Source organism: Gallinula chloropus (genome assembly GCF_964237585.1).
Source record: "Gallinula chloropus genome assembly, chromosome: 3".
NCBI lineage: Eukaryota > Metazoa > Chordata > Aves > Gruiformes > Rallidae > Gallinula > Gallinula chloropus.
Genome location: NC_140087.1, coordinates 26,668,473 through 26,812,651, shown reverse-complemented (window position 1 = coordinate 26,812,651; position 144,179 = coordinate 26,668,473). Strand labels below are relative to the sequence as shown.

At 39.2% G+C, this 144,179-nt stretch overlaps 1 protein-coding gene across 1 annotated transcript; it reads right to left on the bottom strand.

Annotated features, from left to right (window-relative positions):
- Positions 1-33,507: 33,507 nt before the first annotated feature.
- On the bottom strand, positions 33,508-137,759 carry ADGRG6 (adhesion G protein-coupled receptor G6; the record flags this gene model as incomplete). Its single annotated transcript, XM_084261725.1, has 24 exons — positions 33,508-33,686; positions 38,337-38,489; positions 40,795-40,896; positions 44,791-45,074; positions 46,138-46,252; positions 47,835-48,103; positions 49,664-49,791; positions 52,316-52,422; positions 54,086-54,131; positions 55,254-55,370; positions 59,029-59,169; positions 62,138-62,303; positions 62,751-62,958; positions 64,444-64,505; positions 69,818-69,932; positions 70,626-70,768; positions 79,874-79,927; positions 80,031-80,083; positions 81,425-81,510; positions 88,683-88,766; positions 91,842-91,910; positions 96,602-97,222; positions 102,333-102,674; positions 137,660-137,759. The coding sequence occupies 24 exons, from the start codon at positions 137,757-137,759 to the stop codon at positions 33,508-33,510; spliced, it is 3,744 nt and encodes a 1,247-aa protein (XP_084117851.1).
- Between the last annotated feature and the right edge of the window lie 6,420 nt (positions 137,760-144,179).

Here is a 144,179-nt window from a genome sequence, read left to right as displayed (position 1 = left end):
ATGGTACCCCTTCATGTATTACACAGAATCACAGAATCATAGGGGTTGGAAGGGACCTCGAGAGATCACCGGGTCCAACCCCCCGGCCAAAGCAGGGTCCCCAGCACATATTGCACAGATCCAGACGGGTCTTGAATATTCATGGACACAAACTCATAGCCAGGTTTGAGGACTCAGATTCTGTTTTAGTCGTACACCCATGTCACAAGGCTAGCTGAGTAACCTGTTTTGGAAATGGAGTAATCTCAAATTGAAAAAGGAGGAAAATTTGTTATAAGAGATAACATTATCCTTCCATTGACAAACCCAACACCACTCAAAACAGACCCAGAGGACATTGCAAGGAGACATCTTGTTCCTTCTTTTCACATGGTCTTGTCAAAACATAGTATAATAGAAACCAGCAGAGAAAATGTAGAACTTTAAATCTCAGCACATGCAAGCACATTCATTTTAGAGGTGGAAGGGTTCCGTAATGCCTGATTCTTCACAAACCATCCTCTGCCATGCCAAGGGGTTCAGAGGTGTTACTTCCCAAATTCCAAAATAAACTTTTCTTCACCTTGAGAGAAAAATGTGGAAATTTTTCTGAGGATGAGTTTTTTCTAAAGGGAAAGTTGTTCTGCCTTTTCCTAGACAGACCTGTGATTTAGATGACTCTCTGCAAGTGAACCTCCAGGTTAGTGTGCAGAATAAAACTGTTTTCAGGACACTGTTTCTACTTTGTGTGATTGGAGTCTGCCTGAAAGAATATGGATGGAAGAAGAAGAGGATAAAGCTGCCTTTTCATTGTACACTGAAGAAATCATGTGAAAAAATGGTTTGCTGTCATGGTTTAATTCAGCAGGCAGCTGAAACAACTGCACAACAGTTCACTCACCCTCCCCCCCGCCCCCCTCCCCCAATGGGATGGGGGGAGACAACAAAAAAAAATTAATAAATAGATAAGACTTGTGGGTTGAGATAAAGACAGTTTAACAGGACAGAAAAAGAAGACAACAGCAACAACCACCACCACAAAAACAATTAATAGTAATAGTATTTCAATGAGAAGTTGAAAAGTTCTCGACTGCTTTGCAACAACTAAGACATCAGTATGTTATCAACATTATTCTCACCCTAAATCCAAAACACAGCACTACACCAGCTTCTGGAAAGAAAATTAACTCTCTCAGCTGAAACCAGGATAGTAGTGTATTCTCTATTGCACAGAACTTCAGAAATACAAATTGTTATGGTGATCACAGTAGTAAATTGAGATGTCATATCTCCTCTACATCCACTGAATAAGCTGGTTTCTGAAGTTTTCTGGAGATATATTTTGCAAGAGTATCCTTCTTATGGGATTTTCTGTGAAAGGATAAAATCAGAACTAGAGGTGAAATGAATCATACTGAAAAAAAGTCTACAAGACCAGGTCCCCAACACTTTGTCCTCTATATCAGCTCATTAAAAGATTTGGTCCCTTCAGGTAAATTCCTATGACATACATGCCCCATTTTTTCTGCTCCCATCTTCTTCCAGAGCGAGATGGAAAAGGCATTTTGATAACTGAAATACAACAAGTTTCCATAATAGCATGAGGTTTCTGTGTGTAACTCCCTAAGTGAAGTAAAAAAACTCTTAAATTACATACCAAGAAATCAATATGATTTTTTAGTATGCTTGAAAAATCATCTTGCAAAAGGGTCTTCATTTTTCAAATTCCTTGACCACAGCTGAAACACATATACTGAAAATAAGTGCTATAAAGACATAAATCTTCATAGAAATCATAGATTCGTCATGCTATTATTGCTGCTCCTTGGCAAACCATGCATTTTCCATTCATTTAGAATTCAGTCAAGTAGGATCAATTCAAGCTTTGCTTGTCTGTATCCTGTGATGTAATGCCATCATCTAATGAAGCTGCAAAGCATAAAATCTGACTTCAGCCAGCAAGACCATTATAATGCTCTTCCTTTTGTTTTTGACCTTTAAGCAGGAGTGCGAGGCAGTGAGTGCTGCCTGTAACTAGCACTTGTGGCAACATGTTGATGACAAAAACAGATGATGGATCTGCGGCTACGAATCATCTAGATAATGTTATCTAAGCAAATAATTTATTTGAAATGAGAAAACTTCATTAAAGAAACACTATAAATGCGAAGTCAAGAATGCCAAATTTAGGAAATGGTACAACTGAGGTGGACTATTCAGCTTCAGTTCAACTCCCCTAAGATCTGCCATGTTACAGTTATGTTAGAAAGTAGTCCTGCTACGGCAAGAAGTTGCTCAAAGATGCTAGACTGCACAGTGTGGCTGAGTGTAAGCTTTATTAAAAAAGAGAAAGCATAAATAAAGCAAGAAAGCATGTTTCAAAGTGTGATAAAAGTGGCAAATGTTCCTTGTCACAACTGGGAGAATAGAATTGCTGTGAACTGTTACTTCTGCATTGCAAATGGAGGAATCAAGGCCTGGACTGAAGAAATCTGCCAAAAGCTATACAGAGACACAAGGCCAAATGGGAATTAGAAGTTTTCATCTCCTACCTCTGTGCTTATGCTTCTTAACCATTCTACTCTTCATTATCCACATATTTCATTGTATTTTTCAGCTCTGGTACTTAGCCTTGACAGAGAGCTTGAGAGAGGCACTTTGCAGTCAGCTGGAACCAGTCAGGCACACATAATTGCCTTGTGAGTGCACGGTGTTTTCTTGTCCCATTTTGTTCAGCACTGCAAATCAGAGCATGTGTGTAACATGCACAAGGGGAAAATGCCCCATTGCCATTGTTTGTTGCTGTCTGCAGCTCTGTTTACTGCTGCACTGTAACTTCATCAACTAGATATGCAAAGAAATTAAAAAATACTTCAGCAAGCAATAATGCAGGATGGACTTGCAATAAAAGTGAAAGAATTTTTTATGCAAATATTTCCCCTTGACATTCCCTGTCTCAGATCAACCTGAGAACGAAAGTTGCATCAGTAATCCAAGCAACACTTCCAGGGGAAAATCCCAATTACTTTGAAGTAAAGGCATAATTTACACTGAATTTGATAGACAGAATTCTACCACTAGCATCTACATTTATACATGGAATGTGTTGGAAAGCTGGCCAGGAGTAGGGAAAAGGGAGTGAGAACTTGTGGCAGGTGAACAACAGAAATTGCTTGAGAACAGTTTGGTTTGTTCCAACTGAAAACTCATTACTCATTGTGGTGACAGTTCAAGACCCTCTTTAACTACCCATTGCATAAATTCTGGTCATGTTGAGCTATTTGACAATCTAAGCTGCCAGTATAAGTTATTACAGATGACGCAATAGAAAATACATTTCTATTTCCCTTTCTCTGATTCAACACTGCACGTTTACATCTGCAGCAAGACTGAAGAATCACCTGTTACTTACATTTCATTTGCTTTTGACAGATGTTGTAACCCTGATGTATTTTCTAAGCATCCTTGGGTCTGCATCATGTTTTTTTCAGGACAATTTTCACTTACTTTTTTTTTTTTACAATTCTCAGTGAGAGACATCCATCAATAATCTCATGGAAATGACTCAGGAGATAGGATTGCTAAACAATTTTTCATATACATTCCCCTCCTGGAATAAATGTCTTAAAACACAAAATTATCTTTCTGAAGCACTGTGCCAGTAGACTGAGGCAGCTTCATCCTGGCATTTGCATTTTTTAGTCTGCAGAAACTCCAATGAAGTTGGAAGCCATAATTTGCAATCATTGTAGAAAGTATCAGATTCAATGAATGCAAGATTTAGACCATCATAACAATCCAACTACAAGATATAATCCCTTTTTTGTTACCTTTTATTTTTTTTAGCAAGGTCATCTGCAACTCTGCTGCTAATGAGGGGGGAGGGGTTAGATTATATACGGCTTGTTTATTGAGAAGAGCCTTTCCAGAAGCGTATGCTTTGTATCAAACAGTACGGAGTCCTCTCTGCTGTCCTTAAGAGACTCGATGTTAACAGATCTCGTCTGAAGAAAAAGCAAGCTGGCAATTTCTTAGCTGGGAAATTTCACTCTCAAGTTACACAAGGAGTTCTGGTACTCTTTGATGGAGTTCAGAGAGGTTCAGCAAGGGGAAAGCTCCCAGCAGCCAGTTTTCATTTGCAACAGCAGGCTTTTCAGGAAACCCTTGCCCCATTCTTTTACATTCTTGTCCAGCGAGGTGACTCAATCAGAAAGTTGTTTAGAGGCAATTTGTGATAGCCTTTATATGTGCCATATGACATCTGCATCTGGGTCATTTGATTCTGCTATTGCTAGCTAACCAATAATTTTGGTGTCATTCCTTACCAGCCTCTTAACTTGTGAAGAAATAGAGAGATGGGGTTTCATTATCTTGGAAGTGCTAGAATTTTCCTAGCGAAAATTTGAATCAATTCATCTAAATAGGCCTTGGTATCTTTCCAATGGCAATCACTGGGGGAAAAAAAAAAAAAAGAGAACAAAGGCAAAAATCACTGAATCATATGCCATTACATATCAAACCATTTTGTCAAACCACACATCAGAAATCATATTCCAGATTATGAGGTATCAGACCAAGTGTGTGGACAGGAGATCTATTGTCATATTTCTCTGGCTCTTTAGGCATGGTCTTTATGACTGTTTCTGCTAAAACTTCATTCTTATAGAGAGCAATTTACTCTAGAGACCTTACTTTTTCTGGCCAGCCATTACTTTAAATAGTTGGCCAAAAAGAGAGGGTAGGTTTTTATCCGAATGTTGATTTTCCAGCTATCAGGAAAATCCGTGGGTTTTCAGGTATCTGTCTCCATGGCAGAGTGCCTGGGAGGCCCTGATATTGCTGTCTGTCCTGTTGCTACAGACCCCCAAAATTCAATTTTGTTTCCCATAGGGTCTAGTTGTAGAGCACCTGCATAATAAATCTGACTTTCCTTAGTGTCTTGTTAGGAGATCTTTAAACATGAGTCCAAATAAATGTTCTATGCACAAACAATGCACAAGTGGCTTTAAGTATTGGTAAACTGATCCATGTAGTAAAGTGACTGTTAAAAGTGATAATAACAAAAATTGTTCCAAACAGATAAAAACCAATTTAACACTATGTGTGAGCTTGCCAAGCAGAAAGGATCCAAAATTTTATTACATTTGGCAAATTTTGATCCCATTTTTCAATCTATACAGCCTTTTTAGCAGAGTGTGCATTTTCCTTTTTTTTTTTTTTAACATACTTATGTAACCATAAAACCAAAACCGTTCAAAAACTGTAATGTTGACGTCCAAAATATGTTAGGCATCAGTTCAAGAACTTGGAACAAAATTAGTTGCAAATCTTTCTCCCTATTTTTGCAATCAATTTGTAAATAAGATATTTGACTCTGATTCAGACAGTGAGATTCTGTATGGTTTATTCTATTAAGTTTGATTAATGTTTATCAAGTAGGAAATTTTCAAATTAAAAGAATTATAAGAAAGCAACACAATGTGAAAGCATGATACAAAAGCAAATATGTACTAATAACATTTTCTTATTTAGGTAATTAGAAAGTCCCTGCAGAATCAAATTATTGCAGGCTTCTGATTCCTCAGCCTGTTATTTGTTGAAAAAAAATCTTAGTTTTAATGACCCCTGTGCCACTCTTGACAGCTGACCCAAACTCCTCTGCAGTCAGTAGAAATGCTCTCTCCAACTCTGGATCAATCCCTGAAAGCTTTTACTTGGTGTAATATTGAATGATAAATTCTTTCTCTTGCATCTCAGAGCTTTTTTGTCAGTAGACCATTATCAGAATAAACTTTTATTACTTTTCAACAGGGTCTGAAGTCCATCATGGCATCTACTATAAAGCAATAGCTGTGGTAGTATTGGACTAAACAGAAGTTCAAATGATTAATTAGAAAGTTTCTGTATCTTCTTTGACTTTAAAGATTAATTCAGAGCAGATTTCTGAGATTTTTGAGTCAGCCATATTCTGTGACAAACTTAATTTCTAGAAACAAAAAGCACTCATTTTTATAATACAATTAATGCTAATTAATCAGTAAACTATGAAGGATGTGGACAGTGCATACAAAACAACATTGGATGCCAGATAAAATTGCATCTATTAGTCACTGAAAGATTTTATGTACAGTGGTGGTTCATATGACCACAAATAATTTAAACAGCCAATATTCTTAAAATGGAATATTTTATTACCAAAAAGGGCATGGAATCCTATGTTTGTTGATTCTTTAGGCATTTACATTGAAGAGAAAATGTTGACATAAACCAAGCCAAATCATGATACAATATTTTATGACATTGTGACTCAGAAACTAATGTTTCCATAAAACTTGAAGTCTGATATCCAGGAATTCCAGAGTTGTGGGAAGTAATCATGCATGGAAATTTTGTAGATGAATGGAGGGACAAATTCCTTCGGTTTAGAATTTTTTTAATGCAGTGTGTAGGACTGAAGACCCCACTCTCGACCAGAGATATTTTCAACTTACATAAATTGTAGAACAGAAGTTCTAGATTTGTATATTGAACAAAAAGGTCCTATAATTTTGTAATTTAAAATACATATTGTAGTTTAAAATATGAAAACATGCCATTTTATAAAAGCATTATAAAATAAAATAAGCTTCAAGTTGCTCTTCTCGTAAATACTTCTGGTTTCCCATTATGCACTGCTTGGCATGTAACTTACTGCTCTCTAAAGAGGTCCAGGTTCTCTAGGCCTAAATAGCATCCAGATAGTTTAAACCTCCATCCCAGGGGAAATGACACAGGCAAAACCACTGTTCTTGCGGGGACTGTGACACTGCAGTCCAAGCTGGGCTTCCCCAGCTGGCTGCTGTGTGAGATGACGAAGGGGAGCAGAGGGACACTGAAGTTCCCATGTTAGACTGTCTGTAAGGACTGTGTGGACTGGTCAAAGAAAGGTGTTAAAACTGGGAATATCTCAGGTGGAGACTTTGTGCTCTCTCTCTCGGGATGTGCACCTCTTGGGTATCTCACCCAAGGAGGGGAGGAGGGGTGTGTGGTAGCCTAATGGCCCCCAGACCCCCCTTCCTGTAACAGCGGGCAGCTGCAAGGGCCAGTACATGGGTTCCCCCAGGCTGCCCTGCCAGCTGTCTGTTTGGCCTTCAGCCTCCTTGTGACATTTTTACACACATGGCTAGGGTTTTGTGCCAAGGCATGTGAGCAGGTCCCTATCATGCAGCAGGCCTTGCTCTGACACATCCTTGTTGTTCAAGTTATAGTGGGGTCTCCAAAGGCCCTGCTGAGTCTGGCACTGCAAAGGGTCTGGCACCGGGAAGACTCTTCCCCCCAAAGCACCATTGCTTGTGATGGGCAGTCTGTGGAAAGAGGGCTTACTGTCCCAGGCAGTGGCTGCATTGTACCTTGAAACAGCAGGACCAGCAGGTTGTAGACATTACCCTACCTAAGGAATTTCATGGGCTGTATGGATAAGTGTCTGCAGCTTATTGTTAGAAGCCTACTGTAAGTTTTGTTTCTGCATGCTGCAGGCTATGAGTGCTCCAGGGAAAGATATAAATGTCTTTCATTCTTCCACATTTTCTACTCCTAACAATATTTTGCAGGGCCTGCCCCATTCACATCACCTTTCATACTCTGGCAAAACAAGGACTATTTTCTCTGTAGCTAATACAATAGTAATTTCAGATTTCTTTTTTTTTTACTTTGGTTCTTGCATTCATTTCCCCCAAGAAGGGAAAAAAATTACTCTTGATTATATGTATGCTAAACCTAGCAAGAAAAATTATACACTGATATTTCTATCAAGTAGCTATCATTATAATGATTATTAGAGTTGTAGAGTGAAGCATCAGCAGCGTTAAGCATTTTTGTGGCTTTTAGGGACTTGTTCCTCATGCTCTGCAGTTTTTCACCACGTGCTAGTGCACTGTCCTTAATGGTGTCTGGACCAATAAAGAATAGTGCAGTGCAATAATGATGCTAAGTCCTCTCACAGAGAAACCTCACATTAATTTTAAAAGAAACTTCAGTCATTTAGGGACTGTGGGGTTAGGCTAACAATATTTAATTAGTTTCATTTCAAAATCTATCCCAGTAATATCATCAATTCTGGTTCACAAATGAGGATCCAAATAAATAGAAAAGAATTATTTTCCAGAGCCATTAAAAATAGCAGGCAAAGGGGAAAAAATACACTGTGGTAAAATAAGGTGATTATTTATCAAAGAATATATTTTAACAGAATTTCTCAGCTTTTAAGTTACTGCTAATAATGAACATGAAGTTGTACAAAAGACAAGTGTTTCTTTGAAAGCTGTTTCCCTTGACTTCTGTAATGCATTGCTTACTAAAGATTTTATTAATTTTAAGGTAGTATGTGGGGTTAATTCACTGCTGTTCTTTGTGATGGTGAACATCCTTACTTAATATTAAAAATATATGTAAGTAATTTGAGTTCATTGAAACACAAACATTACAGAACATGTTCTGGAATAAAGTATTTTATTAGGTGTATGAAATTATTATCCAATACCTTGGTGGACATTTTGGGGGTTGAAATGGGGAATTACATGGAATTATAGAAATACAAGCAATGTGCAAGAAATTGTCATTGTGTTCTCATAATGTGAATGACTCTGATTTTTTAGTATGGGATGCAGAAGGAATTAATCAAATTTTACAACCCAGTCAGGGTATGTGAGTGCTGGATAAATACATGCTGTGGAAGTGGTGGTATAACATCATTGCCAGTGACAGCTTGCGTCATGGAACCCAAAATCTGAATAGGAACAGCAATTTCTCTTCCTATTTTCAGATGGCATCAAAGGTCCACAGGAAATTTGTTTTCATTAATGCATTCTTCGCTGATGGCAGCAGGAAAAACAGTTTGAGCTTGGAAAAAACTAATCAACCTTTTTCTGAAGTGGTAAATATCCCTAAGTTGTTTTTTTAATTTAAAACTTCTTCAACATAAGCTTTCTATTCTGATACAGTAGGCTTCAAAATCATTACATTGGATTTTTTCATGGTTTCGTAGTTTTGTGCTGCCACACAGCCCTCCCTTCCTGTTCCTTGAGAAGCTGTTTCTGATATCTGACTGCAACTGAGGCTTCAGCACCAAACATGAGGCAAAGCCCTAACTCGGACTCTTAATGACCATCATAGTCTGTGAAAGGCTATCACAAGATTCTCTTGTGACCTGTGTGCATGAAATGGCTCATGTAAAGCAGAATCTCAGACTCCCTGAGGTGGGAAGGGACTTCTGGAGGTCATCTAGTTCACTCTTCTCTCTCAGAGCAGGGTCAGCTGGAGCAGGGGCCTCATGGCTGTGACTAGTCCTGTTTTGAATATCTGCAAGGATGGAGATGTCACAACCCACAACCTCTCTGGGCAGTATCTTTCAGTTTCTGCCAGCCACAAAGTAGAAAAAAAAGGGGGCGGAGGGGGGTCTTAAGTTTCAGTGGAATTTCCTGTATTTCAATGTGTGCCCAAAAAAGTTCATGTGATGACATCATTTGCATTTGTAAGAGGTCTTTCACATTGCCCAAGTGAACCAAACAAAGCCGCTGTGCATCCTAGGAGCTTAGAAGAGGTACTAGCTAAAGAAATGAACATACATGCCAGTATGCTCAGTGGCAAACTTCAAAATGAGGGACACGTCCAGATTGAAGAGCAAACCTGGTTTAAACCCCAGCCACTTTTCACCTCCTCCTGATCATAAAGTGGGAAATCTCAGCCCAGCTGACCCAGGCAACGTAATATGCTGCATATATAGATCAGCAAACCTTTACTCATTCAGAATTAACGATCATGACATGAAACTACATAGTGGAACAGTTATTTGAGGACTAACCTGCTCACATTTTTGCCTTGATGACTTAGCTGGCCCAAGAGCTGTCTGGATGTGTTCCATGACAGGGGTAGTGGGTTCAGCAAGTGCCCTGGGGAGACAGGCACAGAACACTCAAAATGCCAGAGCAGCTCTAAAACTCAGGCTACAGCTCAGTGCCTGCAGGTTTTCTTCAGTTATTGATGATTACTGTGTCAATCTCCTCTTGTTCAAACCACACAAGAAATGACAGTATTCCCTGTATAACCGATGCATATGGCCTTGAAAAGACAAAAATACAGATGTTTAGTTATGAGTCAGACAGCTCAGTTGTGGCTGAAACAATTTCTGTCCACTACTGTGGACTTCACTTCAGCAAGACTAATATCTTTTGGTCAGAGCAACACCATGGTGTGCATCCTCAGGTCCCAGAGCGGTGGGCGGGGCCCCTTTCTTTGATAGGAAATGAGAATGGGAACATAATGTTGTCTAAAATTTGGCCCTAGCAATGATGAGGTTTTTCTCAATGCATGCTGAAATATGGAGGGGAACTTCTCAGTAGGCTTATCAGTGGCTGGAGATCTATTTATTTTCACCCAACCCAAGAAGACCTTGAAGCATGGCCTCACATTTTGCATTGCCATATTGAGTAAAAGCCAGAGAGGACCCTCCATGTTTCCCTGCAGGCCTCGGATCCTAAGTCCCATAGCAGGATTTGGTCCTTCAAGCCAGCTAGGTGCTAGTACATGTTCTATCCTGAGTTTTCTTTTCCCTTTCCCAGTTGAGTTCACTTCTATTTTATGTGGAATGGGTAACCAGAATGAACCAAATAAGTCTCCTTCCTGTATAATTTCCTGGATGTCAGGTCCCTCAGAGTTTGAAATTTCTTTTCAGGAATAGAGTTTTTTAATGACATATATTGAATGTGCAGTAAGTATATCTATAGCTTTAGTGTGAACTGTGAAACAGTAAGGAGAAATACTTACTATGGAGAGGCATAAGGTTATAATTATTGCCATTTTGGAGAAAGAGAAGGGCTCATGCACATGTTTAGATTGATCAAGCAATTACTTGTTATGCTAAAGTGGTTTTTTATTCCTATTTACCTCTCACAAATACTTGCTGGAAATTGGTAGTTTCATTTCACTCCAATAAGCATCACATTCCTTTGGGGAAAAGGTTGGCTCTGTTTATCCAACTTTTCTTTGGAGGGAAAAGAAAAAGATGTCAACAAAAACACAAGCCTGTGATTGATGATAGGTTTTAGGGCAGAGGGGAAAATTTCCAATTTTAATTTGTTATGCCCTTAATGACAAAGGAACTAAGGGGATCTTGGAAGGTTATTTGACTGACTTATTTGCCTCCTAAAGACTAGACTTTTGCTAAGAGTGAAATAAATTTTAAAAGAATAATCTTTTTCTTGTTAAGTTAGGTTTTTTTTATCATTTTAACTCCATTTTTGAAAGGCATTATTTGCATTGGTACAGAGCTGTGCCAGCCTGGCATTATGAATATGATTACATGTGTGATAATGAGTCCTTGAATAGAGTACACTTTTATTGTTTGATCAGTCAGTCTAGCACAAAACTGACAGTTCCTGTGGGCAATGTCAGCTGTGAGACCAAGAACTCAGTGGTGTCAGTGACCAATATCTGGTCTATTTTCTTAGAAAATCGGGATTGATTTTCTAAGAATAACTGAGCACCGCAACCAACGATTATCGATTATTTCAGGGAATGGCTTGCTCTCCTGTTGGCCTTGTTTCTTTGACATTAGTAAGAAGACATTCCCTAGGAAAAGGGGTTTGAATCTTGAAGAGCTTCACAGGAAGAGATCTCTATTTGTCGCTCATGTCAGTTCAGACTTGTATAGATAATAACATTCAGACACAAACTTTCCCTTCGAACTTGAGTAAACAAGGGAAAAAGAAAGACTTTTGGGTCATCACAATATTATTCTTTCTCATCTAGACAAGCCAATGAAGTCTTTGTAGGAAGACATTCCCAGTTCTGAATAAACTGCCACCTTTTCCAAGCATTAGACTGATTTACTTGATCCTGCCTTAGGAACATATTATTTTTAGGAGTATTGCCCATTTGCTTTGCTAAACAAACACAACTGTAAAATTAATAGGTTTTGCCTGCCCTTGCATGTGTAAGACCTCATTCAAAACAAAAACTTTGGAAGGATCAAAAATATTCCTCTACTGTATTTCCTGTATTAGTTTTGATTTTCTGTAAGGTCTCTTTTTAATGTTGTAATATTTTTTACGATACAATAGCTATTTTTCATTTGAAAGAAGGAAAAATATGTCTCCTGTTCACATTTAGAAGATAGTCTTAATTTTATCTTTATCACTTTTAAATCACTTATAGATGTGTAAGGTTACTTCTGCTTCATGGCAGGAGACAGTGTTATAAGAGGGCTCACAACGGATATTGCCTTGGCTTATAGCAGTTATATGAAGAAGGAGGCTTGAGGAGGTACCAGGCAGCACGTGCAGCAGGTAAAGCCCTTAGTAGGTACTGTAGTTCTTTCAACACAGTGGCCAAGTTGTCTTTAAGCTGCTGAGCCTGTGCTCCGAACACAGCTTCTTTGCAGGCACATAAGGTTCAGTTTGAGGCCCAAGATCTTGAAGACCATGGATTGTCAGTGTGTAAGACATGATGGATCAGACTCTACTTTCAGCCAAGCTCTGGATGATTTCACTTCCAGCTTGCTCTCCAGAGTCTGCCTAACTAAAAGGAGAATAATTTCCTCATCACCACATGTGGCATTATTGGCAATTCAGTTTCCTGTTCCATCAGCATTACCTTGCAGTCCCAAATTAGAAAGGAATGTTTATATTTTACTGTCTCTCATAATACAGAGTTCCACCTTTCTTTTGCAGAGAGGTGTTCAGCAAACGTGTCAGCAAATTGCAAGATCTCTGTAGGCAGGTGTGGTTTCAGTAAGCCCCTTGTTAAATATGGAACTCTCCTTAGACACTTCTCTGCAGCCAAGGATTTAAATATTCAAATAAATATTTAATGACTCAATGGTTTTCTTCTTCACTAGTGTGAATTTTCCTTTGCAGGCCAGAGGGACCTAACAAAGAGCCAAGTGGCTTGAATCATGATAATCATGTTGCCAGTAAATGGCAAGCTCTATGTTTTGATTGGCAAAGACACTAAGGAGCATACCAGCTGTGAATTATTTCTCCCTGAGTATGGGGGTTTGAGGGACAATTAAAAATAAAGCCAGATAATCTTGGGCAGGGAATGATAAGGAAGTTGGGGAAAATGCTGAAAAGAGCTAAGTCCAGAATGAGTACCCCTATGCTGTTCAAAGCTATGCATAGTTATCATCCTCAGTCAAGTTACAAACTGGTCAACACAACTTTTGTGGAGAAGGAACAGATGAACCTGGATGAGGACAAAGACTCAGGAAAACCTGCATGTATTGTTCTGACATAGCCAATATTAGATTTGCTAAAGAAGAATGTGTATGTGGGGGAAAGCTGTGAATTGACACTCCTAGTAAACTATGGAAAATCTTATTTAAGAGATAAACATTTGAGATGGAAAGATCTTTCCAATCCAATCTAATTCAGAGTTATCACTCCAGGAGGGCTCCCTCGTGATATTTTCTAGTGACTCATCTAGCCTCACTTAAATTCATATCTATAAGGCTATTACTTTCTCTTACTTTTTAGGAGTCATGATTATGGAAAGTGGGAATCCAGACAAGTTCTAAGAAGTTAAGATTTCTTGTAGCAGAATTCATGGCATTGCTCCAGCAGAATGCTCTCATCCTTTCTCATTGAAAGTGAAGCCTTTTTTCACCTGCTCCTCAAATATCATCATTCTTGATGCCTTGTTCCCTCCAATACCTCATAGAGCATGCCTATTAGCTGTTATGGAACAGGATTGCTTCAGTATCTGATTATTGGTGGGATACCTACAAAGCAGAACCAGTTACAGATTTAGAAGGACACAGACTTTACTGAAGTTACAGTTAACTCTTGAACATGGAGAGAAGGGGGTGTGGAGGGAGTGTCCACAACTTCTCTGAGCAGCCTGTTCTAGTGCCTCACCAGCCTCACTGTAAACAATTTCTTCCCCATATCTAATCCGAATCTCTTCTCCTTCATCTTAAAGCCACCACCCCTTGTCCCATCACTACATGCCCTTGCAAACAGTCCCTCTTCAGCTTTCCTTTGTGGCACTTTTAGCATTGTCTGACTACTTTGTAGCCCCAACTAAAAACTGCTCAGATGAATAGAGAAGCCCATTAAGCTATTCCTCTCCTGATGCCATGAGGTGTTAGACACTGAGAGAAGGCTGGCCAGACACAGTGAGGGGCCCAGAGATGGACTACACCTGTGCATCACTCCTGGCCAGCTGCTGGCTGGTTGATGCCATCTGTGTATCGAGGCACAGCCTGAAGAAATGGAGGATCCCAGAAAAAAGATTCTACAGCCTTGTACATACACCACAAGAAAGAAAAAAAACCCAAATATTTTTCAGTTCAGGACACCATTAAACTAGAACAAGATTTCTTGCAGGCATTTGCATTTCAGGCTTTTGGGTGAAGTAAGGCAAACTGTACAGACTGCCAGGACTATATGATGCCAGCCACCATGCTTTCTGAAGAATCTCAAACATAGAATTACTAAGCTATTACCCATGGTAATAACACATATAACACATGGTTTAAACCTTTGGCAATACCAAAGAACTTAAAGCTGACAAAGGTAACTTCAGTCCTTGAAAGAGTGGTCTTGGAAAATCTAGATCAGTGGGTCTAATTTTTCATTTTGGGAAATCAATAAAAAAAACTAATAAAGAGTATAATAAACAGATACTGGATGATGCATTACAGGAAGGAACAGGCAATATGGATGTTATCAAAGGGAGTTATGCCTCACGGGGCTGTTATAGTCCTTTGTAAGTAATATATGTAGATCCATCAAGTATATAGGGACTTTCTACAAGCTTTCAGCAAGATCATTTCCCAGAGGTCTTAAAAAAAAGCCCTAAAACCACTTAAAGACACCACCAACTAAGCAGGAAGCCCCTTTGGGGTAAATAATTGCTAAAAGATAAAGAATAAAAACTCTAAGCAATGGAGTGAGGTTACTAATGTAGACCTATGAGAGATGCATTACTGATTACTGCAGTCTATACTGATAAATATACCTATACATGATTTGTGAGGAAAACTGATAAAGTCTGAAGGTGATTTGGGATACTTGACTGGAAAGATATCAATAAGAAGCTGGTGTGTGGTATCACAGTATTGGGCAACAGGGCAATAAAATGGTACATGAAAAGTAATGTAAATTACTGCATGGGGGAAAAAATGGCAAATCCAAAAAAAAAAAGACCAGACTCAAAATCAGCTACCAGCAATCACTTCTGACGTGGTTATTTTTGTACTTTTTTCCATACTACCTGCAGATTTCCGTACTACCTGCAGATAGACTCTATCGGCCAGATAAAATAATAAGCTGGGTGCATTTTCAGTCTGAAATCATGTGGCATATCATTGTGATTAGAAATTTTGACTGAAAAATTGGGAAGACATGCAGACTTCATGAGCCCACTGTAGATGTTTGCTGCTTTTTTGTCCTCTCTGTGATGATGAATTTTACCTTAAATTGTTTGACCCATTAGTACTGTAATCAGAAGACAGACTTATAGGGTGATACATACAAATCGTGTCATTCTCATCATGCAATTAAAAAAGAAAGGGAAACTTGGACAACATACAAAAGTGATGGGATTCAGGAATATAAGCATATGTAAATACTCATATGCTTATGTTTTAAGAAAGACATGAAATAATAATGTTTTAAATCTCAAGAGTTCATTTCTGATCGTATGAGACTCAGATAAAATACTACATTTTAGAGAAATTAATATTAATAATAGCCTAGCTAAAGCTAGCATGGATGGTTATATTCTACTGATATGAATGTCATAGACCTTTTTCCTTTGCTTTGTTTTAGGGTGTGCGTTTTTTCCCTTTCTGTACTCCCAAGTGTTACTGCACAGACATTGTATTCCAATTGCATTTGTTATATTCAAGGTTCCCTTCTGTTTCTTTTCCAGAAGGATCAAGATTCTCTGGAGGACAAAAATGAAAAGCAGGGTCATCGGTGTCTTGTTTGGGGTCTTTCAGTCCAACGTTGACAACTTGTCATACACCAAAAACTGCCTGGCAGTGGCCCTTATGCACCAGCACTGACAGTGGAAGGAGCAGGGGTGCAGGAGGGACTGGCCATTTGAGGACTGCGCCCTGACCGGGGCTGCATCTAGAAATGGACTAGCTGTTCCTACCCTTCTACTGTAGTCCATGCACAGCATAGGGTGGAAAGGTTTTATTAGGGAGAGGTGTTATCAGGTGTTGCCACCTTGAGAGACAGAGAATGTTCTCTTTTCCCTAGACTAGTCTGTATCTGAAGAGTACCTGAAAACAGATACTGTTTGCTGTGCTGTGCCCTCTTCTCCAGGCAGTGCTGTGAAGTGAGGGTCATCTTTTCTCCTGTTTCTTGCTTTTTTATTTCTCCTTGCTCTTCCCCTAGTCTCTGTCATCAGTTCTATACTGGAATGCACAGCACATGCTTGAAATGCATTATCTTGTGTAAATCATAAGCTCAAGGGTTGCAAATATTTAGCGATCCTTGTGTGGCAGAGAGTGGAACCTGGTCTATTGCTGAAACAGAACCTCTGGAAAGGGAGGAAGAATAAATCAGAAAATTGTTTCTGTCTGGCGAAGTAGAAAAAAAAATCAATGGAAAGAATTTCCCTTCATAAACTTTAGATTGCACTAGTAGTTTATTGAGCCCAGAACAAAGATTTGATATCTATTTCCTTTCTATTACAGCTCGTGAACTCACAACTGGAATTTGCTTTTTATAAAAGAATAAAAGAACAAGAAAAAAAAAAAAGGTCCAATGAGCCAGCCCATAAACCAGTATTGGACTCTTAAAAATGACATTATAATTGGAATTTTTAAAACTAGTAGAATCATTACTGTGCTGAAATCTGGAATAACATATTTTCAACATAAATGTTAAACAAAAATAAACACCAGTAATATAGGATAGTGACTACAAATTGAAGCACTCTTTTTAAAAATGCAAAATAGGCCTTTCACTCTCTGCTGCACTGCCACTTCGGCAACTGTGCAGCAAGGGACAGTTCAACAGATACATTGTTTGTAGCTGTAAAATGCTATGAGGAAATTCAAGTTACAGAATATATAAACTGAGGGAATGAACTTTATAAGGAGTCCTCTTACACCATCTAGTCTTGCTGCTGTCCCGGCAATGGCAATATAGAAAGGAAAAACAGAACAAGCTCCTTAAAAAGGGACAAAACTGAGTGCCAAGGCCACAGAAATCTGTGACTCTTGGTTTACCTTAAGTTCTTTGAGTCTGGTGTATTTGGATACCTGCAACCTCAGGACCATTTTTTTTTCTTAGAGAAGAAGATCTGGTTTCCAGTGAGAAAATAGGAATGAGACCCCACAGTGCCTACCAAGGACCCACAGGTCCATACAGATAACCACCAAAGGCTTTCCCAGGATGGTGTCCAGAAACACTGTCCCCCAACCTGCCCTCCCAAGTGACCCAGAGAAGCAAAGGAAGAAGAGGAGCAAGACAAACACCGAGGCAGGCCTAGCAGAGGGGTAGAAATGGCAATGTTTGCACTCCTATGACACCTTGTAGGTGAATATCAGGTCACTGGAGCCTGTGGGGCAAATTCTGACCTAACCTGATGTCATACAGCACTTCTGTTACTCCACAATTGGTTGTGATGTGTTGCAATAACAGAGTGAGACCTTGAGTTAACTGTTAAAACTTTGAGACAATTTACAAAAAGTACTTATGTACATTAAGACCTCTTAGTCTGCAAGAGGTCTTTCTGGCTGCATTGGTTATGGTTTAAGACAAAGGATTCAGCTTGTCATAGGGTAAACATGTTGCTTTGTAACATTTCTCCATTCTTCACAACTGATTACAAGTCTGGGAAAGAAGCAGTAGGTGAGATAAATGGAGTGACAAGAAGGTGTATGGCAAGAACCTGTGAGTATTAACTGAAATAATTCAGCACAGATCATAATTCCACCAGGGCGACTATGCTGCTTGATGCCAACCAAAGCTGGGGCTGCTTGTTCGCTTGTCTTAATGGCATTTAAAAAGTAAAGTACTCATTTCTAACCTGTATTTGCAGAGAAGTGCTTGAAAACATAAGTGCATCTAATTGTTTGAAGAAACAGTATGCAATTATAAGAGAACCTAATGGTATTATTATTTAATCTTGCGGTGTTTAAATAAAATTATTTCTATTTTTTCAGCCCATTTTCAGAATTTGATAGGAGTTGGGTATAATGGAAGTTTCCCATGTGTTTTTGTGTATCTTCCAAACAGTGCCAAAAGGCAGTAAGTGTTACTTAGGGTTAGAAAGCTTTAGCATAAAAATGAGGCAAGTTTGACGGTAGATGTAGTGAATGTAGTAACTAAATTACCTCCTGGTTTTATGAAGACTTTTATATATTTTTTTGACTGTAGAATTTGCAAATACCTTTTCTCAAAATCTCACACCAAATAGTTGAAAAATCCTTTGGCTGAATGACCAAAAAGAGAAGAGTTTAAATCTATTGAAATTAATCTCAACCTTCTTATTCTTTTCAGGAGTATTTTTTTCCAATTAATTTAACTGTGCTGATTTGGACACACTAGTGCCTGAATTGTCTGTCCACCAGCCAGATACAGAACAAGAAGCAGCACATACAATCTACCAAATGTTTTATTATTTTTATGGCCTGCCATAAGTGGTGATCTGCCAATATTTACCTAGATGGTGGATTTGCTGCTGAGTCAGCCTATAGCAAATGCCTGTTTGCTAGGGATGTTTTTCCTGGGCTCTGGACACAGAAGAGGCGATTATTTTCTCATACTTTTCAAAGACTGCAAACCTGGAAGAAGGTGAGCTCAATGGCTTGAAGGAATGAAGAGCTGAAATGGGAGGTGGGGAATGTAACAGTTTTATGCTGCACCTCTGCATGACCCTGCCATATCTTTGTGTGGTGCTCTCATGGGCAATGGCCAAGGGAGGAAAAAAGCTAAGCCCTTTCTGATACCTACATGCCTGCCTTTTTTACTGACCAGTCGACTTGGGATGCTAAAAAGCCCCAGATGCCATGTAAATGCAGAAAAGTACTCAGTGAGGTGACAAGGACTGTTGCATATGGGCAGTAAATATTACAAAGGAATCTAAATCTTCTTCTCTGCCTAATATTCTTAAATACCAAAAAGAGTCAAAACTGTCACCAAAATAACTATAGTCCCATTCTATTCTCAGCCGTGTGCCTCAGATCTGGGGGATCTTGCAGCTACAACTGATCAGGCATTTCTGCTTCAGCTTTTGATCATTCAGTCCCTTCACATGGACTTTTTTTCTTTTTTTTTTTTTTCTTCTTTTTGTCTTCTTTTTCATTGTCTTTTTCTTGAGGACATCCCAACTTTTCTGAACCCAACAGTTTTCCAGCAGCAGGTAACACCCCTACCTAGATACCAAAGAGCAGTGCCTCAAAGAATGGTCTAAGAACCAAAGGGTGTTTTGGGGTTGACAAGTTAGAGGACAAGTTGCCACTCATTCTGCCAAAGAAATCATGTGTCCCCTCACCCTAGGACCACTGCACTATGGGGAAGTTGAATGCAGGCTGAGGTTTTGCAGGCATGTTGGGAGTTAAGTTTTGCATGTACAACATGTAACAACATGTTCTGTAGATACCAGGTGAAATAAAGTTCACTTGTGCAAAGAACCCTATGAAACCCTATAAACCGGATAAGATCTTTCAGGCGGCTGCTCGAGGGGGTGGTGGAAGGTAAAGACAGCTCTTAGACTGACTACTGCAGCTTTGCTTGCCTCCTCAAAGGACAGTAAAACTATTTTTAATTCGGTTGTACACTGTAGCCTGCAATGTCCTCAGTTGATGGGCTTGTGCACTGGGTGAGTTAAAAAAAAAAATTGTACTAATGCCTTTTTTTATTAGATCCTTTGCTGGGAACTTTTGTTTCACTGGATTTTCCCTGTATTAAGCAGGGAAAAAAAAATCTTAAAAGTTCTTGCAGAATGGGAAAAATGTGTTGTCCTCAGGGCTGTTCGCAGTCAGGTAGCACTGTTCAGGCACAGAGGGGCTCCTCTGAACACACTGGAGTGCAGACTTGAAACCACTGTGGAATGAAAAGTGATTTGTGACAGAAAAACCCAAAACCCCATCATCTGGACCCCTATTTCTCATAATAGTTTTCATTTTGAAAACATAAAGAAAAGGAAAACATCTGTCAGTGTTTGCAGGTTCTTTTTACATTCAGTTTTTATTTTTAAAATGAAAAAAAATGTTGAAGAACTAAAAATATATAAATTGTAAACATATCCCAGTAAAAATATATGAAACTTTCCCAGCATTTTCTCTTACTTGTCATAAATGTTGTTGTTGTTTTATAGTTTATGCATCAGTTTATCTGTGTCCTTACCTGAATTTGAAACCAATTATGCCAGACAGAAATTTAACATTTAGCACGTGAACATAGGAACATGTTTGGTCATGAATCTGCAGCTCTGTAGTGCCACTGGTGAATCTCAGTGACGTTTGTCTTTCCCTGCTTCCCCTCTGCTACGACTTTTTGTGAACTGCTCCAGACAGAAGTTGGATTGAGTTTACTGAGCCAAGCATGAGTGGCAGCACTTTTCACAGAGAAGAAACAGCTCAAAGAGAGGTCACGGCTGTGACTACAGGAACACAGGCACAGCTGCAGACATAGGCAGCAGTGTGGCTTCTGGTGGCAAAGGTTTCCATGTGGCTAATCACAACTTGCTCCGCGGCTGCTTATCACTGATTATTCCACTGCATTTCTTGATGGGATTTTTCTGTAATTGTTCAGTACCCTGGGCCTGATTTAGCTTATTTTTAATCATCCACCCATCCCTGATGTCTCCCCACTAGCCCTGGGACTGTGTGGTGGGATGGTATCACTGTGCCCCTGCCGCCTTCCCACGGGTGGCTCTGTGCCCACAGCTGCACCTGCCACCAGGCCGCTGGCTAAGAATAGAGCCCCATTAACTGGAGTTATCTCCAAACCACCGCCGAAAAAACAGATAGCAAAAAACCTCAGCACTGACGAGGGTCACAGAGGAAGCCTGGGGCTGAGATAAAGAGCACAAAGCTCTTAGGGTGCCAGTGGGATGCTCTGCAAGCATTATCTCCTTTCTGTCCATGTGTCTACCTCCGAGCATCAGTGTGCTCCGTGTGCCATAGTGCTCACCAGGAGATCCTAAGGGAGTTTGAGGACAAGATGACAGTTGGATTAATGAAGTCACAGAAACTGAGCTTTGCCTAATGCTGCTGTCAGGAGGAAGGTCTTGTTTCAGTGGCATAGCAACTGCAAGATGAAAAGGACCAGGAATGAGAGGGAAAGGCGAGATGGTGTCTCACTCTGTAACACAGTTTCCTGGTAGGGGAAATGCCTCTCATCCTGTGGCGCTCTAGAAAGACTCCCACTGAGCAGAGAGAACTGGGCTCACAGGACTCGAGATTTATTAGTGCTCCATTGCCCTTGTAATGCTTTGATGTCTGTGTCATGTCAGGCTCCGTTTGGTCTCAGTACAGAGTGCAGGAACTCCCCCAGATGCCCAGAAAGGACGCACATGGTGTCCACATGTTGGGCTGCGGGCTGAATGCCCGACCCCTTTCTCCTCTCTCAGTTTCCAGGGAAAGAACAGTTCAGGTGGGTGCCTTGGACTGTCCCTTCCTTGGTGTCAGGCCAGGTTCCAAGCCCCTCACCGACCAGTAAGTACAAATCCTCTCAACAGGACCATGCTCCAGCCTGGACCCCTTGATGTATGCCTGGTGCTCTTCCAGCAGACCAGCCCAGAGGCCCATTTGTCTGGTGCACAGTCACAAGAGTCACCCACCACCCATCCTGGGGACAGTCTCACGTGCCAGACTCAGGATGCCTTTTACCCTAGAGCTTCATGGCTGCAGGAGACAAATGACACAATTTAAGACTGCCCTTTGCCTTGATTTTTAGCTTTGACTCATTCCTGAGTGTTAACTATAAATTTGCTTTTGGTTTAAGATATCTGACAGTCTCTTGCAATTGACAGATTTATCAGGACAAGTGGAGACAGTCAATTTACATTTTGGTAAGTGTGCCTGCAAATGTTTTTTCTGTCCTTCCAGACAGAGAAGTGCAAGACGTGCTCTTCACTCAGTCTCATGCAGTGGCTGATCAGCTGCAATTCCCTTTTTCTTACTCAGGAGTTTGAAATCTGTTTTCACCTAAAACTCTACTGCCATAAACTTATAAGCAGCATTCCTTCTACTGACAAAAGCATGGTAAATCCAGTATAATAGAGAACTTACTTTGCATTTTCCCCCCTCTTGTTGTAATGCATGCAAATAAAAAAGAACAAGTATTTTTAAAAGCTATGCATTCGTTACCCTATGCATTCATCTTGTAAGTTGATGTTCCTACCTTTCAAAAATGATAATTACAGTTACATATAGAAATCATCCTGCTATAAAGGCTACAGATAGAATTGCCTCATTTATCCACTCTGAAGCAATTCACTCTTATGACCAAAATCACTGCAAAGGCAAGCAATTGTTTATCATTTTTTATTTAGCTGGTTACACTCTGCTACATAGGCACAACAGGAAGAGATCAGTAGCACATCACACACTGTAAATCAGTGCATTTGGGTCTTGGACATGCTGTTCTATTACAGCAATTCAGTGTGCATCAGCTGAGTGAGGACTGGCAGCAGCTAGCCTGATTCTTCATTTGTGGCACGTTACAGAGAAAAAGAGGTAGATGAGGAATGTTCACCTTGGAAGTCCTAATGACTTGGGAATTTTGGGCAACATTGTAAAATGGCAATAACTTGACTGTATGCCCAAGCCCCAAGATGCATGGAAAGGGAAAGCTGAGTGCTTGAGAAAAGATGCCAAGCTTTGGGGGTGTGAGAGGCCAGCCAAGGAGATTACACACAGTAAAGCATCAGCCCCATAGATTTACGATTCTGCTATACCTCTACAGTGGAAGTATATATCACAGAACTATCTGAATTTAAAAGCTATTGTTGTGCAGCTAAATAGATCCTGATTAAATGGAAAAGGAATAACCCATAGGAGATGTTTGTGTATTTTTGTTACAACATGTTCACAAGGTCAGGAGAATCACTGCACTAATGCTCCACTGAAAAGACATCCATGCTAGAAAACCAAAAAATATATGGGGAAGCTATACACAAAAATAGGCTTAGGCTGAGGCCTCCATCTGGGTAGAGAAAGAAGGAGGGCTCAGTTTAACCTGGGGCTCCTCATCCTCCTTCAATCATATGGTTTAATAAATATACCATAGAATCATAGAATTATCTTGGTTAGCAGGGACCTTTTAGATCAGCAAGTGCAACCATCACTCTAACCTGCCAACTACCACTAAACCACATCTCTCAGCACCTTGTCTAACCCTCTTTTAAACACCTCCAGGGTTGGAGACTCCACCTCTTCCCTGGGCAGCCCATTCCAAGGCCTAACAATCCTCTCTGTGAAGATGTTTTTCCTAACATCCAATCTGAACCTCCCCTGGCATAACTTGATGCCATTTCTTCTTGCCCTATTTTATGAGTGTATGGCAAAAGAGTTAAAGAAAACTAGTCCTATTTTAGATGATATAAAGAAAACTGTTTTTTTGTGAGGTGCCTATCTTATATGTGGGGTTTGGTTCAGTGGGTCCTATCCATCCCAAACTGACAAATGAAGTTGTGCTAGACAAACAACCTCTGTTTTCTGAACTCCAGCACTTAGTCATCAGTAATTATTTAGAATGGGTAAAAGAGCCAAAACACTTCATAAAGCAATATTATTTTTTTTGTTCCTCAGCTATTGCATCTGCTGCTTTTCCACAACCACCTTAATATTAAAATGCTTCTCTTGGCATTGTGCCAGCCGTGGGAGAAGCAAGCTGGTTGAAAGTAGCCACTTGCCAATCACAATCATAGGGCTGCTCTACACACATTGAAATGTCTGGTTTATGGGAATAAGCCACCGCAGCTCCTACCATCAGGCAGCCAAAACCTTGTGATTTGTATGCGCCAAGACAATTCGAGGTTTGTGCAAATAGAAGCCCCGTTAGGCAGAGATTGAGATCTAAGGAGGAAGGACTCTCTGCCAAAGGGAGAATTTTTTTCCTGTGGTATGAAAAATAACAAAAAGTAAGCCATTTAATTAAGTGCCTAAATGTGGAACTGGGTTGATCCATTTACTTGCAAATATCCTGGAAAACTATCTGTTGGTTTCTGCATCCTGGACTCCAGGACAATTGCAGCCAGTGTTTTGCTTTCGCACTGGATTGTGTATGCGGCAGTTTAGAAAAAGAAAGAAGGAACATATGGGTTGTTTGTCAGACTGGGCTGGGATGTGTGTGTGCACATCGGAGGATACTCCTCCCTGCACATGTGGCACCAATATGCGCTGTTATTTACATCCTTCCCACCCTGCTGCCTGCTGCGTACCTGCTGAAATGGCTGCTTACACAGGGACCACCCTGCTGCCTCTGCGCCTGCGTCCCCAAGCATTTGCAAAGCTAATGCTTCCCGTCCCTGGCAAATGTCAACACTTTGAGTCAAACCTCTTCATGTTAATGTTACCCCTGAAGCTTCTTTCTCACTTTCTTCTTTCAGCCTCACCGAAAGAAAACACTGAAACAACTTTTGCAGCATCTTCAGTAATCTTCAGATTTCTTGTAACTGAGAGGTTTTCAGGGCCTAGCAGTTTTAGCTGGCAGAGTCAAAGGACGTGTGGGCCACCTTGCTCATGGTAGCAGCTCACACAGGCAACTGCATGAATTTAGCACGAAAGTTAGGGACAGAAACACCTAGAGGAAGCTCTGGCACAGATTTGACCTGGTCCATAAAAGTGCTGATCAGAAGTCCTGACATCTAGTGGAAATAATCCACACGAGCCTACTAGAGATGGCAACATTCATAGAGGAATCTTAATCTGAGTAAAATAAGGGAAATGGAACTCAGGAGGGCATCTAATTTTCCTCTCTGCTTTAAGCAAACTTACCTATATCAAAATAAACTCTGAGATACATATACTTAACCTGGAAATTTGCAACCCAAGTCTGACCAAGGCTCAGAGGTGGCGCTAACAGTGGTACCTGTGACTGCTCCTCCATGCATTGCCTGCATGCTGCAGGTTACTGCAGCGCTGTGCCAGTGCCCAGCGTGCAAGTGCTGAGAGCCATTGCTGTTGACACCATCTCTGCTTTGCATCTACAGCAGAGGGTTCTGTAAGTGAAGAGATGGGGGCTGTTGTTGCAGTAGGGGAGGAGGCTGGTATGGGGTCCTTGCTTGGGTGGGTGAAGCTGTTTTGTAGAGGAGGCAGTTGTTATGGGAAAGGGTTTTCAGCAGAGAAGTTAAGGGGGGGGAGAAGACAATAAGCTGTGGAGATAGGGTACTGATCTGAATTTATTGTGGGAGCACCTTCCTCCTCATGCAGTGTGCTGTGTTAGTAAAAATAGTTACATGAAATTAAAGAGGATCACAGGGCAGGAGGTTGTCTCTGTGTGTCAACTGATACTGCTGTCAGTGTTGATGGTGACACCCAGATGAGAGGGTTTAGGAAGCCCAGATTCAGGCTGTTCTTAGACGCCTCCAGTGTTAGAGGGTTTTCTCTGTCCTGAGGGTCTTCTGGGGCTTCGCTAGGACATATTCTTTGCCTTTGCCTTTCTCAGGAGGCAATTTCTAGATTATACTTACACCAGCCTCCAAATGTCCAGTCTGACTGCAGTGAGAATACCTCTTTGCATGTAGGGAACATCATATACAGCATCTGGTAGGATTAAATATGGTCACAGGGTTGCTTATTTGCTGAACCAGAGCATGCATCAGTTTGGGTGAAAACAATAGGCAATGTGAAAAAGACCAGTCTTTGGGATGCATTAAAAATCAATGAGAATAAAAGAGCGGGATGTGTTAAAGCTATCTGGCTGTTACCCAGCAACAGCATCTGACAGTCACTCTCAGGGACAGGCTGCTTCTGCCTATGCTCATCTTTTTTGGGTTGATCTTTTCTGCAATGAAATGTGCATGCAGCTTTTTTCTCAGTTCTGCCCAGCCACTGCAGAAGTACCAGCGCAGACTCATGTCACCGAGCCTCTTGCTGAGGCTGGTACAAAGACCTGGAGGTATGTTGTGTGAGGCTTGAACAGGCTCACTGTTCCTTTGAAAACCCTGGTGAAGCACCTCCATGGTGTAATCCTTAGAGTCATCAACTAGGAACTGTCAGGCTTGAACCTAGATTCCCTTCCATCTGATGTAGCTAAAATAAATGTCAGTTCCTCACCTCTGGCAAAGGCTGCCACCTAACCAGATCAGAGAGGTTGAGGCTGCTTTGGATAAACCATTTTAAGTCCCAGTCTTCCTAAATACATCCTGCTAATCTGCAAGAGGCATTAGCCTGACTGCTTCAAATCTTGCTCTACATTTCCCACTGTCTCTATGCTACACTGAAAAAATGACGAAGGAGCCATCCACGGGTTGAGGTGACAGACAGAACTAGAGGGAATGGTATCAAGCTGCGCCAGGGGAGATTCAGGCTGGACATTAGGAAGCACTACTTCTCTGAAAGGGTAGTCAGGCACTGGAATGCACTGCCCAGGGAGGTGGTGGAGTCACCGACCCTGGGGGTGTTCAAGGAAAGACTGGATGTTGTATTGAGTGACATGGTTTAGTGGGAGCTAGTAGTAATAGGTGAATGGTTGGACTGGATGATCTTTTAGGTCTTTTCCAACCTTGATAATTCTGTGATTCTGTGAGGTCCAGCTAGGCTGCTGGAACTGCATCCCTCTCTGAGCTGCAGAGCTCAGCTTGGAGCCATCCCACACCAAGCTCTTGCAAAACTCCTCTGAGAGCTCTTTGAGTTGCTCTCTGGGAAACCACAGCATTTCAGGCCTTCTCCTCCAGGAAAGCTTTGTTAAGTGCTGTTTTCCCATGCTCACCCTCCCCTCTTGAGCACTGTCTTAATCTGTTGATTGCAGCTCTGTGATCTGGGTAGTGCTGTCAGCACCTGCATAAGGCCCTGCTCACCCTGTACCTTGGGTAATTCTAGAAAATTACCATGTCTCATGCAATGAGACATTTGCAGCCAGATGGAGAGGCAAGCTGGCATGTCTGCCTTCCTGGGAAGTGAGCTGGTTGTAGGGAGCACAGAACACAGTGAGATTATCACTCTGGCTCCTGTCTTGTGCAGAGCCATACTCGTGTAACTTCACTGAGAGGTGATGTGCCAGTAATGCACCTGTGCCGTAATTGTGCTGAACTTGTGCAACACCAATACCACAAGCTTTTTGGAGAAGTCACTGTGTCATCACATCTGTCATACTGTGCCCATACTGTACACCAGGTCCTGACTGTTCCTCTGCCTCCCTTCCTACTGTTCTTTTTTCCCATTGCCAGGGCAGCCACACCTGTGGGCTCCCTCCAAAACACAGTAGGTGAGGCTAAAGGAAAATGGCTTTCCCTGCATTTGCCTCCCCATCTGTCCCAGACCATCCCTCACCCTTAGCTTGGTGCCAGTCTGGTGCATGTGTGGGGTGAGAGAAACATGTCAGTGAGGCTCCTGGGACAAGCACAGATCATAGGATTCAAACTGTTTCAGAATTTTCCTCCACTGAAGGTATTCCTGGGACTGCAAATGAGACCTTTTAATTTCAACTTGGTGCCATTTTCCAATGGAGCAGCTTTCTGGTCTGTCCTGCCCAGTGGCAGAGCATCCCTTGCTGCAGTGGTACAACTCAGTGTGTAGCCAAGCAGTTTTGAACCTTGCTTGAGTGGACCTGGTAATATGTGCTGTGGGGCATGTGTGTGGAGCAGAGGGTGCTGCTCTGTCCCTTCGCTGCTGAGGGAAAAAGGGGTAGGAAGGTATGGGCCCATGTGCCACTGTCAACACAGGGCTGCTGCTTTTTCTTTCCTCCCTGGGTAATTATGCATGCAGTGAATTTCTGAGTCACAGGATGGCAGCCCAGCAGATCAAATAATTTATCCAGTACTGGAATAAGCTAGTGTGCAAGACTGAAGTGGTGATCTGGTTCTGTTTGCTCAGCTGACAGCAACGTAGAGTTGTTAATTCCACTGCACCCTCCCCAGCGCCCCCCCGCAACCCCCCCCCCCCCCCCCCCCCCCGAGCAAAAAAGGAGAAAATGGAGCAACCATGGAGAGAAAACAGAGAGAGACTGTGCGGCTCTTTCCACTAAACATGCCCAAATGCAGGCAGACAGCTCTCTCCCCTCACTTTCCTGAGCACAGAGTGTTTGCTTTATCCGGTGATGTAACAGATTGCTAAATAATAGACAAACCTGATATGACCTCTCCTACTTATCTCTGTGCCGGGGCTCACACGTAGAAGAATCTTGTTACATTTTCACTCGATTTCAGCAGCTTTGCGGGGAGCGATATCCCAGTGCCCTCTGCTGGAAAAGCACAAGAAGCCTGCCGGGAAGGGAGGCCAGGGAAACCGGAGCGGAATGTCATCAGTGCCTGATGCTACTGCATGTACTGCAGCTCGAACAGGTGTGCTGTGAAGCGCAGCTCAGCCAGGACAGCGGGAGCCCCGAGCCCGCTGGGCAGGGCAGGGATGCACTTCTCTACCATGACCCTCTTCGTTTTCTTCGTGGGCTTGCAGGATGGGAAAAACCTGGCGGTGGAAGGAAACACCCAAACAGAGTTATCAGCATTTGCTCTTTCTCCTATGCTTCACATCTGGAATACAGCCGTGGTTTTTGGGAGCCTTTTTTCTGTCTCAAGCTGTGTGTTTTGAAAACTCTTACTAGAATAGTCGGGATGCAAAATCAGAGAGTCTCTGTTATCTGGTACACACTAGAGATTCAAGCAGAAAATTATTTTGTAGAGTATGTCATTCAGCACACCTTGAGACACACATGTCATTCAGACTGCTGCCTTACAATCGTGGTTATACAGTCCATATGGAAATCACCACGGTGTGCACTCCTAATTAGTACTACATGTGGGCTTAATCTAGCAGCACTGGCTTTGAGCGAACAGATGTATCGGAGAAAGGGCTATCTTTCCAGAAAAGGTTTCCATGAGATTAATTAGTTATTTCTTGTGTGCTGCTTGAACCTTATCAGACTCATTTCTCATCATGAGGAGCATTACATTCTTCCTGAACTACACAGACATTATTTCAAGGTCAGCCTCTCAGCACGGAAATAACAGAGCTGCTGCTTTGAAGAACGATGGCAGACCATCACCTTGAAGCTGGAGGATCAAAAATACTAGTTTTAATTGACAGAGGCACAAATAGCCATGGTGGTGTGTTCCACCTCCTCCACAGTCTGTCTCCATCACTGGTCAGGGTGCTCTATTTTGGGCAAGGGGCAAGAAATCACATGGAAAGTGCAAGAAGATGCAGAGGAGGCCTTGGCAATCCTTCCCTTTCCCCTTCATTCATTTTCCATTTCATTTTTCATTTCGTTTCCATTTCATTTTTCATTTCCTTTCCATTTCATTTTTCATTTCCTTTTCCCTTCCCTTTTCCCTTCCCTTTTCTCTTCCCTTTTCCCTTCCCTTCCCTTCCCTTCCCTTCCCTTCCCTTCCCTTCCCTTCCCTTCCCTTCCCTTCCCTTCCCTTCCCTTAGCAGTGGCCATGAACCAGCGGCTCCACAGACTGGTTTGCATCATTGTTTTCCCTGACATTAACTTCCAAGCCCTTTTCTTAATCTGCTGACCAATATATGGGTTTATGCCTTTATGTATAGTAAAAGCAAAACAACTTTTTATAATGGCTCTATGAATGACAGACTGCAGCCCTGTAACTTGGTAGCTGTCCTTGTGGATACATAGATGTGTCTGTTTATAGATGAGCCTTTCAAAAGTAATAAAATTAAGTGGCATTTTATGTAACTCAATGGGTTACAGTAGGAACCTGCTAACAGTAGAGGTTTAAAATAAAATTGTTCTTGATATTTAAAAAGTGATGAAGAGAGGAGAAAAATAAATCCACCCCCAAACACTGCAAATCACTCCTTACAAGTTTGGCATCTGCCAAGATCCCGACTGGAAAAAAAAGACTGGGCCCCTTCCTTCCGAGAATCTTCCCACACCGTTCAAGGCATAAAGCTTAAGGGTAGTCTTCACTGTCCCCAGACAGACGTGGACAGACCGTCTGCAGGCACACTTGGCATCCTCATTAATAAACACCACTTAACACTTTTTGATTGCTTTCTAAAAATATTACCACTGAATCTTTATGTTCTGTGCATTTTCCATGATAACCAAAATAGAGGGGAGCCGATCTGACCCATCGCAGCAGGCTTCCCAGTTCTTTACAGATCAACATTGAAAGGTAGGCCATTAGTGTGTTATATTTAATATTTATATATTAGTGTGCATTAATCAAGTGATTGGTTGACTAAAATATTTCAACCGTGATCAAAGTATGGTTATAAGTTAAATCAAGTTATTGATAAAGGGGGACTACATTCAGCTGGAAAAAAAAATTGGAATAGAAATAACTCCTGAGTTTTAGATTATTCATTTGTATAACTTCTAAAAGATCATCCCAGCATATTTTCTATTGCCTTGATTTTCCTTTCATTTCTACGGCATGATTGCTACCATAAATAAATGAACTTGCATAACTTTCAGATGATTCACTGGATGTGGCATTGAGTAAATCGCAAAAAGGAAAAGCATATTCTGCAAAATTCATTCCTCTGATGAGATGGAGTCAGTCTTGCACATTTATTTCCAACATTTTGGTGAGGCATGTACCTGTCTCACAAAATTAAATAACACAAGATTATTTTCCAGAATTCCACCGACTAATTTTTGCCATTAAAAACTAAAAAAGAAGAAGAAAAAAAGCAACCATTCACTATTAAAAGACTTTAATTAAACAAAACAGCAACATTGAGAATGTTTATTTGAAAATGTTTCTTTCCACTTTAGTCCATCTTCAAACCTCTTACACTGTATTCCACTGACTAGTGTTAACAAATTACACTGACATGTTTCCTCGTACTTGTAAAAGATAGAACTACAGCAAATTATTTCACAAGCCATTTGGAAAAAACATATACGAAATTATTCTTTCCCTCCTCTTCTATGATGAGGCAGAAGCTTAGTTTTAAACTAACAAGAACAGTCATTATAGAGCTAAATATATTTGACATATTTAACCTCACAAATAAATAAATATATACAAGGGAGGTTACAGCATGTCAACTACAAAGTCAAAGCTTTACACTGTAGAATTGAGAGCATTCAAGAGCATCTAACTGATACACAGTTTAAGATTACTACATGGTAGTAAAAAAGAGAAAAAAATCTTAAATCAGCAAAAATATAGGTAGCTGTACATTAAATTGATAGGTTACAGCTGAGCTTCAGTCAGGATACTGTGTTTGCTTTTTATTTATATTTTACTATCTATTACATTTTACTGATTCCTCATTTTTCCAGGAACGCTTGGTTTTCCTTCTCTTCACTTCTGAACACCTTTATCAGGTAGAACTCTCACAGTAAGCTGCTACGTGAACACTATTATCTACAGTAGTTAAGCAAGTGGGATGATAAAATATAAGTTCAGTAAATGCTTGTACATAATCTCTCCCTAAATTATTTCCCTTATTAAAGATACCTGACAACACTCATCCCTGGTAATAATTACATTTTAAGTGACTTGGGTTGACTTTCATTCATACCACCACATTACGTGTTTGCAGTTACGAGACTGAGGTTTCGTTAAGGTCCGTGTAGGGACAGCAGTGTTTCTGGACGGAATTCCGCCAGGACATCCTCCTCCTGCCAGGTGTCTGCAGCCAGGGAAAACACACCATTTGTGCAGTCACAGCATTAAGTGATCTCAGCACGCAAAAGCGCGTGCAAAGAGCAGAGAAAGGCACAAATCCACATCCCTAATCACTGAACATCCACCTGCTTGGCAACTGAAAAATCTCACAGCACAACACTCTGGTCACCTTCTGAGTATCAGTAATTAAATATTTGGCTAAAACCCTATCTGTAAAAAGAAAGCCTTTTTAAAAATGAAAACTCCTATTAGGAGACGTTCTCCTCCAAAAACCTTATCTGAAAATACCTGTGATGTTTTGGCTCACGCTTTCAGCGACACGTGCCGTGGCAATTTTCACAAAACCCATCATGGGGCGAGACGGGCTTCACGAGGAGAGGCGCACTTCTGGCGGTCACGGCTGTGAGCGAATGCGTCACACGACTCGAGAGGTCAAAACAAGTAAGCAGTTTATGCTCGTGCCTCTTCTCTGCGCGCACACACACAGCTTGGTGTCGCTACGCAGACAGAACAGCAGTGCCAAACTCCCTAACGCTGCCTGAGCACTGTTTCAAGTCTGTGTCTCCAACATCCTCAAACAAGTCAACCAACAGAGGTGTGTGGGGGGAGGTGGGATGCTGGCACTTATAACATTACATGCCAGGAAATTTATTTATTACTTGTAGATGTATTCCAGGTTATTCTAATGCTGCAATGCCATCTGATGGAGGTATCTATACATACAGTATGCCAGAAGCACAGAGACTAACAAATGAACCCACGGGCTTACAAAGTATTCATCTTGAGTTTAAATACTTAAACTGAAGTTTTAGCACCGTTCATTGTTCTTAGATTGTCTGTGGTACACACTGTAGTTTCCTCTGTCATATTTACTGTGTGCACTGTTATAAAAATATGCGTGGAGAGAGATCGAGGTGTATATTTATATACCTATACGTAGTTCAATGTCTTCTATTTTGTTTACTGGAAAAGAACATTAAATATAGAACTGCGACGGGAGATGACGCATTTCACACACACAAATCAATGACTGCTGAAACATGACTTAGTGTAAACTTTGGATTTACCTGTGTGCTTGTTCTGCACTGATGCAAATGATATGCACAGCTGTCTGTTTCCATACATATCAGCAGGCTTAAAATCTGCAAGAGTTACTAGCAACCTGCATGCCCTTCTCAGCCAGCACATCTATGTAATGTATGTGTTCCTATGTACATGGAGACAAAACACCCTGAATTTACAGCACGTACTGTTTTGGTAAGCAAGATTTGCATCATTAGGTCTATCTGGTGTAAAATGGTTTAAAATAACCCTGTAACACTGATGTTAGTGTGTTAGACACTTAGGAATAAAGAACAGACAGCACTAGACAGTCAAGGATCAACAATCTAACAAGTGTTGTAGGGGAAATCCATATTCTTCAAAACAAAAAGACCATCAGTAAACTGTTCAACAAGAGCTTGTCTGTACTACATGACATGTCTGACATTTTCTCCAGGAGTCAAGGTTTGCTTCTGTTTGGACTACATAATTTAGAATTAAGCTTGTGGCTCTTCAGTCTTAAAAAATATTTACACAGGATTACAATTAGCTGTCCAGGCATCAGGTTGGCTGGAGCACATTTTAAAACAGCCCAATGCCATGGTGAAAAATTGTCTTTTTACACAACAGTAAAAAGGTCCTTGAGTGGAAGCTGTTAGGTGGAGAACATTATAAACTGGGGAAAAAAAAACTTAAACAGGTCACGTTCTATGACGTGTATTTTCAATTCCAGGCAGACTGTTGTCTTTCTTTGGTTCAGAAAATTCAGAAGCCTGGTTAGAACTTTGTGCTGTGACTAAATGTGTCGGACATGATGATATTCTTATAGAAGTTGTCGGAGCGAGGATTGCAGTATCCCTTGACCTTGTCAATAACTTGGTGGACAGGAATGATTGATGTCTGTTCTCCATCCTCTTGGGCAAATTTTGAAGATGGCTTGCCAAGAAAAACATTTTCTGTGAAGAGGACAAAGCAACAAGAAGTTAGAGTTTCTTAAACAAGCTCATAGTTCAAGGGGTATATTACTCCCATGTAGATATGCTTTCAATTGCCACTACTACTGAATAACATCACTGCCCTAAAAGTCCGCAAACAAATTTTTGGCTTGGCATCACTTCTTCTAAATTCTTTTCAGATGCCTGGCTTTGGGAGCAGACCTCTTGGGTCTCTCTTGAAATTATCCCCCTATTGTTTTACCTAAAGCATAACTAACTTCTACGACCCAATATTATATTAATTTAGTGTTGAGTCTTCAAATCTTAGAAACTAAAAGCATTTCAATAGCTCTGGAAAAGGGGTGACCTCCATCACATCTGGTAAATAATATCTTCATATAACAAAGCAGTGGCAAATGACAGTGAAAGGATTTAATTATTTCAACAGTGGAGGTTTTAAGCTATGCACAGAAATCCTGTATTCTGGCAGAACGTACCATGAGCAGCCTTGCATCTTAAATCAGATAACCAGAACCAAGATTGCCCTAAACTTTATGCTTGCCTGCCATCTCTTTGTCATTTCTGTAATGGGGAGGGTACCGACTGCACAGCTGTGGGGAGGAAAAGATGTAGAAAACTGGCATTCCTTTCCGAGCTCATGTGCCATAAGCCGAGGGTGGGGCTGAAGACAGAAAGGAGCAAGGGCAATTCCCAGCCGGGCTGGGAAAGCCGCTTCAGCAGCCAGCCGAGCTGCTGTTCGCAGAACGGTCAGTAGGTAGAGCTCAAGTAGTGAGCAATGAGACGGAGAGAGCCTGCGTCTGGCTTCCTCCAGTACATGGCCCTAACGAGCTTTCTTATCTCTTCCACCGTAGTGCACAAAGCTGGCATTAGTCCTCTTAAGCCAGGCGAGGTATGGACAAGCTCAAGCCGTCAATGAGATGGAACATCCCGTGAAGCAATGTTTTCTACAAGTGACATTTCTGATGGCTGTTTAGAAGACCTTCATGAAATCAGTTCACAAAATTCTTTGGTACAGCATCATTTAATATTTTTTCATATTATTAAAGCTATGATTTCAAAAAAAGTAATTTTTATAGAAATAAATCATTAATTAAAAATAAACAGAAAAGTAACCCACCCCTGCAGAAATTATGATAACAAGCCACAGAAGAATATAAAGTGTTGCATGAAGGAGAAATGGATTGCAGTGAGAAATCAAAATAGTTGTGCCCATGAAAAAAAAAACCCAAAGAAACAGGCATATTCAGGCATATCAGAATGAATTTTTCAAAGCACGCAAGAATGTCCATGAATCGCAGCAAACAACCCCATGTCCAATAGCAAACCGCTGGGTACCGTGTGCCTTTCAGATGTGTGCACTGGCCAATGGTACTACACTTTGGATGTTTCTCTATATGTTCAATATCTCATTAAAAAGACGAAAAGTTAATTTGTTGTCTTTAGGGATGTTTTTTGAAATTCCTTGCAAATATGTATACTTTTTTTCACAAGGCATCATTACACTGCTGAATACCAGCCAGTTCCTCACGAAATTTGCATGCAAAGGAATTCTGTAAGTCCTTTAAAACCAGTGGGGCCCTCATTTTTTTAATTTTTTTTTTTATCTCAGCAGGCTTCACTGGGTTAAAATCCTGTATCACTGCAACAAAAGGGAGTTGTACCACCAAATTCACTGCAGAAATAATCTTAACTTCTAACTCATAGAAGTGTTATATATGGTATTTAAGTACTATATACAAGAAATCTGTGCCAGACTCATAGACAGTGGGGCCACAAGATGTCAAAGTGATTTCTTTCGTCCAGCCAGTATTTGCGCCTCAGTTGGTTCATTCTGCATTCAACCAGCAGTTCACAGCACAGCTTTTGGCCATGTATAGCCTGTCATTCAGACTTACTTTGGGTGTGACTGGATACAAAATAACAATGGCTAGAACTTAAATTTCATAATGGACACAGACCAAATAGAAACACAGTATGTTGAAATTCCCATAGTAGCTTTCAAAAATACTTTAAAATTTACTAGGATTAGGTTGGTTTTGTTTTTAAATGTGTTATTTGTGTATGGGTGTTCCAGCTTTATCTCTTTTCCTGCACTACTGCACATAGGACATCAATGTCAGGACATGGTCTGTTTCCTATAATCGTATCTTCCAAATGCTTCGCGCCCCATGCAGAATGCAGACACCCAGGCTTAGAAGCACCCTTATCCTTTGGCTCAGCATCAATGGCGCAAGATGTAACAGTGAGAAACAAGCAGCGTTTCTGATTAGCAAAGTTCTTCATGTCAATGAGGACATCATGCAAGAGGCATCCCTCCACCCTGTTCAAACCATGCATTCAACAAAAGCAATTCTCACTTTACCTGTAATCTTCCACCACTGATGAGGAAAGGGCCTTAGAAGACATTATCTATACCACAAACACATGAATGCTTGTGTCAATTCCAGGGATCACATTATAATCATATTAACAATAGTTGCCAAGACATTATTTGCCTGCAATTTAGCTAAGACATCAAACTGAGAAGTTTAGATGTATTAAAAATCAGAATCTTAATTTTATTTTCTATTGTTTTAACATGTGGGAAGATTTGTCAGCTTTTAAAAACTTAACCTTAGCAAAAGTTCCTTTGGAGTACCACAATAAAATGTGTATTTTTGGAGGTCAAAGCAAAACGAATTAACATTTTAAAATATAGATACAACTGTGGTATTCCTTTAATGGCCAATAAACTATCACATTACAAACTACAACTGTGTTACTAACTGACACCTCTTTTAGGAAATAATTTATGCACGGGCTTAAGCTCACCACTTCTGAAGAAAGTACACAGACATGTTCTTAACTGCAAGTTTCTTTTAACTTAATTCTTATCTGGAACTGTTGTGGGGTTTTCTGTAATTTTGCTTCAAGAACGCATTGCAAAAACTCCAGCACTAAGTCGCTTTAATTCTCAGGCAGATAAAAAGCCCTGAGTCCAACAAAACATTTAAGCATATTTTTATCATTAACCCAAATACCAAGGGTCTAAAGGTTGATCTGCCACGAGTACAAATGGGAATCATCCTTCTGCAGCAAAGAGAATGCTCTGTGGTGGAAGAGGCGGGATTATCTCCTCCTATTCTATTAAGAGCACTGCTGCGATCTGTGGATATTACAGATGCTGTTCATCGAAGACTGCTGACAGAAATGTCATTTCATAGGAGAGAGAGCTGAAGGCAGCTTGCTCAGGGCAGCTGGGTGTGTGGCACATCCCTGTGCTGAGATGGCTGCAGAGACAGGCACCCTGGTGAGGCAGGTGCCAGCTCTGTGATCCCAGTGTGACTGGGGATGGCAGCCCCAAGAACAAGCACACAAGGGAATTTCTCAGCTACTGCTCATTTTTATGGTATTCAAAGTAAACGTACTTCATGCACATTATTGACAGCAAAAAAAGATTTACACTCCTAAAAATATCTGGTGTACAACCCCCCCTTGTGCTAATGGATGCACTACATATTGGTCAGTGAGAAAATAATGTAGTTCTTATAAAAGGGGATTTATAGACAAAAGTTGTCTAGAATCAGGTCTAACTGAATCAGGTAATGATCATCAATAAAAAAAGGGAAGGTGTTTTCCTGAAAGCTATGCCACATACCAAGAAAGAAGGCTATACCATCATAAATGAGACTTTGGGGAATTCTTAAAATAATTTATACTTAAGAAACAATATAACTTTTCTTCCAGTAAAATCATATATTTCATACCTAAACATTGCTTCTAAAAATATTTTAAAGCAAGTAAACACATCATTAGTTAGATCTGTCCACAGATTTTATTTTTACCATAATTTAAAAGAGGATTCTGTGATAATGTTATGTGACTTCATACAGGAAAAAACCCCACGACTTCACAAAAACACATTAAAAAAATCTTATTTAAGAGATTTTCTGAAATATTTCAGACATAAGCAGACTTGCAAATAATTCTAGCTCTCATTTTTTTTACCCCCACTCCTTTAAAGTGTTATTACAATGAGCACATTTTTATGGCATGAGTGGAATACAGGTGACACCTGTTACTGCATGTACCACTGGCATCTAAATAAATAAGCAGTAGATACGGCATGCTAGCTGTAGAAGGGAAAGACAATGCATGTGCTGGGAACACACTATCCATTTTCAAGGTGCCTCCATTTGTTGCTTCATCCATAAATGTGTTATAGTTAAATGGAAAGAATTTGACCAAGTGAATCAGCCATGGACTTGTACTCTGAACACTTGATTCCTAGTTAGCTTTCCTGTAACCTTTGGTGATGTATGCCACCTCTCTCTGCTTTGGCTACCTCGTGTTTACAATGGGATGCTCAGACTTACCTTCTTTTAGTCAAAAAGGTGAAAGTCCATAAAAAAAACCCCAAACAACAAGATTTGCTTTCAGCACACCTACTTTGTTTTAGTATGGGAACATAATGAGATCAGGATTTTATATTGGATATACTGTATATTAGATTAAGATTCTTATTGAACAGGAGCATATGTTTTAAAAATACTGATACTATACAAATTGGCGAAATCTTCTTACATTAACTTTGGGATAGAAATCCCCACGGTACCTTCAACATCAAACTATGTACTTACAGTTGCACTGTGTTACAGTGCAAGAACTCACCTGTATGGCTGTTTCGTTTGCAATACGTATTAGTTGTAGATTTTGATTTGGATGTTAAGTAGGTTGAATTGGAGCCGATGGAACTAGACGATAAAGATTTCCCAAGATTATCAGAACTCTTCTTTATAATATTGGTCGCTGTTTTGCTCCAATCTAAAAATGATTTAAAAAGTTTTACATAAATAATGATCATGTTTACATAAATAATTCCCTCATTAACTTAGTTATGAACATTTCAAATATTGGATGCATTTCTGAATGTCACTCCTAACAAACGGCCTATCGTTTTCCTGTCAGGTAGCCTCTTTGGTTCTTTAAGAAATACAAGAATTACTCCAACTTGATTTGCCTTGCTGTTTACAGCAGCAGTTAAAATCGTGACTCTTAACAGTCTAACAATCATGGGGCTGGATGGCAGAAGTGCAGGTAAGACCCACTTTTCTAGGATGCAGGAAAGCAGTGAAGCTCTGAAGCAGTATAGGGATAACAAAATGTCATGACCTGAAGAGAGAAATCCAAAGAGATGGGTAAGAAAGTGAAGGATCGGTACATTTACGGTGGTCATTTCAGGGCTTGATCTGCTGAGGTAGGTCCTACGTACTAGTGGATTAGCACTTGCCATAGGGTCTAGTGTATCAGTGCAACATTATTCATTAGCAACAATGAATAATAATGGTTCACATTTAAAGTTGTCTGAACCCTTTACACAGTTGGGTCTTAGACTGGAACAGCTTCCAAAATTAAACTAAATAACTAATACCAATAAACTTATTGAGTCAAGAAATCCAAGAAATGGATTTAATTCCTTTTTAACATATACTTGCACGTAGGTACAGCTAGTTTTACACTTTTGTCATAATTCACTGTACTGCGATGAAATGCACAAAATGAAACAAAAGTCCAATCCAAAGACACATGGGCCATTTTAGCCTTGATTTAAATGAAGACAAGTATTTTATTCTAAATCATTGCTATAGGGTATATAGGTCACTAGCTAGGGCAGTGTTGCAAGGCTTTGGCTTGTTTGCTTCTTTGCTTTATGTTAGCATGCCCTGAAGTACATTTCAATCAGAGAGGTATGCAAGTTCACATTTGGCTTACACTTCACTGTTCTGCATGAAAACTGTGTCGGGTTCTTGGAGAATAAAACCAGCTGGTGCTGATGGACTGGTTGATGCTAGGCATAATGACAGCACATTAACTATACCACTGAAGTACTCAAATGCTTCAGGTTTTTATTTCTATCATACCCAACAGCAGCGTAAAAATCTGGGAATAATTTTATCCATCTGTGTTTTCCAGTTCAGGAGCTACAGCATGAATCACATGGAAAATGAGCATATGAAACAATCTGGATGCCTGATCAGAATGAATACGCTTTTCCAAATTTGCATTAGCTCTTTGAAATCACAAAACAGGTTTTCTTACTACAAAATTTCCATTTGTTTCATAGTGTACAATAAGAATGCATTTCCTAAACAAAACAGAGCAAGACAAAGCAAAGTCTTTATGGCAAAGCAGTTACGTAAAACCTTGAAAAAAACCCTTCTTTTCTAGGGGGAGAGAAGGGACAGAATGGCATTTTAAACACAGTTGTTTTCAGGATAGAAAGTCTTACCTTACTAGGCAATAAGCTCATGCCTTACATCAACTGTAGATTTCAACCCTGGCCATTGAGCAAGAGCCGTATGAGCAAGAATTATATGGTTCAAAACTATTACATCAGACAGCAAAGCAAGAACAGGTTGCCTAAACACAGGAGTCTAATGCCAACTGAGACAGCCAAAGATGCAGGAGACTATCCACGCAGCGTCCCAAGTGTTGCACTTTAAAGTGTGCAAGACTTTCTCCTTGAGAGCTACAGATAAAGATGAACTCCCATTCTGGAACCTAATCAGGCTTCTGCTAGAGGAATTTCCTATGTTTTTCGAGTCTCTGATGGTATCTCTGAATTACATGGTGAAGTACAGTACAGTTTTAAAAGGCAAAAATAAAGGCAAAAGAAGTCACGATTATTTATATCTCCCTTTTAAGAATTGCTCCTGCATCAACCTATCAGTCCACACAATTACACAATTAAGTCCACATACTGTAATGCAGGAGAAAAGGAAAATTATTTGCTTTTGAATGACAGAGTTTGGACCTCAGGTTATTTATTTAATTTTACTTTTTTTTTTTTTTTTTTGGCAGAGTCCAACGGGCCTTCCAAACCCATGCATATAGCACTAGAAAATTTACCACTTGCCTTCAGTGGAAAACTGAAAGAGAAGACTTGAGTATTTTTATGAAGTGGTATCTGAAAAGTCCCTTGGCACTCGTTAGTACCGAAGTGACAGCCTACGATTAATCTCTTTTTCCACATCTCTGGCGTACATTGCACTGTATTACAAGTATCATAGCAAGCAGTTCACCTGGACTTTTACCACGGCTAAGGAGGGGAGCTGTGAACTGCTTTTACCTGAATTGTCTGCCAGTCTGAATCTGCCACAGCAGAGATGTCTCCTCCATTGTTTCTGCACATTTTCTTTCATAGCACAATGGAATACAAATATAAATAAACCTGCAACACAAGCAAATACACAGCAAATGAAGTGTGCATTTATAAATGAATGAACAGATTAACTGAAGTCTGCTAACAAAAAACTATGAAGTACAAAGGAAAATAATCTTAAAGGTTTATTATTGTCATCTATCCCTTATTTAAGAGATATGGAAATTAATTGAAGATTTCCCATCCTCTAGCTGCTATGTACATGTCTGGGATATCAGAAGAGAGAGAATATGACCCCTTTTATTGACACTGTTGATTTAGATCCAGCTCAGTGTGGGTCTTTGAAATTTCTTTTCTGGCTTAGGGGAAAATAATGAAAAGGTTTTGTCTTTGAATCAAATTAATACTTTGCACCACCCAACAGGACTACAAGAGCCAGACTGCAAAGTAAATACAGACACTATTAAATTAGCAAGGAGATATTTTATCTTCTTATGTTCCATATCTACAGAACTGTGGGCTGTATTTTTTTAAAACCTGAACTCTTGTAATTGGCACTAAAGAGTGCTCTGAAAAAGCACACTTGGATTTATGTGCATCACATGCATGTACTTGAAATGATTATGAAAATGCTAAGAATATGTTCACAAGTACTAATTAGGTATCTAGCTATTTAATTCTGAAGAAAATGACCTGGTTTGTGCAAGCAAATACAATAAATGCGTTTAGGTATGTTTTTGTAGAGTTCATTTTTCTCATGCAATCATATCATCTTTATTTTCAAGACAGAAGATAAGCATCTAACATGTGGTAAAGAAGGTCTTTACTGGGCATATGGTACAATTTCATCATTCTACAGAGATACTTTGTAGATAAATATAGAAGTTGCAAATCTCATATGCTCCTGGCGCTTCCCAGGCAGGCACTGGCTGTGGAATCTTCTGTTGTTTTCCAGCTTGGCCTGTTCTTGTTTTACTCTTCTTGTCTGGGAGAGAGCCAACCTGAGGCTGAACACCTGATGGCAAAATGTTACTGCCAAATCCTTCATGATTATACCTTAAACAGGAATAAATGCTACATAGTGTGGGCAAATGTGGTTAAGTGCCATCCTCTAAAACTGTTCCTTTATGATCACCACGAATAGCTCAGTCTGCTAATGCCTACGATGCTTCAGCTGGTAGAAGACAATAGCAGGGTATAGCTTACAAAAAAGTGCTCTGGAGCATAACATTATGCTTTCTCTTACAAAGTGCAACATTATCCTCTATCCTACAAAGGGCTGAGGTCTAATTTTGCATGAATGCTTGTCACTGAACTGGACTTGTATTTGCTTGTAGCTGTCAGGCCAGGCTGTGACTACTAAGTTCACCTGACTTCAGGGAGAAGTTGTATCATGAAGCGTATTTTTTGCAAAACTTTTCAAGAGCTGATGGCAGGGGGAAGGGAGAAGCACAATTTAAGGCAGGCAAACATACCTTAATGCATTTCATATGCAAACTCTGTTGAAATATGGTTACTATGTTTGCATTTAATAAAATATTTCAGCGTGTGATTTAAGCGCAGAGTAATTCCACTGCAGCTCCTACAGGCAGAGAGCTATGCAGCTGTTTGTGGCCCAAAGTACCTCTTTGGACTTCTGCATATCTAAAAACTTAGTAAATTGATGCTTAATTAAATTGTGGTGAATGTTTGGAACATTCTGAACGGTTAAAGTAGAAAATGCTTAGGTCTATAGCAGTACAAAACAAATGTAGTGCATTAAGTACTTTGCCTTTGCCCTGTCTGGGCTTGGTCTCTGAAATTTTTTTCTCTGTATTTCATTATTCATTAAGTTTACAATGTGCTTTAGTAATACAGCCTTGGTTTTGTTTCCCAGAGCCAAATCAGACCCTAGGCTTGGCTCTAGCTTGGCTCTGACTTGAAAGTGTTTGGCTTGCCCAGGCATATATATAAAATGAGCAGCCAAAAAAGAGATGTTCCCAGATTTTTTACCCTGAGCGTCAAAGAAAGAAACATCATCTCCTATGTAGATGAAATAGCAAAGTACAGTAACACAAGTAGTTTCTCCACTTTACTATTTCACTGCCAGTGCACTGAAAACTAGCTTGATGGAGGCTGCTGGTATAACTTAAAAATACTAGTGCAGTTTTAAAAACTGAGGAGAGAATAACTATATTTACTGAGGGCTCAATAATTAAGCTTATGCTAATAGTTATGAAAGACTTGCCAAACTGAACTGCTTTTTGCTGCTTGAAAATCCTTCCTGATAACAAATCCTAAATCTTTCCTTGCTCTATTATGTACTCTTTCTGCAACACCAGTTACATGTGATTTTAAACATCCTCTTTCTTGTTTCTTTAGCTTTGCCTAGCTCTTTCTGACACAGCAATAAGCATTTTCAGATATGGGATTGTTATCTTCCTGTGCTTGATATGACAGGCCTGAACATATCCTGTGCCATCTTTGCTACCACCATCAAAAGGTCATCACTTATTTTTGCTTTTGCTCCTCAGGTTTTTTTCAGTTTCATCTGACTGAACTGCTTTCCAAACACTCATTTTCCATTGAACAATGCTATTACCCCACAGAGACTTAAGCAGTGGTGGTCAACCTTGTGTGCACTCGCAAGCTTAATTGATTGCACTGGAAATTCTGGTTACAGAGAACTTGTAGAATTTGATCCTTGGCATGCTCTTCAGAGTTTTATTCTTTTTGTCATGTTCTTCCCATACTTCTAATCTCTCTAGGCCTTTCTGAGTTTCTAACACAGACACACTGCAGCAAATACTTCATTATGGTGCTAGGGGAGTATCAGAATCTGTCCTTTGTAAAAAAAAGTCTTCAGTAAGAACACTCTATCCAAACAATTTTTGCCATTTTGCCTAGTATTTTAGGTTGAAACTGCCCCAAACCAAAACCCACAACATCATTCTCTTTCCACGAAAGCTCAATAAATCTCTTAGTGCAGTAAATATGTCTCAACTGAAACAGATAAAATCCACACAATGCAATATTAAATACTTTTTCCACAAAACCAGGATATTTTGCTGACTCTGGGAAAATTAAGTTTTATCTCAATATTTGTGTGGCCAAACACACGCACCCACAATGGCATTCTTAGGTTTGTTTTTTGTTACTTTTTCTTTCAGGCAAATTCATTTTTATAACAATATGTGACTGGTGCAACACATGCCCTTTCAATAACCTTCTTGGTTTTTTATTTTTGTTGTAAGTTGTTCTTTATTAGTGACTAGGGCAAGTGGAGGTGGACATTCTTACGACATTTGGTACATACGCAAGTTTCAGCTCTGAGCTGGAATACTTGCAAGTGTTAGCTATACAATTCTGTAATTTATCACTTACTTATAAATTATAATTTACAGCATTTTCCAGAATAAGACCTTGGAAAAGTAAAATGTTCAAAACTTCAGTAAAGAAAACTAAACTAAGCTGTCTATAACAGCTGCTGTATTTTCCTCACAGAAACAAAGCATATCCCATGTGCCTGTGCTACCTCTCCATACTGAAACAGGACTGAATTTTGTTTGATGAGCTTCTCATGCCTTAATAAAATAATTACAGGCCTTACAGATTCCTGACAGGAATAAATTAAGGAAAGAGGCTTCCTATATTTGTTATAATCAGTGAAAGGAAACATTGAAGGTCATACTGCATCTATCTCAACAGAGATCACTGCAGACTGTTAGCTAGGAACAGCACTATTTATAATATGGTGCATTTTGCAGAAAATACTTTGAAACATTAATTAATCTAACTAAAACATTCAACCCATATGTAGTTGGCATCATTATGCCACATAAGGGGAAATCAATGATGGTTTAGAATCAAGCAAAAGTCTAAAGAGCTTGGATCTGAGCTCCCCAGTCGAATCACTGGACACAATAGGGACAAACCAGCAACAGCTAAAATATTATTTGTTCACAGAACAAGAATTAGGCTTACCTTGCAATGAATTGAAAATTGAGAAGAGGTACAGGAAAGGAAGAGTTAAGGGACCCCAGGCAAAAAAGGCAAAGCCCCATGTCATGCCCAGGAGGAAGGTCAGGCTGACCACACTACGGAGGTTCCTCAGGATCTCTTCCTTCAGGCTCCGATTAGTTCTTTTCCCATTCCTTCCACAGATCTGCACCATCACCACAATAAACATGGCAACATTCATCAGGAACATGATTCCAAAGTATCCAGCACAAGTCACATAAAAGACAATTTCATTCTTGATCCAGCAGCTGTTAAAAAATACAAAAACACGGTCATTTTTAGATAATGCAAACTATCCTCCAATTATTTATGAAACGAGGAAAATCAGTCTGCATCTGATACCACTGACACAGAACTATGCTTTAAAGTGAAAACTTCAGGATGAAGTCCAGTAACATCTTAAGTGACTATGGCCCACAGTATTGTCATGTCAGAAATCTGAGAGCTGTACCACATTCTAGTTAAAAGTAATTAAAAAGGAAATCTGGCCTCAGATACAAGTGTTGAGAACTGCAATGCCAACATGGAAAGTTTAGACTCATTACCAGTAGCTTCAGCTCTTTCATCTGTGTGAAGCTCAGGAAGCTTCAGAAACAGAATGGGCAAACTGGGATCTTCAGTGACAAAATCTCAAGTTTCTGCCATTTGAGCTAAAGGAGAACTCATACATGTCTAAGGAGAAAGCTAGGCAGGTAGATCTGCTTGAGGTAGTCCCATTTGACAGCCATGTGAGAGATCTAGCTTATTCCTCTATCAGGAAATAGCTGGAATGCTTAGCACAATATTTTAATAAAAATACAGAATGACGTTTTTATTTATCATGATGAAGCTTGGGCAGGCAAAGAATAGAAAATGAGGTAACAGTCATAATATATATTATATATATTACAGGCTATTATCTGGACATCAAAAGAAGAACACAGAAAGCTATTGAACTACACTGACAGAAGGCTGGTTTATTTATAAAGATGACTAATTTTGTCCTACTGCTTTCTTTGGTTTTAATTAGAAGATACAGATTTAATTTAAGATAAACCAAACCAGATATTTTAAATTTTATTTTCATGACAAAACTTAAGAACTATTCTTTTGCCAGAGGAGTGTTTGTGCCTAGCATAGGGTAATGCAGATTTCCCTCCAATTTTTCTTACAGTGTTCTTCACACTTTGGAATCAATTATTTTACAAGATGATTTTGCCTATATTGCTTGTTTAATGCACCTCTAACTTTTGCAAAGCAATGTGACCAAAACTAATGTTTGTTTTTCAGGCTGTAAATGCTAAATTAGAAGAGATTAAAAAAAATACTCACAAGTCATCTCCTCCTTGCCCGTTAGCATCTCTGCCGTATAACTCCTTGCCATAAACATGACTTGCATTTGTATTAGCACTTGCTAAAACAATTGCTATCACCAGAGCTGGCAAACCTGTAACACAAGAAAACTTGCAGCTTGTTTTCGTATCTCCTAAACCTTTCAAAATCACCATGCAAAGCTGAATTATTGATGTCTCCATCCCTATTGCTTTAGTACAGAGTATCCTGAGGTAGGTATGTGTCAGAAAAATTGCACAGAGGAGAAAGAAAAAATTTTCCAACAGTAAAAATGTATAAAACTTTCAAAGCACTCAATGGGCATTAACAAATAAGCCTCATAATGTTCTGTAAGGCAGAAAATGGTATTTTAGTATGTGATACGGAAAGTAAAATAATCTCCTTTAATTACCCAAAGTCAAATTTGCAGTTGCGCACAGGCTCATATATTAGTGAGAAGAAGATTAACAAAGTATTACAAAAATGTGATCTAATGCAAGGATGGTATCGGGATTTTTTGAGGGATTTTTTTTTCAGAGACGCTAATGACACTTGATTAGGCTAGGGAAATGGTGAACATGAACTTCAACCTCTAATTTCTCCACTGCTTCTCTCAACTGTAGATGTCCTTTCTTTTGACAACATTATGTATCCTTTGCCTGAAAATGCGCTCTCCCCACCAAATAAAGCAAACTATATGTTTTTTAATAACAAGGTAAAGGTAATACTTTGGGGAAAGCAGGCAACTGTGTGTAAAAGAACTCTGTGCAGAGAGTTGCTGCTCACACAAAAGAAACATACGTTTCCTGACATGCCTTATTTACATGCCTTATCCTTGCTATGACTAAACAGATTCAAGGGGAAGAGGTTAATTTGGTTTTCCGACCACTCGGTCCTTGTCCTCTGCTGAGGTTGCCAAAGAGGATGCTAGTTGCCAATGGAAAGACATCAATTATCAGCTGGGCTGAGGTCAGTGTTCTAGCCATGAGGTTAATGGTTTTGTATTGTGTTGTATTATTTTAAACACAATATCTGCATTCAGGCAGAAGGCACAGATTCCTGATATAAAAAAAAAAAAAAAAAAAGGAAAGCCTTGCTGCCTGAGCCCCACAGTTATTTTTCATTATTGCACTTTCTATTTCAATCCTGCAGTGTACACTGCTTGGGGCAGGCAAGATCTCTCCATGGTTTAAACACTGTGCCGAAGGTTTGGAAATTTTGATTGTTTCTGAGTCTGTCATAGGCTTTGTACTTGTTGGAAAGAAACTTTAAGCTCAATTGTAAGCTTTTTAAAAGCCAGTGTAAAGATCCCCATGTAATTTGTATTAACTGCAAGTATTTCTTATTTCATTGTGTGCCACTGTTCTCCACCTTTGTTACGACATTAACATTTATGCTCTCCCATTCTGGCCTCTCTGGAAACTAAGACCAACTTATCTGCTCTCTCTACTCTTCCTTGGGCTGTGAGCTACTCCAGGTGGAGAGCACCAGTTATGGTGTACTCACCCAGAACTGTACGTGGGAACTTGGCAACAGAGAGGGCTGGCTGCACACTGGCACTGGTGGGGTGGGAATGTGGCAGGGGGGAAGGAAACACCATGCTGATTTTGATTCTGCTCTGCATTTGTGATAGAGAGCTTTTATATAGCATAAATTTGAAATACACGCCATGGAAACGCTCCACCTACTGAACTCACCCCAGCCAATGATGCAAAACTTGAGTATGTATCGCCGTATGTAGGTGTTGAACACTTTCACCAGAGCGATGTACATATGGACAGCTTCTAGTCCCATCCATGTGAAGGTGGCCAGAAGAAAGAAGTGCAAAAGTGCAGCTACAGCTATGCAGAGGCCTTCTATGTCAAATGATGCAATCCAACCATCAAGTAAGAATATCAGGTTAAGAAAGAGCAGGGCTGTGCTCAAATTCATCAGTATTTTAGATGGATAATCTCTTCGCAACTTCCTAATGAGAGAAATATAGGTGCACATGATTAATTGGCTTCAACCACCCAAGCTGCCAACAGCAGCTGACACTGCTAGTTTACAAAGTCAGTAAAATCACAGGGATCTCCTCTTAGCCATAAGCTTTTGTGGCAGTAAGGCCCAGTGATGTGTACTTCCACATAATATCACTGAAGGCTTCTCTTGTATGTGGTGAAGGGAAGTCAGGGCTTCTTTGGGCCTTTAATCAACTAATTAACTGTCAAAATAATTTAGCAACTGCTTTATTATTAAAAACCTTTCAAATTAAATATAACACAATGTGGTTTGTACTTTAAATGAAAACTGAAGAAAACAAAAAATTTAAAACCACGACTGGGCAGAAGCTCATCTCTGATAATTTTATTCCTTACATTTTCCTTAATTTTGGGAATATATTGTCGTTTGCTTGCTGTTGTTTTCTGTCATGAGGTTTTTTTTGTTGTGGTTTTATTCATAGGATCTTAGGAAGACTGAAGATCAAATAAATTTTCTTTTTTAACTGATACACAATGAAATTTATGGACCAAGACACAAGCCAGTAACTTCTTCCATCTTGGAACAGAAAATTATGCTGTAGGTAATGCAGTAGGAATGCAATATTAGAGATATTTAGAACTTGAAAAGCCCCTTTCCCCTGCCTGCCCCCCAGCAAACTGTTATTCAGAAGCTACTCTGTCCTGTCCATTTAGAGGCAGAATGGTTCCTTTGTGTTGATATGACTTCATTTTCTCTTTTCACTGTTCAGAGAACTGTATCACTTCAAAACTCTTGGATTTCCTTGAGTCACTTTCACATTTCAGTAGGACTGCTTTTGAACTTCTTGCAACACGTCATGATTTAGCTTCATTTTATTTCTCTTCCTACATCTTTCTGAAGGGTGCTAGAATGTAATTATTTCCAGTTGGAAATTTCTCTCTTTATACTTAGGACCTGTTATGATCACACAGGCAAGGTTTGTTTTTTGGGTGTTCTTTGTTAGTTTGCTTGTTTGCTTTTACAATAAGCCTGGTTGCAGATTTTAAGATAACACGTATCTGTTCAGAATCTACTGGACACTGTACTCCCAAAAGAGAAAATTTTGAGACAAATTAATCCTTGTTTTCCAGCCTGAGCAGCACAATACATTGGAAAAAAGAGGAAAGATCTGAGCTTAGAATCATAGAATGTGTAAGGTTGGAAGGGACCTTTAGAGGTCATCTAGTCCAACCCCCCTGCAGTAAGTAGGGACTTTTTCACTAGATCAGGTCACTCAGAGTCCCATCAAGCCTGGCCTTGAATGCCTCCGGGGATGGGGCCTCCACCACATCTCTGGGCAACCTGTTCCAGTGATCTACCACCTTCATATTGAAGAACTTATGTCCCCTTGAAAAAAATTTCTCTTACAATTCTGTGACCATGATTTTGCAGTTTGGGGTTTTTTTTTTTAAACACAGACTTCCCTTTCTAGACAAATAATCCTCACCAATCTTATAACTAATTTATTGTATTTACCACATGCAGGTACTTCCTTTCTAATGTTTTTCACAGAACCAATACTTACTCAAATGCAATATATGTCAGAAGAGTTGCAGCTGAAAATATAGCAGATATCCCGCAGCCTATGTAAGTGATAAAGGTGAGGACCTTAGTATTCCGTGGGTCTATTTGTGTAACAGTTCTCTGAAGGTCCTACATGAGAGAGGAGGAAGAGGCATCAGTTAGAGCAAACACATTTTCCTTGAGTACATCACTCTTTCTTGGTAGGCAGTCAAGTAAACTCAAAAGCACTTTGGCAATACCCCTATAACCCTGACATTAAGGTTCATGTTTACTGAGCATACTTAGGCTGTGTTTGTTACACCTCTCACTTCCTTCCCATAGCTCTTGAAAACATTGTGCTTAAAGCATTGTAACTGCTGGGGTCAGCAAATAGACAGAGCCTGATACTGCTCCTTCTAATTCAGTACCAGGAACACAAATGTCCTTCTCTGGAAAAATCTCCCCTTCTCAGACCTTTTAGTTCCACTGTTTACAGGCAACTCTCTTAAGAATATGTAAGATTTAAGAAAACGTAATTTAAAAGTATTCATGTGTACCATTCTGGGGAGTTTCTGACATCACTTCTTGTTATTAAAACTTCATAAGAGTCAATGTAGCTAATCATCTACGGGTGAAACCAAGGGCAAGATATTACTTTTTGGTCTTATGCTCTGTTTTGACATGCAAACTACAGTTATAAATAGAGTTGGTCAGAAAAATAGTGACAAAGACAACATTTAAAAAAACCCAACAAAAAACTGGAAATGAAGCAGGAACATTCTGAGGATTTTTTTTCCAGTTTTCTGTCCAACTGTAATTGCCACATAGTACTGTCTGAGAATAAATGGCAGTGTTATTTCCTTTTTTAAAGGACAAGAAAAAAAAAAAAGAGAATGTTTGGATCTATAGCACTCTGGAGTAAATGTGCGCAAATACTAACGTATAATAGTGTCCATTCTACAGTCAGGGCAACTGTTGTCCCTAGTAAAACTATCTAGCAAAAAGAAACCAGCAAAATGCTGCAAAACTTGTCATTCTTCAAGGGAAAGGAAGGAGCAGTATGCAGGTTTTTACATCCTGCCCCAACGTTTTGTAACAGTTTATGTATGTAAGGACAGTGTTATTTGAAAATAATGTAATAGCTAAATTAAAGTCAGAAAAGATTATTCAAATGGAAAAGCAATTAAAAGGGTCAAAAATGTGTAAAAATTTATTGGAACACAGCCCACATTCAAAGAACTTCTGCCTTATTTCCCACTGCCACAAAAGCTTTCAGGGAAGAGAAGGGACTCATTGAATATATCCTCAAGAAAGCCCTTTTTCTCTCCCTCCAAGGATGAAAAGTGAAACAAGACCACGATTTAGCTTGCAGATAGACAAAAAGCTTGTGGCTTTTTCATATTTGCATCTCAGCATGACGTGAAGAGAGCAGCTCTGTTGAGAAGACTCTGGAAGGCCAAAGCTGAAAAAGTCAGAGCATGTGGCTCCCTGGTGCTGTTAAGTCCTGTGTGTCACTGCAACAAGTTAAATGGAAAGCCAGAAACTTCCTCAGCACTGCTGTGATCAGGAGCAAACGTCTGCTCTTGAGGTGTATTTTAGGGGCCAACAAATGTTAATTTCAAATATAGAGAAACATTTCAGCCCATTACTGAGCTTCATAAAGTCACCAGACATTAAGAAAAGATAGCAGTATTCCATCTTTTTCATGTTGGGGTTTTATTTTTTCTTGAAAACACTTCACACATGCAAATTGCTAGAGGCACCTGAATACCAGAGGAATTATAGTACTGAGGTTGAAATTCTCTATATAGTTCCCCCTTTAATCTCACAGATTAGAGCTGTGCTCTACCTATCTCAGCCACCCAGTCTGGAGATTTTGCTTAAGGCTCTGATGGAGTACAAGTTACATGTTCCCCCTTAGTGGGCGGCAGGGGTGGGGGTGTGGGCGGGCTGTCTGCAAGGCATCCCCAAAGCTGATTAAAGCCACTTATAAGAAAACATCAAGTACATGTTAACACACTTCACCAAATAAGGTATTGCCTTACACTTGACGTTAGATAATTATAAATCTTGTCAGATTTGCAACTTAAATTTTCAAGGAGCAATTTAATCCCTTGAATCTCAGGATGAAAAGGAATTATTGTGCTCCCTTGACTTTTCATCCTCATTAGCAGTCTTACTGACATTTTTCTTTCCCTGGCTGTTTTCCTTGACAATATGAGTCTCTCTCTCTCTTTTTTTTTTTTTTTTTTTTGTTCTCAAAACAGCATCTCAATGTTTTCTCCTACTTTTAATTTCTTTTCCCCTGCAAACAGCTTCCTACTTTCTTGATCTTGACATTTCAAATCTACCTATACTTTCTCATTCACTTCCCTCTTGTTACACCCTCCTGTCTCAGCTGCAGGTCACTACATTGTTAAGGGAAATACCAGAGACACCCTGCACCATTGGACTATGTCATTAAGATCCATTTTTTCTGTTTCACTAGTTGAAGTGTTAGGACTGGCCTTGGTTTTACAGTTCCTGACTTTCTTTTATATCCATCTGTGTCCTGGCTTTGATGTTGGATGTTCTAATAAGGTGAGTAACTAAAATGAAAGTTGTCTCGACCCAAGACCAAAACTGCATTGCAGTTCCTTGGAAAGATGGCTTGGTGAACAGCGAGTTTGCCTACCATTAGCACCCCAAAGTGCGTGAGGTGGTTGCACAAGCAAACTGTCTCGTTTTCGCTGGACTCTGCATCCACTTGGCAGCCCGCAGGGTTCCAGCCACCATTGCCACCTGTGGAAATGAAACAGGAGGAACCATGGTCATGACACCCTCTCTTAAAACAAATTTCTCACTTCCTCCTGTGCAAATGCAGAAGTGCTTTTCTCAAGTTGAATGAGTGAACATCAGAAACAATCAGGAAAGAAGCAAGTGTCAGATTTCCTACTTTCTGCAGAGAATCATGCCAGATGAGGGTCCCAGTAACAGGCTACTGAGCAGAAGCAACAAATGGAGATCTATCATGAAGGAGTTCATCATAGTTAATGAGGGATGTATAAGGCCTACTAAGCACTGTGGTGATGTCTGCACCTGCCTCCCTCCTACTCATATATCCCTAGACACATGAAAGCATTTGTGAGTCCTGCCCTTCCTCTCTCCCATGTGTGATGCAGAATGTCAGAGTGGATAATCCCAAATACTTTTTGTGGCTTTAAGAAAAAACGTGAAGTAAACTATCCCCTATTTCCCCCCTTGAGAAGGTTGTTCTGAAAAATAAGTAGAAAGATTTTTAACAATTAAATGTCAACAAGTAAAATTTCTGATTACTTTTCCTTTCACTTTTCCTGCTAAAATATGAACTAATTTTGTGAAATAGTTAAGCTTGTCTGATTTCTTAAAGACATTGTTCCACAACTCCAGGCAAAATCCAGCAAATTATCTGACTGGCACTATAGCTTTACTTCAAATTCAAGACAGAATCTCACAGAAGGCTGTGAAGATAGTCCAAAACCACTTAAAACTACCCCACCCATGCATCCACTGAGAATAGTTTTCTCTCTTTGTATTTTTCCATTGATGTGCTTCTTAAGTTTAGCTTCCGAACTAGGGTCTTTTTTGTTTTCCCCTCTTTATTAACCTCCTTCATTCTTCTCAGTTCTGTCCGAATTTTCTGTTTCTAACCTTTCTAGTACAACTTTGAATGGTAAATTTTGTATCTTGAAATACTGTCTGTATTAACCCCCTCCTGAAATCCTACTGCTAAGGAGAGTTACCTCTTTTCTCCATCTGTTTCATTATAAGGAAGAGTAATGTCTGAGCAGTGATCTCTAAAACAGAAGGACCTGGAACGCCATTTCTGAGAATGGCTTTGGATGAGCAAAGGATGAAGAGTTTGAGCATAACACCACTCAGAGGTTAGCAGTAGCAACGAAGAATGAGCTAAAATGCTGCCCTGTTAATATGTGTCTCCATATGGGAACCTCATCATGCTGACTGTCATCCATTCACAAGGTGAATAGTTTGTGTAAGGTAGTTCCTAACCTTCCAGAGAAATAAAAACCAGCTTAATATTTGTAACAGGAAAAATACCTCAATTAAATAACCCAATATTTTTAAATGACCAGTTAAAAGTATGACTAAGAATGCATCTTAGGAGCATCACTATTTAATTTGCCCATACAAACATACCACTCAAAAGCTGCTATCAGCTACAGATAGCTTGACAAATTTAATTTACAAATTTAAAATGTTAAATAAATTTATATTAAAATCTTTAAAAAGGTATTTAACATCTGTGATTACAAGCAACTGTACAAATCAGAAGAAATGATACAATCTAAAGACTCAAATTCTGCAAGGATTGATTAAGAAGCAAAAGCGGTCAAGACTATGACTGATTTTAAAACTGGTACCTTTATTCCACATGTAAAATAAACTACAGTATTTTTAAACTTACCATTTTTGTTCATATCCCAGAAGACACAGGTAGGCTTAGGATATTCCTGAGAACACATGCAAAAGTAGACTGTGCATCTCTTCCGACATAAATCTCATCAACATATACATTTAAAACAAATGTTTTACTACCTATCTTTTCATTTAATGAACAGAAGAATAAATATTATTTGCATTGTGGAAATTTTGTCAAGTGTAAAATTAGAATTTATTGTGCTAGAAAGAGAGATCTGCCCAGATTATAAAATCTACAGCACTGTTCCTCTGTACAGTTCATTTTCCACATCATCATAATAACGAAGCTTTATTGTCTCATTAAAGTTATCCACGAGTACTATGTCTATACAGAGTCTAAATACTTTTCACTGTCCATTTCCTTATGACTTCTCAGTGAGTCCTCTTTGTAACTGGCTTTGAAAATGTGCAAATGCTTGCTGGACCTAAGTGGAGGTTGTTTTGTCTGCCTTTAAAATAATCATTATAATGAAATGCATGATGAAGTTAATTAAATTATGAAAACAAGAAACCAGGTTCTCATTACATAAAAAATATATTTAGTCATTGCATTTTAACATCTTTCTAACTTCTCTAGTGTTATTATCTCTTTTGGAATAGCAACTGGCAACGCGTCTGAGAACAGAGTCAAACTCGCATGTTTTTTAACTGAAACAGTATGTGCCAAAAGGTTGCATTTGGTCTGTATTTCCCTAAATTAACTGTAGCCATATTTTAACAATGTGATTCTCTCCATTCTTCTTTTGCTGAAAACCACATAAGAACAAAATAGCTTGAGGAACTACTAACAAAGCAATTCATGTTTGATCAAAGAATTTAAGTCCTTCTACGTCTCCTGTGCAATAAATTTTGTCCCTGGTCAGTGGTCACGAACACGGTCATGAACAGAGGTTTTGCCTACAATTATTGGCACAGAAATTGCCTTTGAGTAGCAGAATCAACAGTCTTTCAGATAAATGCTAGATGATGAACGGAGGAGGAATATGTGAGGGTGGGAGAGGTTATTTGGTTTTACTTTTGCTTTTTTTACTTTTGTTCTAGAGTTGAATTTGTCTCCTCACTCAAAATCCACCCAAATCCATCAGCCTATATGCTCAGTCTTTACAATGTGTCATCTGCATTCCTGTTCCTCTGAATAATCAGTCCTCTCTTACCTGAATTTTGGTATGCTTAATTGTAACCTTCACATAATCCTGAAGATCCTGAATGGTTATGTTTCCAATACTGCATGCCACCACAAAACTGGTCAAATTGCCAGGATATTCTGCATCCTTTGAAAGATTCAGAAAAATATAATAAATGCTTACACAGCACATAACATAATAGCCAGAGTACAGTTTCATTTTTGCAGCATGCCAGAATAAATAAATTGTCAGTGTTTCTACACTTTTGATCACATAAGAACATTATGTTTATAAAATCTAATTATGGGTTTGCCTCATAATTCCTTATAGTTATAAACATATATAGGATAATTATAGACAGAGGTTACATGGCATAAATCCCCCTTTTAATCATTATGTCTGATGCCAACAAAATTCTAACTCAAACAATGTAGCAGATAACAACTCATGATATGATTAACTCATTTCCCCAGAGAATGAACTAGCTTTCTTATCTTACTGTCTGCAGTATCCTTCTTTATAGACGCAAAGGTTTTGGAGAATAACCTGCTTTCTGTGTATAGTTGCTAAATTATCCTCCATTTTACAATGCATGACTATGCAGTAGAAAACAAATTCAAACCAATGTTACATACTACAGTAGATAATATTTTCTACAAGGTCTTACTGGATGGGAATTTAAATAGAAGACTGATGTTATCACTGAGCAATGCCACTTCTAACCTGCAGTGAGGAAGTACCAGGTTGAGAATTTTCAAAAAGATCAGCTTTTCTTGGAAAGTGATGATTTATTAAAACAAGTGCTTTGGAAATGCTGTTCTTTTCATGAGCTTCCATTGAAACTTGCGTAGCTGCATGCCTGGTTGACCTTATAGGAAACTGTGAAGCTTGGTCACTGCTTGCAGCAGATCTTAGGTCAAATGAAGTGCATTGCCACTCGCTTTCCCTACAAAAATCTGAGCTGCCAAATTCCTAACACCTTGCACCCCCCTCCTCCCCCAGATTCATCCAGGCTAGGGGTTTTTTTCAGTCTGACAAGAGCTCAGCACTGGGCTCATGAAATCCCACCACTCATGAGAGACTACCTTCAATTTCTAAATGCATATTATCCTGGGAAGAATATTTCATTTTCTAAGAACCATATCCAAGAGTTTTCAAACACAGTATTTCAGATTATGCTGGAGCTTTCTGACAGAATTCCCTAAAAAGTTTAAAATTGCAGAGGAATGAAAATTCAGTTTTCTAGATGGCTCTTGAGCATTCAAACCACAGAAAACCTCTTGGCTACCACCAAAATGTTATCATCTGACAAAGTCTATGAAAGCCATTGGACAGATTTCTATGGGTTTCAGTGGATTCTTTCTGTAGTGGATAACAAAAACTAGAAATATATATCAGATGGTCTCTTTAGGGAAAGCAATTTAATATATTCTTACTTGTCACTAGAAAAGAACAGAAATATTGAGTGCATTAAAATAAAATACATATAACTGCTTTTTTAGCTGTAAGGCTGTGCTCAGCAAAAGTTGGGTGTAAGATTTTTGCCAATAAAATATACAGAGTTACACAGTAAGGCAATGCTGAGGCTAGTGTCAGTGAGAAACCTGCCCTAGTGTAAGCAATCATTATGATTCACATACTTATCGTATTTGCACATTATTTTCACGGCCTCAGAACTTGTGAGGATGAACCTTCCAACCTAACTTCAGACATGAACTACAGCCTAGAACTGAAGTGGCCATTCTAGGGTTTCTTAACATGGTCAGTGAAAGGAAAGTGGCACATCCAGGGCATAATCTATTTTACCTGTTCTATACATCTAGGTCAGATACGGGTTGCCTAAAAACAAGTGTCAATTTTAGGGGCTTTAGGGTATCTTTCCCAGACTCTGGCTGCTACTGACAGAAGATATCACATCTCTTACAGGTTCACTGTCACATCTGTCATATAGTAATACCTTTGTATCTCTGGGTGTCTCAAATTGCACTACGCTCCTTTGCCTGGGGAACTGACACATACTCCTGCACTATGATGAGATGTCTCACACCTCAAAGGGGCTCATTCTCTTCCATCAGCTGGCTTTGAAGGCAATTTATGGACACCAATTCAGGCATAGGATGTGCACACTGGCCACAGCCTGTTTTGGTGAAATGAATCCCAAACTGAATAGCTTACATCGATTCTTAATATAGTTTTCTAAGTTATGCAACCATAGATTTTAATGAATGACAAGATAAAACTTAGCAGCTTTCAGTCGCAATGAAAACCCCTCCAGTGCTGGAAAGTGTGATGTTTAACTGTTACGGTGAATGCTTGTAAGAAATACAGCTAATATCACCGGGATTTTAAAAAATTGTAGTTGGAACAAATATATTTATGAAATACTCTTATACTAATGGATAAAGCTATTTGGTTTGGATAGCATGTGGATCAATTTATGTGTAGGCTTTATTTTTAGCCTTTATTTATTTTTTTTAGATGCACTAAAATGTGTTTTTTACACATTTCTAATTAATTATGTTGAGTATGTCACCCATTAATAATTTGAAAAACACAAAAATAATTGAAGGACTTTTAGTTGCAAATTTTGATGAAAATTATTCTGGTTTTTTTCAAGGATTTATTAACTGTCCTTTAGAAACACATCATAGCACCATTACAGAACACATTTTGACTTTACATTATATTAAGCCATTACGAGAAGCCTACAACTATATTCTTCTGGTTTCTTTTTTTAATATATCCATCCTGTTTTTCTCAAAAAATGGCTTAAAATGAATACTATTTTAAATAGTTAGATACTTTGGGGTCTATTTCAGAAGGCAACTGAGGGTCATGGGTATTTTCTTGCCTGGATTATCTGAATAATCTGGATGCACTGCCAATAAAAATGATAATACAGGAACAATACAATACTACACAGTTCAGTGGATACAAAAGAACCAAAGGTCACTTGAAATACTACTGGGAAAACAAACTCAAGTCTGATGGGCCTTAGTCTATGAAACTATGAAACAATGTTCCTTTCTTAATGAATTCATTTTATTAAAAAAATATATGTTTTGTTGGGGTTTTTTTCCCAAGCTATGAGCTTGTCCTAATTTTTTTGCCACCTACAATTCGTGAACTATTTACAATTACCATGTGATGGGACACAAAGGAGAAAAAAATCAAATCTACCCAAGTCTTTCTATTTTTCAAGTAGTAGCATTGCTAACCTTATTCCACATTAAAATACGGAATGCTTATGAGAACACATTTACGAATAGTATATACAGAAACAAATATTCTCTGGCTAATAACCATTAGCCCAGAGTTTCCAACTCAATATAAGATTTATGTTGGATACGAGTGCCAACAAACTCTTTTAAGGAAGTGAGAAAAAAAGAATACTTAGCATAGGCAGTGTTATAGGCCAAATTCCCTTCTGACAGTAAAGAACCTGGCTCCACTGAACACCAAGGATAGATATTAATGCATTTTCACAAAAGTTACGCCCTTAAGAGGTCTTGCTACTTTACTCTGATTATAAGCAGCTGTGATCTAGTTTTCCATACATTTCTCTGAGAAAAACATTTATCTCATATGTGACAGGAGTTTGAGGTCAGTGACTTGATTTCAACTTGGGCACTACAGCTATTTTGTCACTTTGAACATATAACTATAACATTTCTATAACTATAAACACATATAACATGTAACATTCCTATAATCCATGAGATGCTGTCAAAGGATGACTCTACAGGAAACTTTTAGAAGCTGCCATTGACTCACCCTTAACAACTTAAAACACATTAAAGTTTACCTGAAAAAGACCATTTTTATTGAAGAAAGTAAATTGAGCCCTGGATATAACTTCAAACTCATCTTGACTTAGATTCTTCAGTAAACTTGGTGGCAGAACAACAGAAGCAAGGGCATTTGTCTGATCCTTGTCAAAATCTATCTGTTAAATAAACATGAGAACATATTCAATCAAAAAGCAAACTATCCATTGTCCACAGCTGGGTTCACACCCTTACACAAAGATACCTAAACACGGGATTAGAACCAATCAACACTAATATGACCTATACCTACACAAGACTTAGGTTTTTCCACCCTTCCAGCATGATCTCAGCTTTCTGCTACAGAAAAATATTAGACAAAACAAACTCCTCCAACACTGAAGTGAAAAATTGGAAATAATGAGATGTCAATAATGGCAGTCATAATGATTTTCAGTAACCTTCCTCATACCAAAAAATGTTGATAGCAGAAAAATATGTTTGAATCCCTTGAGCTGTATTATTTGACTTGATCTGCACACCTGATTTAACTCTTATGAGTTTTTCTATTTTCTCTGTTACAGAAGGAAGATTTAAAAATAACCATCAGTGTTACCTCTTCATATTTATCATGCTATCCAGCAAAAAAAGACACTTTTTGCCCTCAATATAAACTTAATCTATACTGGCAATGCGTCAGGCAGCTGAAAGCCCTCTATGGCTCAAGGATGTTAACAAATGAGCAGGAAATAAATGAGGATGCATTTCATTAGCTACCAGGAAGGAATTCTATGACTGTAGGATGTCCCACCATGGCATACCCGAGGTGTGCTACCCTTTCCATCAAAGGAAGGGGAGCAAGCCATCTCATAGTGGCTCTGTAGCAAAAACGTTCAAGAATTTTATTGTGAGCTAAAGAAACTCACTCTCTTGACTTCTCCAGAGGCACCTCGGTCATGTATTTGTGCCTCTCATGACCAGTTGTGTGATCCTAAAAGCACCATTGAGTAATGGAAAATTGAAAGCCAATAAGCTAGTCATAAATTTACTTAGCTTCTGAATTTTCACAGATTTACTGTGAACAGGCACCCTTGGAAATTAGTAAGAAGTGTTTCATAGGTTTCTCCTGACAGGACTAAATGCAGTTGAATAAAAGTTTTTCAAAAGATCATTAAGCCACATTAAGCAAAAAGTGTGTGTGTGATAAAGATCAACATTAGGTGTTGTCTGCAAATAGAGTGGAAGAATTTTCTATAAAGACATACGGGTATATTACAGGAACAATTTAATAATATGAATCACCAAAACCTAACTCAGTCAAAGGTTTGGCAAGAAACATAAACGCACAGGGGGACTGAAATAGAATCTTTCCAAACTGCCATGGATACATTTGCTTAAGATCCACTTTAAGAAAAAAAAAAAAAAGAAAGAAAATCTGGAAACATTCTGACATACAGCTTGAAGAGTTTAATGCTCCCTGATGAGCCTGGGATAGATTATCACATCATTCGTGAAAAACCTGGGCTTTCACAAGGGAATCTCACTCCAGCAGGGATAACAACTATCTTTCCTGGTAGGCACGGAAAATATAAATGGTGACCACAGCTGCTGCAGTCTTTTCTGGTAGGAAGGATGCTAAGAATTTGCGATCAGCTGTTGGAAACATAAAAATCTGAGAACAAACCTATGTTCCAATAGGAACATTACAAATAATTTGACGGAGTTGGGATTTTATGATTTTTTAGACAATGCTGTAATAAATGATTCCAAGGCAAGAAAATTCCTGGATGTCCTTGAGCCACAGATGGTAATTCCTGTTATACATGCAAACATCCCAAACCTGACTTTAGAATTTTTCCTTTCTCTTTCCATAAATAGAGGTTGAAATCTGGGAGAGAAATGTCCCTTTGATAACAACCAAAGAACAACCAGGTATTGAGCTTCATTAATAAGAGAACTAAAGAAAAGTAGACTCTCAATCATAAAAAATTTCTAATCAAATTATTCAGAGAAACTGTAGCCAAAATATATGTGAATAAAAAGATATGAAAACTCAACTCCATTAAATCCATTTGCATCTATTATATTACTACTACTTTTTCTAGCACTGCCTTTGCTGCTGGTTTTGATTTTTACAGTACATAGAACTTTATAAAATGATCAGACATTTATTATGATTGTTGTTTTGCCAATTTGCAGTGGGAACTAACTCGGTTCCATAAGATTCTTATAATTCAGTGATGGGTTTTTAAGTGTTTTCATAATGCCACGTTTTGTTTGGATTCAGATTTGATTCCTCTGACCCAAATGAGAGCAGGGGATTTATTTTTTTGTTTAATCTTTTCTATGTGTTTCTCCAGGTAAGGCTTACTGTATTTGAATGGTTAGACTCCTAGGAAACAAGCACTACATGACCTCTGTCATAGATTACCTATGTAATTGTGAAAAAAATACATTGCACTACAACATTTAAATGCTGTAAGATGCAGATAGGCATGTTGTAAAATTTAAAAAGTCTAAGCAACTCATTGCTACTGATTTCAACATAAACTTTGCATCTCAAATGCAATTCCATAACTTTTAGATGTCTGAACTTTTCTTTTTGTTGAAAAAGAATAAAAATATTTTTGAGGTGATGAAAAATGTCTTAATTATAGCAGCCTGTCTAGATACTGTAGCACTGGAGACGATTCTGCATTTTGAGTGATCTGTGTTTCTTTGGTTTTTTCATGTGTAGGTAGGTCGAGCTTCACATGAATGCCTTGCAAGATTATTTTCCCTTTTGATTTGTAAAAAAACCACTCTCAACCAACATGTCGCCCCCCACCCCCTTAAAAAAGGCAAAACCAAAACCAAAATCGCAAAACCAAACCAAACCAAAAAGCCCAAACAGAAAAACCCAAAAAGGGTAAAGCCTGCTCTGGATTTGTAAGCAAATTACTTTTCATCTGTAAGGAACATGTGAGTTTATCTGGGTTTCATGTCACTTACCGAAATACTACATTCATGTGTTTGGATGATTTCAGAAAAAAGGAAACAGAGAATTGGGGGAGAATTGGGAGTTGAAAGGGGTTTTACGGAACTACAGTACACACACTTTGAAAACCAGGCATATTTCATGTTCAAATACAACTGGTTGTTCCATACCTGGAAATCAGATGCATTATTCTGTGGGCTAACACTGAAAGAACCACCTTTGAATGAAGTTGAGTTTATAGAAGACACTCCAAGTGCGAGATTTCTTGTTGAAATACTCATGGATGGTCCAGCAAACTGGATTTTTAAGGCCAGGGCATCAATAGTTTTGAGAGCTCTAAAAACAGAAATACAATTATCCTAGAGAATTAATAGATAAAAAAATGGTATGTCCTGTATGTTCTCCCCACTTAAGATGATTCATCTGTGTATTCACAAGAAAACTGTCAGGCTGTAAATATATGCATCTCTGTTGAAAACAAAAGCTTTTGATTGACAGAAACTATCTGACTACATAACAATAGTCCTAAAATAATTTCCAACAATTATGCTGTGTTATATATTGGGAGGCATTTTTTACATCCAAATACTTTATCTTTATTGTGTACATTAATTTTAGTACAAGAAGAAATATTTGTATATCTAAGTTGGAAAATCAATTTTTGATGGAAAACAGCAAAGTTTGATTTTTGTACTGCAATTGTTTGTCCATATAGGGAAGGATGAATCCTTCCAACTTTGTAGCTTGCTCTCAAAAGCTGATCTCAAATGCAGAAATACTTACTCTGAAGATGATGCCGCTAATACACTGTCTGAACTGGTTAGAATATTGGAAAAAATTGTCACCACAGTAGAACCCAGAGATTCATCAATTTCTTCATCGTTCACAATTTTTTTGAGCTTCTGCACAACATCATTTACTTTGTCAGAGGTTAGCTGCTGTCCTTCGCCAGTGAGATTCAGCAGTTGATTGGCTATATCAGCTGCATTTTCTGTAAGTGTGCATGTAAAGTGAAGTTAAAACAGAAAATAATGGCAGTAAGTCCTGAGGTAATGCAGAAAGACAATTTTTCATCCTTGTTGTTGAATATTAGAGCATGTTCTGTGGTACTTGTAATGAACATAGGATGTTACCGTTTTAACAATTCCCTATTTTTACGAAAATGCATCTAGAGTCTGCTGCTTATTATATACTGTCCTCATTGGCTGTGTCTTTCTTTTTCATAACTTGATTTGAGTTTGTAAATTGGAACGACTGAAAAGGCTGATTGAAAGGGCTGATTAAAGGGAAAAAAAAAACAGAGAGAAGGAAGGAATAAAAAGCATATTTTCCCTCTTTTTTTCCTCCTTCTGCTACCCTTCCTTTTTCACTGGGAAAAACAGTTTCACTCTTGAAATAAAACAAATGCATCCAAAGTCACTTTTACTGACAAAATATCCACTCTTTTAAGCTTTGGGGAGAAAGTCTGACTCCCCTCTGTAAATGTTCCTTCAGAGAACTGTACTCTTACTCAGTGGCTTGGCACGCAAAACACACAAGCAAACTTCATAAGCAGAATTTTCATGGTAAGAGAAGTTTGACAGTGTGTCCAAATGCAAGACATTAGTGTAAATCACATCTTAAACTGTAGGTTGGATGCCACTTGGATAGAAACCTAATGTAAACACTGACGTTTTAGAACACAAAAATAGTTGAGATTTATTGGAATTTGCAAATATGACCTTGAAAGATCAGCCTGTGTTTTTTTTAATGCCCTAAGTTTAATACAGATTTTGTTACATTTACTGTAGAATGTTCATTTCACAGGAAACAATTTTTTCATACATACTGACTGCAAGTACTCAATCAATTAAGGTAGGTAGCCAGGCTCCCTAGGACCCCTCTATCAATGGAGAAAGAAGAGTCGTCTCCAAGAAGGAATTCAGAACAGGAGCTTACTGTAGGTACTTTGAATTGCTTATGAGAGTATCATTCTCTTCACTAGCACTGGCACTAAAAAAAAGGGGCCATAAAATTGTTGTGTATTTATTTTATTACTCCTTTAAGGCCAAAATGACATCAAGGGGTATTTTTCAAACTGAGAATAAATCTGAGAATGTGTGATCATAAGCCCAGTGAAGAGAGTGGGAGTCTTTCCACTGGCACCTACAAGCATTGGAAACATTTAAAAATGTGTCTGAACCTGAATATCAAACAGAGGCAAGCTGCCACCTGCCTCTGTTCTTGCTTAAATTACCTGAAGGTAATTGATTTATTTCATTAACCCAAAGCTTTTCATGAGTGGGCTCAATCCCACTTGTTACACTTTCCCAGAGTTTAAATATTTCCTTTGCATTATTTTTTAAGAAAGATTTTCCACAACTTAGCATAAAGGAGGAAGATACTCTTCCTTAATGTAACTTCCGTACAGTAAAGCAGTAACCAAAGTCCAGAAAACTATTCCTTTATAGCTAAAGACCAATAGCAATATACCCACCTGTGCAATTTCTAAGATCAGGCTGCCCCCAGTATGATGTATAATTCTGTAGACCCAAGTAGCTGAAGAAGAGAAATGACAGAATCCACATGAAATAGAATAGCAAAATTATGTAAATGTTTCATAATTCTTTTGTGGGTGTCACGGGGTCCACTCTTCTCAATTCTCAATTTTCCTAGGACCACATGGTCCCTAGTGAAATGAAATGTGTATGCTTGACAACAGAAATACTTGATTTGGTTCTGAGAGAAACCTTAGTTCTTTTGGACAAAGTCTCAGCTGATTCCTATACTGATTTGATAAATTGCATCAGTGGAAATGCTGGGCCTCCATTTCAGAAAAGACAAATGTTGACACAAACTATTATGCCCCTTTTACAGCCTAACCAGATGAGGTTCCCTTGACATAAACAGCTTTGATCGAGTCTATCACAAGCCATAATACCTCTTAGAGGATCATGCATAACAGCTATGTGCAGATACAAACTTATGCTACCCATGAAAACTATCAGATCCAAGTCCAAGGTGAGGGGCAGGTATACCTTTTTTTTTTAAGATGCTTTTTTACAAGGCCTTATCATAGCAAAATACCCAAATGTGGCTCCAAAATCAAACACGTTTTTTCCCTCAGGTTTCTTTAAAGACAATCATGTTATCATAGCATGAGAAAGGCAGGATGGAGAATGGGAAAAAGTTATCCTTTCACTCAGCGCATGATATAATATAGCCTTGGTTGACTGCTTTTATTGTAACAGCAAGTTATTCCTTGGTTGATTGCTTTTATTATAACACACTAGCAGGTAACATCCTGTATGATGCACAGGACTAAAAGAGACAATTAGAAGAGCTTTCTCTTCTCTCAAAACACATCCTACGTTGCTACATATTGGCAAAAGCTCGTGGAAGCAGATGCAAGGAAAGCATAGCACAGTGCAGAAGGCAGTAGTTTTTTATGAGAAGTGGTGTACGAAGGAATTCAAAGGCATTGTGCAGATCACAAATGAACAATAAAGATAAGCAATACTGGGGCAGCAAAGGCCAGAAGGCTTATTTTTTTATGATTCTGAGGCTTTGACATAAAAAACAATTTTTTGACTTCTGCACTACTCACTCTACAACAAAAGTTGGTCAATCAGAATCCAGCAGTTCTTGTACAAGATTAAGAGGCTGAGGAAGTGAGTTAGTTAACTATAACGCTGGTTGCTTTCCTGTTTGGCACAGAACCTTAAAGCTGATTCATACCCATGTTGCTGTATTTTTTTCAAAAAAGTAAAAGTTCTGGTGTTCTCAAAACATGTTCCAGATGAAATGTGGGCAGGTAAGACTACTACATTGCATTTAATGATGAACATCCTAAATACTGAAGAAATTAACTAATATTGCATCGTCGTAGTACCATGTTCAAGGCACTCAGAGGAGATCAAAGCCATATTGTTTTGGTGATATATGAAAGGAAGTAATAATATTCCCATTTTACGAATGGGAAGTAGAGACACAGTGTCTGTATCTTTTGTAAATGTTCACAAAGAAAGCCTAAATTCTGGAAAATTTCATCTAAACCTTAGAAACACAAATTCAAATCTTTAAGCATAAGATTATCCCCACCTTCAATTATGACTTAAGTACTGGCAAAACGCTTGTTTCATGTGATCTCTTTTGCTTTCCCTTAATGAGATGAGAGCTTCTGGATTAAAATAAATGCACATATTATCTTCAATTTTGTTGAGAAATTCTTATACAAGTAGTAGTGGAGTGGTAGCAAATGCGAAACTTTGGTTTTGATGACATGAATCTTGTGACTTGAAGAAAACAGTTTCATTCTATAAGAAGGTCCTATTTTTATAGTAACATTTAGCATGTACTAACTGTGGACTTAAATACACCCTTACAGAAGTGGTAGATGAAGGTCTTTTTCTTACCAATGGTTTCAGCTGAGAGAGAGTTAATTTTCTTTCTAGTAGCTGGTATAGCACTGTGTTCTGGATTTATTATGAGAATAATGTTGATAACAACACTGATGTTTTTAGTTGTTGCTAGGTAGTTGTAGTGTCTACACTGAGTCAAGGCCTTTTCAGCTCCTCACACCCTGCCAGTTGCAGAAGAACCTGGGAAAGCCCAGCCAGGATAGCTGGCCCAGACTAGCCTGAGGGATATTCCTGACCACAGAACATCATGCTCCCCACAGAACTGGGGAGGCGAGCCAGAAGGCTCCTTGGAAACACATTGGGCATTGGGCTGTTGGATTTTTTTCCCATGCGTGTGGTGAACAATTGCATTTCTGCACCACTTGTTTAATACGAATATATGTAATTAATAATTATCAATAGTATTATCTTCCTTTGTTATCCTATTAAACTGTCTTTATCTCAACCCATAAGGTTTTTTTCCATTCTCCCCCCTATCCCACTGGAGAAGAGGGAAGAGAGAGCGTCTGTATGGTGCCCAGGTGCCAGCTGAGGCTAAACCATGACAGTCTTTTTTGGTACTTAATGTGAGGCACAGACGGTTGAGATAAAGACAGATCTGACGACAGCATGTTAAAACAAATACGTTCTAAACATTCATTGTATCAGTTCAGTTGTCACTGGTGTTTTATGTGCTCATGGAGTTGTTCTCAGAGTTGTCTTGTATAACGATTTACTTACTGTATATACTGGTTATCAGTGTGTCTATGTGTGGTTTGTCACCGCTGGGCATCAGATTAAGGTTTTTGCTTTTTGGTGTAATACTGGCTTGCAGTATGATAATCATTGATAGACGAGTTTGGTATCTGTACTCTGCAGCAGCAGGTGCTGCACAGGGTTAAGCGACAGCAATGGTTTCATCTCAGTACTTCAGGAGCCATCTCTACTTTTTCTCCTTGGAGACCTAATATGTGGGGAAGACCTTCACTTTGCCTTACAAGGGCTAATTACAACAGCTCTTGTGAATGCTGAATATCCATGCAGAGCTCAGACTACCATGCTTCTATTCCTAGGTCTCTTGAATGTGATTAGGTCTTCTTTAGGGTTAAACAACTATTTAAGATTGCAATCCAGACACCAACCCCTGAGACAGCACTGTGGCTATTCAACCTGCCATGACAGTCACTGCAGCTACTCAAAATCTAGTGACAGGCACTATGGTTACTCAAACACCAGTGATAAGCACTGCAGCTGAAACAGAGAATCAACCCATATTGGTATGAGATACCCCTGTACCTAAGACAAAATGGACACAAAAGTAAACTAACTTAGGATGACAAAACAAGGCCAGCACAAGAGCAGGAGGAAGAGACAGAACCAGAGATAAACACCTGACCCCTGTCTCTGAGTAAGCTGCAAGAGAGGACCCTTCTGCAGTGGAGTTGCTAAGCATCAAAGAATAACATGTGCCAATTGCTAGCAGAAAGGTGCAATGGTGGCAATAATGCACCAACCAGGACGTTCTGAATCCCATCCATAAGCTCATTCATCAGCTGGAGAGCCAAGGAGTGATCAGCAGAACTTGCTCACCCATTAACAGCTTCATATGGGCAGTATGAAAGCACAATGGAGGGTAGAGACTGACAGTAGACTATTGTGGCCTGAATTCAGGCATGCTGCTGCTGAGTGCTACTGTGCTGGATATGCTGGAAGTTCAATATGAGCTGGAGTCAAAGGCAGCCATGTGGTATGCCATGACTGATATTGCTAGTGTGTTTTTGTCAATCCCTTTGGTGGCAGAGTGCCGGCTATGGGTTGCTTTCACTGCCCCAGGAGTGGAAACACAGCCCCACCATCTGCCATGGTGCAGGGTTCAGATCCAGACTGCATCTGAACCGCCACCAATACACTGGTGACATGGTCATATGGGGCAACACAGAAGAAGTAGTTTCTGATAAAGGTAAGAAAATAAGCCAAGTTCTTCTGAAAGCCAGTTCTGCCATAAAATAAAGATCAAGGGACCTGCACAGGAGATCCAGGTTTCAGGAATACAATGGCCACATGGGCATCATCAGATCCCAGTGGATGTGATCAAAAAAATAGCAGTTTTACTCCACTGATCAACAAATAGGAAACATAAACTTTCTTAGGTGTTGAGGATTTCTGGTGAAGGCATATCCCAAACTAAAGTCTGACCGTAAGCCCTCTTTATCAAGGAATCAGAAAGAACGATTTTAAATATGGCCCTAGGCAATAACAAGCTTTTGGGCCCATCCAGACAGGACAAAATGGAAAAAATTGTGCTCTATGCTGCATCCAGGGAGAATGGCCCTACCTGGAGTCTCCGGCAGAAAGCACCAGAGGAGACCTGAGATTGATACCTGGGGATTTGGAGGGTGCAGAGGATCCTAGGCCTTCTATACTCCAACAGAAAAAGAGATATTGGCAGCATATGAAGGGGCTTGGGCTGCTTTGGAGGTTGTTGGTGCTGAAGCCCAGCTCCTCCTAGCACCCCAGCTGCCAGTGTTGGGCTGGATGTTCAAAGGGATGGTCCTCTCTGTGCACCATGACACTGATGCTACGTAGAGTAAGTGGGTTGCACTGATCACACAGCGGGCTCCAAAGGAAACCGCAATTCCCAGGAATTCTGTAACTGATTGTGGACTGGCCAGAAGGCAAGGATTTCAGAATATCACCAGAGAGGTGATGCATTCTGAAGAGGCCCCACCAAATAATAAACTGTCAGAAAACAAGAAGCATATTCCCTGTTCACTGGTGATCCTGTTGTATTGTGGGAAAGCACTGGAAGTACAAGGCTTCTGTATGGAGTCCTACATGATGAGTCACAGAAGCTGCTGAAAGAGAAGGTGAAAGCCATCCACATGGCTTTAGACATCGCTGGATAAGGAAAAGTGGCTGATGCTCTACTGTATCTCATGGATGGTGGGCAGTCCCCTGTGGCAGTGGTTGCAGTGATGGCAGCAGAGGAACTGGCAGCACAGAGACACACACATCTGGGCTGCCCTACTTTGGCAAGAACTTGCTGCCTGGCTAGAAAACCTAATTATAAAAATACATTATGTAGATGCCCACATACCTAAGAGTTGGGCTACTGAGGAACCTCAAAACAACCTGATGATGACAATGATTAACATTATTATTGATATCATCTTCTTTTGTAATCCTATTAAGCTATTTAACTGTGTTTATCTTAACCCAGGAGTTTTTTCCCATTCTCCACACCCATCCACTTGGTAGGGGAAGGGGAGAGCAAGCAGCTCCATGGTACCCAGTTATCCACTGGGGTTAAACCATGTCATCTTACTGACGACAGAATCTCTCATGGTACAGAAATCACCTTCCTGAAGTACAATACCAGCCAATGGCAACCATTATGGAGGATGCAGTTTAATAACATAAAAGGAAAGTTGCACTTGAAGGTCTCAGCTTCTTGGATATTTGAATACCTACCATGTTCTGGATGCAGTCTGAACTGTGCTCCCATGGCATAATGTGAAGTTTGTCACAGTTGGTCTCGTATCTGGCCAAAAATAGTTTGGGGGGTTTTCTTCAGCTAAACATTTTTCTAGAAAAATAACAATATATCAGTGTTAATGGTAATTTTCTTCATTTATTTATCTTCCATTTCTTGTTCTCAGTGCACCAACCAGTCCACAGCAGAAAGACGTCTTCAAATGAAACTCTGGGTTATCTACAGAGCAGTGGCAGAGAGAGGTACGCAACAAGGGACAACATGTATTGCTGCTGCTCAAGAGACTGAATGTGCATGCTGCAGCCACTTGCATTCCAACAGCCCCCTCCTCCTCCCTCCCATGGGAAAGGCAATCTCTGACTGGAAGAAGCTGAATGGGAAAAGAGGAGGGCTAAAAAGAGATTGATTAAGGGCAGCAGGTGGCAGGAGCACAAACAACAGGGTTGAGGAGTAGGCATGAGGGAACTTGGAAGTCCAAAATGTGTCATTATAGCTCTGGCTGTAAATCATACTTATTGATCCTCAAACTGTCAGAGCTACTGTCAGGGACTGTCCCAGCCTCTTTGAATCAGACTGCAAAACAATGACTAAAGCAATCTGGGCAACTGTGTTTGCATTAAAAGAGGTATCTTGAGCATGACTTTCTGAGATTAATGGAACAATGAGGGCTAAAGGGACAATTTAAAATCTGAAACAGTCATACCATTTGGAAACGTGTGATTATAACGCAGAAGATGCTTATTTATGGACAAAATCTGTTCTATGACAAAGCCAAAAACAACTTACCCACTGGATCAACTTCCACAGATTGAAGCTTATATCCTCCTTCCATGGTCCCATTATTACTTAAGAGCTTCTGTCGGATGTCTTCCTCTTCTAAATTGATGTTGTTGGTAGAATTATAAACCAGAAGAGCCAAAACCTCAAAACTGCAAGGAAAATTATCCGAGTGTTTGACTCAGAACAGCAAAGGCCAAATGCATGGAAATAAAAATATCTGACAAACTCTGCTTTTTGGAGTATGGAACATTGTCACTCATTATGTTAATATTACTGTTGCTCATTATCTGTAAATTATTATTTTTCTGTGTATAGAGCCATGACAAGAAAGTACTGTAGGGAAATTTCATCCTCTAGTTACCATAAAGGAAGCATATCATCAAAAGAGCTAAGAAATATTTTCAGAAGATTTAGATTATTTTAAAAGATATTCAAAGATGAAAGCAAGAAGTTGTGAGTTTTAAATGGGCCCTAATTAAATTTAAATATACAGTTTCTGATGGGTCAGGAACATGTTACAAAGCTTGTCGGAATGGGACAAATCTTCCACCAGAAGGTCTATCTCTCCACTGACTACAGAGGAAGACTAGAACATTAACAAAGAACAGATGCCTAACATTTAAATGTCTAAACTTTGATGAGTGAAAAACACTCTGACACACTTCTGAAACTTTTAGTCTTAATTAGGAAAGTCTAGTTGTTCAGATGAGTAATTCAAGTTTGAGCAGTAATAGCTGTTTTGTACTGTAGCCCACTGCTACTTTCTTGGGCATAAGAAGTAGTTCAAAATGGCCAAATCTCTTTCCTGTGAGAGAAATAAAACGGTCTCCACCCTTGTCCAAAAACATAGCTTTTCTGGAAGGGAAATAATGAACAGAAAAGCAGTTCTAGCAGGACACAGGAAAGAAGCCCTGAGTGGAAGGCTCAAAAATTTACTCCTGGGACACAAAACACATGTTGGGGAAGAGAGTATGTTGGTACCCAAGAGCATTGCTTGGCTCTGGCAATTCGGAGTGATGCCATGAAAGCATGGAACATTGGGACTCCATGGGAGCCAAAATGTGGAAAAAACGAAAAACCAAGCCTTCTTTGGGCTCTTTTCATTTTAGCCTTGCCCTTGGATACCCAGCAGCCTGAACAGAGACAGACCTTCATGGTGCGTGAGCGGTTCCTGGCCGCCTAGGAAGGGGCAGCACTGCCAGCAGACATACAGTGAGTGGGGCACACACCCAACAGAGCTGCTTTCACCACTGGACACCAGTGCAAGAAAGCAGCAGTGAACTAAAGGTTCTTGTGGTCTACCTGAAGAAAAGCAGGAGAAAAAATATCTGTAGGGTAGCTCTGTGGGACAGGATTTTAATTTACCCTTGCCTAGACTTAATTTCCAAAAATCTTCCAGAATGACATCCTCAAGGTGACTTTCCAGAGGTGCCTAGTTTGGTACAGTATAAAACCGCACAAATGTTGCTCTTAGATGGCAGATATAACCCTCTTTCTGTCAGAAATCACTCTGAAAACAGGGTAACACCGACCAATAACCCTGCAATACTCTCATTAGTGCAGTGGCATTAACAGACCTGGCATTGGAAAACAATGTTTCAGTTTAGGAAGAAAATAAAAGTCTGAATGTCACAGAGAAATCATGAATGTGAACTAAATAATCCACACATTTCACTGTTGCAGATGTAGAGAAGTAAGTAAATAAATATACACCCTGGTCGGTGTGGGTTTTTGTGTTTGGTTTTTTTGTTTGTTTGTTCTGTTGAACACCAATACACATTCCTTTTTCTCTTGCCATACTTATTGTTTTACTGGCAACATATTGATGGAGAAGAGCATAAAAATTTGACTACCTACTGGCTTGTTTTTTCCCTAACAGATGTATTTTAGCAGAGAAATTCCAGCTATCCCTGGCCAGGTCACTCCTGCCCTTCTCCTAGAGATACTGAGTCCTCCTAACATTCCTTTGGTCTCTGTGGAATGCTTTACATATGGCAATAGCCTCAGTAAGGTGCATACGCATTAGCAGGCTTTTGCCTCAGATCCCTCAGATAGATAACAAGGCACCAGTTTATTATGGCATTTATTTTTAGCAGTAGCATGGAAATTGCCTATGGGATTGCCAATTCCTTCAGCCCTCCAGTACTTCAGCCCCAGAGAATTCTGGCATATAACTATCTTTCCTAAAAGATTCTGGCTTCACTCATCTATTCCCCTTACTTCAGAAGAGGAAAACTTATTATGCTGATACCACTCCCTACCTCAGCGCTTTGGCTGCAAAACAGAAATAATAAGTGAACAGTCACTGCTAAGACTGCACTGCCTATTGCAGGACTCCCAACTAACTAAAATGACGTTTAGTTCCCATAACTGAGTGGAGGGATAATAGCAACCAAACAGAAAGGATAATGAGGCAGAACTGGTTAGAGTTATCTCAAACAATTATAGAGAAAAGTATTGATTATGAAGCACTGATAAAAATAATCTGTTAAACCACTTTGTTATTTGTTTTCTGAGGTCTTACAGCACAAGTCATATACTGTGTAATAAGAGCCTGTTCCATATTGTGGTGAAAACAATTTCTATAAACTTTTTAGAATGACTCATGCTAGCTTCTCAAAGTAAATAAATACCTTTTAACTTGACAGCTGACGCAACATGAAACTGAGTGCTTCCTTCCACTTTTGTCACACTCAGATCCCAGAGAGGAAACATTTTAACAGTGAAGAACAAAATTCTTCATTTGTGAATCAGGAGGCCTACACTCAAATAAATGACAATACCGCCACGGTCTGCTGGTGTCACTGGATTTGCCACATGCGACGTTACATCTTTTATTGCGTGCCACATAAAAGCAGATAGATTCTCACAGCATCAATCAATTACAAATTACACTTCACCTACAGTAACCTGTACTTCTAGTATTACCACTGTCAATATAAAAGAACTGGCTGCGATATAGGTAAACACAATGGGGATAAGTATTTATCCCTCTCTTCTCTTTGACTGAAATGGTGACAGCTGGAGCAAGCAGGAAAGCTGGGGCAGATCGGCATCTATCCCACTTTGTCCTGGTTGGTTGAGCTAAGCTGGCTGGGAGAAGCTGCATCCTCACCAGAGGCACAGGAGGCGATGGGGGGGGGCCTGTGCTGCCATGGTGCACACCACAAAGCCGGCTTTCTTCTCTGGCAGAGTGACTCAGAGCTATTCCAGGACAGTGTGCCTACACACGGGCTGTGGTCTCACTGCTACGCGATGTGAGGAGCCTGAAGGAAGGATTAGCAAACCATGCGAACCGTGAGGCACAGACCGTCTCATACCTGAAGATATGTGGCTGATAATTAGCAATGCATACTTCTCTTGTTTTAGTTGTAGTGAACAGGCTGAACTAATACTGAATTACTGTGGCTGTCAAACTGTTAAACAAATCACTATTAACTTCTTTTGTAGTTAATGCTCCTTGATTTAAAGTATGTAAATAATATTTTTTAAAGATCCTAAATAGTCAGGGAATATAAATTCCCTCTAAAAGTCATTGAGAATTTAATTCCTAACTACCCTGGCATATTTTAAAAAGTTTTAAGATGTCAGCAATAAACTGTTTACCAACCCTGCAGTTATGTTGGCTTTGAAGATAAGCAGTCAAGACTGGCAGCACAGGTTGGCCCACAGTCACCTATAAACACTACTGACTTCTTCATATTAACTGGAGAGACCAAAAAGAAAGATGTGACTATTGCATAAGTCACTCAGTGAAGAGGTAATACAAACAGCAGAAAAAATGTTAGAAAACACACAGAATGAGACAGAAAGAAAGATAAAATTAGAGGAAAATTAAAAGCATTCCAGAGAAACATCTGACTTGTGGATACACTTTTACTTGGAGGTGATTTTTGACTGTGATACCATTAAAATGTTCAGAACAGAGAGCAAAAAAATAGGACCAGGGATAATAGACATTGAAAGTAATGCCAAGGATGAAGAGCTTCCTTTCACAGCAGAAGGTGCTGTTATAGAAAAAATACAAAATCTAAGGCTTCAGGACACAAGGCTAAAAATTGCAGCTACTTTTTTTGTACTACTAAAAATAAAAGCATCCTAAGCCTCCTTTTTAAGTTAATGGCCACTGTACAAGAACAGTGCTGTGAGCAGCATGGTCACGCCTCTGTGTCTACCCCTGTGTCTCCAGGCCTTGCTGCTCCTTGCAGATCTAGTGTGGGAATACAACTATGGCTTTTCAACAGAAAGTACTGTTGTTATATGTGATGATATGGTACAAAGACTATTCGTTACTAGAAAATGTAGCAGAAAGGCAAAACAGAAAGTGCTGTTATCTCCCACATTTCACCAGCTGGTCTTTGCTGAAAAGTGGTTTTGATTATGCTTGAATTATGTTCCAAAACAACAAAGAAAACTCCCATTCCCTGATTCAACACTTTCCTATAAAAAGGCATCTAGCAATACCAGGCCTGCACTAAATCCAGTCAAAGCCAGTGGAAAGACAAAGGAAATAATCAGAAGCTGGATTGACAGCAGGGAGCTTGAACGGGAGGCTGAGAAGGGATCATCTTTCCGTCACTCAGGAGGAATTCTCAAATTCTCCGTCTGTGAAGGAGGCTTTCTTTACAAGTCATGGATGTGTGATATCACCAGAGCACTGTGGAGAAACCTAGGATTTCTGCTTGGCTCTTTGTTGGACAGTTTTTCAAGCAAAAATACTACATTATGTGGCATTATAAGATGTTGGTCAGCACTGGTCAATGCTGTCCCTTTACTGCCTTCCGTAACTCTGAAGTTAGGAGTAGTAGAGGTGGGTCAGGTTGAAGTTGTTCCAAAAACATTACCAGTAGAAATCACAATTATTTTTTTTAAATAGGAATAGGCATCACTGATGTGTTCATTTATTAAAAGAATGCATTATTATTTCATAATGATTAATTTGAAGTAATCTCCAAAGAATGCAAAAGCCTAATACTTTACTCAGTAAAGCTACTTTGGACTATAAAAGCAAAATTATGCTGCTCTGATGTTGCTAACTCCTATCTAAAACTGTTGCACAATCTAATTAGCTTAAGTTTTATCCAAGGGCATTACACTTCCCATTAAGCAACACAGCACCCAGGAACACAGCATGCAGGAGCCTGAATCTGCCTCACTGATGTTGGTGGCATAAGTCCCACAGACTTAAAAAAAACAGGACTAGGTATGGGCAGCTCTGGTTTCCTGCTCTCCTCTCTGTTTCGTTCCCAAAAGAAGGGATTTCTTCTTAAGTTGAGTGGTCTTTACACAGATTGCTACCACTGTGGTTTTTAATTTGGATGAGTTGTTTAACAGTACTAATATTAAAGTTGTTTCACACAGTAGAAGCAATTGAACACAGGAAAAAGCCCAAAAATTATGACAATCAAGTAGTGGATGTCGAAGCAAGCAACATTTTATTCGCATGTTAAGTGGAGAAAAGATTGTAAATTAATTGGGTCCTGAATTCTCAAAATTGCTTGCAAAATAGAAGAAGAAAGGAGAAGCGTGGGAGCTGAACTGCTTAATAAAGATGAATTCCCCTGCTGAGCGTGTTCTGTGTTAGTCATCCAACACCACCTAGGATCAGCAGGACCCTTCTGAGAAAAGCAGCTGCAGTCACAGAGAGTTATGACAGTGCTGCAGTGTCATAAAAGGCAAGGAATAAATGATAGAAACGAACACATTTATAATTTACCTAAAGAACACAAATTGGCCTAATTTTCAAAAGTTTGTGCAAAACAACCTGGGGACAAAGAAACAGCTATGTCCATAACCCATTCTGAACTCCTGTCAACTTTATTTTGCACAGCTGCCCTCTCATTCAGAGACGGAAATAGTACGGCCAGAGGAAAAATTAAACATAGACAGAAAGTCAAGTATAGCTGTGATAAAATTCTGTCTATTAAAATAGTTAATAATTTACCAAAGCATTAGCTTGATATACTGTTGTCATCCAGAGATCTCACCATATTAAAGGTACTGATAATGATATGCACTTTTGGACTTGGCACTCTGTCTCTCATCACCATGTACATAAACGCATAATAAGCACAGTGTACTTTGGATTTCTACAGCTCACAGAAGGCAGCAATGAAAGAGTAACAATCCATTTCCATATTTTTGCTTTGCTTTGCTCTTCTCCAGAATGCAGTACAGTTTGAAATATTTATTTGGAAAACACCTATTTTTAACATGCCAAAAAACCCCCAGCTTCCTACATCCCACTTTCAGCTTCTATTTCTTCTCTGAATCATTCTCTCTCTAATGATTCTTCTTTCATTTTCAAGAAGACTAGCTGGGGGAGACCAATAGCAGAATTTCCTTGATAAGGCAACAGTGTAGAAAAAAGGCTTGAAACAAAGCAAAATACATAGAAAACATTGGAAAAGGTTGTTTTTGTTTTGTTTTGTTATGGTGGTTATATTAACTATGAACTCAAAATGTAAGGAAAAAAGATGACCTCTGAATGCTAAGAATATGAATTCATGTAAAGAAAGGGAAAACTTCTCAAAGAGCCATTTTCAGAATGATGATATCACCTTAGAAATAAGAGGGCTATGATCTGGTGGAAAATTCAGAAAAGAGACACACAGTTTAGTGAGCTGGAGTAAGACTACTGTGTTCCCTTCTCTAAAAGACAAAGTTAAGGCCATATACTTACAAGTTAGATATTAAATTTTAACCATGGAGTGAATTTTTTACAGATGAACATGAAGATAAATGGAATATGAAGTACTTAAAAACTAGGGGAAATAGTGGAATATCTAAATCTGCAACAGACTTATTCTTAACCATCCAGCATGGAGAAATAAAAAAAAATCTAGTCAACTGTAACAATATGAAATCACACTGTGAGCCATAACATTCCAGTGAATCACTTGAGTAATGAGAAATTAATATTACATCCATCAGGGATTAAAAAATCGTGACCTGTAACCTGTTAACTTTTTATACCCCAAAAAGCTGCTCCAGTGTCTTGTAGGATTTCCTTAGAATCTTACCCAGGGCAAATCCAAGAAATTGGGAAACCTAACAAAGTGTCTTAAAAGCAATGACTGGAAAGTAGTAGGAAAAAAAAAAGTTTGCTTTCTGGATCTTCAGAAATTTAACAGATTTCTTCCTTAAGAAATCTAGAAACAGGTCTGTGAACCTCAAAGAATTGGAAACCTTGTGACTAAATCCAGGAACACTAAAGACTACTGTGAAGGTGATCCTCCTTTTCTTTCAGAATGGCAGCAATGTACAATGACAGACATGCACTCAGAAGACCTAAAAGTGGGAGAACACCAACTTTTCCCAAATGTTTCTCCTGTCAGAAGTAAATGATGCATGAAAATATATGCAAGACATGAAAACTAAATGAAAAAACAGAAAAAAATTGCTGTGCGTATATATATTTCTACATACGTATATGCATATTCAATGTGTAGACAGTATAATTTTTGTTAGTCAAATCTAGTGTAGCTCAATTACATTTTTAATTATCCCTGTGTTACTCTGAACAGGTTGCCAGGACGAGCAAAATCGTGATTTCTGGTTTGTTGGTTCGTTGTTTTGTTTGTGGGTTTGTTTTTTTTTTCCCTAAGCAAACATGCACAGCATAACAATACTGATTATTTGGAGAACAGTAACATTTTGTGTTGATATTAACATTTCAGCTACATTATTCAGAATGATGACAAAATGCCATTTGGCCTCGACACAAAATGCACTAGAGCCCATAAGAAGACTAGTTCCTCATCAGACCAAGCGTTCCTTGAAACATGATACAATATATTAGCAATGTGTAATTTCATTGCCTCTGAAATTATGTATGACAAGCAAAGTGGATAGGAATGGGGCTACTTCCATAACAGTGATACATTATTAGAAATAATTTAGTACCATACTCATTGTATGTCAGAAAGGGAGGGAAAAGAAAGGGAGAGGGAGAAAAGGAAGAAAGAACAAATTCCAGAGCATAGGATGGTGGGAAGAGGAAAAGAAATCAGGTGTGTGGTCTAGGGGAGAACAGATGCTGACAAGCAGGGATGCTGGGCTCGTAAAAGATGCAGGAATAAGGATGGGGAAAGCTTTACATTCCTTGTCAGTCTTAGACTGTTGGTAAGACCTGAGGCATGGTCTCGACTTAAAAAAGACTTTGCTGGCATAACTGTGTCATTTACAAGTGTGAAAAAAAAGATCCCACCCACATCACTAGACCCTACTGCAAATGTAGGCTAAGCAGTAAAATAGCCTGTTCAGAGACTAAGTTTACACTATGCCAGTTAATTGGTTTTACCAATAAAAGTTGTTTTTCTGCTGTGGGTGTGTGGCAAGGAGATAGCACCTTTTACAAACCTTTTCACATCTAGGTAAACTCTAGAAAACTGGAACCATCTCTAACTACTTCCTGATGGTAAATTTGGAATACTGGGCAATCTCAGAAATTAGAAAGCCTAGCTGTTATCATGGCAGTTCTCAGCAGTCAGCAGTTCAACTTCTTTCCTACAGGACTTTTGCCTATGCGCAAACAGTTACATCTCATACCCACTTGTTGCCCATTCCTCACAAGACTAATTATCCTTTGGTTTCCTCTCTTGATTTTGGCCCCACATTTCACTCCCTCCCCATACATCCCTCAGAAATCATCCTGCCACTTTCAAAGAAATCTGCTGGGGCCAAATTTTCAGGGGGTGTGACCCATCTAACTTTCTTTGGCTGCCTTTGAGGCCCCAACTCCAGTGCCTCTGAGCCAGCAGAAGTCAGGAAATGAGAACATATGGTAAATACTTTAACTCACACTAGTTTGGCGTTCAATTCTAGCATGATGTTTCTCAGTGTTTTGAATCTGTTAACTCAAAAGGCTCTGGTTCAAGAGAACAAATGTACTGACAGTGAATAGACACTGGTGTACCAAAGGTGGTTGTTAAAGACAGCTGAGTATATCATACGTATGTATGGTATGTCCATTCAATTTGGTGACAGATGAATTCTGAGCTCTGAAAAAAAATGATCTGTTAAGGTTTAAAGCTCAGTAGGTTTAAACCAAAACAAACATGATAACCAGTATTAGGTTTCTGAGCACATCCAGAGCACTCAGCTCACCAGCAGTTGTGTATTTACAGACTGGCAGCATATGCCCAATAACAGAAAATGAATCCAATAATAGACAATAAAGCCTGTTGTAAAGCCACCTGTAACAACAGCCACTGCCAAGACTTTTAAAAAGACAACGTCTTTTAAAATGTTACCTTTTAATACTTCTTTTTTCTCTTACACCCTCTTTCACGGAGCCAGGGTGGATGCTATGAAAGAAATAAACATTAATTAGTGTGGTCCAATTCTCAAAAGGAATGTGGGATAAACATCTCTCCCCTGTTCCCTGCTCCCCCCTTGCCCCCAATTTACCTGATATTGACCACATACACAGTGTAATTCCAGTTCTGGAAAGTACGGTTTAGCTGAAAAACAGGAAGACATTGATCACATGAATGGCAAGATGTTAATGGGGCTCTTTGTTGCTTAAAGGCAGAGTTAGTTTCACCCTTGTACCCCTTGAGAAATCTCCTTCAGTTTTTCAAAGTTAAGAGCACTCCTATTTCAGTGAGGTGATTGTCATATTTAGATGTACAATGGTAGTGAGAGATGTGTCAGAAGGAAACTGTAACTGACAGAAGGAAATCTCTCTAAGGTCATGACAGAATGAGCAGGTGAGTGCACAGGATGCCAAACATTTTCTTTTCTCCCTCTGTTCCTCATCTTAAAATCTCAAACCACCTTTCTTTAGAAAAGATTTACAGACAAAACTACGGGGGTCAGTTTTCACCTAGAAGTATACAACTTTATGATGATCCCTTTGTACTACTCATCTGAGTGGGCAATGGCTACTCAGCTTGCTCCTTGGGAAACACTTTTTCATAGTCTGCCAGAGCCAAGTGTCATCTTTCTAGATTCTTTGGCTCGGGGACCTATGCACTTCACCTGGTGAGTGCTGCTAAGAGAACATCCTCTCCTTGGCAGGATGTCTGCATTCCTGGTTTGTAGATGACTATAGGTGGTTTCCTTAGCTTCTGAAAACTTCCAGGTTTATTAAAAGAAAAATAACTGCCATATATTTACGATATGCTATTTTAATGTAAGTAATTGGCATAAAGACCACTTACAGATTGTGTGAGGGCCACTATGTGAACTGTCATAAAGGACAGAGAATATATGTATTCAGACAGGAGGAACTTTCAGAGGCAGGAGCTTCGAGAATCCTCCACCCAGAGGGCTCAGAAAGGAGCTTATGTCTGCTAAACTGGACTGAAAAACCAAGGGCTACAAGGAACTTCAACAACTGGCCTTGGAAATAAGACTTCTGGAGTGGAGAATATTCGGATAAACTGGAAAAGTGCATTGCCTCACAAAAATGAACACTGACCCAATTTTTATTATTTCTATCACAATATAACTTCAAAACCACATTAGTATTTGGGAAGGAAAATTTTGCTCTGTATATGGCTGTTGGAACTTAGATATCTGTCTCTTTCAGTAGGTAATTTTGATTTCTCCACAGTTTCAAAATCTCAACTAGTATCTACATTTCTTACGAAGCTGGCAAGTATAGTAGAAAAATTTCAGTATTTTATCCATAGTGTTTAGTAACTCCAGGTATTCATTACTGGAAAAAAATTACTAGATCTTCAGAGAACACATTAATTTAAGAATTTATTTGTTATTATTTTTTTCTTTTCCCTTTTTAAATTGATATGACCAATAGGACAGATTCAAAATCGCACAGGAAAGAAAATTCAACTTACCCACTCTGCAACCACATCATGTACTTTTGACACTGAGTTGGAGCTGGAACTAAAGACAGTTATAGATATCCTGTAGAACATCCCACCTGTCCATTAAAAAAAGCATTATAATGTGAGAAGTTGAGTAAATTTACCTTTTGAATAACGAAACTTTGGTTTCATGATGAAAATAAAGATTGGGCTGAACCCCAGCTACAAGGACAACTCAAGCTCTTGCTGGCATTATACAAGTTTGGAGTGAACAAGCCTTGCAGGCTTGGGCCCATTCTCTCTGTTCCTGTCAAATTAGACAAGAATTCCCTCCCCCTCCGTATTTTTAGAGACTCTTGAAATGTGACACGGAAACTCAAAATGTACATATAAATAGTATTTTGCATATGCCTTTAATGTGGTGTGTAAAAGCAAGATCATGAAAATGTCATGAATTTCAAAAGTAATCCATAACACGGATAAACTCTGCTCCCACTCATATTATTACCATTCAGAATGCAACCAATGCCGATTAGACTTGAAACTTCCTGAGAGTGGATAAGGCTCATAATTTGAAAGTAACAAGATAACTGAGGACAGATTTTGGTGGGAGAAGGAATATCCAGGTCTTGTTTTCACAGTACAGTCTTTGCTGTCAGGCCTGGCAATGTCCAGACAGTAGAAGAACCCACATTAGCTTTACAAAACTGGCAGCTGAACAAACCATCTTTCAGTCAGAAAATGTGTAACACTTGGCTTGAAGCAATTTTATATTCAGTAAAATTATTTTGAAATGGCACGGATTAAATACAAATTCTCTTTAAGCTCATGTTGGTGGGCAGCATTACAATTTTTCACATCTAATAAAGAACATCAAAGCATCTCACAGTTATCCTCTGTGTTAAATGACTGTACTTTTCACAAGTCTTTTTTTTTGTTTTTTCTCATTAAGCCATTAAAATTTCTGTATGCTCTAGTTGGATACAATTTACCAGCATGTGGGAGAGGTTTAACAGCTTTTTGATCAGCTCAGCTGCATGTATACACACATGTGGCACTGCTTGGTTCAGGGCTGTCACTAAAAGATGTTCTGGGTCTCAATCAGAGATTCATGAATTTATGTTAAATCTTATCTAAATCTTACAGATACACTACATAGGACATAACAGGACATGGCAACAATTATACATAAATCCCCTTCTGTCTCTTCAAAAGGAACTGCTCTATCTTTCTGAGTCTAAATAAAAGATCTTTTATTCCAGGTGGCATTTACAACTTATAGATAATAATTTTATAAGAGCTTGAAATAAAAGTAGATGGAAAAAAAACATGAAGTCAGTATTTCCCGTTATAATTGTGCATATTTGTTACTATCTTATTTGTGAGTTGGCTTCAGTGCTGCTGGCTCTTTTCATCATGGAATTGACCATGTGATCACTGAAATCAGTAAGAAAATTCCTCTGTGATAAAATACTAAATCTTTTTTTTGCAAGAAGATGGTTTGCCAGTTACCTTCTTTAGTAAGCTATGATTAAATTTTAAAAATTAGGAGAATGAACTTGCTTCCTTTGTGATTTATTGTCTTTTCTTCCTTCCCTTAACTCAGCAGATGCACAAATTTGGGGTGCAATTTAATCTGAAAATGTATTTCAGTATTTTATTATTAATGCAGTAGTTTCACATAAAAAAGAGAGAAAAACTAAGTCTTTGGAAGTAGAAAATTGGACTTTGGGAAAGTTGAAAACACTTCCAAGACTTGGATCTTATTTACATGTATATATCTCTGTATATACATGGATATATATATGTATATATATTCAACTTTCTATGTATAATGTATCTTCTATATGTGCTATACAGATATACACATACAGAAAGTGTGCATTATATATATTCTCACACATCTACATATAATCATATATATAATTAGTACCATATTTATATGATTTATATGGACAAAATCACCTCAATATAGGAATATGCAAAGTATTTTTAAAACCACACATAGTAACTACAAACTATTCAGCAGCTTCAAGATCTCCACCGGATGGTGACCTAAAGCATGTTTTAATGAGGCCAAAAAAGAACAAGAACAAAGAACTAATCTATGCTTTTAAACACTCTCAGGAGACTGCAGTGGCAGATAGTGAAAACTAAAAATCATTTCTCACTCTCCAAATTAAACAGTGGAAATCCCACCTCAAAATGCTGAGTGAAAAAAAAATATTTTTATGGGCAGAAAATTGATGAAAAGTAGCCAAAGATAATTTGAAAAAAAGAGGAAAAAAGAACCTGGGAAAACAATTCTCCCCACATCCACCACCACTACAAAAATATAATGATCAATTATGTAATAGGATTATTTTATTTTAATTCTGTTGGACAAATTATCCCAAAGTTTGTTTTGGAAAATCTTTGATTTTTGAAAGTTGAATCCTCAAAACTGTATCAATATTTTAAGTAAAAAACATTCAGACAATCTCAAACAATAAACAAGCATTAAAATGTATACATTTATACATGGCAATCCAATGTATGGTCTTCATAGTCTCATGAGAGGTCTCTTAGAGAAGTACACAAAAAATTAGCAATCACATGACTAGTGACACTATGATGCTACAATGGCACTATGATGTTACAAATTCCCTTCTATTAGTGTTAAATTACTATTCCAAAATCTTTTCATGTTCTAAATGGACCTACATCTAAAGGATGAAAGCCAGCTACTTCTACATTCAGTCTACCAACGGAATATCTAATAGAGAAGATGATCTGATGTTTTTCTACATCTAACTTAATGGCTTGACATACTGTAGTTGACCTCATGTCGACACTGGCAGCCCAGATCAGTGGAGTAACATAAACAAGATAAAAAGACTTCAGGAGAACTAGTAATTCGATTCAGTGGTGGGTAAAGGGTGGTATTTTGGCTTGTCCCAGATGGTAAATTGGCCAAGGAATGAACATGTGCAGAAACTGATGACTGATAGTATGTTACAGAAGAAGCTGGCATTTGGGACTGCATGAAAGAATGATGGATTGTGGCTGCAGGTGTCATCAGAATGCCCTTCGAGGTGGTCTCTTTGTGATGAATAACTTCACTGGATGAATATGGCACAGGTATTGCATCATTCATTATTGCAGTTCTTGATGATTCTAGTATAGATGAGGGGTTTGCAATAGGTCCATAATCAGCTTTTGCAAAATCCAAGGCACGAGTACTAGCAATATTCAGAGAAAATATTCCTTCTCTGTGCCTACTAAAGGATCCATACACCTCCCCTTCCAAATCCCATTTGGAAAGCCTCAATATGTTTGTTGATGTCAGAAGAGGAGAATTCCTTATGTCTTCATTATCACCAGCGATTTCTTGTTCTACTGCCCATAGAGAGTGTCTCAGATTATCCCCTTGATTTTCAATGGAGTTTTGACCTAAAACAATTTGATGACTTCTCAGTTTTACAGTTGTTGGCAAGCTTAATACTGCTACATCCCACTGAGGGATCAGGCTTGGAGAAATTGTATCAAGATGGTTCTGAAAATTTTGTGGAAGTGGAGGTGTGGAGTAGCTGTTAGGAGGTACACTGACTCTGAATTTTGAGGCTGAATGAAGAAGGTGTCTTAATTCCAAAGACACTGTCATTGGAAGAAAGTCAGAACTCATCCAACTGATATTTTTTAAAAAGACATCTGGATCTAGTTGCACTTTACTGCTTGCTTTATCAGTAGGATTTGTTACAGCACCATTAGCTGAAAGGCTTTGAGACTGCAGTGACCCATGAATTCTGGTACTGTTTACCAAACTCTTACTTGGTATTTTGATCCAGAGGGCAGCTTGGCTGTCCTTTGAACGTGAAGTCTGGGTTCCTGAACGTGTTGGAAGGATAGAAACAAGCTGCTGTCTGTTGTTCAGGAAAGTCATGTTGGTTTGATCACTTAGTATTTCAGTTCCAATTTGCATGTGCAAACTACTAAACAGCATTAATTTTTCTGTAGGATTTTCAAGTACTTTAGCAAAGGGACTTACTTGTACCCATACAGAGGATTGCCTCAAAGGTGCTTCCAGGGAAGAGAAAGGAAAATCAATATCAAATTTGGTGGTGGAATACATAGTTAGGTTTGCTAAGTTCATAGTTGACCGCAACTGTGATACTGTCCTGTCATTTCTTTCTGAAATTCTCTTTGAAAGGCCTGGAATAAATGAACTAAACATTTGTGCTTGCAAAGCTGATGCAGGACTAGAAAAGTTCATTTCTTCAGCCCTGTGACCTAACAATCTAATGGCAGAGGTTTGTTCAGAGACACTGTCAGACTTAGTAGGTGAACTAATGGATGGCAATCTCTCTGTTGGGGAAGAAAGCAATTTATTAAAGGAGAGCCACCATTTTTCTGATGGTTCCCCAGAAAACACTTGAGTTCCTTTTTTCAAATGATAGGAAGCAGTCCAGAAACTTGCTGCTAAAGAAGGGGAAATATCTATGTATTTTGTGGGAAAATCCAAGTAGTCTGAGTCCCAGGAGCTGTTTTCTGGTTCTAATATGGAAAAAGAAGACTCTTCATTTTCATTACTATAATGAACTGTATTTAAATTGTTCTCCAGTACTCTGTTTCTAAGGGTCCCACTTGGCTTTTCAAAAAATACTGAATGTTTTAAATAATGAGACCCGTAATTGTTATTAGATATAAATATGCTGTCACTTTCCAAATATATGTCAGTCAGTGACTGTTGATAAAGAGGCAGGGTTGTTACAACATGCTTAAGTGTTGAGCTTGTCCAGCCTGTTTCTACCAGAAGTGCTGAAAACATGAGCTGTTCTCTACTGTGTCCTACGTCTGAGTTTGTCACTTGAATGCGAGGCATAACATCTGTGTCCGTTTTTTTCATGTTTTGGAAAACCATTGTTGGGTTTGCACGTGGAGTCTCGCCAGAGGCTGAGTCTGTAACACTTCCTGAGTGACGTTCCATAATGTGTGTAGATTTTCCAAACTGAAATTCACCGTTTGGTGCTAACGTAGAAAAACTTCTCCTATCTGCTTGGCCTTCTGTCATTTCCAGGTCAAAATTTTGAGGTGTGAAGCCTAAAAACCCTAGACTACTTGTTTTGAATAATGATTCCTCATCTGTGGGTGATACAGATAAGCTAGAAAGAGAATGATATCTGTCGTCTCGAATGTCAGAGGTGATATAATGATGAGATACACTCTCACTCCACCAACTCACAGGTTCCAAGATGTTGCTTACATGCATAAAATTCGTTATGCTGCTGTTGGAGGACAAAATCCACGTGGTTTCTTGTTTGTGGTTGGTAGCAGTGCTGCTGCTAATGAGCCAGTGGAACACTGACTCAGAGCCAGGATGATCTAGCCCAACTACCAAAGTCAGTGCTGGGTCTGCATTAGGGCTTCTGCTTTGAAGAGGAGGAACTGCTGCGTTCACAAAAGGCTCTGTAACAGCATCTGCCACATCAGAAGTGCCATGAAATGAGCTTCCAGAACTATTCAATGTATTTTCACTTGGTAACTGACTGATCACAGTATTATCTAGGTCGATTTTTTCTGTAAAAGCAGCCAAGGTATGGTTGCCAGTCTCTTCAGAAGCAGCTGATGTGGACATAGTTGGAAGAAATAAGCTGTATGTGTTTTTTCTCTCTGGGTTCTCATCTGCTGAGTTTTTACTGAAACGGAGAGGCCTTTGCTTCACTGGCCAAATAATTGGGGTTGATATAATTCCTATGGTTTTGACCCCTTCTATCTTAGACTCTTGCTGCCTCTGTAGTTGAGAATGGGAAGATTCAAGTGAATTTCTCTTCATTCTGAGGTATACCGTAGCAGGAAGTCTGAATTCCTGCAGGTCTGTGTGTAGTAAGCCACATAGTTAATGGATTGAAGAAAATAAATGCAACCTAACTGTCTGCTTTTGGCTGTCTGCTCTCGGTCTAAAAATCAATTTACCAAGGGTGGAAAATGACACCAGTCTGCTGAGTGAAAATTTAATTTGCTTCTACTGTAAATTAATTTGGCTTATTTTTCTTAGTCTTGATACTTTCTTTTGGGAGGTTCAAAGAAAGGACTTAATTGTCAATTTTTTTATTCATACTAACATTAATTAGGCATTCAATTCCTTCTGTAATTACAAAAATCAAAGTTAACTGCTCATGGTGAACACAGAGTGAGTGTCTTCCCAAAAAGACAAAAAGCACAATTTGAAATAAATTATCAAGATTTTTTTCTTACTTATACAGCTTAGTAAATCAAAATGGGCTGAATTCAGATAAATTCTTTAACAGTGTCTACTGTACTACCTGACTGCCAATGTACAAGAAATTATCTGCCAAGTGGAAACATACTCCAAGAATTATAAATCCAACAGTAACAACTGATGCATTTGGGAAAATCAATCAAACAAACCAACCTTCCCCAATTCTAATTTATTCCTGTGGATCACACTGAAAAAAGAAATCTTTAAAAAAAATATCTTTAAGTCTCAGATGAAAATGGCTGAAATCTATCTGTGTGTTCATTAATAATGTTTAACAACTATCTTTAACAAACCAATAAATATTTTAGCAGCACCTCACAAAATGATGCTCAGTCTCCAGGAGACAGTGATATCATAGAATTTGAGAAAACCTCAAAAGAAATCCCTGCGTTTTTCCTGTGCTAATAATAGCCTCATTTACTAGCTGATTTTTTCCCTCAATCTTTCTAAATGAAAAGTAAACGCTATCTGATACTGTCAACATTTTCCCTAGTAAAGTCTGATCCAGCTCTACTTGAAGTCAGTGGAAAGATTCCTGTTGACTCAGTGGAAGTGGCTTTGCTCCACAGGAACGATTCCACTTGGCTCCTGCACCTGACTAGTGAGGAACAGACAATCCCAGCACACTACCACCCTAGCTGCACAAGTGGGAGCTACACAGTGCCTCACAATCTGCAGCCTTCAAACATTTCAAGAGCATGGATACTTTTGGACCCTTTTTTAAATATCCCTCTCCTTTTCCTTGTTCTTTGCACAGGTAAATACAATGGGTGACAGAAAGCAACTCCCTTTCATACAAGAGCCAGGTTAAATGTGATTGATACAAAATAAACACTGTGGGTTTTTCTGTTCTTATTTACACTATTCTTACTTGTTCCAGTGAAGTTTCTTCTGATTTATTTCAATGTAAATGAGATCAGAACCGAGATACGACCCTTGACATTATGATACTATGAAAAACACACCTTAAAATACAATAATTTTGCTCTAGACACAGTACAAGGAAAAATGTAACACAGGATTTCTTACCATTGTTTGGCTTATCGTTTCTATTAGTATCGGGCATGTTAGTGGTGACAGTGGGTGGTGTAGGAGTAGTAGCATTTACAGTAGCTGGTAATAAAGATGAGAAAGAGGTGAACTTGAATGAAATATGAATGTTAATAAGGTAAGACAAAATGGGAACAACACATGACAATGTAAAATGAAACCATCTACACACAATGCCATAAATGTTAAATAAACACATTTTTCTGCACAAAGTGATGAATGGATATGAACTGAGGTCCCAATCCTGCAATCTTCGCTTACACTGACTTCAGTGGGAGTTTTGCCAGTGTAAGGGTTGCAAGATCAGTCCTGTACTGCTTTCATAAACTCAAAATCCTCTTATGAGAGCTTCAGATCCAAACAGCTGTGCAAAGACCAGAAAATAGATCTTGTAAGTTCTAAGATGCATGCATTTAGAATATTGCTTGTGAAAACAATATTTGTCCCTACTCAGGGACTGCAGATTAAGAACAAATGCAAAACTAAACCGCCCATGTAAGGATCCAATTAACTCCATTGAACTCTGCACAATGAAGAGAATTGAAATCACACTTTGAATAGTTGGAGTAGGAAATACATTTTGAAAGCTTCATGTAGGATCTCAGCTGTACTGTTTCCACCGACACTAACAGAAGTCATCCCACACAACCCTGGCAAATGTTTCTCAGGAGAACCAGCTAGAACACTTTTTACATTCAGAGTTGAGGAGTCAGAATTGCAAATATCCCCCAGAGTGGAGTGGGATGGTGTACATGCTAGAGGAATTCAAATATCATGCTGCTAAATTTACAAATAAGAGTTTGGAAAATAACTTAATTTTATCTAGTAACTCCCAGGGAATGCAAATCCACTCACTGGTTTCTTTTTTTCTGAAAGCTCGTTTTAAAATGTAAAGGTTGGTGCAGTATAATCCAACAGTGCTACACGTTTTCTGCAGATTTTGACCAAGAACTAGCCCAGAAAGGTTAAGCAGTTGTATTTTAGTGAAGAAATTGCACCTTTGATTTTTTTTGTGGTTATTTTAGCTAACCTTTTGAGTCTGAAAGTCACAAACTCATCTCTTCTTAGGGAGCAGATTCAGGTTTCAGTGAAACAAGAAACTCAGGGAAAGAGAAAGAATGGTTGGAGACTGCAGCAAACATGTCCTGATTGGGAAAATGAATATACAAAGTGACACCCTATAGTAAAAAAAACTTTGCTTCAGTGTAACTTCAGGGCTATATTGTCTGAGAGACAAATTTTACAGCTTCTTACTGATTGCATCTTCCAGCCAGCACAGTTAAAGGAGGTATCTTCCAATGAATGAAAATATTTGCTAAGCATAATGGAAAAAAAGGCTCTTTCATCAGACTGTAGCTGACATAATCTGCATCCACAAACTTTGTTACTGGTGCTATTTCACAACACACAACAAACAAGCAAACAAAAGTAAAGGAATCCAAACTGGCCTCTCAGTTTAAAAGTCTGAAGTGCTGACAGAAACAGACAGACAGTCATCTCTTTTTGGATTTCATTATTATGAAGATAATGATGATGAGGAGGAGGAACAGGATAAATCTGATCTGCCACTTTCAAAGTGACAAACACAGACCACCAGTGACACTTTGCCAAACATTTTCTAGAGAAGGAAAGAGCATTACCTTCATGAAAGCACTCATAGTGTTTATTGAAGATGTGATGGTCTAAGAAGTTAAGAGAGGCAAGTTTGAAAGGCAGCATCTTTTATTAGAGGCAGTCTCTTCTACTAGACAAGTTAATAAAGCTGGAAGAAAGGATGAGGCTTTTAGAAATGTAGGCTTTGTTTACTGAAAGCATGTCCATTTCTGGAGCCATATTAGTTCATCTAATGAAAGATATTCTCTCTCCTTTCACACCATGCTATTTTGATAGAGGAAAAATCTCAAGAGTTCTTCCAAGAGAATAGACAAAGATCTTTGTATGGTGGCTGTATTATCCTTTATGTGTAAAAAGACTAATGCTGAATAATTCTTGCTGTCACATTTACCTAAGACATCTGAGTAGTTGTATTTAGATCACACTGTGCTTTGTGAATACAATGCCTGAAATTTACTGTTTGAAATCTGATTATGGACATAACTGGTATTTCACTTTCCCTGTGTGGACCAGAACAACAGGCTCCAAGACCCTGAAGCAAATTATCTCTGGAAAATCTAGAAGTACGCTCAAGACTGGCATAGATCTCTTACTGGCTTCCCAAGCAAAGTGCATTTTCCTTTTTATTTTTAAACTAATCTGACCTATGTTGGTTTTGAAAGACTTCTGAGACTTCCTACTCTCCTTTTCTATTTTATTCTCTCCTGCCTCCATCCTCCACCATTCAGCCTGAAAAGGGTTACTTACAGAGACATACATTTTTTGGTGCAGTTGCTGCTGCGATTAAAGTTTAACATAGCATGCCACATCATTAGGAGGTTTGTGTTCATGAAAGTATTCTAGAAATGGGCTGATGTTGTTCATGTCAAGGTTATTTTTATAGAACTTCAGCCTCTAAGCAGAGTGGAAGGAACCAATTGTCCTTGCATGTCCAATGTTTCGCATAGCATGGAAATCTTTAGGGTTCACACATTCCTTGCATTCAGCTGAGCTGACCTTTCAGGAGACCTTATGAATCCTTATATCCGGTGATTCTTACAACATTAAACCATCATTAAGTGCTGTATCAAGTGTTTCATTAGCTAACAGCTTCTGGATTTTGCAGTTTGATGTCAAATTTTTACCTGCTATCTATCTATCCTGAAAATAGCTTATTTGGGAAAAAATGAGTAACGGTCAGTTCCTTTATTTACATGTGCTCATTTTTTATTTACAGATATACCCACTTCTTATCTTGGTTAATATATTACTGTCAAAAATGTACAGGAGGAAGAGAGATGGAGAAAGAAATTAAAGCAATTGATTATTTCAGTTAATACAATGGAAACTATTTGGAAAATGTATTATCGAGGAAGTGATTCCACATTTGGTGTGTATAGGACATGCACACACTTGATGAGACTAAAGAATTCCTTTCCTTGCTATTTTTTACTACAGTTTACCTTTTTAGGGAAGAGAAATGGAATTAAAAAAATAATTAAGGACAACAAAGATGAATCTATGAAAATGACCTGGGCTTCTTACCTTGGCAAAGGCTTCCCAAATTTGCACAACTGGTTGGTTCAATTGCAGAAGGGGGAATTAGGTATGAGCCTTTAGAAAAAGAAAGACAGTTAGAAAGCTTTGGTTGCTGGGCATGAAACTATCATGTCTCAAATGTATTATACCTCACAGTGACACAGCCCTCCTTAACTCCTCTCAATGTCAAAACCAATACCACCATTTGCCTGTAAGACATAATGTGTTTTCATTTTGTTGCTGCTGAGGTATACATGAAAACCCTGCTGTCTTGCAAGTTGCATTTGCCTACATATTCTCCTCTGGTTTTCTTAGCTTTCCCTGAACAGCATCCCATTAAATGAAGGCAGCTGCGTGCACTCTGTGAAACAGCTTTATGCAGAGAGGTCAGTGTGGTTGTAGGATTTAAGCAATCTTTATGAGTAATAATGTCAACCTTGGAGTGATAACTGTGCTTTGCTGCTGTAGCACAGGTTACCCACCACACGCTTCTGAGAAATCTGACTGTGACAGACACCAACCAGATAAAAGGTGATTAAACTTGTTCCTCTGCCCAGGGCGTGGGCATGATTAATATTCTCGCAGGTATGATTTAGAAGCAGATAATGTTATATGTTTGCATCTCTACTGAATTATTCATAACAGCATGCACACACTTTGATGATCTGAAGACAAAACCGGGGTGTATAAGGATGACTGAAAAAAAAGAACTGTCATTAATTACACTTCATGTATCCCAGCAGTTCAGCTGCAGATACAGCTGCTTTTGCACACTGTGTTGAAAATAATGGGGCCATAGAGCATGGCATAATGTGAACCTACTGGGAGCACTGCCCTTTTGGCTTTTGCTTTACCGCTTCAGAATCACATTGACTCAATGATGTTCTCTCATGAAACAACGTATCCTTCCATAAAATTAAAGAGCCGCCACCCATCAGCTCGTAAAGATAGCTAGGAAAATATTTCTTGTGATGCAAGAACAAATAAGCAGGGGTCCTTTTAGTGGAAGTTGTCACGCCACAGACACTGTTACATGTCTTGCTGACAAAAATGGGGGAATTTACATGTAATCCTCAAAAAGTATTAAAACTCAGCATTAATGTGGGTTTTTTAATGGGTTAAGAAATACAACCAAATTCACTTCCTTGGAGCACTTCCTATGAACTCCAGAAAGGAAATTCTTCTAAGTGAATGTACTAAGCTCCTGCATGATTTTTTATTTTCTCTGAAATATATTTGTTAATTTTAAACAGTCAGTATCAAAACCTGCTGTAAGTTACCTCTTCTCAGTTCTCTATTCTTGAAAGTTATTAACCTGAAAGTTAGCTTGGAAAATCTGTGGCCTTTCGTAATTTCTTCATTGAGTATCAAAAAAAAAAAAAAAAAAATCGAGATTTTATTTGGTGAAACTAAAACCAAATCCAGTCCAGCGTTACAAACCACATATGTCTGAAGACTGTGCACTTTAAAGAGGAATAGTTTCAGTGAATATATTCAATAAGCTTATCAAAGTTTTAATTGGGTTGAATTTTGGTCAGACTAGATTTTGCCTCAGCGTCCACCAAGGAAAATCTAATGATTTGGATGCAAACAGGTACTCAAAATAATCTACTTTATAAAGCCAAGTGGCACGGTCAGTAATGTGAACATCAGATATGGACCTGTACTACAGATGCTTTGTGTGATATATCTTACTTCAAACATCTAAAACTCAAGACATCTAAAACTCACACATCCATATCTGCTCGTCACGCCAGACTTTCCTTATATTCAGTGGAGAGGAACAGGCACTCCTACAGCAAAAAACTTCTGACTTCACTGAGACGTCTTCTCCAATATGAGATGCACTGACCTTTGGAACAGCCTTTCTGATTTCACTATTCATAATCACCACTGAGGGCAATTAGCTCATTCAGCTGCCTAAGGCAGACAAATCCCACCCTGTGTTGTATCTGAAGATGAAATTAAGGATTCCTCTGGCCTTTGAGAATGAAGGACTCAGATGAAGCATACATGAAAAACATGCAATTGCAGGTATGGACAGACATGCACCCACATTACCCTTAAACCGAGTAGATCATATCCTGCTGTAGGTGTAGCCAGCGCAGACTTCAAAACCATTACCAGCAATTGATTAAATGCTCCTCAGTTTGCCTGCACTGAGCTCTGAACTAGTGTTATTACACCTCTATCGTTACCTAGGCTACTTGTTTTAAAATTAGTCCGGATACTCAGGCTGTGTACATATACCTTTAAATGCAAGCCGTGTGAAGGTACGGCAATAAAAACAGAATTCCGTCAAGTCTTCCAGAAACACCCCACCATGAATGCACAGCTGTGAAAACATTAGTCTAAGGAATAAATTAGGAGAAGGTAAAACTATGAAAAGATTATCTGGAACAATTTGCCAGTGTTTTTATGCTCCGTAAATCTACTTGTAAAAGCTTTGTCTCAAAACCCATGAAAATAACACCCCTTGAAAATGTAAGCACTGGTCAGGAACAGATATGTTGAGATCACTGCTAAATGCTTGGTTTGTTTTTTTTAAGTTACATGCCTCTTCCTGGGGAAGCAGCATTGGAGCTGTGCAAAAACCTCTTTTCTGCATAAATCCTTCCACTGCTGCTAAATGAAGCCTAATCAGTTAGAGTCATCTCTCCGCTGTCAGTGGTTTATTCATGGTTGGTAGCCTGACTCATCAACTCTCCTGCAGAAGGCTGGTTTTACAATGAAGGCTTTTATTCAAGAAGTTGAAAGGAAGAAAATTCTAACAATTCCAACTCTGGAATTAGAAACCATTTTTGAAATGGCAACGCACACAGTATTTTCTTTCAGGAAATACTCTGGTTTGGGAAAGCCTGTATCATAGGGGGTGATTTCACATCTTTGAAAGAAAAAGACTGGCTAGTTAGTTTTCTCATAGGCTTAGTTAGAGGAAATAACAATGAAATATATTTGACGTGGTTTGTATAGACACCGGGCCTAACATACAGATGTTACTATACGTTCTGCTGTAAGAAAACCACTGAACAATCACTTCCCAAGGAATAAAGTTGTGGAATGAAAACAAGTGGATTGTTTCTATGACTGGCTGTGATACTATGTTTGTGTCACAGGACTAGATGTCCTTTAACAGAAAGAAGGAGAAGACCCTATACTCCAGTCAAAATTAAATGAGTCTGCAACATTACAGAGGCCTTGGTAGGTTGTGGTGTCTTCATGGTATAATGATGGAAAAGAAGTAAGATTTTTCTGAGAAGTTATGTTCTGTCAGATCAGTTTGTGCTGATGGAAAATCAGCAACTTCTTTGTCCAGACTCCCTTCATCCATCATGGTCAATGTTTAGATCAGTGTTTTCTGTGTTCTGGTAGTAGTAGAAGTAGTAGGTGAAGGCATCTAGTTGATCATGCTTTTATAGAGGTGTTTCTTAAAATTTTTTGGAATGCTGAGAGCTGTCCCAGTGAGTCTAGCTGTGATTGAATACCTCAGGTTTTGCTTTGAGTTAGCTAAAACAAGAAAGATGGCTTTTTAGCCATGCTAATCCCTCATAAACTATTAGATACAGAGACTAGCACACCTTTATGATGCCAGCTTCTTTCTTAAGCTAAAATTCTCTAAGCGCTAACAGATGCTCTGTCAGAAGATGTTTATATTGACAAGATTTAAACTATGCATAGGTAGTAGTGTCAGAGGAGTGAGGGGACAACATTAGGTATGAAATGACCCTCATGGTTCAGAAAGAACCAATATTTGTAATGGATTACTTTGACATTTTGAGGGTTTTTTAAACAAATGTATATTCCTAGAACTACAACAGAAGGGCTCAAACTGTGGACATGGAGTTCAATAGCAGTTGATTTTCACAAGCATCATATATGCATCTACAGGCTTCTACTGGCCATAATTCAGAATTTCCCCTATGCATTTTAAATTATCCAAATACCTCTAAAGTTATTACTAACCAAATAAAATTGTAAAAACAAAATGGTACAAAGTGACAAACACTTTTTGTCCAAAAAATTAAAAAATGAAAAAAAATACGTTCCAGTCAAAAATTGTCACACACTCATCTATAAAAATGACACCTGGACACTTATGAGAATTAAGTTTCTGAGCCATGAACCTTACGGTTGGACAATGGACTGAAATCTGGTTTCTGGAGTTATCTACAGGAAGAAAGACCTTCAGAAATTACCAATTAAAAGATGGATTGATTATACACTGCCAGGAAGACAAAAACCAATGATTCTGATCTAAAGCTCTTCATGTCTGCCTCCTCTAATTTAATCTTTTCTCCGACTTTTCTGTCTTGAATGCACTGTTGGGTGCTGCTCCTGGCTAACCAAAGAGCAGGTACAAAAAAACCTTTACTAAATGATTAGTTAACATGCATTTCATTTCTCCAGAGACCACTGCAGTCTTACTTGAGGCTAGCAGGTACTTGCTTGTTATCCCCATTTTGTATGAGCAGAAGGCCAATAAACAAACTGTTTAGGAAAAACTTTGATCTGCAGATCTTTTCAAGCAGCAACTCAATATACTCTGGGGACTTGTTCTTCTCCTTTAATAATCAGCTCTATACCCTTTCAAAGGCTCTGTGTATGGTAGGAGTTGAGCTGAAGTCTAAGAAAGGCAAGACCTAGCTATTTTCTTTTACAAGAACTCTTTTTTTTTTTTTTTTGCCATGCTGGTGTATGATCTGTTCAGCACAATGCAGAAGTGTGGGGGGAAAACAAGCAAAGAAGATTTGGCAAGGCATACTCACCACAACTCAAATTGTTTTCTGCTTTCAGTGCTGAAGTTGGAATACTCCAGAATTCATTTTCCCAGTCTACAATGTTTCCTTTCACATCACAGCTGAGGTTGGCCAGTGTTTGCACATTCATGGTGAAATTCCAGAGGCGGAAGTTGTAAATGTCCCCATTTAGAGAGCTCACTTCATTGCTGTTAGAGCCCAGCACCAGCCTCCCGTTTCCAGGGATAACCTTGCCAAAGATACCCGGACAGTATACGATATGATAGGTACTTTTGGCATATATCCCTACGCTGCCCGAAAAGCTGTCCCCTACAATACAAAGCTGTTGAAAGGTTCCTGTGAAAAACTCTGCATTTCGGGGCAATGCATTCTCAAGAATGCACTGCGTGCCTGAGATGGACAGAAAATGGCCTTTTGTGGTCTTCCCAAAGCTGAAGAATTCTGTTGACAACACATCGGTGTAGGTGAAAACCTTCCAGTCGTCATTGTCATCGCTGCTGCTCTTGGTTGCTTCAAAGCACAGGGTAAACTGGCTAAGATCTGGCAGTGACACAGTCTCTGCCACAGACACAGCATCAACATCGGGAACCTGGGGAATGATGACTTTCTGATTCCTCAGAGACACGGCAACTAGAACCAAGAACAGATAAAGAAATTAGCAAAAATATTAATTTCATCCTACAGAAATAAAGGTAGCAGGGGTTAAAGGGACATTCATCGGGTCAAACACTCATCAGGTGGTTTTTATCACTTCAATGCACTGACAGCATACACCCAGAGGAATTTGACTTGGGACTGTGCTCAGCTGAAAACACGCAGAGTTCCTTTGCAACAGAACGGAGACTGCTGCACTACACACAGTTAACAACCCTCACATTTCACTGAGAGCAGTATTAGGGCATACTACCTACAAACTTCCAACTCATCCTCAGTTCACTTTATAAAAATTACTCCTCGTTCATCCAGAAAGGATACATTAGGCAATGGAATAAACCAGCTATTTGAAAAACACAGTGTGACCTGCTTTTAAGATATATTATTTTAATTACTTGCCTACACAACTGCGTTATACCTAAGATGTTCAGACCTTCCTGCTTGTAAATATTGCAATAGAAAAAAGACCCCAACATATTCCTTGGCAAACCAAAGACTTTTCCTCCTGAATTCAGATAATGGGGTTCTGCTAAGTATTAGACATCTCATTTTGTCCCCAGCAGCCTTCTGGTTGAATTTTGCAATCTGTGTTCATGAATATTTACATCCAGGCTGTTTGTTGACTCTTTGCTAATATTTGGGTCAGCAGTTTTGGATTTTGCACAAGTACCTAGAAATGGCAAGTCCTTTTGCAAATAGGCACTGCAGTAAGGGGACTTGGGCATGTCAGTCACGCAAAAGCACTGAGATCAACAAGCCCAGACTGCAGCAGCCCTCAGTTTTACTTCTAGATCTGTTGCTTCTATGGCACACCACATCTCTAGGAAATGTCTGCTCCCTCTCTTACATGTTTTCACAGGTATATGCTGAAAGGGAAACCTTTTTGTTAGACCTAAAGTACCTTTTTGTTACACTAACACTAATTAATCCCTAGTCTCGCCTGGGATTTTTAAGTGACCCCATAACACATACATTGATGCTACACCTGTGTGCCCTTCTCTGAATAAAATAAAAACCTTTCAATGTGAGAGGGTGAGACATGAGTGAAGTATGACTGTCATGCTACACTCAGGAAAAGGGACAGACATATGGGGTAGTATAAGGATTCTGTTTAGTCAGTGGTATTGAAATTTCTTTTTGCCAGCTGCTTGCAAAGGCTCTGAGCTCTAAACTACCATATTTGGATATACACAAGGACATAATTTGACCAATATATTATACAGTAAAAGAACATAAAGCATAGCACATTATCCACCAACCCAGCCACTGGAAAATGGGAGGGAAGAGAGAAAAATACTGAGCTTTTATAGTTACTGGATTTACTTCATAGATTTTTTTTTCTTCCCAAGGGCAAAAGTATGTTGTAACAATTTTATAGATAGAAAATGTTTTCAACTCTCCACTAAAAACAGGGGCATTTTTTTTTTGTGGGTTAATTATACTGTAAGCTGCTTTGCATAATGTGGAAAGTGTTCCAGAATACAAGGATTCAAGACTTGAAAAAGAAGAAAGCTCCTTCATGTGAGCACTGTCCAGCCTGTGTTAGGGTGATCAGGAGAGTTATGGACCACCTGGTCACATTTAAAAATACAGGGAGAGAAATAAAATAAACAGGGACAACCATGCTCCAGTACCAAACTAGCCTACTCAGCTTTGTTGTACTCATTTGACAGAATTAACCACTGGCACCTTCCCCATCCTGCGAAAGGACAAAACTGACAAGTATTTTGTCCACGTGAAGAAAACAGAACCCTGCTATTAACATTAAGTGCAGATCTCTTCCCTGACTACAGTTGCACAGATAGTCATTGTACTGATGAATTTCAGATGTCAGCATTGGAGAAGCTGGTTATTCTCTGAGGAAGAATACACATATATTGTTGGAATATTCATCCAAGTGTTCAGACTACTTTCAGAATGATGTTAAGTCATTTCTATTAGGAAAATGACTAGATTACAATGAGCAGGGGTTCTCTTGGACACACTGTTACTTACGCATGAAGTATGTACAAAAGTCTTGGCAAGCTGGACACAGCAAGAGAGACAAGCTGCAACAGTAGCTCACTGTTCTGAGATCCACATCCACTTTCAGGGCACTGCTGGGATGCCGTTGTTGCCTTTTAGAGCCCCTAGCTTACTTGCCACTCACTATCTCACATGTTGTACACCTCCAGGGAAGTCAAGTCTCTAGAGTGTATTTTACAGTCCCTTGCAGGGAAAACTGCTTTCCTGCCAGCTGACGGGCTTTTCAGCACGGTGCAGTGCTCGAGTGGTGGCTTCTGCCATTACTAGCCCCACTGCTTTCTTTCACTGAGGCTGAAAGAAATGCATCAACTTTAATGAAGTCTGCAAGTGCCCACATCCCAAATACCTGTTTGAAAATGTTCTTGTTACCAAAGCATTGAATTGCACTTTGAAGCTGGGCTACTGCAGTAGTGCTCAACTGTGCGCTAATTTCACATGACTTTGTCTCAAGCATTTCTGTGCTAACAGAGGTCTGTTGGCTCTCCTTCCTCTCCTTTTGGTGACTGAGCAACTTTTCCTCACTGGTAGAGCTATTACTTATGCAGTTAACTATTCTTAGAAGATTACTGAACATGCCAGCTCTTTGGCTGGTGTAAATCATCGCTATTTCCTTGAGACTAGCAAAGCTGCATTCATTTGCTGCAGCTGAGGAAGTGGCCCATCCATCCTGCTGTTGGTGTGTTGCAGGAGGTGACAATCAGGAAAGCCAACATTTGTGCAGGTGGCCAACTTGTTATGGATGACAGAAAGTGCTCTGTGAAATTGAGTTTGAAAAAACCCTTACATAAAACAGAGCTGAGAACAGAACGTCTTTTTTTGTGTCTGCTGATTCCCTCCCAAAATTCACTTGCCCTCTTAAATTTGTATTTCCTCTCATATGTACATACTGTATATTAGGATGTGTCATTAGTATATTTTCAAATGGCATCTCTAGCTAGCAAATTGCCGCATGGCTTTGAATGGTCCTTTACTTTCCAACTTCACCTTACTTTGTGAAACTCAAAACAACTATTTAGTTTCATTATTTACACATGATCCTTTTAGAGAAATGAAAGAAAAATTGAATATAACACTATTCCACTTGCTCTGGGAGAAATTAATGATTTTTCCCAAATTCACAGCCGTAAAAATGGTGTCACCTTGACAAAGGAGATTTGGCACTCCACTGGGTACCTGAAGTGAGGATGCATGCAATCTCTCCAATGCTTTTGAGAACGCTTTGCAAGGACAGGAGAGAACAGACCTGGTATCTGCTATTCAGATACATCTTAATTTCAGTGGGTGCATGTCCTGATGTCCCATTGTCTGCATGCTTTTATAACTTCAAAGGAAAGCAGTACATTATCATCCTTTTACCAAGTACCTTTTCTGTATCCGCTGCCAGGTTAAACATCATCATGATCTTTGTAACAATCTTCTGAACCCAATGTAATTGCACAACTGTTAGCGATAGGCAGAATACAGTCATAATTGTTCCTAGATGCATGCAGGCAGTTCTCCTGCCATCTATGGCGTAAAGCAAGATGTCAGGTGAGAGTTGCAGATTTGGAGTAATGAAACAAAATTCAGCACCCTTAGTCTAGATGCTTATCAGGACACTTTAACAGAGAGGTTCTGGGCTAGTATGTATGTGGAACATTAAAATATAAATCACCAGTGAAGATCACGGATACCTTTAGTCACACTGGGGAGAGGTCATCTTATTCAAACTGAAAGGATATCTTCCAAGACTATTTAACTTCAATGGTGCTATCGATGACTGTAAGATACTATTCAATTTGGCATGGAGGTAATATTTTTGCTTTCATAAAAATACAATACCTTTAAGTATACATACACAAGTGGTTTCCTGACTGCATCTGTGCACCTTTCCTCTCCTCCTAATTTAACACAACTGAGGGCAACACTGCATCTTTCAATTTGAATTGTGATTCATCTTATCCTTTACAGTTATACACAGACATTAAAAAATTAAAGATGAATGCAATTTAAAAATTTGCATAATCTGATTCCATATCAGCTTTATGTTCCACTTGATTTTATAACTTCTTACAACACAGCACAAGCTGCAATTTTCCAACAGAGAAGCCTTTCAGAAAATTTGCTTCAACTTTCAGAAGAGAACAAGTACTCCCAGAATTATTAATACATTCATTTAGTCAGTATGGAAGGATAAAGTTTTTTTAGTTCCTCTGCTATGATGTTTCCTCTTTTGTTTTCAGAGCTGCACAAAAATTTTGCTGGTGTAATCAGGACTACTTTTGTCTTGTAATTCCTGGGAGTTGCTATTTTAATTATTTTAAAATGCATGATATGTGCAATAAATATTTAGTAAAAACAAATCACAAGGAAGATGTGCTTATGACTGAAGAGATAACTGCAAACCTTCCTGCTCTGTGCTTTGACAGTAACCAGTTAATCAACAGAGAACATCAGTGTGCTACAATAATATAGATGCTCAATGCAATCCTAGCATTCAATGTGTGACTTCAACAAGAAGAAAGCCTACTGAGAGCATGGAACTGTAAACTGGAAAGAAAGGTTGCCATTTTGCAACGTCAATTCATGTCTGGAAGTTTGTTCTACAGGCTGGAAGAACCTCGTAGGAGTTCTCCCCACTGCACAAACTTGTCGCCCACTGTTGAGCATTTCATTGGGCCAGAGGCCCAGGCTGGCCTTGAGTCTGGCTCATCTAAATTCCCTCTTTGTGCTCCCCTTTAGTTTTCTATGTCCTTCTGGGGTATGCTCACCTGAAGGACAGGTGTCCTGCTTCCAAACCCTCTAATATAAATCTGCAGGGAGAGGCATTACTAGGCATAAAATCTTTGTGTGTGAAAAGCTTTTCTAACACACTTGACGTCATGCCCCAGAATAAAATAATTTATTTTCATCCAAAGGAAAAAAAAAAAAATTAAACAAACATACGAGAGCACTCTTGCAGCCTCCCCATCCTTTCCCTTCCCATGGAAGACTTGATTCCTTTGGAAAATGTCATTCTAATCCTACAGGACACTTCCTTCGAGCCTCTATAAAAGGGATGAAATGTTTTGGGTTCACTTACTTCGTACATAGCTGGCATTAAAACCTTTCTTCTGAATGCTGAAGTCACTTTTAAATGACACGATCATTTCATTTCCAGTAGAGTTATAGGATAATCCTTTGGCAGTGATGCCACAAAGGTTCATTGGACTTTCTCCATTGTCTAATGTCAGTGAATCATAAATGCAGCCTGGAGCTTCTTCAATGTCAAAATCGATAAATGTCAGCTGTATGATGAACCCATGAGGTGCTCGGATGATCCACTTGCATGCTTGGCTGTTGGGATAATCACTAGGGAAGCATGGAGAAGTGAAAACTCCAGAGGGGTCAGTTAGCACGGTCCTACAGTCGTAGCATCCGTAAACTGGCAATAAAAGCAGAAAAAGGCCAGAGGTCAGGAAGAGAGATAATTTAACAGGAAAGTAATCATCAACACAATAACTGAAGGGATTTCTATACAGAAAAACAGGAACAGAGATGGGAGGGGGAAAAAGGCAGAAAAAGGCCTGGTTTCTAGTGGGGACAAAGCTGGAGGAATAGTACAGCGGAAGAATATTTTATATGAGAAATTTTACGCAAAAGAAATATAAGTTATGCAGCCAAATATTCATTTGCGCACAAATATATACCTGCTACGTATACAGACCTGACAAAAGCAAAGCAAAAGCAACATTTTTGAATTCAGAAAGGGAAATGAACTCTTAAACTGAAAGATTTAAAAAGATGACTGGTATTATCTACATTTTTTGGATGCTGGTCCCATGCTGACTGGTGGCTATTGCAGCAGCTCTGTGCCATGCTATTGTTTCCAGTGGAACGCCCCTGGAATGCAGCGGCACAAGAGATGGGTTGAACAGAAGCAGAAGTGGCAGCTCTGCAGAGCTCTGTTAGTCACCAGCATTTCCAACAAATGCTGTCAACATCACCCAGAAGGTGTGAATCAACAGCAAATTATCCGCTCTCTTCCCATGCTGACTCAGCTCCATTGACACATTTGTGGCAGTCAAGCTTTAAGAAATTCTTACCCTATTCCTCATACTCTTTTGCTCACCTGCTCTGCTTATCCACAAAAATTTCAGGCCCAGTTAGTCCCCAGGCTTGCGTTTCTTGTCTGGTTTACATTTGCTCATTTATCATGTTTACTTAGTTTATTATATAATTACCATGAACTGCCTGCTGCTAAAATCCAGGCCAGTTTGTCAAAGCAGCACTGAACAAACTAGGTAGGAACTGGAAACAGCCAACAGACAGCCGAAGAAACTAACTGGCGCATATGTGCTGAATCACTTTGCAAATATTTCATTAGGCCACAATCTCATGTCGAGTACAAGTATGAAGAAATATGACAATGTGAACATACATTATTAATTGCTTAAGTTAACAGCAACTAGAAAAATTGTCAAGTCTAAACTGCATGTGGAACAGCTACAAAATAAGAACAAACGCAACAGACTTCTCCAAAGAGACCTTGATGTTTCTTTTGGCTGCTTAGGTCCTGATACTGCTCAGTTGCATTCAAATGGTGTTTGCCCTAAGCAAATGGACACTGCCTCTGAACTGGCATGGTAAAAAAAGAAACAGTTTTCATCTGCAGGGTGTATTTTACAGAGTTTTTACTTTTTTTTTTTTTGCAAATCACAAATTCATATGTCCCAAAAGAGGTAAAGAGACTATTAACTAATTGGTCTCTGAAAGTCAAATACAGGCAGGTTATACTGGAAAACATCAGTAGGATGCTTATTTGTTCAGATGTGATAAAAAAGATTGTCTGGAAGGTCTGCACTTAGTGAAGAAGTGGCACCCATGATATCAGAAAGCTTGATCTGTGTGACTAAGCCTGTCCGCCCTTAGTTTCTCTTTACACGCTCACCTGCCCTGAAACCCTGCTGTTCCATTTATTAACCAGAAAAGAAATATTTACTTATTAGTATGACGACTATAAATCCTGCAGGTGTACAAACAGATGACGGCTTCATCCAGTGGATTTTGTTCAGATAGGTGCTGGTTTTCAGAGAGCCACCCTCGAGCGAGGGAGGAACGAACAGGCAAAGCATGCTCTGAGCCACAAGCCACCACAGTCTCCTGGTCCAGTGAGAGTGAGCCTCTATGGGTAGGCAGAGCAGCTCTAAGATGGCTCCAGCTGGAAGGCTCTGTAATTCATGTTCCTGCCTTCATTATTGTTAGGATGAGAGCTACAGGGGCTGGGGATTTGGCAGCATGCAGTAACCACTCTCCTACTCATTCCTGCCAGAGAAATACATGGCACAGAGGTATCTACCTGGCCAGTTGAGAGCTTTCTCTGGGCACCCAGAAGGACGTGAAGGCAGAGTATAAGCTGTTAAGTGATGTAAATACATTTAGGAATACATGGGTGTTAATATATGTTCATTCAGCCTCAGGTCCCTAAAGTAAATCTTAAGGGCACTAATAAAGCAATGCTGGAGCAGAAAGAAAAATCTGCCACTTGCCAGTTAAATTTTACCCCTCAGATTGGTAGAATATTACACTCAGCCTGAGACCAGAAAAGTAAAATTTGTCCATCAGAACAAACATATTCTTAAGAGAAGTCTGCCTTTGCTAATTCTGTTGATCACCATCAGTAAAAACAGGACTCGTCTCTTCTATTTACCTCACTCCTGAGTATTTATCAGTGTTTCTACGCTCTGTTAAAAAAAGTCAGTACACATAACAAAAATACTTTTATCCCTGCTGTCTGCCAATGTAAGTACTAAAACATGAACGTTATTTCATTTTATTATACCCATATTGTTTTGTTGCTTTTACAGAACTAATGCAAAAAAACAACTCCTAAATTTAGGTAGGAAAATAAGTGCTCAAAACTTTACATACACAGAAGAAACAGATTTGGAGAGCAAAATAGTTTACTTTTTTGAAGTGGGTTGGCTCCATTTTGGCATAGTAGCTATTCTGTCCATGACTGCAATTTGAAGGAGAAATATCCTGTTTTCATGCAAATGTCCACAGTAGTAAGTAAAAAGAAAAGAAAAACAAACAACAAAACTATATATAAACAGAACGGTTTTGAATGGAACGTTTTGCACAGCTTCTCATGAGACAGTTATTTTTCTATAAACACCACCTATTTTACTCATTAAAGAGAAAAATTGCTGTAGCAACCTTAGGCTGTCAGCCAAGGCTGACAGATATTTTGCAATCCCATTGGCCCAGACCAGTCTTGAACTGTGAATACTGAGTACTTTTTGCAATACACACCACAAACATTTCTACAAACAATCTGAGATATTTTATTGATCCTAATAGGAACAAATGTAGGTATGATTTTCTTGGTCAGGAACCCCAGATACACAGAATCTGCCTGTCAAGTATTTTTTATCATGCTGGGTCACAGGTAATTCACCCTCTAAATATATTTTACCAAAAAAAAGCCTTCATTTTTTTTCTCCCTCTCTTTTAGAATCATAGAATATGTTAGGTGGTAAGGGACCTTTAGAGGTCATGTAGTCCAACCCCCCTGCGATAAGCAGGGACAACTTCACCAGATCAGGTCATTGAGAGTCCCATCAAGCCTGACCTAGAATATGTCCAGGGATGGGGCCTCCACCACCTCTCTGGGCAACCTGTTCCAGTGATCCACCACCCTCATACTGAAGAATTTTTTCCTAATGTCCAACCTAAATCTACCCTTTTCTAGTTTAAAAAGTTACCCCTCATCCCAGTGGTACATTACCCCTCATTACATTATTGCTACTGTTACCCCTCATCCTGTTTTCTTCCCCAAACCAAAATAAATACCCTCCCACGTAGTAAAATCGAACAATTTCAACAGTTTCACTAGGCAATTCATTTGTCTCCATCATGAGAACCCCCTAGAGCGTGGTTTTCGTTTCATAATCACTTCTTTTTCCCTGCAGGACTCATACTTCCTGTAATAAAAGAATAGTTAACTATTTAACATGACACTTCTTCACTATATTAAACAGGAAAATCAATAAATTCCTCCAGAGCATGACAGATCTTTCAGCGCAGTTATCCAAGAGATTCACAAATGTTAACTGATTTCAGAAGGGGAATTGGCTTTTTCCCTCCTATCATGCCATTTTATAAGGATAAAGTTAGGCATGAAGACAATGGGCAAAAATGGCAAAAGTTTCCATGGATTTTAGGTTCCTAATCTGAAAAATGAGAGTACTGATTTTCCTTAACTACTTAGTATTTGCAAAGCATTTTATATGTCCAAAGCACACTATCAATGACTTTAAACTGCAGCTGGGATAGCAGTCTGCCAATCTGGCCCACTGTAGAAGATCCAAAAAACGTGTACTTAGTGGCCAATGGAAAATTCTGGTCAAAGCAATTTGGCCATATTTAATAGGAACTTATCGGTAAAGGCAGGGATAGAATCCCGTTATCACAGCTGCCAATTTTCCAAACCATGAGACCATTCCCCTACGTCTGCAAGTCTCCTGCCTATTTTACATGTATATCTTTTAATTTCTATGAAGAGGAAAGTACCCCATACCAGTCTTTCCTATACCATGTGAATCATCTGAAGACTGTCAAAAAACTAAAGAGCTAAGGGAAACAGTACATTACAGATTGCATAGACATGCACACAAGCACACCTTGTATCTATCCTATGGACCAAAATTAATCACCCAGTTTTCTCGTATACTGATTTTGCCTCTTTAGAGCCCCAGAACAGAATTTCATTATCTGAACTCATGAAGACACCTTTAAATACTGAGATACTGATTTGAAAGAGACTTTTGCAAACCATTGTGGGCAACTGAAGCCACAGCCAGAACCAGAGCCACAACGCTGAACTGCAGATTTGAGCCAGAAACATTCTGCAAAGAACTGCATCCCATACGTCTGTACTTCTTTTTTTTAAAAAAAATTTCTTACATGACTAACACATTCCAGCACTTGCCTCCAAAATCTGTGCTAATACTCAAATTTTCCTCTAGTTCCACATTTCTCTACTTCCCTCCATTGTCATCATTTCCCCCCAAAACTTCATCTTTTGCTGTATTATACCTTGCACTTCTGTCTCAGGCATGAGTTTTGACTTCTACTTCTCCACCTGCTTTCATTTCTGTACTTACCTAACCGTGGAGAAATGCTGGACAACAAATTTTGTTTGACCAATGATTATTTTTTCTAAAGAGAGAGCAAAAGCCATCCATCTTGGGACACTGCCTATTTCAGTCCTAAAAACTTAAAAGTTTGCACAGGCAAAAATCAAAAAAAAATAAGGTCTCTGGGGAAAAAGTCTGCACTTGCAATTCATGCATTATTATCCAGCTTGTTTTCACACTAAGTTACACCTTGCATTGGTTTTGGTTTGGCATTTCCTCCCCCCACCCCCCAGCTGTAGCATACAGCTGGCCTTCTGTACAGCATTTTCCACCTGACAGAAGTGTAAATGACTACATATGCGTAGGCAGCAGCACCGGATACCAATGATAGCCGGTGTGGGTTGAATTAAAACTACTGCTATTTTTTTAAAATCCATTAAAAGGCTCCCTTATAAAAGACAGAATGCTGCCGGATTCCATTTTGTCATGAAAATTAACTCTACTTCTCCCAGTGGAGGACACAACTTTTACACTAAAATATCCTGAAATAAATCTACCTAGCTCTGGGACTGAATTTTCAGAAAACAAAACAACCAGTTTAACTCTAGTCTTCTTCAAATGAACAATAAAATCTCCCCTGTCTGGCAGGAGCTGGCCAAACCTAAACCATAGAAAATCTTAGCTACCATACCTATCACTTTAGACATAAAATAGCAGTGCAGAATTAGTTACAATTTGCTTTCAGGTAGACATCCAAGTACCTTTAAGCACTTTACATGCATATGAAAAGGTAGCGCTCGTGAGGATGTCACTTTGAAGTAAGAGAGAGAGAGAAGTATGGGGAGGTCACACATCAGAGGCACTTGCAAGCATGTGGCAAAGCCCAAAATAGAAGTGAAACCTTAAAATATTTTACTGTGACAGCATAAAACAAATACCTATTCCGATGAACATTAGGCAGGAAAAAGTCTTGCTTTATAATAAACAATAAATTGTTTGTTGGTGGTTTGTTGGGGGTTTTTTACTTTATTTCGAGGATGCCATAACTGAGAGCTGGCCAAACATTAGGTTAAATGTATTCATGACTCCAAATAGCTGGGTGAATGAGGTCAGCAATGGGCACACCTGCAGACAAGCAAGAGGAAGGGCCAAACCACCAAGATGTGGGTGGGCTGGAATGGCTACAGAACAAACAAACCCTTGTTATTCCAACAAGACACAAACACTAAACCTAGAACAGCTATCACATGGCAAAGGCCTCAACAGCACCTTATCTTCACATTAAAAAAATAATTTTGGACCTAAAGGGGATCTACGGAATCACCTTTACACAAAACATGAATATATTAATTGTCAAGTGTCACAGCATTCACTCGTGGCAAAAAGTAATGCTTTTCTTACTTTTAAGTCAGTTATAAGAGAAAACTTATACAAATTTTTATGCAAAGCATTAAGCATGACACTCTTCTGTAGCATCTGTACACCAAATCATGTTGTCTGCTCTAGGCACAACCCACAACTTGATTGAGTTCTGTCAGAGAAAGTGCAAATGAGGAGGTGGGGCAGGTTTGGTTTTGCTTCTTTATTTACATACCAAATTGCAGAAGCCGTTTGATTTCCCGAAAAGATCTTTATTTTGCTACAGTATGCTGGCCCTGATGAAAATTACTATACATGTAACTTAAAGTTAGCATGCACAGTAATGCTCAAATTAAACAGACAATCCTAATTCTAACTATTTAGACATCCAAATTTTAAAAAAGAAAAAAAATAAAGGAGAAAAATAACAGAAAAATATTATCTCTGCCATAAATAGAAGGGAAGTAAGACTCTTATCCTGATGTGTATAAAAGTTTGTCCTTGCACATACAATGTTACAAGGCTGAGATCTACTAGTTGGAAATATGATTGTGATTGTGTTAATGCCCCCTGATTTGTAATGATAACCTAGAACCATTTCTCCATTGGCATTTCTACCCGGTGCGCAGTCTTAAATTCACAAAACTCTTGAGCAAATCCTAAAATCTCACAAGTACAATTTGTATTTAAGCATGAGCTTAAAATTCAGCAACTATTTAAAATTCTTTCCTGCACAATGATGCCTTTAAGTCCTGTATTTGAAGCTTTACAGTCTGGTCTTCAGCACTGCAGCTCCCTCAAGGCAAGGAGGGCATGACTCCATCACCACTGCCGTATGAAAACAGGGAGACACCGCACAGGCCCAAGCAGTGAGGAAGGCTGTGCTATCCTCTTTAGTAACTATACATTTGCTTTTCCTTTTAAGAAAAGGAAAAACAACTTGGACCAACACTTGCAAATACCCATTCAGGGAGAGAGATCATTCAGACACACAGGTTGCATGTGAAAACTCATAACCGTGTGATTAAACAACATGAACCGTTCTACACTTGGCCTAATGTCCACACAGCAATCCATACTCTTCCTTCCTTTCCTTGCCAACCCATTAGTCATATTCTAGATTCTAAAGCTGCTGATTGAATTTTGGGGGAGAGAAATGTTGTTCTTCGATATTAAACTGTCACAGAAATCATTCCTTCAAATCTTTGAATTTTCTTCCTAAATTACTTTCTGTCTAGAGACCAGAAAAGGAAAGGTTCCATTCCAATTCAGTCATGATCTTTCTAAAAATGCACCCCTCACTTTAAAATAGAAGCATTGTTCTGCTGGGTAGGGTTCAAACCCAACCCATCATCCTTTGTTAGTAGGATTGTATATTACCTTCCAGCTCCGCCAAGGCATCAGTAGCAGGCTTTGATGCCAGAAAACTTGTGTGCAGAGAAATACATTTCAGCTCACCTTTAGGGGATTTTCTATTTCTCTAAAGAGTTAAATTGCTGGTCAGTAAAATATCTGGCAGTGTAGTGTATGTCATCAGAAATGAAACTCAGTACAATTTAATTAATTTTTAAAATTTATATTAGTAGGTGTACAGTATCCACAACCCCCAACACAATAAACACTGCCAGATTTTATGTGAAACTGCTTGCATAGACTAACCAACAATATAACCAGCAAAATTTAAAAAAAAAAAGACCCACAATTGAGTTACAGTATTTATGAACTAAACTTTACATTATCCTATTTAAAGCTGCAACAAAATGAAATGCATTTTGCACAGTGTGAGTATAATAAAGATGTAATTAGGAAGAATCTTTCACCTCTGTGTTATTCTTAGTTTGCAAATAAGACTTTTTTTGTTGATTTATATGAAACCACTATTTTAAGCACTATTAAAAACTCAGTCCAGACTCTCATTCTGCATCATTCCCATTGCATCATCTACATAGTACTCCTTGTACCCAGCAAGAATTTAAAGCCTCCATATTCCTGACTGGAAATAGCACATAACCCTGGCAGAGCCTTTTATAATTCAATGAAAGACAAGATTGTGCTCTCACAAAATAATTCAACAATTGGGTTTCGGCCACTGAAACCAGGAGACAAAGGGAGTACTATACCCTGGCCAGTCATATCAGCTTGCCTCGCATCTTCTTCTGCTGATGCATTTCAACCTGCAGCACACGCCCCAAATGGCCAAACCAGCTGGTACACCTAAGAATAATGAAATGGGGGGGGAGGGGGAGGTGAGGGGGAGAGAGGGGGAAAGAAATCTCCTCACAGGCTAATACATTGACATATCTGAAAGTATAACTGTTGTCTGTCAAGTCATTTATTATTCCTGCTTCCTGTTGATCTTACCCTCATTGCTTATCAGATTATTAACAAATGAAGTTTTTCTTCACATGGAATTAGATCTGGTTATTTTCTCTCTTTTGTGAGACAAGAGTAAGGCACTTAATTACTGAAATGATACATGGCAAATTGAAAACTGATAAAAGACAGTATTTTCTCTTACGTTACAAAATCAGCATATGGAACTCGCGTTCCCGAAAAGTATCAAAGCAAGGAACACAAAATTCAGAAAGGCAACAGACATTTTTCCCAGTATCTTGTAAGACCTCTCAATCACTCCAGATATATAAGAATTGGCAAAGAGAGACATAACTGGAAGAAATTGTAAACCTCATGGCTTATGCCTGAAACTAATCTCCACCAACCAATCAGGAACAGTATTAATAGCTCCACCGTGATGGCAGGCATGATCCCAGGATCCAGGACTTGACTGCTGTACATCTGCAGCATGAGGCTGTCCCAACACTGCTCAGGAACAGCAAAGCCTAATTTTCAAATCTGAGTTCAAGATTAGCAAAGCAAAGGGTAGAAAATTACTGACTAAAGAAGTGTTTACTGTGAATGCTGGAACAAGCCACTGCCAAACCCAGTAGCAGACTTCACTGAAACCAAGACAAAAGAAGGTGTTCTACACTTGCTCACGATACAACTGTATGACATGATCCTATACCAAAAGAGATCTTGTTATCTATTTTCTCATAAACAAATACATAGACAACAGCATGATTCTTAAAGGATCTGTACACCAATTTGGGATGTACTGTTTATACCTATGACTTTGGACAGGAAATTTGAGGGAACTGACCTCTTCAAGACTAGCATCTTAACCAGCCCTCAGAGTCATCCAAGTATCGACATTATTGGCAATTTTTACACAGCAGATCTCCAAAACATTATTTTAGCCCTTGAAAGATCAGAGCTGATGCTCCTCGCTCTCTCAGAGCATGATACTAGCACAATAAAGAGACCATTAGAAATTCAGTACATTTCCAGATACCTCATGCCACCATTTTACACTGGAATTAAGTAGGTGTTTATTTCTCTTGGGTTGCCACTGCCATGAAAAGCTCTGACCCTTCTTGATCTCTCCAGCACAAATATCCTACACCTCCTGACAGCAACTGACTTTATCACAGCAGTGACTCCAGCAGGTTTTGATTGATCTGGGAAATTGAGGGAACCAGCTACAATAGAAGAAAATATGTTCAGAGCCAGGGTGGGGGCCCTGCACTGCCTGTTTCCCCTTAGTTGTTTGGTTTTCTGCCAATGAAAATGGAAGTGGAAACAAACACACTGACTGGGTAAATCTACCCTGACCCGTATGAGTGGAGTTCACACTGTAGACAAAGTTATGAATTTCCCCCAGAGGGAGGGGGTAATGTGAAAATCCTGTGTTACACCCATTGTAACTTAAGAATATTTTCGTTGGCATTCCTATGATAATCTTACAAAAATAACAGAATTCACTCGCTACTTTTGGTCTGAGTTGGATTTTATTTTTTTTTCCACAAAGTAGCTGCAGTCTGGGACAAAGAGTGGTATTGACAGTTCAGTTTATATATGCTGGTCAAAAAAAGTATTAACTAATAAGTATATGGGCAAATACAGCAAGCACATAAGCTAACACATTCCAGTAAAGAGAAAATTATCTTAGGAAGCAGGTGAGCTTCTTGTGAGGTTCCTGCGTGTAACATAATGGTTTCAAACTGATAGACGTATCACGCTCCATCACAAATCATGCTGAGATTTACAAGAGGAACGGGCATCAAGAATGTCTTATTTCTTGTCCACCCCTGCAAGAAGTTCTGGGTGCCGGCTACTAGCTGCTCAGTTGCTGCATTGCTACAAAGAGGATCACATACTCCGCTGGAATAAATCCATGACCACAGCTAGCTTCAACACAACTACACCAGGCATTACAAGCTAGGGAGCTGTATGGCTAACCAATTTCTTGGGCATCAATCACACAAGCATGTCTGGGAAGATGTTAAAAAATGAATGGGTAAACAGTTGACAATCTTTTAGTGAGTTCTGGTTTGTAGGAGTTTGGGATCCCACCAAACTGCACAGATACTGGTTAAAGTAATGTTATACCTGGGCACAGGTCACACTCTTAGTAAAACGCAGTCACACAGATGCATATGAGAAAAGTATTTCCTCTACGTATACACTGGACACAAACTACAGAACATTGTTAGGATGAAATTTCTGGGTAAGGGAATGTTCTGTGCAGGGAAAATAGAAAACAATGCCTCTTCACTGGGTGCTTTACCCAAGAAATCCAACTCACACCCAATATCTGAAGCAGTTTCTAGTTAATCCATGATGCATTCAACACCTTTTATTACTTCTAAGAGGACAGTTCAACTGCAGAGTTTTCTTTCCCAAGCTGTTGGAATGTCCTTTCTGACTGCCACCATCTCTTCAGAATAAGCACTATTCTTCACTCTTAGGAAGGCCTCTAGAAAGCATAAGGTAAGGTTCTTACTGTACTGCTAGTTGGTGATATTCTTCACATTTTGTCTGTTTATAAGCCAAATTTTGGGTCTAGAATTATTTAAATTTTTTAGCTATCACAGAAGGTCTTCTATTGACATCGACCTCTTGCAGTAGGGGTTGAAACTACCATTTGCTGGTATTTAACACACAATTACCTTACATTGTAATTCACTATTACAATACAATACCAAGGCATTCTAGACATACTAAGAAACATCGACTCAAAAATTATTTCATACAGAGCCTTTGAATAACTTTTAAGATTACCTGCTCTTTCTACTAGTTTTCAGAGTATCTATTTCATTATGATTTGGACTACTTATATTTCAATACTTTACTATTTTCTGTGTTTTCCGTAAGCTATTAAAAAAAATGCTGTCAGCAATATGTCTCATCTGATCTGCATGAAGGAGCAATCTAAGTCGAAATAGTTGTGTTTTTTTAGTATCACAAAATAATAGTTTTTCAGTTACACAGAGATATATTCTCTTATTCTCCATCACAGAAAATAAGTTATGCTTTCACCTTCCAAAGACAATTATATATTCAGTGTTAACACTTAATCTGTTTTGCCCAGAGCATACTGAAGAGATGTTCTGAACAATATTAGTTATTTTCTTGTACAGTACTAATTAAGGTGTCTTTGCTAATTGAAGCTTTCATCTCTCATCCTTCATTTAGGGAATTGCTGGACACAGTGAAGCTATACAAGTAAAAGTAAGAGCAGAAATGACTTCTCAATAGTTTGCATTGCTAAGAACAGAGTAACACTCTGTAGATATGGAACGAGTATCTGTTGGAGGAGATGAGATGTGCTGTTGGGGTGAAAGTGTGTACATTTTTGACGGATGTCTCTAGTTCTGTTTTTTGCTCTGTAGTCATTGTCATTTGAATAATTTCAGTAATACAGCAGTGCTTCTGCTTTCTTATCATGACGCTTATCAGACGTAAAAATGAAAGGGAATGGCATACCTAGCTCAAAATACTGATTTCTTCACTGCTTTGATTGAGTTTACAATGACTGACCTTTGTGTGACTGCACCTGAAACTTTTATTTTTGTCAGTTCAAAAGCTCTTGCCACTGAACTCACAGTGCAATCAATCAAGAAGTCTCCCTACACATTCCAGTGCTTTTTCCAACTCTATCAGCTTTTTCTGCCAGTTCCCTGGAGAGGAATATTCCATGGATGAATGAACTTCCGAGTCAGGAATTTGATTATGACTAGACAACATGAATTTAAGTCCTTGAGTGTGCACCCTATTTCTCTTTTTGCATCTTGAAAAACAGGATCACTAAAACAAAAAAAAAACCAAATTCACAATGATTAAATCCGAAATAACTGATCTGTGTCTTTCTCATGAACTACAACCACTTAACAGAAAAAGCAGAACATATTCTCTCTAGCTAGGAAACTGTGATGGATGTGGCTACATTTGACTTGAAAACACACAAGTTTTCAAAATTGTTTGTGTCTTGTTTTTACCATCTGCCTACTCCACATCTTAATGAAGAGGCTTCCAGATATCAATGTGACATTTTTATCGTGTCTGCTATGAAGCTGCACTGCTGTGTTCAGAACATGTATCACATCTAATTATGTGATACTGGGCTGCTGCAGCTCTCGGATACCAGGGGAATTCTATTGTTCACTGAAAGAGGAATTCTGAAAATAGACTTACAACTTCTTGTTTCCCCAAATTAAAATCAGCAAGTTACCCAGCTTATGATAAGAACAAAAATGCTTTCTTAGTCTTAACAGAACTTGCTTCATGTGACGGAACTTTATTTTCTGTGATGATTCTGCAGTCATCAGCATTATTTGGAAACAACATCTAAACCACATGCCACTAAATGGAAACTGCAGAGTTTTACAATTGACTTGCTCTGTAATTTCTGAAACCAGATCAAGCCAATCAACCAAAGGAAACCTCTCTCATGAATCTGTTACTTACATATAAAGCAGACAGGAAAAAAGTATTTTGTTAGCTCTGGAGACACAGTTTAAGGAGGTTTTAAAAGATTAGGAAGCATAATGACAGGTGCACAGTGTTCCTTGAAATGAGACGGGAAGTGAGTACGAGACAGAACTTCATGGCATCATCCATCTATAAAACTAAATGGACAAACTGTTCTCTTTTAATAATGACTATACACTAACCTTTATAAGCAAGTACTGTACCTTCACTTGACCTTTAACACATTGTACTTCATTAATTGCCTAACTATTCAATTGACAGCCAAGCCCCAGGTTACTCTCATATTCCTGCTGAGATTATTTTTTAAAATATTTTCCTGAAATATTAAACTCTGCAGTTGTCTTATATCCAAGATCTTTGAAGTTTAATCAAGCCATCATCTCAAAACTTAACATCCTCACAATTTTTCAGCTCTAACAAAACCCACCCTCAGATAAGATGAATGACAGTGATGCCCTCCATTCTTAACACTGTTTCCAATGCTGCTTCCAGCACCCTTCGAATATATCAACTGATCTCAAAGAAAACTGGTTTCAAAGGACAGCTAAAAAGATACATTTTTCTTTAGAGTTGGAGTCCACATCAATTTTTTTTTCTGTCTTTGCACATGAAGTATGAACTAACATGAAAATATCTGTTTAAGATCTGCCATGAGTTTTTGAGTATCTAGACAGAATATCTGGACCCCTCTGAGAATCAAACACCAGTTTGACTGCAGGTTTACTATAGCTAAAATTTTAAAAGCCTCAAAGACCAAATCTTTCAAGATGGTAAGTTCTCGGCTTTCCTGTGATAGGTCCTTACTGACATCTAAAGTAAAATGGGCTTAATAAAAAGAGCAACTATGGAAGAGAAAATAATTAAACTCGAATAAGTTTTGAGCTCACATTTTGCATAAACAACAGTGTGAGCCCAGGGATATAAACATATCAGCATGGAGAGCATAAGCATAATTCTCAAAAAGAGGGAGGGGTATTTTGCTTCCTGATTGCAGATTTACTTTGCAGTACCAGTCAATAACAAGAATTAGAAGCACACAGTTAAAAGACAATGTATTTTTACCCATGACTACATGCTTGTGATTACACAGAGTTAACCGCAAAGTTTGGCGGGAGAAAGCAGGAGAAATAGTTCAGTGTTGTGACACAGAACGATTAACAGAAAAGCAATGTGCCACATGCGACAATAAAAAACATATAAAGCATATGCCAATTGCTGTGGTACACACCCTTATGCTACCAGTACGAACCTTCACAATGTACCAATAGAGCAGCAAGTTATTTAAATTTACCTCATACAATAAATAAAATAAAGCAGTGTTTTTGGGGGTCTCTTTTCTTTCTTCCGCACTTAACTTCTTCACACATTCTGTGTAAACTATTAAACTGCAAACTTGCTTCATCATGAACCTATCAATGACTCTCAGACCTAATCTGGGCGATGTATTAGCTTCATAGAAGTAGTGTCAGAAAAGACAAGTGGCCTAAAAACATAAAACTAACTGCCTTTTGGTGAATCCTAGCTGTAACACAGACTCATGATTGGAAAACTACAAACACAGAAAATAAAGTAAGGCACACCATAACACCACTTTTTTCCCTTAAACGTTCATATCATTGTACTTACACAAGAGTGGAATAGAAAAAGGCAGACAAAGCCCAGTGAAGAAACAGTGAGGGCTGTATCTGACCCTCTCTTTCTCCTAATAGTATTTCCTTCTGAATATTATATATTGCATCCTAAGAGCAAGGAGATTCCAAAACATCTGTCAGGCCACTCTATGGGTAGGAATTAGGAAGAGGTATATTAATGCTGCATGGAGCCTGCTGTACAGACCTGCTAAAACATAGCTCAGCATACTTAACAAGTTGGTAAGTGTTCCTTGTTATGTCATAGTGAGAATTTTTTTAGCGGGCATATATTTCACTCCTGCAAGCAAGAGAAGAATGAGTCACAAATGATTTCACAACAGCTATGCAGAAATTTGTCCATCATCATGGCTGTGGGAAATATATGCTGGACAGGCTGTCAGAGCACTGAGAAACAAGAAGAAAGATTCCAAAACCATAACTGAGGAGTAAAGAGTACAGAGTCTGTGTAAACAGGAAATAAAGGAAGTTTTGCATTTCACCTTGACCATAGTGCCTAATAAGAAAAATCAAGCAATTCTTTCATGCTATCTATGTGATAACCAAGTAATCATATTCTGCATGCTGTGATGTCAACCTAAATCCACCTTACTACAGTCCTGTGACAGCATTGTTTCTTTAGCATGAGCCAGTGACTAAGCCTGGAACCGTGGTAGACTCCCATGGCAGGAAAGGCAGTATTTTTAGGCAGATCATCTGAGTTTTATTTTAATTTATGACAGATTCACCTTGTTAGGATTAGGTCTTTGGTCAAGAGTTCAGTCAATAAAACTTACTGACTTTGTGTTTTCTTTCCTCTAGATTTTTCTATCAAGGAGTCACACAGCAGTTTAACTAAGATATAGTCAATTTCAGGGAAAGTGTTCCTTCCTATTCTACTCACTCCAGTTGACCCTGGTGCCAATGTTTGCCAAACAGCTGCTACCCAATAGTTAAAGAATTATTGTACCTACTTTCTTAAGAGACAGGCTATTCCAGATCTCAGAGTTCTTATGAAATTAAATGTATCAAATCTATTTTAGTAGCTGTATGGCTGGCACTAGCAGCAATTATTCCAAGTTTTTCTCTTAAAGCTGCTGAGCAGTGTGTGCAAACTAGCAGAGAACTCTTCTGTATTCAGGACAGCTTCAGTACAGTTCTCAGTGTGCACTGAGAAATCTTTTAGTAACTGAAGTGGTTAAATCTAATTTAGACCCAATGACTGATCCAGCCACATTAATATGGTGAAGCAAAGAAGCAAATGGAAGATTTAAAATGTGGTATCTGCTAAATGGACATCCTGAAAATAAGCAGCATAGGAATAACTAGACAGGAAATCTTATTTTTTTAAAAAAAGGAAAAATTAAGAAATGTTAAAAAATATTCTGCAAAATAATGTCAAATAAATAGCTTCAAGTGAATCAAAATATATCATTATTACTTACTTTAAAATATTTTGGAAACCTTTTCAAAATATTTAAGTAAATTCAGAACTGTGACTCAAAACTGCTTTGAATTTTCAAAGCAGTAGTTTTTATCCATCATGAAAACACATCACATATAAATTTTAAAGAAAATTGGCATCCTAAAAATTGTATTATTTTCAGTTTCAACAAAAGCAATATTTAAAAAAACCCCAAAGCCAAAAAACCAACAACCAATCAGTCTGATTTAATAACAACTCCATTCCTCATCCAAAAAGCTTTCCAGGAATTTTGGTATTTTCTTTCCTGTTAGTAATTTTCTTAGGTGTTATTTTTGCAGTGAACTCTGTGGTGAGACAGAGAGCTGGAGATCCATCTGTAGTCTGAAAAACCTTCAGGTGTGCTAGACAGGACTCCTGGGGCTCTCACGGCTGCAGGGGTTCATCCATCCAGCCAGTTACCATCCCCATTCAGTCAAGACTACTCAGCCATAACAGCCAAAACAGGCTCTGACAGCATACAGTTCTAACAGCAATTACAGCATTTTATAGCATGTGATAATTGAGTCATTATGATCAGGCTGCAACAACTACAAGAAAGAAAATTCTTGCAATAGCTCAGATAGTAACTGCTTGCATGTTTTCTTTAGTCAGGTCTGGATTGATTATGAAAACAGCAGAGTGCTGCTTGATGGCCTGCTTTCCTTCCAGATGAGGAAGGCCAACGATGCTGAACAGATCCATTCAGGTACCCATTCATACCTACGCAATATCAAGGAAACAAAAGGCTGATGTAATCTTGATCTAAATGTCCGTGCAACTACAACTGCATCTTCCAGTACTGAATCACTATGTGATAGTAACAGTGGACAGCTAAACACTTCTTTGGCTCATCTGGTAACTCTGCTCCAGCCTGAACTCTAAACTTAACTTGCAAGCAGCAAGCTTAAGCAGTTTTTAGTTATGGAAATGGCAAAGGGTTGTTTGTAAGTAATCAGGCACTTCCTAGATTCGTTGCCAGTTATGCATTACAAATATTTGCCAGAAGTGTCTTCTTTCATTTATGACTAGATGCACACTTGCACCTTTTCTTTTCAAGCTTCTTGGCTGTTGAAAAGTGCTATCTCTGGGGCTGAATACCAACAAAACAAATGCAAAAGGATAACAGACAAAAATGTGAATACTGCAGCCTAAACCAACAAATCGTACCAACTTTCCAAACAGGACAAATCAACAAAATAAACACCACCATACTTACATTCAAATCTTCTCAGTACAGTAAAAATTATCTTATTTTTCCTGTTTGTGGAGACAGGGCTGTAATGAAGCAGCTCTACCAAAGCATGAGTGAGACACTGGAAACAGGTTACCAAGAGAGGTTGCGGAGGCCTCATCCCTGGCGGCCTTCAAGGTCAGGCTTGATGAAGGTCTGATCAACCTGATCTAGATAAAGGTGTCCCATCTCACTGCAGGGGAGTTGAACTAGATGATCTTTAAAGGACCCTTCCAACCTAACGCATTCTACGATAAGGGACAGAGTATGTTAAGTGATACAGGTGCGATGAGCTGTCATAAGAAGTCTGGAAAGCCAACCTAAAAGCAGTAGGTGCTACTATCAGTATGAGGTGTCATTGCTACTGCTTACAGGGATGATCCTACTTCCCACATTGCAGAGGACTAAGATACTATGGAAAACAAGTATGTTAGAAACTTATTACAGTAAGTACATGATTTTCCTCCTTTTTGGCACTAAAAGTGGTATATAACTTTAGAAACGTGGAAAAAACATTCTATACAAGATACTACCCAGATATAGATATGCTTCTACTGCTGTTTTCCCATGAGATTACCCTTGCACACCTGTAGTGTCATCAGTTTTAAAAGAATTCTACATTCTAGTTATGAATCATGCCCGCTATCTTTGTATATGTATCTATTATTTTCTAAAGAGGAATGTATGAAAAGCTACTGTTCCAACTGTAATGCCAATATTCCAAAAGAATTTAAATGCCTGATTTAAATACATTAATGTGGGCATTCTCATTCACACAGTTTTGTCTTGTACCTAAATCTGCTTTAAAGCAATTTTGTTATTCCCTGCAAACAGAAACCTTGCTATTTCATTTACAAAAAATGTTCTGAGAAAATAATTACTTTCCAGGAAGTAATAGCATTGGAAGCTTTTTGCTGTTTAGGTTTACTAAAAAAACAAAACTAGTACAACCGTGTTAACTTCCATTTATAACTTACTTCTGCATGGTCTTACAAACAGCTCTGATAAGCTGAACTAGCTCTGATCTCTCTGAACAGCCCATCAATAACAAATAATCTATTCTATTTATGTGACTATATCCTAGTCACAGGAGGATATGCAGCAGTGCTCCACCCTTTCAGGGAGAGGTAGGACTAAGTCCCATGAGTACCAGATCTGCACTGTCCAGAGTACCAGGTTTGTTTCTAGATTTCTGAGACAGAACGTATAGCATGTATGGTGAATTGCAGAGCCTCAGCTCCTTCTGCATTTCAGTTTTTTCCTGTTTCTTCTGTATTTCAGAAGAAATGCAGAAGTTCATGCTTTTTTTCCAATGATGATACTTTTCTCCCCTTCACAGTCTGAAGGAGCATTATATGAAAAAAAGACATTTGATTCCTTCCTCACACTGTGGTCTGGTTATTTGCTGCAGCTGGAAAGGTTCTGCTAACGCTCATAGTTGTGAACTGCAAGAGTGACTCTAGGACAAAATTATAATGAGGAACTGAGGAACTACCTCATTATGAGCTGCCTAAACCTTTCATTACATTTTAATAAAGTACTAGATGTACTGCTCAGTCCTTTCCACTGCTTGTCAACGTGATCAAACACATCCTATTATTTCTGCAAGATGCAGTCGCAGTCTAGAGCACTGGAACAGCAGTGTAATTGCTAGTCATACATTCTGAAGATTTCCTAATAATGTTAGCACCTGCAAAGGTTGCCAGTAAAGCTAGCTTACTCCAATTTTATTTTTCTCACTAAGCAGACCAGCGCCTTGGCTACCACAAGGGACCTCTCGTAGAAGAAATGCTAGAATTAGTGGACACCTGGATAAATAAAACCTATTTGGGAGAGTCAACACGACTTTTGTGGCATTTTGTCTTACAAACTTCTTGTAGCTGTCTGCAGAGTTCATTTGTACTATGCTGGTAAATGTGACCCACTTGACATAGTTCACTTGGACATCCAGAAAGTTTCTGGCAAAGACTTTTCACCGAAGGCTTTAAGGAAACTAAGTAGCCATTACATAACAACGAAGGTTCTGGGAGAGACAAACAACCAGTGAAGAGGTAGGGCATAGGAGAAAATAGGAACCTGTAAAAAGGCAAGAAAGTCCCCAGCAGAGCTCTACAGGGGTCTTTGCTGGAGCCCACATTACTGAGCCCATACTCTTCTACTGCTTTTCTAAATACTTTCTAGACACATTAAGTTTATTGATGACAGAAAGCTATTCCAGATAGTAGAAGATTGAAGACAAACCGTAAACAACTGAAAAATGGGTCTCTCATAAGACAGTCACTAGACACAGAACGATAAATTCAACTCAGATAACTGTGACAGTGCCCTGAGTGTGCTAAAAGCCCTTAATTAGCTTTCAGTTCTTCTGCGACATATGCTGTAGGTGTATCTGTTTCTGGCCTTGCCTCTGGCTGTTCCTTACCCAGCACCCTGGATGGAGGCTGGACCTGGTTCGCTGCCACATCCTGTCTGCTAACCTGGCTCAGACATGGTGGGACTGCACCCAGTCAGCAAGGGCTTCATCTGTGCTGGGGTCACCGCAGCTCCCAGAACCTCCCCCACCATGGGCTATCCAGCTACTGCTGCTCCCAGCTAGCTGGAAGCCCAGGGCATGTATAGGTGTCCCAGCCGGGGCTTAAATTAAGCCCTCATGCCACAGGCAGAGGATGCCTGGGTGGGGGGTGGTCAGGGCAACCTAGAGAGTAAAGTACTCCAAGCTGGGAAAAAGACGATGTAATGGAGATCTGACAAAGGTCTACAAGGTGGATGACAGGGAAAAGGGAGAGCAAGAGCATCTGCTTACTGTCTTCACTTGGTGGTCCCTTGTTACAGAAGCCAGGTTCAAAGCAAGGAGAACAAGGTGGTTCTTCATGCAGTGGGAAGTGGATATGTGGCACTCCCTGCCTGAGGACAACTGTGGATGTGCGAGTTCAAAGGGAAAGTGAGCAACTAGTTGGCAGAAATCCACTGCAGACTACTGAACAGTCAAGCCACACCAGCCTCAGTGTGATTTTCATTCCCAGAATGGAAACACTTGAAGACTGGGGTAATTTTGAGGGGAAGCATCATGTACATAGGCTTCATTTTAACTCTTCTATTCCAGTTGACCATCTATGAACACTGGGCTGCTTGGACCCCTGGGTTAGACCAGCCAGATGGGCATAAGACCTTGTCCACGGGTACAGGAAAATCAAATTATTTGATACCTTGTAATCCAAAAAAGTGCTGTAGTTTTTAAACATTTCTTAATTTCTGGAAGACTCATTTGTCCTACCACTAGCTACATGTCTGGAAGGTAAGAAAAACAACTCTAGAGCTAAAGGAAATCCTTTTTCAATTCTGATGTTTTAAGGATTACAATCCTTGTTCTTTTTGAGGAAGTTGGCAGCAAAGGCACTAAGGAAGCAGGGGGATACTTGGCATTGCATGCCAGTTGCAGTCTTTCATCTAGCAGATCTTCACATCAAAGATATCCTACCCCTGACTAAATATATTTATTTACTTATTTTATTTATTGCTAAAGAAGTAGGCATCTTTCCACATAACTCTGGGCACCCTGCCATTACTTCAGATATACAGAAAGATTTTATGTGTTTCAGAGAACACCACTTCCTAGCAAAATACCACCTTCATTCAAACCTCAGTCCACACAGAACCTACTCATCCAGACTTCAACATTCCCCAAGTACTCCATCAGAAACTAACACTGCAGAAGTAGAAGCCTTTAGATCTCTCCTCTAGATAGCAAAAGGGAGACAAGAATCTAAGTGCAACATTGAACCCTCTACTCCAAATGCAGATTGTTTTCTTTTTTCAGAAGAACACCACAAACCAATCATCAATAAAGTAAGAATTCCACTGTGTTAAAGAACAGAAAGAAAAAGCAAACCCAAAAGCAAAATCCCCATGCACAGTATTGCCCTGGAAAGTATATTGAAGAAGATAGAGAAATACTGTATTCCAAATGCAGAATCAGAAAAATTCCTTAATGTTATGGATGGAATAAAAAATTGAAGGAGAAAAGCATATCTTACAAATGATAGCAGCATATAGGAATTACTACATCAGGACACCTCTCTTTTCCTTATTTCTTTATGCCATATTATGCTCATTGATAGGTTGTACAGAACCAGGTTGCTATTGTTCTAACTGCTGGGTCATTCAAAGGCCACGATAAATAATTAAATTACAAGGAAAGTCGTACTCCTAAGCAAATTGTTTCACAGTGAAATGACTTGATTACTCTAATCACTGTCAATCTCAGCTTCCTTCAACTGTCTCAAAAACATAGTGAAGAACATCCTGATTAAGGTAAAATGAACAAAAAAAAATAGCATTTGGCCAACAAGACTTTCTGCCGTGCATACAGGTTAAATTAAAATCTCAACCATTAATTATTTCTTTATCTACATATACAGACACATACCAGCATTATAAACCCCTCCCAGAAACATGCAGACAGCATTAGGATTGCACAATCAAGGACACTGAAGTTAGGAAATGCCACAGTTAACCTCCCTTTGGCCTTTGAGCACAGATAATTAGAAAAAAAATCTTCAATTACATAATCATACACTACTGTTTTGCAGGACCTCATTCAGTGCACAGGAAGGACAAATCCCATGAAATAAGCAACATTTCAGCATCCTGCTTTACCTCCGTTCTTGGATGTGTGACTGTCAGGCCTGCAGCAATTCTGGCTCTCTCCTGAGACAGAATCACTGACTTCCTCTTCTTGTGGTGTTCACTAGTACGAGAGTTGAACATTTCTCCAACTGTTAACAACTAAAAACTTACAATATGACCGTGAGGGAAGAAATAATCCTCATTTCATTTTATAGAAGGGAAATTGTGGAATATCAAGGTTGGAAGAATCTTCTGACATTAGGAGTCTAATTTCAAACACACAAGACGTAACTTATTCAAAATTTGCAGTATTATATAGAGATTAATGTAGTTGAACACAGTTTGTATTCACTTCAATTACAATTACTGATGCTAATTATTCTATAGCTTTAAAGTAGGCACAGAAGAATGAGACCCATTAAAGACAGCCATGGAATTCATTTGCTTAGCCACCCCTAGCAAACATGATTCAGTGACAGCATTCAGTTTTCTAGCACAGCCTTCAACGAATCTAGCCATAAGATCCTCTTGCAGTCCAACACCTCATTTAATGTACATATTCTACTTCTGGCTGAACATTAAGCAAAGGCCTTAAAACCTGTGTTTGTTTTCAACCTCATAGCACACCTGCTCCATACAAAGCTGGAGGCCAATGTCAAAAAGCAAGTTACTGTGTCACCACAGTAGATGCGAAGATGGAAAATTCCATAGGCAACTGGAATTCTTAAATTCTGTTATTTCCAGATTACTCAATTCCAGCTTTCAAGCCGTAGCATTTTATTTACAATATTTTCTTCCTAAACCTTTCTTCTGTTATTTAAAGTAAGGCAAACATTGGAAAACGCCACTCTGTGACAGTCAAAGGAAACCTACCACCCTGGTTTATGCCTTTATTTCCACCACACAGGTCTCTGACATTTCAACCAAAGTAGCAAGTGCTGATTTTAGATTATCATTCTGTATTTTGGTTCACTAGCTGAATCCAAATCTTTACCTCATCTCCATATAAGTCAGGAAATTATTATAAAGTGTAAAAAAAAAAAAGGGGGGGGTTTCATTCCTACCAATTTGGAATGAAAGAAAGAAGGGTTGCATTACTTTAAAACAGTAATAAACAAGTAGGAAACATTTAATAGCATGTGAAATTTCAGAAATAAAAATACAGTGTCATAATTAGAAAAGATAAATTACAGGGAAATGGCAATATCCGTCGGCAACCAGGTGCCCGGGTAGTCACTCAAACCTCTCATATTGCTGCTGATAAATAGTTGCTCACAATGAAAAACATTATTCATTCAGGTCTCATACAGATATATTTTTCCATGACCAAAGCAGCCCATAGTCAAGAACACAATTTATTTAACCTGTGGACAAAGGCTCTACGCTGTTGGGCTAGACTTATCAATCTGTCAGCACCTACAGACAGTACAGGAGATCCACCTGCACAACCCAAACATACTTATTAACGTGTTTCCATACGGATATTCTCCCTTAAGCTATTCCAACAGTTTAGCTCAACACTCCCCTGTATTAAAGTTTAAGTTTTATCATAAACATATAATGTTTTATACACATTTTTAACACACACGGTTTATACTACTTACAGTTTTAAAGAAGCCCTAAAGAACAAGTCAAGCAACTTTATTTCTGGCAGTACACAACCACAGAACAATGGCTGATCCTATATACAGACAATATTTCCAGTGTGATATGGTGTTGTTCACTCGTATTAGTTTACTCATAAAAGATTATATTACATAGAGAAAAATAATAAAACCCCCAACACCATTATTACTATTTAACATGTCTGTCTTTAAGGAGACAATCCTTCTGGAATTGCATCGTAACTGTAAATGCATAGCAGGTGAATTGTTAATCCTACTGAAAACTCTGTATGTGCAATATATACCATAGCCCCAAAACTATCCATATAGGAAGTTATTAACCATCTCAATGCTTAGACTGGACACACTGGTCTTCAGTGGTATTTCATAATAGTTGGCAAATTGGTAAGTACAGCCCAGCAATGGTATCTCATGGTGCAGACTATCTCCTTGCATTTCAGCTAATGGGTTCTCCAATGTACAGACTGCCCTGGCCATGCAAAATTTATTTGTGCAGTACCTGCTTATCACAGTATTGGTTACTGTCAGTGTTGCTGTACAGACTTCTAAGTGTACACTCCAACACAATAAAATTTGTGAGGAATGATATAAAAGCACTACAGAGGACTGTATTTGGAATGTAGTGTGAGGGCCAACATAAAAGAACTGAATGACAAATATCAAGACAAATTATGACAAACTATAAAGAACAAATTGCAAACACCACAGAAGAGATTCTTGGCAAGAAAACTTATTTAATTTTCACCAACTGCTATTAAGTAATTTGTGTTTATGACTCACAAGATTCAGATTCTGATGACCAGATTCTAGTTTAAGACTTTTTTTTTAAATATGTGGAATTATTTTCCATCCTGCTGTCAATCTATCATTCCTTACAATAACTTCTGCAAAGGAAAGCTGATAGCAATCTAATGGGAAACACCATGAATTGCTAAGAGACCTGGTTTTAATATTTTTTCCCCAGTTGGTCCCTGCTAGCAGATATTTCTTCAGATTTTCACATATTTTAAGTGAATAAACACAGTAGCTGATTAAGATAAGAAGCACGGCAGACCTCACCCTAAAGATTAAAACTGTGGCCAGGCTGAGCTGTCTTCTCACCAGAAACACACACACTGCAGTAAAATATCAGGAAAGCTCAAAAAAAATCTTTCATGCCACTATAATCAAAAGAAATCAATTTATGAAGGATAAACAACCTTTCTATGTGTGTTGGGATTAAAAACCAGGCAGATTATGGATGGATGAGTAGGTAGCAACAAGAGTGGATGTCCAGATTCTTGAGTTTTTAATTGGCTCTGTCAGTTGCTGAACAATCCCCAGCAGGATGCAGGAAACCTAGAGGAAAAGGGGGTGATACAGCAAAAATGCTGCAGTCTTCTCAGCTCAGTTTTTGGGAGTGCTGAGAACACTCACTTCCCACTAAATCTCTGGGAATCTGAGGTGCTCCAAACTCATAGAAATGATACCATGTCCTGCATAAAGCACAAACTGTGCTGGAAAAAAAGGTCTATCAGTTATCAGTACTTTCAGGACAGTTTGGGCATTTGAGGTTTATTTGCTGGAGCTCAAGTCTGTTCTTATGTACCAAGTCAGGATTCACATGACATGGGGGATTACACAGACAAAAAGCAGAGCACAAAACCCTCTGCCATTTCAAGCACTACTGGCTGAGTTCACAGTAACCTGCTGACAAGGGACCTATTAAAACATACAACCACCGCCAAGTGTGCACAGCAACTTTTCTTTCATTCTTGAATCCTTTTTACCATCTGAGCACTGAACAGCAATGCTGCAGCACCATGCAAATTCAATCTTCTAAAGGCCTGGGGCAGAACTCTGGCTTCCTCTGACATAACAACACTGTTTGGACAATACACCAACTTCCAAATAGTTTCTATTTGGACATTTGGGGAAGGATTTTCAGGAGTGCTCAACAGTGATGTATCTTGGCTCTTATTCAAGGGGGCAGTAAAACTTTCACTGAATTTGGTGGGAACAAATAAAAATCAATGTTACACAATCCAGTAAAAATGGAGGAACCCCTAGACTATATGTAGCTGAACATTTACTTAAGAGTTTCCTTATATCTTATTCCAAAAGCTATGCAAGACTATTTCAGAGTTAAAGTAAATCTGTCTCAATTTCACCATTCTCAAGTATTAAAAAAGCAAATAGCATGCTTGCTATGAATTTATTATTTTTTCACTCACTTTATTAGTAAGAGTTATTTTTCTTTACTTTCTTGATAAAATCTCAGCTTATTTAAGAAAATGGATTATTGCTGTAAGTAGGAAAATATGGTGAAAAATTAAAATTAACAGTCTAATTTCCTCCTTCAAGTTCACAACATTTATTACATCAGAAAACTGGTTAAGATGATAAAACGAGATAAATGTTTTGAAAACAAAAGCCTTAAAAACTGGACTCTTCTCAGCTACATTTCTGGTATCTGACAAATTCCATTGCTATGATGTGCTATTCCAAAAAGATTTATGCAGCCAAGCAAAAGAAAATAAGAGATTTTTTTTCTAAGATCTTGAATTCAGCTATTGATTACATAATTAAATTGCCAGTCACTTAATTCTGGTATGTTATAAGCAATGTGGAACAATGTATGTTGAGGGTAATAGTCAGAGAAGTCAGTAACTACAGGAACTGCCCAACAAAGAATACTTGCATTGCATACATCAACATTGCTGAAAACGGGGAAGAAAACCACCCAAAAGTAAAGACAACTGACTAAGCCAGACATACATTACTTGCAGGTAACTTCTGAGTTGCTAGTGCTTGGCAAGGGATTTAGAAACCACTAATTCTAAATGGGGTGTGTGTGTGTGTGTAATATAAAGAGAGATGTTTGTCTCTAATCCTCAGTTATACCTTCTGATTGCCATGTGCCACCAAAGAGGAAAATGTATTATTACAATAATGTTACTTTTATAATTTTGACTTTCACTGAGACCCTCTTGACAACACAGAAGGGTTAAATGCAATTCATTTGTAATGCAGTGAAATAATCACTTAAGAGGAATTTCCTATATGGAGAGACAGAGAGAGGGAAGCACCAGCTGGTGATACTGTTCCTATACGATGTCTTTGTCAGTTCCAGTGGGAAGTTCTTAGAAGAAAAAAATAAGATCAAAATACTGGCCATGATAGAAAAAAGAAATACTGCCAAATCAGACAGAAAAAACCCTACATTTTCATAAACTGGTTGCACAATGAACTGTACAGAGCAGATGTACCAGCCTTACACATGGAAGTGACGGGGCTCTTGTTGTACAATTACACTTCCTTTAAATATTTTTACCAGTTGAACAGTATTTTGTTGGGGGCTTTTTTATTATTGTTGCTTTATAAAAAAACCCATAACTTCTAACTTACTGAATGAACAATGCTTTTGTTCAACACCAGCATTTCACCCTTTCATGTTTGTATGTATATTATGGATATGATTTCTTGAACGATAAGAACTGTCTAAATCAAAGTTAAAATCCAAATGAATTAAGCACAGTTTGGGCAATATACTGGAGAGTTGGACACCTATATCCAGTACAAAATTTCTTCATAATTTTAGATTTCAGTAGAAAAGACACAGTATTTGTGTTCCTTTGCATATGTTTAATGACTCAGCAGGCAAGGCAATTTCCAGCTTCTGCAGAATACAGTATGATATATAGCTAACATACCTTGGAATTGGAAATATTTAGACACAGAATTACATGAAAAAACAGTAAGATACTTAAAATTTCTACAGCCTTTCCTGTAAATTCAAGACAATAACAAATTAACAAACCCACAAAACCTGCACTTCCCCTCACTCCTCACACCACAAAACAAAAATTGCTGAGGACTGTGACTTGTACAAATGCCCCTGTTGTAACTTCGACCATGAGGTCTTTTGCTCCACCTAAAAAGCAAGTTCTGATTTAAAAAATGACTTCAGCTTCATAGTATGGATTTGTCACTGCACAGCTCTTAGTAAGAAGAGCTGTGAGAAGCCAGAGCATGCATCTGAACAAAACAAACTCTGTTCAAGATAGGGAGTTGCAGTTTTCTGCCTGATACCCATTAAGAAGCATATTCATGAGGGAAAAAGCTGGGATTGTAAAAACTCTGATTACATTGTATCCTTTCAAAAACTAGGTTAGCTATGTGATGAACTTTTCGTGGATCTAGCCTGTGTTCCGCAAGAGCTAACTCTTGCAGATACTTATCCCTGAAGAAAGCAGTTTTACAATGTACTGGAAGACAGTTGAGCTCCTTTGGGGATATCCTGAAAGTAAGTGGTTCCAAGAATGGGAACTAACTTTTTGTCACTCTTTAAAAAAGCAAAATACTTTCCAGCACGTTTTCTCAGTCTACAAGAACATTAAAAAAAATTCTTGAAAATACACCATGCTGACACTTCTATAGAATATTAAGTGTTTTACATCTTTACTGATATAGCTGTAGTTTGAGTATTAAACAATCTGAGTTACCACCATGGTGGCCTGCCTTGTCAGAAGTCACTATTTGCTACAGGGGAATTGGGACAAAACAGTAAATAATGAAAAAGTTGTTCAGAATTTACCAAAGGGAAAATTCACAGAATAGGAATTGGTGAGCATGCTTGGGGGCTGAATACTTGAGGACAATTAGCAAAATTGTTTCCAACTAACAAATTGAAAACAGTCAGCATACTGCTTGAGCTACTGTTGTGCCAGACAACAGGGTAAAAACAACAACATGAAAGATTAAAAAAAAAAGTACAAGTCATACCAAAAAATAATGTCTGGAGTTGGGTTTAAAGGGGGAAGTGGCTTGATTCTTCAAGAGAAGGCCAAAAACCAAAATAGATACCTAGAGGCCAGGCTATATAAGCAGAACCCTAATACTGTACCAAGAATTAGAACTTAATCTGTCACTTACAGGAACTGAGCAGACAAAATCTGAATGCTGAATCCAGACAAAAGATGACGTGTTACTGGAAGCCCTGCCTTCCCTTGATATGAGTGTGAGTATAATGATATTTAGGGCAAGAAAAGTAGTTTTGATTCAATGTATCACAACAAAGGACATAGTTCCCTGATGTAATTTACCATTATTACACTAGTATTTTAGTTACAGTAGGAAATGTTTACAGTCTATGGCTGAAATGCTTTATTTTCCTCTCATGGAGGAGAGATTTTTCTCTTCCATGACAAGAAGAAGAAATTCAGAGCCAGAACAGGTGAATTATATAATCAGATGTATTTAAGACACAATCTTAACAAGAAATGTGATTTTCCAGGTGGGTCATCTTATTTCATAGTACCTTGTTAAGTTTTAGCTACAATTCCTTTGCTTTTTTTTTTCTTGTAAGAATCATATATATTTTTTCATTTTAGTATGATACATACATAATACATGGGTATGTATATCTCTCAGACATCTCTGTGTTGTGGTTGTAATAAAAATGCAAATTTTAACATTTCAATTATCAGACAGTGATAACCAAGGCCTTGATCTAGTGAACATTACATGTTACACCTTATGCAAATATCTTAAGCAATCACATAGAATATTGCATTTGCTTACTCAAACAAAACAATCATGGACATAACAATAGGCATCAAAAATCTGCAAGATCAGCACTCGTTAATTGACAAGTGCTGACTTTACAGTAGTAATCACTCACTTCTAAAAGGTCCGGTAATATACAAAATCAACCATTTAAATCACTTTCTATTAATTGTACTATGTACTAAAATGGATGTCACACGATTGCTAGACTTACAAGGAACTTTTATCTACAAACCCTGTTCTATTCCTAGTTAAAATCTTTACTTCATGATGCAACATTTGTCACATTACTAATTAACAACAGAAAAAGCACAACTCTCAATTTTATTGAACAGAAACTCATTTTGTTCTAAAATGTTCATTCACCTTATTGAGAGCAACTGACCATAAAGAATTAAATGTCTTTACATAATCTTTGTCAGAGGCAGCATTTTGTAAAGCACAGTCCATCTGGTCACAAGTCATTTTGGTGATGTTATTTGATAAATCATGATCTAGGTACTTTTATTGTCCATTGCCATAGACAGCATTGACAAACTGAAAATTTGATATTTAGTTATGTTTTTAAATTTTATCAGTGAACAGAAAAAAATAAGGCAAATAATAAATTACAAATTGATTTGAAAATCTACAGTTCACACATATAAGACCTGAATATGTTCTTTCTTTAAAGATGTATTATTTAGAGAAAGGTACATTATTTAGCCTATCTTCAAGCGAAGGAGTACAAAGAACCTTCAAGATAAGGTCCTAGGCAACTTTGGATTTCTGTGATGGTTCACTATTCTAATTGGGTAGGGGGGGAAAATCAGAAATCACTGTGCTTTAAAAACACATTTTGTTATGGCAATGCAATGAGGTCCAATCATTTCAGGGAAAAGAATTATCGGCACCATCAAATAATTATAGCTTTAAAAAGTACACAGAGGTAATGAGAGACAGCTTCCTGTGAAATTCATTCCAGCAGCGATTTACTTTCACATTAACCATCTGTCAACTAAGGGAAATACAAGAAAATCAACTCCTAACTTTTTCTTTGCAAGAGTTATACAAAGATGCGCCTGCCTCAAGCCAGCAGAAATTTAAACAGTAAACAGAATATAAAGGATTGCTTTTGATTTGTTTTGCTTACGCTACATTAAAATATAAAACATGACTGACAGAGAAAGGGAAAATAATAAAAATACTTTGGAGCTTTATTAAGAGGATATTAATTAAATATACAGATTCCTTCTGACTATTATCTCAATTACACATAATGTATGTATGTCTGTGTAAGGCAAGAGACTGTCAGACTAAACACCAGTCTCAAACTTTTGGGGGCTTGTGCTGAGTGACTGGGTTAATGTCTGGGGGCTTTGGTCAGCGCTGTGCTCCTGGTAAGGGAGGGGAAGACGAGGGAATGTGCTGGCAATGGTTTCATCGTTGCTGTGTGATAGGATCTTTGGCCCTTGTCTGGGGCAGGCAGTTTTGGGCCACTGCTGAAGAAACATGCTTCCTGACTCGGGCCATTCAAGATAAAATCATTTTCGCAGAGGGCGATGTGACTAACTCTTGCTGCTCGCATGGGTGGCATTAGCAATACTTCCCACCTCTTATTAGGCTCCTGGGCCGCAGGGTCACTCAAATTCTCCCATAAACAAGGGAGGACTTTAATCCCTCCCTTATCTACACAGGCGTAGGAGGAGGAGAGACAGAGATGACCCTGTACTGGAGACTACTAGCAGCCATGTGGGCGAAGGACCTGCTTTCAGCTTTATTTTTTTTTCTCACCTTTTTCTTGATGAACTAAACCCAGCACTTTTTTCTTTTTTTAGTGCTGATTTAAACCAAAAGAAAATAAAATTTCAAGAACTTCAATAGAGCTTACTCTTGGGTGAGCTCCTGGAGGTTGATTCAAGCCCTCTGAGGACATAGAAATGTGACTGCAGACCGCAGTGCACTTTACTGAGGGATGAACAAAAGGACAAATGCTTACTCTGGCTTTACCATAGAATTACTATGGTGAACTAATAGCAGTAGGGAACATAACGCAGAAATAGTGTAATAAGAATTGCAAATGTACTCATGGCTTTATTAAAATAAATGCTTTCCACATCCTAAATAAAATGAAGTATGGTTGCATGGTCAAATGAATGGCTACTCACTCTTACATAATTATGTAGCTACTGATGACAGAAGAATGTACATCACAATCTCCTCAAAACATGCAAGTGTTCAAAACCCTGGAAGTTCAGTAACGACAAGACACTTGAAAACTAAATTGGCATACAATTATGCAGACTGAAATCTGCTCAAGGTCACCAACAGAACTCAGGTTCTACTCCTGGGTTACCATAGAAAGCACAGTCAAAACCAAGAGACAGCACAATAGTGAAACATTAGACATGTTGTTATGAGAGCAAAAATGCAAGGTGATTACTAAACTGAATGCTTTTTTGAGGTTACAGACACCTGAAGCAAACAGTTTTTACTTTCTGGTGTGTCCTTATGTCCTTGAACTACTGCAACAAAACAAACTCCAACACAGTGTTGCAGGCACAGAAAAAGCACTGTCACATTCTCAGAAGAGAAGCTTCCAGTATCTCCTCATTTCCTGGATTTTGAACCAAATTAGATTCTACAGGGCAAAGATTTAAGGAAGTACTATAAAAAAAATCGGAAAATTTAGAAATGGCCTAATGTATTTCTCAGGCCCAAGGTAAAAGGACTGTAGATTTAAATTATATCTGGCAGGTATTACCGAGATTCCTGAGCCTTCCTTGGCAATCTATTCCTCTGCTATCTGTACCTTTCAATAAGATGTCCTCCTTTTATTTATCTTTCTGTAACTTAAACCCATTCTATTTGCCCTTTCAACTGCACAGTAAGGTCGGTCTATCCCTTCCCACTGCATCTATTTCTTTAAAGTTTCTCAGTTTTTACGCATTCCTCCTCCTGCCTACTCAAAAAAAAAAAATTAGATCCTTCTGTCTGCTCTCATTATTTATGTTTTCCAAAACTCTGTTCACTCTTTTTGTTCTCATTTGGGCTTTCTGAAACCAACCTACATACAAACAAAAAGTAAGGAATATCCTAATCTGAAATAAAAGCAGATTTAACTAATTCCCTTATGAAACACCACCATTCTATCAGCTTCTATGCAGTTCTTTCACTGGAAGATAGGCAAGCTGTTTACATGGGAGACAAGACTCAATATAGGCAGGGAAACTGAGGCACGGTTCAAGAGCTCACTCAAGGCCATCAGGGCTATCTAGCCCAGACAGGAATGGAAAACCATCACATATTGCTTACTGAGCTGCTCTGTAACTTCATGTCACAACACATGTCCCAAAGCCAGTATACCAAAGCAGTTAGGGCTGCTAAGATTTTAACTAAAATACATATTACATGGATTTTTTTCTTCTGCCTTGAGTCCATTCATTGGTTCCTCTGAGTTATCAAACCTGGATTTTGGGATTGCATGCCACTGCTGCACCTGCTTGTCAATACCTTACTGATCAATTTGTAGCTAAACATTCTTTCTACAGACCATCCTGTTCTAAGTTTCCTGCTGTGGAATGCTCCTCCTAAGATTTGCTTCTGAAAGCAGGCCAAGTTCTGTAACTCAAACTGTAAAACTATTCCTTTTGATTTTTTTCCTTGTCACAGCATAACTGATATGTTTACCCTTATGAATAGCCCCTTAAATAATCCATTAAACCTGTGCCTGATCATCTTAATCTGTTGCTTGCACATAACCTCCTCTAGGCAAAGCTTAGTAAGCCCCAATGCCTTTCACTAGTGAAGCTGGATGAATGTCAGGTTTTATGATACTCCTACTGTGAAATCACAGCCAAAGAGACCAATACCTCTTAAGAACATAAAAATGCAGGAGCAACAGTGTTTCACACCTTGTCTGCCTTGCTCTATTAAAAAGAGCAGATGAGAAGACTCTGTTTTGCAGCATAACCTATGCTTTTACAGCAACACAAAAAGAAACGTGAACCCTGAGGGTCTAGCAGCAAGTACTGCCAAATGTACTTTTACCTTGTTGCTGTCAAGGTAAATGTCTTATTTTCGTTTCAGTTGAGTATTAACAACAGACTACCTATGATCTTTTTCGCTGTCAAACAGCAAACATTTGTCTATTGAACCTGGTTGTTTCCACTGTACCTTGTTTATCTACTCATCATTCAGGCAGAAAGGGAAAGATCTTTCCTGTTTATTGAAAGTTTTGGAGATTTCAAATCTTTTCTGGTTGAAGCAAGACACACACCACCCTCCACCCCCCTCCAGGGGCACACACTTGGGATGTAAGACTCAGGTTCAGATCCCTGCTCTGATTTCATCAGAGACCTGGTTCTGAGTCTCCTAACATGCCAAACCAGTGCCTGAGAAAGGAGCATGGACAGTAGCTATGAAAGAGTAGCTCAAATTAGCAAGAACCCTTTGGCTGGTTTTACCAGTCCAATGGCACCAAACACTTTATTGCCAAAGTAGCTAGCCAGGGGCATAAATGGCTTTGTAGAAGTGTACCTTGGCGGTTGGCACAGGGCTTTTGACCCATCTACTTGTTTGGTACCAGCAGAGGTAGCAATTTACAGATTCACAGAAGGGCAGGGGTTGGAAGGGACTTCTGGAGATCATCTAGTCTCCAGGCTGCTAAAGCAAGATCATCTAGAGGAGGTTGCAATGGTATGCTGAGATTAGCTCAATGCACAGATGAGCTTGTAGTTGGCTTTCTCTGTCCTTGCAGCATACTGGCTAGGGCCTTCTTGCTGCATCACCTGCACTTTCATCACCTAAACTTTTATCAAGAGGAATAAGCAGAAACTAATTTGGGTCTTAATGTTCTTGTCACCAGATAACAGCCCACAGCAGCTGTAAATTAAAGCGGGTTTTACTGATTTACTTCATGCTGAGGCCAGCAGCTGCATGGCTGAAGAACACAGGGACGCAAAGGCTGTCACTGATGGAGCCATGGCTGAGTTGAGTCCTAAATACATTTCTGGCTACATAATTTAATGGAAATGGAAAACACCTATTAAAGAGACATGAAGCTGGAAATTGCTACTGCACAGCTACTGCATTGTTTTTTCTCTAAATAAAAAGTGCAGGTTTAAAAAACAAAACAACAAACCCTGCACTTTTTATTTAGAGAAAAAACATAATCAAAGAAGCTAGAAACTCTTTCTATATATAAACCATGTTTTTTCCAATGGCAAGTCTGTAACAACAAAACTACCCATCTGATATGGAATTAGCTGAGCACTACAAACTGCTCCAAAATTTTCATATGCTCCAGAATAAACTCCAAAGTTTTTTTTTCCAGTAAAGCAGTTGGAGCTCCTAAAATATTTTGCACTCTAGTGGTTAGGAAAAGACATTTACTAAATGAAATCTCTCATTCATATGTTTAAGGAAAGCAGTCAGAATATATTTCATTACACTCAAGTGTCACTATAGACCAAGATTAAGTTTAAACTGATTGTTCTTTACAATGTATGCTTATTAAATGTACACATAGCTTCCTGATGTTTCTACTATTTGAATCATAAAAGCATTTAAAAATAACAAGCACAGTGCAGTTATTTCACAGCTTTGAGCTAGAGTGAAGTGTTACTGATTCTACAAGCACAGAGTACTGTGGAAAATGGAAGAACTACATGGGTACTTGCAGTATACAAATGACCAGAATAAATTCACAGGAGAGGTAGGTATTAACAAGGTAAAGAAAAAAAAAAATTGGGGGGGGGGGATAAAATCAGAGAACAAAGAAAAATATAGCAACAATTAATAACAGCAAAATTATTAAACCCCAGAAAATTAAGATTCAGCAGTAGCAGAAAATATGACCCAATCTATCAAATCATAATGCATCACTTTCACAAAATGTTATATTGTATATACTTCAGTCATACATAAACATAATCCTTAGTCATCAAAACTTTGGCTCCTAGACCATTTATTTCAGCAAGAAAATTTGGTGACTTACCTGCTTGCTGCATGCATATAATATATGTAGTAAACAAGCAGAGACAGTGCTGCAGCTTCCATCTCCAGTGATAGCACCACATTTCACTGACATGAGACATCCTGTGGAAAAAAAAAAAGTGAGCAAGAATTCAGAGAGCTTTACAAGCCAAGAAAATGGGAAAATACTGTTATTAGTCAAATTCATAACCAGCAGCAAATAATATAGCACTTGACAATTACGGATGGCCCTAGAGTTGCTTAAACAGAGACAGAAGTCTCTAAGCTTGCTAAAAAGGGTCAGAAATTATGTTGTTGTTCTTAGCAGACAAAAAAGCCAAAGACGGGCCAGTGCTGGGCTTCTAAGCAGATAAGCGTGGGAAGTGTTTCAGTAAGAAACCAGCAGCCCATGTGGTGACAGTCTGAAAGAGTTACGGTGTAGGGGATGGTTTTTGGGTCTGTGAAGGTGGGAATTTGCCTCTGCCTTTAACCAGCCTTCCCATATTTTTCAGTGCCAAAATTTTGATGGCCCCTACATTTTCTGCTGAAAACTTTAATGAAAATCCTTAAGCTTTCCTTGCCAAAATTTAAAGCCTCATCTGTGCTGGCAGTGAAGTCAGGACACCTTTATTATTTAATGAAACAATTATATAAAAATCTATATCTGTGACAGCCCAAAATTAAAGTTTCCCACATCTTGAAACGTAACAGGGTATTTAATGGCTAAACCAAAATGTTTCCTCCACAGCGGGCAGAAGACAACAGGCTCTTAATAAAGTTGGTCAAACTTTTCACAGTGCATCCAAAATGGATGGGGCTCCATTATATTCTGGTCTGGTTTTGTTCAACAAGTTAGCAACAAGCAAAAGCAAGCAACAAGTAATAAAACACAACACGCATTATTTTGACCAACTCCTTCCCCTCCTATTTGGCAATGATAACTGGCTTTTGTTAAGTAAGATATTATCTACTTAGAGATTTTCTCCCAGTATAACTGAATCCCCAAAGTATTCCCCAAGAAGCATCTATGAACATGAATGTCTTTCAGGTTAGTGCACAGTAAATGCAGAAAAGAGAAAGTTACTGGGAATGGCCACCAGTATTATTTATTGGGACTGAAGCATTACAGAGGCAAGTGAAAGAAAGTACAGAGTTCATACTCAGAGGCAAGAAAACTTAGCCTTCCTTCTGTTCCACAGACATCCTGTGAAGCTGCCAGTGAAACCTGTGGGCAATTGTAAATCCTTTCCCAGTATCAGCTTCTGTTTCTTCCCAAAGGAGAGTTCGGTAATGTAGACAAGCCAAACTTAACGCAGCAAGATAAACCATTGTAAAGGAACAACTAAAGTTTCACTTTTAAAAGTAGTAGTTCATCAAACCACTCCTGTGGGCTAGATGCCAGTGGGCCCAGGTAAAAGGCACTTCAGTGGACTGCTGCAATCGGTCCAGTTTCCCTCCAGTGCAGTGTTACACAGCACAAGTATCTGATTACAAAAGAAGTTCAGTTCTTTATGGGTAGTTGTATCAAATTAGGAATCTGAAGCTAATTTATTTCTCTGAGATATTGTAAAGGCAAACTTAACAAGTGTTGAAGACAAGCACAGAAAGCACTGGGCGTTGAAATACAAGAATCTCTTTGATGAAGCCAGACACACAAAATAACCAGATTACCAAACAATAGAATTATTGTCCTTCAACTTAATGACCCAAATATCCCTATTAAGATCTTGGGCAACAGAATGCTGAGGTTTTGGAATGCCTCCTGTTCCATGTATGGAACTCATAAATCCACAATATCTTCAACATTAATTTATAAAATTGACTTTGAACAGAAGTCCTTTTAAGACATGAAAAGGGTTACAGGCACATGCAAACACATATGGCATGCATGTGCGCTCAGAGAGTGCTGACACAGAAATCCTGAGGAAGAGAACATGACATACCAGAAATACAGAAGAGTACTTCTGTTTCTACAGAAGAAAGCGTTCGCAGCTACTGACACAATCATGCCAGCCTGCTGCACAAGCTACCAAGGCAAACCTGCAGAAGTGGTTACATTACTAGGTTTTGCTTCTTGGTTTGCTTTGAGCAAGCTCAGTTAAAGTTCCCAGGCTAGGAACAATCACAATCATGAATTCAGCAGAAATCTGGTGTTGCTTTTCATCACACTGACACATTTTCTGTGCGTTACAGCAGTCATCGCTTTCAGGTCTCTGTCAATTAGCTGAAGTTTTTGCTCATTGGGTATCTGGAGAATCCAGGGCACAACCTTTGAAATACTCAAAGAAAAATAACACACATTTCTGCTGCCCAGGAGTAAATACACTCAGTCACATTGCCCTTAGAGCCTTTCTTAAGGAATCTGAGATTCTCTGTTAGTCTGAGTGAGCTACTTAATTTGGCCAATTTCTATTTGTTCATGTTTACTTCCATTGCGGTAACGCTTACAAGCCAGTACTCCATGGTGTTAGTTTACAGTTGGTTTCCTCATCCCCACTCTTGTAAAAAGCTCAAGTTAAGGAAGATTTCAAGAACATGGATAATCAACAACAGACCAGAGTATAAATAAGTGAAAACAAGGTGGAGTAGCTATAAAGTTTCTCCCCAGTGAAAAAAACCTAGATAATTATACAATTGCTATAAAAAATTATGTATTTCTCCATCAAAACAAACAAACCCATAAAAAAGTAAACCTGTCTCCTTCACTTACATTCTCTACTGCTTAAGGACAAAATTTTCTTTACACCATATCACATCAGTTGATAAGCAAGATTTATCAAAATCAAACAAGGATGACCACAGAAGCAACACGCTACCAAACATTCCACCACTGCAGGCACCATGAGTCAGATCTGTTTCTTTTGGAGAGGACTCTCAAAGATCTATGCTACAAAGAATAACACCTACCTGAGTGCTATAAGTGTTCTTGAGATCTCACATGGACAAAAAGCCAAAATTCAGAAACCTGACTGCTCACAGCCTTAGACTGTGACATTTGTATGAACCCAGTTCACACAAGAAGTTGTCAGGGATGGAAGTCAGTGAACACATTGCCAACAGAAAGGTTCTTCCATAACAAAATCCATCCCTGATATTTTTATAAGTGAACATCCCAAATTGGCACACAATTAGGAAAAGGAGACAGAGCAACTGGTAAATACTTCCCAATCATTAAAAAACCTAAACAAAACACAACTTAGTTATAGATATTTATGACCTGTTAATGCCAACTGTGTTTGGTAGGATGTGTTCTGTCACCAATAGGCTAGAATGGATATCAGCACAGCAACATACTAAAACACGCCAAGAGTTTGAGTAATCAAACAAAGATCTCAGGACATATAAGCGTTTTCAGTCTTTAACCCTGGATACGTTCAAAATGGTGAACACGTTCAGAGTGCGTTTTCTTTCTCTATTTTGTTCCAGCTTAAATGAAAAAGCCCTGCTCTGTCCCCAGCTGGTAACAAGCAAGTAGCTCTGAGCAAATCATAGGAGATTGTCAAACACAGAAACAAACCAACATTTTACCCAATATGCTTGGGGTCTATTAGGACACCTACGGTAGGAATATGTTCATTACAGCTGGATAAAGTCTCACAACAACAATCTATTTTAGCACTTCTATTATTTAAGAAAAAAAGGAGAAAAATTAGAAAGTTAGAAAGCGGTGTTCTGTGCAGTCTGATAGAAGAACTACCGCTTTTTCTATAGACTTGTATTATTCTATTGTAGGCACTGGGTGACATGACCAGCTATGCACTTTAGCTACCAATTAAATACAGTCCAATCCGCAGCTACTTTCATTTCCTATAACATAGGGACACAATGAGCTTATTCACAATTCATGCCAGAAGAGCAAAATAGACATGTAATTTATCTAATCCATAAATGGATGGTAACTTGACACAGTTCAAGATCAAATTAGTGGGAGCATTGCTACATCTAACTACTAAACCTTTTACTCTACGTGCCAGCAGCCAGCTAACGCATCATCGTCTTTTAGCACGAAAATATACACAATATGTGAATAATCCTGGAGCGCTTCATTTGGATACTGTATGGTCTCAAAGCACGCAATACATATTTGAACACACCATCTTCCTTGTTCAAAGCTTCTGCAGAGTTCGCCGGAGTAGGATGTGAATTCTGCCTCAGGCAGACTGACAAGACTTTCCTTGGTCTTTGACATGTCTAAAGCTATTAAAGAGAAAGGTTGCTGACGCTTTAAAATTAAAAGAAAGATAACATCAACTTCATGATTTTTTTTTCTCAAGTAAGTAGTAAACAAAAAGGTTTTAAGCTTAATCACTCCTAAGTGGAACGACAAGTGAAAGGTGATTACAACTCTGCTTAGTCCCTGCAGGTTAACAGAGGAGCCGATTTGAACTCTGAAACCCTCCCTTTAAACTCTGGGACACGAAAATCTTCAAAGATTAATTAGACAATGCCCCTTAAAACTTTCCTTTTTGTTAAGAATAATTAGGAGCAAGTAATACTTACAGTCAACCTTGCAAACATCATCACACTCACCAAAAGAGATGAATAAAGTAAGACACTGCCTTTTAATTCGAACAGTGCCAGCTGTATCAGATCCATCTTAGTCCCCTGGCTTTCCTTTCAAAATGAACTTTTCCCAGCTGCAGGCAACTAATCTGCCGGCTGTGTGCAGCTCTGTAGCACTGCAACACTAGGGTCTCATCTGTGCCTTCTGTGCACCGTTCGAAAACACGACCCTCTTCCCCTCGCAGCCCTTCGCTCAAATCCGGACACGGGTCCCCTCTCTCACCCGCCTGAGAAACGCCGAATCCCGAGCCTCACTCAGTACCTCGCCTTACCTTCGGTGAGAATACGTCAGGAAAGCCGAAGCATATCGGGGAACACGCCTAGAGGCCACGGTAGTAGCCCGCCCGGGGCCAGGCGGCGTGCGTTTGGACAGACGGACGAGCCAGCGACCGACCGACCCACCCGTCCGTCCGTCCGTCCGACCCTCGCCCCCCGACGGCGGCGGAGCCCCGCGCTGCCTCTGCTCCGCCGTGCGCTGCAGGGAGGAGCGATGGGGCTGGGAAGGCTTTATGGAGCCGGCCCGGCCCTCCCTCTCCCTTTTTCCCTACTTCTGCTGGCACCGCACCTGAAGGGCTGAGAACGGTGTCTGTGGTGGATGGGGCTGCTCGACGTGAGAGAACGCAGCCCCGAGCCGAGAGGCCGCGACGGGTGGTGGGTGCCGGGGCACCGGCGTTCACAGCGGGCGGCGAGCGGGGCCGAGGGTTTCGCTACTTGGCTCCAAGCACGGGGAGTCTCCCCGGAGCAGCCCCAAGAACGGGACTGCAGTGCTCTGAAACGGGCAGCGGCCGCCCGGGACCCTGCAGGGCAGCCGCGGCGGACCCGGAGCCCGGACGGGGCACAGCCCTGCCCGCCCAGCTCCCGACGGGAAGCTCGTTTCCCCATTCCTTCAGCCCTACCTATCTGTACGGCTCAAACCTGACATTACTCATCGCCTACTACGGGGAGGGGTGGGGAGGGAAGCCCTGTCTATCTGCCGGGGTTTCTTGCCCCACGAAGGAAGCCGCGGGGCTTACCCGCGCTCCCCGAGCGCCGCGGGCGGCAAACCGCAGCCCTCGCCCCGGAGTCCGGAGTGGAGACTTACATGGTGACATTACGGGGCGGCTCTCCTCCGGATCTCAGCAACCATCCTCCCCCGCCGCCACTCGCTCTGCCTCTGACCCGCTCCCTCGCCTGCTCCTCGCAAAGGTCATCGCTGCTCGCTCACCTCTCCCCCACGCCCGCCCCCGCACACGCCGCCCGCGGCGGCCAGGACCTCGCTGATCCGCTCCTCCTCCGCCGCGATGCTCCCCCCGCCCCGCGCCGGGACCTGCCTCTCTCGGCGCAAGTCGAGGAAACTTCGGTGCCGACGGAACCCGCCCCCGCGGAGGGCAGGGGCCGCCGCGCCCGCCGGTCCCCGAGTCCGCCGCGCCTGGGGCTCAGGTGGCAGCTCCGGCGGGGTGTCGCGGGCTGGCCCGGGCCCACCCGCCGCGCGGGGGATCAGGACGGGACCCGCCGAGCCGCCGCCGCCACCGGGGGGGCCCGCGCTCTGCGCCGGGGACACTCTCGGCGGGGCCGGCGCGCCGCTCTGGGGACAGGGATGGCTACCGGGACCCCGCCGCCTGCGACACCCGGGAGGGGCGGTCCCCGGGCGGCATCACACGCCACCCTTCACGCAGGCACGGCCGCTGGCTAGGAGCCAGCCTGGGGGTGCACAGTGCCCGGGCGCGTTTATACCCACCGGGAGATGGTAGCCACAGGCCCAAAGCCACCTCTAAAGGACACAGGCCACCTCTGAGGAGATCACATACCAGAGACACTACTACCCTTGGTGGTCACAACCTCCTAGGCACACAACACCTTACAGCATCCCAGTGGCAGCAGGTCCCCGGGTGCAAACACACCCTGCACACCCACCACACGGAACGCAGCCCAGAGGAGCACACAAGGCCTGCCTGCACACCTCTGGGAAGCAAACCCACCCCACTGTGTCCTGGAGCTCC